The sequence below is a fragment of the Coptis chinensis genome, chromosome 5 (genome assembly GCF_015680905.1).
Source record: "Coptis chinensis isolate HL-2020 chromosome 5, ASM1568090v1, whole genome shotgun sequence".
Classification (NCBI taxonomy): Eukaryota; Viridiplantae; Streptophyta; class Magnoliopsida; order Ranunculales; family Ranunculaceae; genus Coptis; species Coptis chinensis.
The window spans coordinates 31,445,556-31,589,734 of record NC_141460.1 but is presented as its reverse complement, the minus strand read 5'-3'; the positions used below and the strand labels follow the sequence as shown (position 1 = coordinate 31,589,734).

The 144,179-nt window shown below is 36.5% G+C and overlaps 1 protein-coding gene across 1 annotated transcript; it reads right to left on the bottom strand.

Moving 5' to 3' along the window:
* Nucleotides 1-92,068: 92,068 nt before the first annotated feature.
* Nucleotides 92,069-92,494, bottom strand: LOC147497300 (uncharacterized). Its single transcript, XM_086562835.1, has one exon. The coding sequence runs from the start codon at nucleotides 92,492-92,494 to the stop codon at nucleotides 92,069-92,071; it is 426 nt and encodes a 141-aa protein (XP_086418961.1).
* Between the last annotated feature and the right edge of the window lie 51,685 nt (nucleotides 92,495-144,179).

Sequence of the window (144,179 nt, the reverse complement as noted above, 5' to 3'; positions counted from 1 at the left end):
GGAAATGGAGGAGACCAGATCCACATTTTCGTGTATGGGATGAGGGTCCATGTTTTGGGTTGGAAAATCGAGCCCAAAGCCCAATTTCTTCAGTCCACAGGGCCTTTTTCAGATGGCTTTGACTTCAATAGAATTTTTGTCCACTTATACTTTTATGATTGGTCAAGGTTTGAACCATTAGAAAGCTCATTCCAAGCTGGTCGTTTTGATATAAGGTACGCCCAATTCCGAGGCCTGAGTCCAAAGATACGGTCTTCGGAAGTTCTGCTGACTTTTGTTTGTTGTTTCTACCCGCGTTGACTCTGACTTTTCAGCTTCTGACCGGGCTTTACAAAGGCTTTTTCTCCTTGAATCTTGGCCTTTAATCACAGAACTTATTAGCAACCAACCCTTGCTCCTTTATATCGCCAAAGTGGCACATTTCTGCACATAATTGACTTCAATGCTTGAAATACATAAAAACACATAATTAGCATTAACTCTTATTTATTACTCGCATAATTGTTCTAAAAGTATTATTGTTAAGGGGTTAAAACTATAGTTTTAGGCTTTTATCAGTAGTATGGGGAAAATGGATGATACCCAAGCACTCATTTTCGTGCTGGCAGCTATGGTCAAACAACCTGCCTACACAATATCGACTGGTCCAAAAAAAGATTCTCAACCACTCGTCATGCTGTCTTTACAGTAGTAGCAGGGAATTATTCAAACATCGCTTTTTTGAGTGTGCATACTCCAAGGAGCTGCTGCTACACATCAAGCAACTGCTTCAAATATCGACTAACGCTCGCAATGCAAATCAAGAATGGTCGTCGATCATCAGGCTATGCAGAAAATCTAGACCGATCTATGAAGTGTACAAACTCTATATTTGTGCTGTGGTCGATGCAATTTGGAAGGAGCAAAATGCAAGGAGATTCCGAAATTAGTCCAAATCAGTGGCAGTGGTTTTTCGCAGAATGTGCAGAGAACTTAAGACATATATGCAGTCGATTCTACCTGAGATGACTGATTCTGTGGACATGAGGATGCCGCTCTCATCCATTGGAGTGCAAACATGGCTTAACATGCCAGTTCAAAAAAAAGCTTCTTGGAACAAGCCTGAGGTAAGAAAGGTTAAATTGAATACATATGGTTCAGTGGCACCTAAAGGGGTCGGGCATGGAGGAATTATCTTAGATGAACAAGGTGGAGTGATTGCAGGATTTAATGGAAGTGGAGGAATGAAGTCGGTCATATACCAAGAGCTGAAGGCCATAGAAGTTGAACTGAGACTTTGTTAAAACAAGTTGTTTAAGCAAGTTCAAGGCGAGTCAGATTCTATGAAAGCTATCCAAGCTATTAATAAGATTGAAAAACCTCCCTGGTTTTATGAGGATCTGGTCTAGGCCATACATAAGATTAAGGAGGCATTTGAATTTGTGTCTTTCACCCATGTATATAGGGAATGCAATAGGGCTGCTGACTATCTGGCGGGCCTGTGAGACAAAGTGTAATTTCTCTACTTTCTTAACTCTTCCACTAGATTATCAGTTAACTGTAATAGTGGAGGAAGAAGCTTCTGGGAAGATGTATGTTAGATTATAGTTTCTATTGGTTAATACAGGTGGGGGTCTGCCTAACCCTAGCTTATTTTAGGAAAAAAAAATCTAATATAAATGTTGTTATATAATAAATGCTTAGTTTTTACAAAATGTTACTATACCACCCCCAAACAAAAATATGCTTTGTCCTCAAAGTATGCAGAGAAGGAAAGAGATTACCATAGGAACATGAGCAAAAATGACAGTAACCTGTACTCTGTTATTCGTGATGAGAATATACCACCCCCAAACAAGTTTGGAGTGTGGGTTGATAGATATAGAATGAGAAATACATGGTTTATTGTACTAGGGATTTACTTAATTATTCTACTATGAAATACTGGGTTTTTGTATTTATTTTTGAAAAACTTATATAATGCAGAAATGTTGGCATGATGTATATGTATTAGCTTTTACTAATATACCAAACACTAAACATTCATACATGATTAATATTATATTAACAAGACAAGAAATAAAAAGTGTGAAACATAAAGTATGTAAACAACTATCTATACAGACACATATGAAATGTGTGCGTGTGCGTGTGTGTGGTTGTTGTTTTTGTTTTTGGAGAGGTTGTTTTTCTCAATCTAAATGTATCTCTAACCATATAAAGGGTTTCTACAAGAGAATAAAAAGCTTTTAATTTTTATATCCTCAAGTTTTGAAAACTATGTAGAGATGTTAAAAAGATAACTCGTACAAAAGCTGGGATTTCTAAAGCGAAGTTTGAAACCAAACCATAACAAGTGATCTTAGGCAACTTTCGTGTCGGCTCTTTATTTAACCCAATCCAGTTAGACTGTGGCTTCAGTTATATGTGTTGGGGGATTTATTGTACAATACTTAAGATGTCTCGTACGAATATCATGGTGATATGGGCAACCTTAGTAACATATACTTGATCCTCAAACCACCCTTAGAATAATGGACATTGCGTACTTCTAAGGGTTGGTCTATGTAGAATCCATTGCCCATGTTTAAGAAAATCATATAACTATTGTTGTAATGAGAATCATCTATTATGAGAATGGGGAAAAACAAACATTTATGAAAGGGTGAGAGAAGGGTTTTTCTTTTTGGCTTTTTGGGTTTTTGTTCCTAAATTACTTAAAACAATAACATAAAAAGAAAAAACTACTAAGAAAAATCATTATGACAAGAGTGATCCACCCAATAGAAAAAAAAGATTTTTGAATTTAGATGACTCAAATTGCGAACCATCCCATGGTTTGGTCTCCCTAGATCTTCCACCTATTGTTTTGCAAGTAGGCAAATCTAGTGAAGATGACTAGCACTATTTCTAGATAATCTAGTCTCTCCTCTCCTACTATCTAGTTAGCCCTAGTTAAAGTCATTCCAACTAGATTGTAAGACGAACCTCGAAACAATTAGAAATCGCCCACAGAAGGAAATTTTTTTTGAAATAAAAGGGCTCAAGTTGCTAACCATCCCATGGTTTGGCATGCCTATATAAGACGAAGCATGCAAAACAACCATGAAAACCAACCGTAAGACAACTCCACTCAATCACCATCTCATTTCTGCTTTGTTTCACATCTATTATTTATAGAGGAAAGACTACTCAAGCGTTAAAAGTGAAGATTGAAGGAAAAAAACTTATGTAAGACTAAAAACTGGGAAATAACATAAAGTAGGAAATGGAAAGTAAATGATAGGAAAATAAAACTAATTAAAAAAAATGTAAAAAATAGAAATAAAAAATTGTATACTTGCCCTATAGGGGTACACAACTCAAATTGCGAGTAAAAGTGCTAATAAGGAATATGCAAGGTATACGTGGACTCAAGGCTCTGGCACTTACAACCACATACTCCAAGTAGATGGTCTGGTTACCTTAATGATGCACTCCCATGGAGTGCATCGAGAAAACATAACATGAATCTTTTATAGTTAGATATTCAAGACTATATGTGGGGTCGTTTTAAGTCAGATTCTCCAAGACTTTGCATATGAGATGGATGATATGCTATTAACTATATACTAATAGTCTAAACAGTTGGGGATCTTTATAGAAAAATATATGAAAGCATTTACCCCCAAACAGAATAAAATGATGTAGTTGAAGTGTAAGATGCAGAATGATAAGAGAAAGGTTATGTAACACATCATAGAATTTATGTATTAACCCATCATTGAATTGTCCAAGAGAGTGTGAGTGTGGTAGTAGTTGTTCTTCATGAGGCTTAGATGATGCGATATATGGAAAACTGGGTTTTTCAACCACTTGAATAAAGGTATCATCGTATGCTCTCAAAAACTCATATTCCACTTTAGATTCTATTTTCTCTCTTTCTAGCACTTTAATCAATACGGGGCTCTTCTCAACTGGAATGATAGTCTCGGGAGTTTGTATGTTGGGCAAAGTCTCTTTACTGGGAAGGTTTAGAAAATTATGAAGGATTTCAAAGGCAATTGGCTTAAGTGCGAGCTTGAGGTTTCTTTGAAATGGTTTAGTGGTGCAGTCTTCAGAATTTGGTGGATGTTTGATGAATGGAGGTTGGCTTTCGAGAACTGTTAACTCGGGGGAATGATGGTCGGGTGGTGGTTCTTCATATGATCTCGAGGACTCAGAGAACTCTTTATCTAGCTTTGGCGTTTCCACAAATTTGTGGTTCATATCGACAATATTAAGGATGTCACAAATTTGTTCTATCAATAAGTCTTTAACGACCAAACTAAAATTAGATCCATTTTCCATTATAGAATTTATATCCTCTTCTCCAGGCACTTCATTTTTTTTGTCCTCTTTATCTAGAACTTCATAAATTTTCTCAATGTCATCATCTAAGTTTGTCGAGTTACTTTTTAGCACATGTTCTAGAGTTTTTTTTGTGGAAGTGTTTTCATGCATATGGTCATTACCATAGAATCTAGAATTCACATGATAGTAATGTGGATGGTGATGTGGTTTTAATTGATCATACATATCAGGATGTGCTTCAACAATTGGCTCTATTATAGTAACACACCTTGTTCCTTTTTTTGGTTGGGTTATAGACAGGTGGGAAGAATATGAGTCTCAGATGTGGTATCGATTGAAATGGATTGGAGAAAACAAAAGGACTTTGCTATTCGCTAAATTTGTATTGTTTGCTCGGTCATTACCTGATAAAGTTGGTCTATGATAGATGGTAAAGTGGAATATGAATTTGAAATGGGTGGTGATATGAATGGTAATGGACTTTTAGTGAACCAATATTCTGACTGATCGGGTGGATATATAAATGATGGTTGACTAATTGTGGTAGAATTTCATGAATTGTTTGCATGATTAGAAAACTCTTGCGTGTATTGGGTACCAAGAAAATTTGAAATTTGAGGTTCATAATTGTAAGAATATTCCATAGGAGGCTCGAACTCAGTATATGATTTGCATTGAGACGCCCAATGATACAGACTACCACAGCAAGAACCCATCCATTATCTTACGATCCAAACCATGTGTTTACTTTCTTGTTGTTTTATTTTATTTCAATCAATCTCGTTTACTTGTTCTTTGTTTTAATCTTCAATCTTGTTTACTTGTTCTTTGTTTCAATCTTAAATCTTGTTTGATTGCTTTTATTTCAATGTTTTAATCAATCTTCCCATTCATGTTTTCAATTCATTTCAATACAAGAATCAAAACTTTAAAGTTTTAATTAGCTTAGAACCATTCTAATCCTACAAGAGTCTACCTTCTTTCTTCACATTTCCATCACTCAAACTCTAAACAATTTAGGATGAAACTCAACTCTTAATCTAACTTTTTGAAGTATACTCACTACAATCTAAACCTTCAAATGGCACCGCCATCGTGGATTGAAGGAGTGAGAGTGATTGGTTGAGAATCTAAGAAGGGAGCATTATTCTCATCTCTCCATTTTATTTTTTTTTTTTAAATTTTCATTATTTTACTTTATTGTTTCTCTGTACTGAGATACTTTTTTTTACAAATAAGGTTGCGGGACAACGAACCTGGAAAGGAGCTGAAGATACGCACAAAAACTGATGACCGTTCACCGGCGTCGGCACTCGACCGTGCGGGCGTGGCAGGGGCGATTTCCCATGCACTTCCAGTTGATTTGTGACGAACAGTTGTACTACGAGCCTGGATTTTGTAATAGAATAGGAAAAAATAGTGGAACTTGTTTGTAATAGTTAGTGATAAAAAGAAAACGAGAAAAAAAGAAAAAAAAATTGGTTTTTGATTGATTCCTTATGATGAACATGAGTTAAACTTGGTTTAAGTTTTATACTTACCAAGGGATTAGAGTTTTGATTGCCTTGAGAAGTTCAAGTGTGTGAGACAAGTTGTGGATTATAGCTCACACACTATGGATCAACTTGGCAATCAACACTCTAAGTCCAATTGACTCTAGTCAATCTAATTGATTAATCAAAAACTAGTTAATTAGATTAGTATAATCTTAGTTTAGTTTTAAGTTTGAGCCCTTGAAGGCAAAGTTGTCTAAATTGTCAAAAACCCAACTTCTTGGCTTTTTAAGTGGGCCATTATTGTAACTTAAAATAGGGTATAGCTCGAAAGGATGGGCCTGATTCTCAGATTAAGCGCCAACTGACATCGCCTTCTCTCCAAGCAGCATGTAAGCACGGCTTGGAAGGTAAATTCTAAGCCTCCTCGAAGCCCAAGTAAGAGGATACTTATGTGTTAAAGCATGCTTACATGATTGTTTGAAATTTACTTTCCGCACTGCAATTTACATTCGCACAAAATGTTGAACCCGAGCCATAACAACCATTGGGAAGTCATTACCCAATGTAGGTAAATTGGAAGTTGCTTGATTCTTGAAATCCCTAGACCAAACAAATTAATTAAAATAAATCAACTAGAACCCAAAGTAGTCATGCTCCTCCAAAAAAGGACAAAAATATAGCTAGGAGGATTTAGAGTAATCAGTTACTAGATTCTGATGGACCAACTACCTTCCTCACTCCCCTCCCCCAAATTCATCATGAGTGTGATTCTTGGTAGCATACCACTTGGTTAAGTGACTGCCTACTCTTCTGAGACGTGTAGTAGAGCCATCCCAGTCTCACGCCCAATTATTCTCTGAACAAGACATAGTAAAATATAGACCAAAAGCAAAGTTTTCAAAACTCCATACTTGCAAAAACGAATTTCAATTGCTTGAGCATACATTGCACCGTTTGCGCATGTTAGGATAATTTTGGGGTCTTGCTAAAAGTGTATGATATTACGTTAAGGCACTTCTAGTATTAGCAAGAATAAAACTTATTCATGTAGGAGAGCTCGTCGCACTAGTCAACCTCCTGTTTCTAGTCCTCTATCTCTTAAGATGGCTGACGAAGTAGTGTTAGCTGAAGAGCCTCTCTCCAACTTCTACACACCGTTGCAAGATGGACCTCCATCTTGTATACGACTCACACCGCTTAGTTTTTTTCTCTCATCCTTGTTTGAGGACAAGCAAGATGCTATTTGGGGGTGGTGATCAGCTCCCATATGTATATTTTATTACCCATATATTGCTGCATTACAGTCCCTTTTATGCTTAAAGAAAAAACAACTCATAGCTTTTACTGCCTTTTTTAGGTTAAGGAGTATTTCAGACCACTTATCATAAAAGCTGCGTCTTAGCACCAAAAGGAGCCTTAATCACGCTTATTATGAAGACCAGTAACTGCTATGGAGAAGTATTAAAAAAGTCAAGTCAACCGGTTAAAGTTAACAATCAAAGTCAACGCTCAAAGTCAACATTCAAAGGACTCAAATTAGAAGACCAAAGATGGATGCCCTTATTTCAAATTATGAAGACTTATCCCTAAACCTATCTTGGTCAAGAAGGCACCAAAAAGCAAAAACAAAAGTGAAAGGGGTGAGGTGTCTTGTTTAGAATGGATGAGATCAAATTTGTAAATGGCAAAAGTAGGGGTATATAATCAAAAAGCAAAGGAGAGAGAACTCATCCATTGTCTTAGGATCCAAACCATTTGGTTTGTTTATTTTCTTGTCTTGTTTTAAAATTTATGTTTTTAATTTCTTGTTATTTCATTTCCTTTATTTCAATCAACTTGTTATTTTGTTTCCTTTATTTCAATCAACTTGTTATTTGTTCTTTGTTTCAATTTTCATCTTGATTGTTTGTTTCATGTCAATGTTTTAATCAATCTTCCTTTCATCTTTTCAGGCCATTTTAATCAACAATCAAAGCTTTCAAGTTCATTAGCTTAGAACCATTCTAATTTTCAAGAGTCTACCTTTCTTCTTCTATCTCCCTCACTCAAACTCTAAACAATTTAGGATGAACCTCAACTCTTAATCTAACTCTTTTGAAGTATACTCACTACAATATTAAAGCTTCAAATGGCGCCGACATCATGGATTGAAGGAGTAAGAGTGATTGGTTGAGAATCTAATAAGGGAGCATCATTCTCATATCTCCATTTCTATTTTATTTTTTATTTTTTGTCAATTAATTTTTATTGTTTCTCTGTACTGATCTACTTTCTTGCAAACCAATCTGCGGAATAAAGAACCTGGAGAGGAGCTGAAGACACAGAAGAAAAACTGACGAACTTTGCCAGCACCTGACGAGTGACCGCCCGGCCACCTCAGCAAAAGTGCGTGCCATTTTTTTGTTGTCCAGTTCATTTGTGACACACAGTTGTACTCCAAGCACGGATTTTGTAATAGATTAGGAGAAAATAGTGGAACTGTTTGTAATAGTTAGTGATAAAAAGAAAAACGAAATAAAAAAAAAAAAAAAACTTGGTTTTTGAGTGATTTCTTAGGATGAACTTGAGTTAAACTTGGTTTAAGTTTAATACTTACCGAAGGATTAGGGTTTTAATTTCCTAGGGAAGTTCAAGTGTGTGAGGCAAGTTGTGGATCATAGCTCACACACTTTAAATCAACTTGGTAATCAACACTCTAAGTCCAACTGACTCTAGTTAATCTATGAGATTAATCTAAAACTAATTAATTAAATTAGTATAATCTTAGTTTAGTTTTAAGTTTGAGCCCTTGAAGGCAAAGTTGTATAAATTGTCAAAAACCCAACTTGTGGGCTTTTTTTTTTGAAGTGGGCCTTTATTTGTAACTTAAAACATAGTAAAGCTAGAAAGTTTGGGCCTAATTCTTAGATCAAGTGCCAACTAACGTCGTCTTCTCCTCAAGCAGCGTGTAAGCACGGCATGAGAGGTAAATTATAAACTTCCTCGAAGGCCAAGTAAGAGGATACTTGTGTGTTTCAGCATGCTTATGTGATTTTTTGAAATTTACTTTCCACACTGCAATTTGTATTCGCGCATAAGGCTGAACCCGAGCCATAACAACCATTGAGAAGTCATTACCCAATGTAGGTAAATTGGACGTTGCTTGATTCTTGAAAGCCCTAGACCAAAAAAATTAATTAAAATCAATAAACTAGAGCCCAAATAGTCACACACCTCTAGAAATAGACAAAAATATACCCACGAGGATTTAGAGTAATCAGTTACCAGATCCGTTGGACCAACTACCTTCTTCACTCCCCTCCCCCAGATTCATCGTGGGTGAGATATTTGGTAGCACACCACTTGGTGAAGTGACTGCCTACTCTTTTGAGACGTGTAGTAGAGCCATCCTAGTCTCGCGCCCAACTGTTCCTCTGAACAGGGCATAGTAAAATATAGACCAAAAGAAAGTTTTCAAAACTCCATACTTGCAAAAATGAATTTCAGTTTCTTGAGCATATATTGCACCGTTTGCACATGTTAGGATAGTTTTAAGGTTTTCCTAAAAGTGTATGATACTGCATTCAGGCACTTCTAGTATTAGTAAGAATAAAACTTACTCACGTAGGAGAGCTCATCACCCTAGTTAATCTCTTGTTTCTAGTCCTCCATTTCTTAAGATGGCTGACGAAATAGTGCCAGCTAAAGAGCCTCTCGCCAACTTCTACACACCATTGCAAGATGGTCCTCCATCTTGTATACGACTCACACTGCTTATGAGCGATTTTAGGATTCCACTGAACGTGTTCAATCTTCTACCCATCTTCCACGGGTTAGAACACGAGTTTCTGTACGAGCATCTATGCCGGATACATGAAGTATGTAATACCTTTCATCATCCGGGTGTCACCTACGATTAGGTTAAGCTACAAGTGTTTCCTTTCACTCTAGCTTGCAAGAGTCACGCTTGGCTTCTCTCACAAAAAGCCGACTATTTCGATACATGGGAAGAGGTTGTGCTCTCCTTCATGAAGAAATACTTCCGCCGAAGAAAACAGAAGAGATATGAAGCAAGATACAGTTCTTCATACAGAGTCCAAGTGAGACATTTTCCAAAACTTAGGATAGATTCTCTAACCTACTCCATTTATGTTCTCACCATAAACTAGAAAAATCCACTCTTGTCTAATGTTTCTTCAAAGGCCTTTTCCCATAACACAAAGTAACCCTCGACATCATGAGTAATGGTAATTTTTTGGATAGAGGTGCAACCGAAGCTTTAACCCTTCTTGAAAAACAAGCTGAAAAGAGTACCCATTTGGGCAACATAAACAATTCCAGAACATCCCAACCCAGTACAACTAAGGCTAGTAGTATTTTTGAGGTGAAATTATATCCAAATATCAAATTAATAGAAACCCTCACAAGAAAGATAGATGCCCTCATAACCAAACAAAAATACCAAACCCCTCATTCTGTCAAGAACGTAAATACCATACCATGCAATTTCTGTCTAAGCTTAAATCATATAGATTCCACTTGTCCTTTTATTACAAACCTATAATCACTTCAGCCAGAAGAAGTATGAGCTCTCAATGTACCACATGCACCATGGAGATAACATTCCATAAAACCAAACACCACTAGGTTTTAGGAACCAACAAATATCTTTAGACAAGGACATTGACAAGGTACCTATAACAATTAGAACAGAGCACTGGTTCCATCCCAGTTGAACAAGAACTATCAAAACCCACCTAACAACAACCAAAGAGACAAAGTCCCCGTTACACCATCAACTAGTGTCCAAACAAATAAGCCCACTGAAATAATGTTATCTATCATGTAACAACAAACCCAAATCTTAGCATACATGCAACAATTTCTGAACTTGTTAGCCTAAGATAAAACCCAGAAAGGTGTGTTCCTAGGTCAAGCTAGATATTTATAATCCTAAACCAACAAACACAGCCTCTGAAACAACAGGTGATGTGAATGAAGCTGGAATGCTAAAAATTCTTTCTTAAAGATTCCATCTACGAGGACTAAATCCTTATTTCCGATGTATCCCTTTCCTTTCCATTTCATCTTTTGCTTTAAGGGAATACATCAATAAGGTAACTGGACCTCTCCACTTGGAGTATGTGGTTGTAAGTGCTGGAGCCTTAGTTTACAGTATATCTCGCATATTCTTTGTAAAAGACTTTTTACTCGTCATTGGAGTAAGTGTGAACATGTGGAGCGAGTATACAAATATTCTTTTCTTTATTTTACACTTCTTTTACAAAAATGTTTGATTTCTTTGTGCTATTAATGATAGATTCTCGATACATCTATAGTTAAGTGATATTTCAAAATGGGGAATGGATTTTACATAGACTAACCCTTAGAACTATGCAATCTAGGGGCAGTTTGAGATTAGCTTTGCTTACTAAGGGTTGCCTATATCACCTAGCTATTCGCCCAGGTTAGGACATTCCATGTCATGCACAGTAAATCCCCCAACTCGCGTAGCTGAAGCTCTGTCTGTCTAGATTGGGTTCACCATAGAGCCGACACGAAAATTGCCTAAGATTTTCTATTATGATTTGTTTTGAAGTAGTAACATCTAGAATCACAACTGTTGAGTACGAGTTTCTTAAATCATCTTTCTATAGTTTTCAAAACCAGAAGATATAAAAAATGAAAATTATACGTCTGGAGTAACCAAAATGATACCGAATTAATATATAATTTTATCTTCTTGGCAAAACCTCTATATGGATAGAGATATATTTTGAATGAGATAACAAAAAAAAAAAAAAAAACGAGGCATCTCCAAATGAGAATTAAATAAATATAGTAACCCAAAATAATATTATTCTCTGTTTAATTCTATCTTTTTGCCTCCACTTCTCTATTTTGTCTCGAGAATCTGACATTAAAAGACTAAAAAATTTCCAAAATTTCAAAAAATTTCTTTCTTAAAAATCTTTCCTCTCTCATTTAAATCTTTTCCCCATCTAATCTCTCTCATTTCTGAAAAACTTTTCAAAAATATCTTATGTAGCAAACAAAAACCTTCCACCTAGAAAGACTAGATGGATCAGTTTCAATGATCATGCGCAAGCACTTCTTAGAGAACTGTAGCTTAAGATATGGACATATATATCGAAAATCATTCCTGGTTTAGGTAAGAGTTCATACGCATGTAAGAGATGAGCTAAGAGAGAAGGCTGGTGCTCGAATTGTCAAACATCAAATTTCCCAGGTCTTCAACCTCATAACAATTTAGTTTTTACAGTTTTCATGTGCCAGCCACTTGCTCATCGAGCACAAATAAGGAGAGTAATTCAGCCATTTGGTTGGGATTGAATTGAGTTTTCAAAAATTTCCAAGTCTTAAGGATCTGACTTTAAACGACCCACCTTTTTAAAATTTATGCCAAACTTATTCAAAACCCAAAAAAATTAATTAAATTTTTTTTTTCCTGTTATCTGTACATATTTCCCTACAATTCCTGTACAGTTCTTTCCATCATCTATGTCTCATCTACCATTGGATGTGATTGTATCCCATACCGTTACTTTGCATTTTTTATGTTGATCATTTTGGTACCTCACGAGTCAATATTAGATAAGTAACGAAGCATGGATCGGCTCTAGAAGTTGGCAAGCAACTGAGGACAACATCGGAATTTCCTAATTTAATTGGGCTTGGGCCAAAATTTCAAATTCTTAAAAAAGGCATGTGTGAGGCACGTGCCACTATCCCTTTTAGCCTATGCAATTGCCCTTTCCTTTCATCTCCATCCTAAAAATCCTCAACCCTAGCCGCCCTACTTAGCTTGTGCTCGCCTCTTCTTAGCTCGTGATCGCCCGTATGCCTCAACACACCACCACTCCAAATTTTTACAATATTTGCCATTTTCAAACCCCATTCCAACTCAAAACCCTAATTTTTCAAATCCCTACAATAAATGGTTTGAGTTCTCAAAATCGTGCCGTAGTAAAATTTTCAAGACGTCTTCTATTCCGATCTGTTTGAAGTGCACTTCAGGGCTGAGATTAGAAGAAGAGGATGGGAACCCTTGGTTTTGTTAGAAGATGCAGTATATTCTCCCTCTCTTACTCTTTCATTTTATAATTGCATGGTTAGAGGGGAGGATGACCACATCACGGTTGTTAAGGATTGCTGCTCGCCGGAGTTCACCAAGGAGGTGGTGAGTGGTGTTCTTGGGATTCCTCTAAAAGTCTATGTTTAGACGGAATAGTCCCCAGATGGTAAGACCATCGACGTGATGATGGTAGAGACACTTCTCGAGGGGGTTAAAAATCCCAAGTCTCACTGCGCTTATCAGAGTTCGTTACGAAGGAACCGGCTAGCAGTATCTCAGTGGATATCATACAACCTGCTAGGCTCGGCCAAGCCTTCGGTTATAGGTAAGGCGATGCTTCATATTTTATGGATTCTTCAAGAGTAGAATAATAGCTTTTGCATCGTCTCCTTTCTATTTGAGCAACTCTGCAAACCAAAGAAGACGTTTGCCCCTCTACCAATGCTGGTCACCAAGATCATGCAGCACTAGGGGTTCCAAGCCACAGACGCCCCTAGTGGAGGTCAATGATGCTACTATAGGTCCTATCTATTCCCACTGCATCCAGAAGTCATGGCTTCAACCTAAAGCTACTGCTGCTGAGCAAACACGCCCGACTGAGAAGGTAGATTACTTCGCTGAAGATGCCACTCGACAGTTCACCCAGCCCATGGACATAATTCACTTCCTCCATGGAGCCCAGAGGATTTTGCACTCATATCTCCACCAACTTAGGGAACCTCAAGGTAACTTCATAGTGAAACAACGTACCCTTAGAGAGGAGCAGCGAACCTTCCAGTAGGAGCAGCAATGTTTTCAGCACAGTGTCACTAAATACTGTAGATCATCAAAGACGCGCTCCCGCGTAGTGATAGACTTGCCAGGCCTCGACGTCAGCAAGGAGAAGGATCTTCTAGACGTTGAGACGAGTTATGCATGGATTATGACTAGGATTCCTAGTGTCCGTATAGTTGGATCTATTTATTTTTACATTTCTTTTTCATGTGTATGATGTAGTATATGTTTAATTTTATGCTTAATATTATCTTCTTGTTTTATTTTGTTTTTCTTGTGGAATTTGGTTTATGAGTAGAAGTTAAAACAGATATATCATGCCAAAATTTTCCATTTTTTTTCTTTCATGCATACAAAAACCTAAAAAGATTTTATAGTAGAATAAATATCCATAGTATAATAAACCATGTATTTCTCGTTCTATATCAAACAACCCACGCCCCAAACATATTTGGGGGTGACGTATTTTTATCATGAAGAACATAATGCAGGTGTATCACCGTTTTTGCTCATGTTTCTATGGTAATCTCTTTCCTTATCTCTTCATACTTTGAGGACAAGCATAGTTCCATCATAGAGTTGGTATAGTAACATTTTGCAAAAACTATGCATTTTCTATATAGTATATAAAATAATATATTTCTTCATTTCTAAATATTTTTTAAAAAAGACTAAAAATATTTTTTCGTTTAGTATTAAAAAATCTTGTTTCCTTTTTCTATATTGAATAAAAAGTTTAGAAGTCTCATTATAGCAATAGACTAAGGACTTGTTCTTCGTACTTAAACTTATATACGTACAATAGTTTCTTCATCTTTTCATGAATGGCATGCATCAACATTTGTTTGTATAGAGCAGTTGATAAGCACCTAAAAGTATAGTTTAAATCCCTTAATAGTATTACATTTAGGCTAATTATGTTTATAATAAATAAGAGTTATTAATGTTTATGTGTTTTTGTGTATTCCAAGTTTTGAAGTTGTTTATGTACTTAAGGACACCATTTTTCATGGAAAATGAGTCAAGATGATTATTGAGGAAGTTCTACATTTAAAGCCTAATAATTATGAAGAAAAGCCTTTTTCAAGCCCAGTTAAAGTTGGGAAGTCAAAGTCAATTCGAGTAGAAAAAGAACAGAAAAGTCAATAAAACTTCAAATAAGCATATCTTTGGACTCGGGCCTACTTTATGTCAAAACGACTAGACCAGAATAAACTTTCCAATGGATATGGCCATGCCCCAATCAGAGGTATAAAACTAGACAAAAAGGGTATTGAAGTAAGTTCCAACAAAATTGGCCCTTTTGGACTTGACCTAATGGACTTTGGGCTCATTTTAGAGGCCCAAAGTCTATCCTCCAGGCCCATACATGAAAATGTAACCCTAACCCTCTCCTATATAAAAAGGGTTAAGGCTAAACTAATTCTCTCCTTCCTCCCCTTAGTTCTAATTAGTTTAGTGTAGTTGTCGTTTAGTTTAGGTTAGAATTAGGTTTAGTTTGTAGCCTCCATTAGAAACCTTTCAATAAAAACTAGTTTATTCAATTCTTTACTTTATTATGTCTTTCTCTTATTGTTTAGTTAAATTTAATCCAATGACACAAGGCTAAAACCTTTATTAGAGGGGGTTAATGAAGCGACGTGAGGATAATTGTTAGTAGTATAGTTATTGTTTTGTTAATTAGCGTTTCAAGTTCAATTCTTATGATTATTTATAGATAAAAGTCATAAAAGTTGAACTAGAGTTTAGAGCCTCCACCAAAGAGATTTGTAGTGGAGATAAACTCTCATGCTAGTGAAAGCTCGATCCGAGAGAACTTGGTGTTCACTAGGGATCAAACAATCGATTCGATAACAAACTAATAGTCAATCGAATCGCGTGGTGGATTAACCTTCTCCAATTCTTTCACTCATATTTTAATCTACTGTTTTAGCTTCTTAAATCTACTATTTTTATCATATTATATTACTCTCTCATTAGTGCAATAGTTAGTTTAGTCTAGATTTGTGTTAAATACATACAAGCAAGTGGAGAACACGATTACTCCTCTTTATCACATGATATTTGAAAATATTATTATTGATTGATATGCATGTTTCAGTATTTTTTTAAGACTGTTTTTACATTATTAAATTTTAGTTATCAAATGGCGCCGCTGCCGGGGTGCTTTGTTACGTATAGCGTGTTTAGATTAGCAAAACTATTTTCACTATTCACAAAAACCAATACTGAAAACAATGTTTGTATTTCTTCATAATTTTTCTGCTACTGTTTGAGAGTATACTAGTTGTTCAACTAACTCCCTGCCCTCCTATGACCTGAACCTAAAAATTTGAAACCCTAGTTTTAAGTCACGAGCGAGCGCGCCCCCTAAATTTGCATTCACTGAGTGCACCCCACATACCAAGCGCGATCCACGCCCAATATAACTAGATTCTAAGCGTGTGCGCGCCCTAGTTTAATTAGTTTAAATTAATTTTTAAATATTAATTACAATCTTATCTCAAGAGTACAGTACATTACTCGTATGCTAAAAATTACTAAATTTTAAAAATTATTTTTCTTCATTCTAAGCGGTGTCTAGCATACTGAAAGAATTTGGGGTTATCTAACTAAGGAACGTGCACGCACGGACAACCTCCCTCAAATTCCTAAGTGACCTAGCCGTTGGTTTGATTAAAAATACAAAAAAATTAATTAATTAAATATTAATTAGAAAGCCCACTTCTACAGAAAGCCCATTTTCATAGGCCTGACATTTAGGCCCAACACGAAGCCCATAATAAAAATCATTTTCCTAATTCTTAAAACTTTAAAAACTAATAAGGTTAATCTTTTTACAGGACTTCACAATCCACACCGTGTACCAAGACTAGTACTCATATAATTGTTCAAGTAATGTAGACATGCTTCAAGGATGTTGAATACGCTATTTATACGCGTAGCAAGGACGCTACAGGTAGCACCTTTATACATCCTCGAATTACTGTCAGAGGATTCTATTTCTAGTAATAATCAGGGTAGTTTTGCATGCTTGTTAGGACTTGCCTATTAGATTTAAAACTTGCATGAGATTAAGATCTAGTACGCATAAACCTACTATATTTGTTTATCGTGGACGCAGAAATAATCGCCTGTCTAGAAATTCACCAATCAACACACACACACCACCTACACCCACCCCAACTACATCTGTAGCAATGGGTGAAGAAATAGCAGAGAGACCCCTCTCTGATTTTTATAAGGCTTTATACGATGGACCTGAGTCCTACATAATTCTTGCAGATACTATGGGATATTTTAGAATCCCTCCAAATATATTTAATCTGCTACCTATTTTCCATGGGTTAGACCATGAGAAGCCTTATTAACACTTACGTAGGATACAACAAGTAATTACTACATTTCATCATCCTAGCGTAAGACCTGAATAAATAAAGCTAAGGGTGTTTCCTTTCACCCTAGCTGACAAAGCAGCAGCTTGGCTAACATCACAAAAGCTAAAATCTATCGACACAAAGGAAAAACTAGTTGAATTATTTATGGAACAATTTTACCCACCACATAAGACTAGTGAGATGCTATCACATATTCATTTCTTTCACCAAAAGCCTCAAGAATCCTTTTCTGAGGCTTGGAATTGTTTCATTGAGCTTCTTGTAGAATGTCCCCATCATAATCTTGGTAACGACACACTAGTTTGTGCCTTCTTCAAAGGTATATCCCAACACCATAAGGAGATGTTGGACATCATGAACGGAGGTAATTTCTTAAGTAAATGAGCCACAGATGCTTATAACTTCTTAGATAATCAATCTAAGAAAAGTAACAACTACGGAGGTAACGATTACTCCCGCTCCAATACTTCTTCTTCAACAGTTAAGGCAACCAATATTTTTGAGGTAAAACCTAACAATGAACTTAAAACTCTTATTGAATCCCTCACTAAAGAGGTCGATGCCCTCTCTGTGCATAAAGAAGAAGTGATACCCACTCTAGTCATGAACATCAACTCCCCTCCATGTAATGAATGTTTTAATTCCAACTATACCAATTCCTTTAGTCCCTTACTCTACGGTTCACCGCCACTTCAATCAGTAGATAATTACGCTTTCTCCAACCCTAACACACAATGGATGAAAAATACTAATTATAATCAACAATAACAACCTACAAACCCAGGTATTAATTATCAAAACCTTAGACCCACTACAAACTTCCATCAATTTAAGCAATATCTAGGACAAGGTGATTTAGGTGAACAAAACAAAAGTTTAGTGCCCGTGACCCAGAACGATCGACATCAAGACATGACCACGCACCAAGCCTTAGTTCCAGTCACTCTACCAATTAAACCATCTACAGAGGACGTAGTGATAGGGTTATATACTAAAAGCATTACTTTTGTATTAACTCTAATTCTTTATATTTTAAATGAGAACCATATAGGCAAATGTTATGCATATTATATATGTTATTAGTTATATGCATGCGTCTAATACTTTATGTTGTAGATAATATGGTGTGTGGTGACACATAGAAGATCATATCCTCAGTACCTTATAAAGTATAAGTAAATGTTCACAACCTAGATGGATTTGGACAAACCATTGGTATGGTTGTAGTATAATATGGTATTAGTCTATCTTGACTATAGGATTACACTAGTACACTTTGTGTGTATTGAACAGGACCAAATGAGGCTGTTTCTCTTTATACTAACTATATAAGAAAACAAACACCTCTGTTATTATGGATGCCTGTCCTCTTAATTCGGATATAATAACGGGAACTTACGTGCATTGTACATTGCTTTAAATCATCAATGAGTGAGATTCATTTGTGAATCAACAAACTCGATGGATTAGGTAATGACATTGTATGTAAGGTGTGTTATTGATTATAAAAGGAATCCGTGACCCGTAGGAAGTCGGGTTTATGATGTACCATTGAGGAGCTCTTAAGGATTATCATGTAAACCCTGTAGGTGGATTTAATTCGACATGACAATGAGGTTGAGTGGTACTACTAAAGGACATAAGAAGTTGATTAATGTAGTTGTCAGTAACTTGACTTAATCAATGGGCATTCGATATCTTAAACACGGGGAGATCAACGAGCATATAATATGAAGCCCATAAACATAATTTGGGATTAGGGCGGTAGTGCAACAATGGCTTTTAGTGGAATAAGCCATTTGTTGACAGACTTGGGCCGTGTGTTCTGTGCGAACATGGGAAGCCCAAGCCCGTCAGGAGGCCCAACCCTAATTTCTCCTCATGGTCCCTGTTGTAGCCTATATAAAGAAACCTTTTCTTCTTGGCCGATTTCACTATTCACTTGATTGGAAAAATAGAGGCAAAGAGAGAAAGAAAGGGTGGTAGATCGTTGCCCACACAACGTCCATTCTAAGGATAAAAATACAATAGAAGATCAAGAGGTTGCTGATTTCGTAGATCTTGGATTCTCAGAGATATCACAGCTGATCTAAAGGTATGAATTTCTAACCAAAATCGTGAGAATCTTTATTTCGCTGTGCATGGTTGTCACGGTTAGTAAACTGCGACCATAACAGTTCCTACACATAGTAGTAACTTTGCTACAACATCAAAATCGAGTTATGCAACAAAACTCCAACTTGATGAAGGAACAAAATGAACAAAACTCCGACTTGATGAAGCAACAAAATGAACAAAATTGCAAATTTATGAAAGATCAACATTATCAAAACTCTAACATGCTATAACAAATGAAGCAAATGATGCAGTCTTTGTGCCAAAAGGTAATTGACCTATCTCCTAACCAAAATAATAACCAACAAGGTGTGTTTCCAGGTTAAGTTGTGCCTAATCCTAAGTTACCAAACACTACCTTCGAAGTAAACAATATTCAATGTAATGGTAATATAAACCAAGGAGACCTACAGGCAGTCACTACCCTTCGTTCGGGTATAGTAGTTGATAACCAAGTGATTATGCCTAAAGATCATCCAAAAACTAAGAATGAAACCATACCAAATACTGTCATAGAAACTGAAGACCCTAAACTGTAGAAGTACCAGTTAAACCACAACCAAAAGAGAAAACTTACAATACCCCATAATAGAAATTGATGATCCTACACCTATAAAGGTTCCAATATGGAAACCTAGTTGGAAAATGGCAAAAGATAAAACAAAGTTAATAGTTATGTTGACCCATATGCGAAGTATAGAGAAAAACCACCGTTTCCCCAGGGACTAGTTGTGTCTAAAAAGGACAAGAATTTTGAGGAGATTAGGGAAGTGCTTACAAATTTGACTATAAACCTATCTTTTCTAGATGCTATAAAAAGTCTACCTGGACACGCTAAGTTTCTAAAAGAGTTGTGCACCACAAAGAGGAGAACCAACATACCCAAAGAGGCCTTCCTAACTGAACAATATCCCTCTTTATCTGAACATTATGGAATTGTTAAGTACAAGGACCCTGATCGTCCAACTGTATAATGCACCTTAGGCGATAGCTTTATAGCAACTGCACTATTAGACCTAGGGGTGAGTGTTAACTTACTCCCTTTTTATTTATATAAACAATTAGGTCTCTATCAACTTAAACCAACCAAAATGACTTAGCAATTAGCTGATCATTCTATTAAGTATCCCAAAGGCATAGTTAAAAACATTCTAGTTAAAGTTCAGGATTTTTACTACCCAGTTGATTTCGTTATTCTTGACACCAAAGTTGCTCATGATTCTATTCCTACCATCTCAGGACGTCTTTTCTTGGCAATCGCCAATGCCCAAATAAATTGTCGGGATGGATTAGTGACTCTTTTCTTTGAAAATATGTCTGTGGAGGTTAACATGTTTAGACTCAGTCAGGGACAACTAGGTTTGCCTGTAGAAAGAGAAGTGCAATTTATTGGGAGTATTGTATATCAGATTAGTACGGCCGACGCCTTAGTTCTCACCCTAGTAGATACCCCTCTTAAGGAAGAAGACAAAGATCATAATTTCGACTCCCTGAACATAGATGAAATCGAGGAAGATTTCCTTCGACTCTTTTGCAATCCTTCTTTGGCACGTCGCGAGTCCCCTCCTATTAACATCCATTCATCACTTGACTCCATGACAGAAGAAGAATTTTTCACCCTCTATCCCAGTGATTCTTCTAACCTACCTATTAAGGAATGTCTTGCATATCTCCAGGCCTCTGATGACATAAAACTAAGAACACTAGCTCATAACCATTCACTTTCCATCACCAATGTTCCCTGCCATCCACCTTTTCAAAGGAACCTTGAGTTTGCACTTGATCTTCTTGCTTCTTCTGTGCTTCATGACTTTCTAAACACATCTGGTGAAGAAATAATACCTAAGGACAAACCATCAGATCCCTTCATTTTTCAATATGAGATAGTATAACCATACCCTTTCAAAACTTATCCATATCCCACATATCTTCTACAACCATCCAATTTCTCACGATCATTCACTTGGCCACCCTTTGGTTGGAGGAAAAAGGAGAGAGTACATGCTCGATTAGGTTCTAGATCAATCATATTTCACTCTCATTCCGCTAAGCCACATCGTAGAAAATCTTGGTGCTTAATTCTGTTTGATGGTATATTCTGTGTTAATTATTTATGGAAAGACCCACAACTATTTTGGTTGTTGATATATGGTAAACTGCATATTAATACATATATTTTAGATAAAGTCTCAAGTATCTGACTATAAAAGACTCATCTTATTCTTTGGTGTACTTTATTTCATTTCATAGTTTATGGGAATGCACATTTAATGTAACTCACGCATTCATCTCTTGCACTTTATCTTGTTATTTGAGTAGTGTATCTCTATGGAGTGAGTTCCATTTTTATTTCTTTATCGTAATTTTGTTTTTCAAAAATCAAATATATAAAAATTAAAAACATAAAAAACATAAACATGTATTAGTAAGTCTAGGGAATCTGACTTTAAAAGACCTAAGTTTTTGTAAAATACCACCTTTCTGGAGTATAGGCCAAACAAAAATTTTCAAACTTAAAAAGTGTTTTCAAATTTTGTTTGGGTGTGGCGAATTTTGGTCTTTCATTTTAAAAGTTTTTGCCACCCTCTGCCTTCCATATTTACTCTAGTCGAGTCTATTAAATTATGCTATTGAGTTCTAGACTTGACCTAATGGACTTTGGGCTCACTTTAGAGGCCCAAAGTCTAGCCTCCAGACCCATGCATGAAAATGTAACCCTAGCCCTTTCCTATATAAAGAGGGTTAAGTCTAAACCTATTCTTTCCTTCCTCCCTTAAGTTCCATTTAGTTTAGTGTAGTTGTCGTTTAGTTTAGGTTAAAATTAGGTTTAGTTTGTAGCCTCTATTAGAAACCTTTCAATAAAAGCTAGTTTATTTAATTCTTTACTTTAATTTGTCTTTCTCTTATTGTTTAGTTAAATTTAATCGAATGACACAAGGCTAAAACCTCCATTAGAGGGGGTTAATGAAGCGACGTGAGGATAATTGTTAATAATATCGTTATTGTTTTGTTAATTAGCATTTCAAGTTCGATTCTTACGATTATTTAGAGATAAAAGTCATAAGATTTGAACTAGAGTTTAGAGCAACCATCAAAGAGATTTGTGGTGGAGCTAAACTCTCATGCTAGTGAAACCTCGATAAAAAAGGACTTGGTGTTCACTAGGGATCAAACAAGCGATTCGATTATTAGTTAATCGAATCACGTGATGGATTAACCTTCTCTAATCCTTTCTGTCATCTTTCAATCTACTGTTTTAGTTTCTTAAATCTACTATTTTTATCATATTATATTACTCTCTCATTAATGTAATAGTTAGTTTAGTCTAGATTCGTGTTAAATACCACTACTAAAAAAAAGACTTATTATGATGGCTGTTTTTTTTCTATCTTGATGCCTTTTTTAAAAACCGTCAAGATAAGTGTTCTGAGGATATATTTTATGACAGTTGTTGCAACATTATGTCATGTCTGATACAACCATCATGAAAATATGGTGATTTTATGACGGGTTTTAAAAACTGTCAAGTTGGACCAGTTTTGTTATGACAGCTTTGCCTATTTCATGATATCATTAAGACAAGCATCAACAATATTTATGATGTGGTTTAGGTTAACAGTTAGTAGAATGGGTTGGTTGCATCGTTTGGACTCGTGTGTGTGTGTGTGTGTTTTTTTTTTTTTTTTTTTTTTCAAGCGTCATGAGTCAAGATTGAAGCATCATGAGTCAAGATGTACAGAGGTGTCACCAGAAAAGAAAAGAAAAGAATTACATTCCCACACATAGCAAAACCTTTCTGGTTCTCTTCTTCAAACCAGTTTCTCTCCGCTTCTCTCGAAAACCTAGCTAAGCCTTTTGTATCTCTTTCAGTCTTTCTTGTTCAATTCTCGAAACCACTTGCTAATATCTGGGAGATTGCTCAATCACTTTAACTTGTCTTGAAGTTCAACGATTCCAATAGAAAATTCGATATTTGATAAACTTTTTGCAAACCAGTGAGTTTTTGTTCGACACTTCTTGTTTTCCATCTACTGATCAACGTTTTGCTATAGAAAAGTTGGTCTTTTGAATATTTTGATTGAAAAAAGTTGGTCATTTATCGAAAATCTACTTTCACAAAATTTTCTTTGTTACATATTGCACATGTGAGATGCTTAGAATTGTTGGTAAGTTGTTGAGTAGCTGTTTAAAATTATTTACTAATGCGGGGATTCTATTTTGTGAATACTAAATGTTTGATAATATGCTAGATTGGGTTTCCAATTAGCAATCACATTTTATAAGACAAGTTCACGTGGTCTATTTGAGTCTGTTGCACAGTTACCCTTTGGTTGTTCAGTTTGTCCCATTGCGTAAAAAAGTAGAAAAGATTCTTATCAACATCTCATTGCAATACCAAAGTGTTAACTAGTGCAATACAATGCCTTTCTACTTGGTTCATGTTATAGTGGCTTTTCTATTTATGCACATGGGTTCTATGTTACTGAGCCAAGTTTTAACAACTACACATTTTATTAATCTGGTTTGAGTGCTCTAGCTAATTTGAATTAATTTGTTTTTTTCTATTAATCAAATGAATGCACTAGATCCAGTATTGAACCACCAAGAAAGGCTGCAAAGGAAGTCGTTTTCCTCTTCACGAGATGCCATTGTCTAAATTGATGGTTCAGTGCTTTCATATTCATCTTAATTCTGAAATATCAATGGTACATGTATAATTAAAGGTTCTTGATTAAATACAAAGTTCTAGCTGTTTCACTCACCATCCATTCATCTCTAATGATTTGTTTTTTATTTTTATTTTTTTTAATTCGTTGAGGTCTATTGCCTAAATTAGACGGAAAATCGAAGCGCTTGCTTTTCCAATGGCTATTGGTCTGTCTATGATAGAATTCATCAGTTTTTATCAATCTGAATTTCGGCACATCGATAAGTCACTGTGTGATTTGGTAGGTATATATATGTTTTTTCTTGTTTTTAGTTAATTGCTACAGTGCTTGGCAATTTTTTTAATAAAAAATGGTTTCTTTTCTTATGTTAACAATCCAATTCGAAATTTTTTATTGTAATTTCTCGGTGGCTTGATTTTGATTATTGATCTATATTATTATTAGCAAGCTTGTCCATAAGAAATGGTCTTGGCACTTTTTAGATATCAGATGTATAGACATGTTGAAATATGGTTTAATCTTGAAATATTATTTCTATAACATTATAACTTATCTCTGGTGTTTTTGGGGATAAACCTTGTGGCACAACACTTTTACCTCATTTACAGATTTTTTGTCTTGTGTGTGTTTTTTTTTAATTTATTTTTCTTATTTTGTTATGAAATTCAAGAACTCGTTCATGAAGCAATGTGAAACTGAAGTTTTTGAATAAAAAAATTCGACATTCTTGTATGCTCTTTCGTCTACATGTTCTTACATATCGTGTACGTTTTAAGAACGGGTTTGGGATGTAGGTGTTAAATGTCAGTCCTTAAACAAGGACTTCTTCCATGGTTTAGTAAGTCACGACAAAGTTTTTAAGCCACTAGCTTCTTCCATTTCTACTCTGCCCAAGTGTCGTATAATAATGATAATTTTTCTTGCCATGCACAATTATGTGTGTCACACCCACTACTTAGTTTTAGCAATTGGATTGTGAAACCACTTTAGATGCAAAGTGGACTGGTCAATTAGAATATCTATATAGCGGTTTTCTGGTAACTATAGATTTTATGTTTGTTACTTCTTTGTTGCTACATTAGTTTCACCCTTGAACTCTTGATACCTATTACCTTAAACAAATATGTTTTGAGTTGTTTACTTGGTCAAGAACCTAGCATATGGATGCATGACCTAAGTGTATATTGACTATTTTCTCAAATTTTCGTTCGTCAATAAAAGTTTTGCATTAACTTAATTGTATATTTGTATGGTTATCTTGTTCCGAGTAATACATACCATTAGTAAAAATTGAGATGTGGACTGGTTTTGTTGGGACAATCTAACTCTGAAAGTGTTAGGAGCTCTTGATATATTTTGAATAATGTAAATAGCTTAATCTAAATTAGAATCTTGCTGAATTTTTTTAGGTTTAGTTTCTTTTAATGATCTGTTGATATTGTTAGAATTATATGCATATAGGGAGTTTTTCTTTTAACTGTGAAGCTTTGTTTTATATATGTGAGTCTGCTGGTGGTGTGTATGTGAGTATGTGATGGGAGGTGGTGTGTATGTAATGTGTGGACTGGTGGTGTGCATTGTGTGGACTGGTGGTGTGTAGTGTGTGGTGGTAGACTATGGTGGTGCAGTGGTGTGACTAGCTAGTAGTCACTACAACAGAAAAGTCATTTAAAGTCACTCTATAAGTGATGTTAAAAATATATAAGATCACTTTTGAAACTGATGTAATTGGTGGCGACGTGAAAAGCAGGGGTTTTTGAAGTCACTTTTTAGGTGATACAACAAGTGATTTGATATGTCTTTTACATCACTTATTTGGTGATCTGATAAAGATGCATCACTTTATAGGAAGTGATGTCCCAAAGTGACGTTATACGAATATAGATCACTTGTTAGGTGATGTAATAGTTGTTAGTGTAACATCACTTTTGTAAGTGATGCAAGAATGGAACGTAGACATCACTCAAGAAGTGATATTAAATAAACCAATAAAACAACACCTAAAAAGTGATCTCAAATATATTTTAAGTCACTATATAAGTGATGTCATGCTAACAAAAAATTAAAAAAATAATTATTGCATTTGCCAATAGATAAACCCTAATAAAGCCATTGGTAAACAAAACATAGACAAAATATGCCATTATATTGTCAAAAGTACTAACTTGTACACTTGAAACACCAAAATACAGTATATATAGTACGCTGACAACATTGACACTTAATCCATACACAACGTCAGGTTTAAATACAAGCTATCTTGGAGACAAACAAGGACAGGGTATAATAAAACTAAATATTAACTAATCGCGACCCTATTTGTGTAGCCATTTGTGCAATCATCAAGCTGCATGGTAGTCTCGTAGCTATGCCTTTTATTGATCCTTGTTTGTTCATTATAAGTACATCCGATCCCAAACTACTCCTTTAGAAGTCTCCAAGACATAAATACAAATTAATAACACCTATATGCCAACACCAAAACAAAAATTTCATGTAAGCAAGAATCTTGATATATACAAGCCTTGCTATACACAATAATCAGATATTAGAAAATCAATCAACTTGCCATTACTATAAAATTCAGTTGAATTTCCAACGAGGACAATGCTAATAGCAATTGGAACAAATATGCAATTAGAAGCAAATTAGGTGTAACTACAAGCAATTACTCCAAGGATCTTATCATTTTGTTCCTTCAAAAGCTTTCCTAAACTCACCTGCACCATATGCAAAGTCTCACAACATCTCACTCTCAAATTTCTCACAAGCATGGTGTTCTAATCCTGTTGGATTAAAATATCCTTGATTATAGAAACATAAGTGTTCATTGCAGTAGATGTGCTTATCCTTTGTAGCTCCGTTGAGGAGTTAAGGCTTCTACTCATCCCATGCATCATCCCCATTCCACTTTCCCCACGTAGTATTTGAACATCACTATGATCAGATGCAGGCAAACCAACCTCACACTAGAATTCACCAGAACACAAGAAAAACTCTAGTTACTAATTCAACTGACTACATAATTTACTTTGAAGGTGCATAAATGCACTAAGAATCCTTTGTTACTTAACTAACAAAGACTCGAAAAAGGAAGGGGAAATAATTTAAGGCTGTGATTGTATCTTTACCACAAAGATGCCTAGGGAATTCAATAAAACATCAAACATCAGTAATTCCAATAGTCTATATGACAAGAAGGGATCCAGTCTGTCACTCAAGCTAACTGGTGTGTATCCTCACTAGCATTATCTATAGTATGACCTGAGAGCATAAAATCACATAATCAAAAACAGATTTTTTAGCATAATTTAACGCCTATTGAAGGAAGATTATAGATTTCAAAGAAAAAGGAGGCAGATAATTCATAATAGATTACACTACAACAAGTTTACTCTTCATATAATCCAAATTCTCACCTTTGACAACCATGTCAATGAGTCCACACAAGTGCTTTTTATCTGCATGACAAATATTACTTCACTCTCTATTTAGATTATGCAGTAAGACAAAAAAAAGGAATTAATGTTAAGAGCTTACCTACTTGTGTCACCCTGTATAAGTCTCCGAGCGAGTGGTTATAACCTAAGATGGTGTAAAGTGATTAAATTTTCTGTTTGTATGCCCGACACCGTAAGTCTCAAGATAAGATTGAACATCACTATATGAATCTGTTGAAGTTAACACCAGTAATTTGACTTGTCTAGCTTATTTCAGTTCCTCTTATCTTGAGATACGCTAGCATTATACCAAACCCACATACATAAGTAACGCTCTATTTGCTTCAGACCAACAAAATCAAATAAAGCATATGAGAAAAACGAAAGTGCATCATGGATTTGCTATAAGATTTCAGTAAACATTGTAACTTACAGATTGGTTGGGGTGTTTTCACCAACCACGTAATATTGCATTCACTTAACAGATATTAATGCATCCACTTAACAGCAACATCAACAACAACTATAATAATAAAAGTAATAAAGATAATAGATTACTCAAAACAAATAATAAGAATACTAGATGATGTACCTTGCTTGAATTAAAAGGAAATTGGGGAGAGACATTCCCCCTGCCCGTATGATCCATTCTTGCATATTCGTTCTTCGAATGTGGAGAGTGCAAGAAACATAGAAAAACCATTCACACTAAACTAACATAATATGAAAGAATCCAAGACACCAAATCTAACATAATAGAAAACAATATATTAATTTTTCACACTAAACTAACATAATAGAAAAATTGTTGTTTATCACCTCCCCAGTTAAAAAATCTCAAAACAGTATATTAATTTATCAGTGCAGAACCAAGGCAATCCATTTCATAGAAAAAAAAAATACGAAAATCAGTTTTCAATTCACAGTCTAAAGAAACCTAGAAATCTAGAAACCAAAATCATCTGAGGTAACTTACAATCAAACCCCTTAATGGAAGAAAGATGCTGCTTCTTTGATTAGGAATTAGACAAAGGAAAGATATACTAATGAATTAAGGCAAACATAGAATGATCAAACAACCGCTACAAGGTCGAATTAAAGTTTTATTTTTCTTTTTTATTTGGGCGAGAAATGGTCTTTTGAGAGAGTGGCGATCGTGGGAACTAACTTTGCTAATTTTCATGGGCCTTGGCGAAAGCCTGTGACTTGAAATAAGACCAATTGTTACTAATGTGCTTAATCAGTCACAAATAATTGCCCAGGTATACAAATGTGCTTAAGCGGCAAACAAAAAAAGCTACTTGTCACGTTATCTACTGTGCGGGTGACAAAAGACCTTCCAAAAGAGTGACAAAAAGAAAATTTTGTACCGGTGAGTGATTTAGAAAATTTGGCAAAGTCACTTTTAAAGTGATGTTGAATACATAGATATTACATCACTTTATAAGTGACACAGTGAGTGACAACACCTTTAAAGTGATGTTGAATACATAGATATTGCATCACTTTATAAGTGACACAGCGAGTGACATAAAAAAGTGTTACTACATCACTATCACAACATCATTTACTCTAGTAAATGATGTATTTACTCTAGTAAATGATATTGTATAACTCTACTACGTTAGCTTCTGAAATAAGTGATCTTAAAAAAAATTGTGATAATTATTACATCACATGCAGACAAAAGTGATGTCATAGGTTTCTTATGACATCACTTCATTGAAAGTGATGTAAAATTAGTGATGTCATATGTCATATTTGTTGTAGTGAGTACAGTGGACTAGTGCTGCAGGTACTGCTGCTGCTACTACTACTTCCCAGTGTTGCTGCTAGCTAGTGTGTGAGTGTGTGCAGGTGGTGCTGTGAGTGCTACTAGTTAGTGTGAGGAATGGTGGTGTGCAATGTTTGGACATGTGGTGGTGCTACTGGTAGTGGTGCAGGTATATGTGAGTGTGCTTCTGGTAGTGGTGATGTTGGTAGTGGTCAGATATATGTTAGGATGCTATTGTGTGTGCAGGTGGTGGTCAAGTGTGTGTATGTGAGTGTGTGAATAGTTGGTGCATATATATATATATATATATATATATATATATATATATATATATTACTATTGTGAATTAAGCAACTATGGGATAGTTGTTTAACATATGTCTGCATTTTTTAGACTAATTTGTTTTGCTTACTAATGACTACCATTATAACATAGCCGTATAAAAGAGAAGTGCGCACATCCTTCACTTATACTTTAGCTTAAAAGATATGGTTAGTTGTATATTTTTCTATTGCTTATTATAGACTAAAAGGTGGTTTTTCTGTTACAGGGAAATGGAAGTGCACTCTGGTTGATGCAGAGAATGTTCATATCTTTGCATTAGTTCTTTTTGCAAAAGAGAGAGTGAACAATGTATGGTTGAGAAACGAAAGAATCGAAGCTTGGCAGAAGACTCATTTAGATCGGTATATAGTTTATTAGAATATTTGTATGATGTGTTCAAATTTAATTAGTTTATGAGAGTTTGTTGGACCATGTAAATTATATAATTAACATACAACTTTTTGTAGAAGAGATTATATAATTGAGAAAGTTTTTGAATTTTATATGGATTATGTTATGGTTCAAATTTCTACAATGGAGTTCAATGTTTACAGGTTTAAATGCTTTCTATTATAAATTATCTATAGGTGTGTGTGTGTGTATATATATATATATATTGAAAAATTCAAATTATTATATTTTTTTTTAGAAAAAAAATATAATGTTATGACGGTTGAAGAAAATCAGTCAAGAAATACTGTCATTTCTGGACGTTTTTTGCTAAGAAATCATGACGGGTAGAGAGAACATGACACAATAACTCACCCATATTATGACATTTTCAGATGAAAATATGTCATTAGAGCATGACCTTTTAAGACAGCTTTCTAGTAACCATCATAAATTTAATGACGGTTTTGGTTGACATTTTCTGACGCCCCCAGTAATGACGGTTTTTTTCTCACCCAAAAGCCGTTATCACAAGTGTATATTGACAACTTTTGGCTGTCATTAGAAGCCTTTTTTATAGTAGATACGTACAAGCAAGAGTGGAGAACATGATTACTCCTCTTTAATACATGATATTTGAGAGTATTATTATTGATTGATATGCATGTTTTAGTATTGTTTTAACACTACTTTTACATTATTAAATTTTAGTTATCAGCTGTGAGTTTCTGAAGCCAAGGTTAGAACAATTAAGTTCCATATCCTATGAGAATCTAGCTAAAAGCCTCATCTGAATGATTATTGAGTGATGACACAAAGGATGTCCGAATAAAAAGACCATACGTCCACTTGTTTGATCACCATGTCATATCCTATGAGGGAATTTAGGCCCTTTTTGGATCGATATAGCCAAATAAACATTAAAAACCCAAAATATAGTTTTCCTCTAATTACCCCTCTTGAGTCTTCACCCTTTCTAAAAACCTTTTTATTCTTCACCAATAATTCCTAACCTATCATAACACACAATAAAAAGCTTACCCAGCTGATGAGTTGAGAACTAGATGGATATCAGAAAAAGATGAGAGAAGACCTTGTACAAAAACATAATAGTTATTTTCTTCAAAAAGAAAAAGAAAAGAAAATAAAGAAAAGAAAAGAAAGACCTATCTAAAACCAAAACTCCAAAAATTCAAAGGAGTAAAAAATTGAATCTCCTAAAAGTTCAAAATCAAAAGGAGACGATATCAAAAGCAAAAAGAAAACAAAGAAAAGTTAGAACTCCCAAAATTCAAAATCATATGGAGTCACAAAGCCAAAGGGCTAAAAGAATGTATCATAATTCGGAAGCAAAAGAACAAAATGAGGTTCTTCTCTGGTTACAAGTATCTTGAAGACCCATTTTCTTGACTAATCAAATTTTGTTTTTACTTTCATGTTTCTTTCTAAACCATCACCCTAGCCTCGTAACTCCTAATAAAAGACATCTAGCTAGATTAGGAATAGGATGGTGTGATAGTAAGTGGCAAGCATGATCAATCGACCCCAGTTCCTTTGGACGTCATTTGAGTATGCGAGGAATATAAGTGCCGACTGCACTTGAGAGAACGAACCTTGAGTGAATCTATCAGAGAGTTTTGATTACAACACACCCCTGTGAGAACCCAACTTAAGGAAGATCTCCAAAAGCCTTGAAAACAACTCTGCTTTTGTATTTCATTGTTTATGTTTTGTATAATTATCTTTTGATGCTTAAATTACTATACATATGTTATTCTGAGTTCAAAGGAGCTTGTCCTTATTCACCGCTAATGAGATGCACGAACTTCTGAGAATAAATAGGGAAATAAGACCCTTTGTACTAAAAATAAGAAGTTTGCGAGTACCTTCACTGGAAAACTCTCACGAGGCTTAAAGCTCGTCCATTCGGGAATTCCTAGTGGTTTAAGGCCTTGTTGCTTATGATCAATGCAATCTCACTTGGCAAAACGAGATTAGTGTAACGTATAATAAATCACTCATTTGTGATCTTAGTTTTTTTCTCTCATCCTTGCTTGAGGACAAGCAAGATGCTATTTAGGGATGGTGATCAGCTCCTAAATGTGTGTTTTATTATCCGTATATTACTGCATTACAGTCCCTCCTACGCTTAATGAAAAGACAACTCATTGCTTTTACTACCTTCTTCAGGTTAAGGAGTATTTCAGACCACTTATCATAAAAGCTGCATCTTAGCACCAAAAAGAGCCTTAATCACACTTATTATGAAGACCAATAGCTGCTTTGGAAAAGTTCTGAAAAAGTCAAGTCAACCGGTTAAAGTCAACAGTCAAAGGACTCAAATCAGAAGACCAAATATGGAGGCCCTTATTTCAAATTATGAAGACTTATTCCTAAACCTATCTTGGTCAAGAAGGCACCAAAAATCAATGAAAAAGCAAAAGTGAAAGGGGTGAGGTGTCTAGTTTAGAATGGTTGAGGGTAAATCTGTAAATGGCAAAAGTAGGGGTATATAATCAAAAAGCAAAGGAGAGAGAACTCATCCATTGCCTTAGGATCCAAACCATTTGGTTTGTTTATTTTCTTGTTTTGTTTTTAAATTCATGTTTTTAATTTCTTGTTACTTTATTTCCTTTATTTCAGTCAACTTGTTATTTTATTTCCTTTATTTCAATCAACTTGTTACTTGTTCTTTGTTTCAATCTTCATCTTGTTTGCTTGTTTCATTTCAATGTTTTAATCAATCTTCATTTCATGTTTTTAAGTCATTTTAATCAACAATCAAAGCTTTCAAGTTCATTATCTTATAACCATTCTAATATTCAAGAGTCTACCTTTCTTATTCTATCTCCCATACTCAAACTCTAAATAATTTAGGATGAACCTCAACTCTTAATCTAAATCTTTTGAAGTATACTCACTACAATATTAAAGCTTCAGAACGCATGGTTGTCCCAGTCCTGATGAACACTGAAAAGATGCCTCTCTGATTCCTAAACTCAATGTGAAACTTGGAAAAGTTTTTTGGGTACTTTAGACTATGATGAAGATCCATTCATTGATGGAGACTACAATGATTGGGGAACACAAGTCAGCATTGATCCAATCCCTAGCCATCATATTACTATAATAGAACCACCAGATGAGTCTGACATGGCTCAAAGCCCATGAGACTTTCAATTCTAACTCCTCAACACATAATTGTATTTAAAAAAAAATCCAAAAAAAATCAAATATTTCAAAAAATGAAAAATCAAATCAAATATTTAGAAAATTCAAAAAAATCCAGATATTTCAAAAACCCAAAAAAATTAAAAAATTTCAAAAATACATAAAAAATCAAAAAAGTTTCCAAAATCCTACAGATATGATTTTCCCGCTTGTCTTAGTGCAAGATGATTGAATGAGTTGTGTAGGTTATGATCCCCTCCACCCGACAATGATGAATAAATGGACAATGCAGTTGCTGAGTGCATTCTCTGTCATGAGTAATCTAAGGATAGACCGACACCAGTCATTATGGACATAAAGACAATAAACCGTGGCTGCACAGATGAATCACATTATGTAAAAATTGGTATAACCTTGATCCCTTATGAGTGTAGAAGCCTAAATGAGTTACTGAATGAATCTAATGAAATGTGAAGTGTTGAGACTTACGACAACCAAATTGTCTTAAGGTGGCATGCGATTGCCATTATTCGAAGATGAAAAAATCATTCACTAAGAAGAAGAAATTGATGAGGAAACAAGTTCAGCGGTTATATTTTAGAAGATTTTTCAAATGTCTAAGATCACCCAATATCAGCATTCAACATTATGAATTTACCCTTGTGTAGAGGGCAAAGCTCCACAACATCATTTGATCAACTTCCCTACCACAGAAGGGGCAAATTCAAATTCTATCAGTCAATGGCTACTTAACTAATCATCCAAATATCTACCCTACCATGGAGAGGTCAAACTCTATATTGCATCATTAGCATCCATTTGCATCGATCGAAGACATGAGAGCTATTTATCAATGAAGTCAGCTAACTAGAGTCTGACTACATCAAAAAGTAGAATGATAAGAGGAGTTCATCTGCAATCAACATTCTTGAAAGCCAAAGTATGATGAGCTTATTTATTTCCTAGAGTAGTAGCAGTAGTACTCTGACTGAGACTTGGATACTATTGGAGCCAGAGTACCGCAAGTGGGGTGAGCGGATCCAAACTAGAGTGGAATCAAAGAACTAGAAAGTTCAGACCTAACAATGAAGGTCCATTCACAAGGAAGATTCTACATGGAAAATTCTACCAATGTAGACCAATTAAAGGGGTATTATTCTTGACCCAATTTAGTGTATTTTGAGACGAAGAGTATAGTGGAAATCTTAGAGAGACGATAGAACATGCCATCTATGCTCGTTATTTTTTTAGCCCAATCAACCCACCTAATATCATAAGTTCCTAATAGAAAACTATTTGAGCCTTTGCCTATTCTTTTGTTTCCCACAATACAAACCCATATCCTTTAGGAACCCTAATAAATCCTTAGCCTACCCATATGATCAGATCTAAAATATGCATTTTTATCCCCATATAATGCTTCAATTCAGTTTAATTATATGATGAATAATGTATAAAACTCATGTTCGATCTTATTGCTTTTTCAGGATACAAGCCTATTCTGGATGAATTTTCTCAAACGACGAGTTCTAGAGCCAAAAAGAGACAAAAGGAGCCAAGAATAGACTTCTTGTGAAAAATAAAGATTATTGGAAAAATTCAACTGTCAAAGTCAATGATCAAAGTCAACTCAAAGACTCAAGGGCTTAAATAATACTCAAAAACCCAAAGGCCAAAGGCTCAACCTATTCCAAGACATGGGCTCAACACTTAAAGTTTTAAAGACCAAAGGCTCAACCTTTCAAAGACATGGGCTTAAGCCCAAATGCTTGGTCTTATCCACTTAACTTTAGAAGACAAAAGAGGAATAGAGAATGTTCTAGAATAGGTCACTTGAATGAGAAGAAATAGGAGAGGGTAAACTTGTACATCTCTACAGAACTATATAAGTGTACAAATTACCTACAAAAAAGAGAGAGCTAGCTAAGTAGTAACTAAACTCTAGTAGGAGTAGCATAACATTAATTAGATATAGTTTTTTAATTAGTTTTAGTATTGTTTTCCATTTTTTATTGTTTTCAAGCTCAAGCTTTTATGAGTCAAACTTATTTTCTACCATTGGAACTTGTTTAAATCTTGTTTTCCTTCAACTAGTTCTTTCAACATATTGCTATTCATTTCATTTCAACCCAAAAGCTTGTTATACTTATTTGAATCAATCAAATGAGTATGACTTGCTAACCAAGTTACATCAATCCATCATTTACTTTGATGTTTTGAACCAAACCAATTAAGCATTCATGTTTCAATCATCAACTCCTAATAACTAGTGTTTCCACCATATTTTAAAAATAAAAAACTACAAATAGGAAATAAGTGTTTAGAAAAAGGTTTAGTTTTTATCCATTCATCCATTCTCCCCAACATAAGTTGTAAGCACCCAAAAGTGTAGTTTAAACCCCTTAATAGTATTCTACTTAGGCCAATTATGTTTATAATAAATGAGAGTTAGTACTATTTACGTGTTTTTGTGCATTTTAGGACTTGAAGTTGATTAGGTGACTAAAAGAACCACTTTTGCATGGAAAATGAGTCAAGGTAATTGTTGAGGCAGTTCTACATTTAAAGCCTAAGAATCATGAAGAAATACCTTTTTCAAGCCCAGTCAAAGCTGGGAAGTTAAAGTCAATCTGGGTAGAAAAAGAATAGAAAAGTCAATAGAACTTCAACAAGCCGTATCTATGGCCTGCCCGGCTTGGAACCAGATTTCCAATAGATCTGGCCCTGCCCCAATCAGAGCTATATAAAGTGGAATTTGGGGCCTCTTTAGACTTAACCTAATGGAATTTGGGCTCACATTAGAGGCCCAAAGTCCCCCTTTTTGACCCATACATGAAAATTTAACCCTAACTCTTTCCTATATAAAGCGGGTTAAGGCTAAACACTCTTCTCCTCTTCTTTTCTCTCAAATCCCTTAGTTTATAATTAGTTTTAGTTTAGTTTAGGGTTAGAATAGTTTTATAATTATAGCCTCCATTAAACCTACTTCAATAAAAGCTTTAGTATTAATTTCAATTCTTGTTTTTATCATTATGTCTCTATTTAATTGTTTAGTTAATATGATTCCAATGACACAAGCCTAAACCTCCATTAGAGGAGGTTTATGAAGCCACGTGTGGATGACTAGCCATTAGTTCATTGCTGTTTTGTGTAAATAACTTCAAGTTCTTTGTTGTGAGTGTCTAGAGATAGAGCTCAGAATGGAGAACTGGAGTTTAGAGCCACTAGCAAAGAGATTTGTGGGGGAGCTAAACTCTCAAGCTAGTGAAACCTTGATCCGAGACGACTTGGTGTTCACTAGGGATCAAACAAGCGAGTCGATAACTAAGTAATAGTCAATTGAATCGCATGGCGGATTAACTTTCTCTAATACCTTCTCTCATCAAATAAAACACTAGTTAGTATCTCAAATTTACTGTTTTTACTCTCACTAGTAAAGAATTTATCTAATCTAGACTTGCATTCAACTAACGTACAACTAGACTGGTTCGAACAAAACTACTCCTCATTATTCCTATGATATTGAGAGTATCTTAATTACTGTTTCTCTATCATATATCTACTATTTCTTCATCTCTAATATATTGTTCATCAATCTATTATAATATATACTTTCTTATCAATGGCGCCACTTGCCATCTAGTTCGTTTACATTACGCGTGTTTAGATTAGAAAACACTATTTTTACTATTCCACACACAACACTGAAAACATTGTTCGCAATTTCTTCAATTTTTTTTTGCTACTGTCTGAGTGCATACGAGTTGCGCAACCAAATCCCTACCCTCCCGTGACCTTACCCTAAAAATTTCAAACCCTAGTTTTAACTCATGAGCGTGCGCGCCCTCTATTTGCCTTCACAGAGCATGTCCCGCATCCTACCCCTTAGGCGCAACACGCGCTCAATTTGCCTTATTTCTAAGTGCGCACGCGCCCTAATTTAATTAGCTTAGAATAATATTTTTATATTCATATGCTACCACCTACAGAAGTTTAAAAATTAATTTTTTCATTCTATACGGTGTCTAGAAAACTCAAAGAATTGGGGTTCTCTAATTAAGGAACGTGCACACACGAACAACCTCCCTTAATTCTTAAGTGGCCTTGCCGTTGGTTTCATACAAAAATACAAAAAAAATAATTAATATTAGTTAGTAAGCTCACCCATTACCAAAGCCCGTTTCACAGGCATAACATCAAGGCCTAACACGAAACATATAGTAAAAAGCCTATTAGAACAAATTCTTAAAATTTCAACACTAATAAGAGTAAACATTTTACAGGACTTCACAATCTACACCGTGAACCTGGACCAGTACTCATATAATTGTTCAAGTAAAAGAAACATGTTTCAAGACTGTTGAAGACGCTATTTATACGCGTAGCAAGGATGCTCCACGTAACACCTCTATACATCCTCGAATTTATTGTCAGAGGATTCTATTTCTAGTAATAATCAAGCTAAATTTTTGCATGCTTATTAGGAATTGCATATTAGACTTAAGAATTACATGAGATTAAGATCTGGTACGCATAAACCTACCATATTAGTTTATCGTAGACGCAGAAATAATCGCATATCTAGAAATTCACCAATGACCACACACACACCACCTGTAGCCACCACCATTACATTTGTAGTAATGGGTGAAGAAATAGAAGAGAGACCCCTTTCTAATTTCTATAAGGCTTTAAACGATGGACCTGAGTCCTGCATAATTCTTACAAATATGACGAGAGATTTTAGAATCCCCCCCAATATATTTAATATGCTACCTATTTTCCATGGCTTAGACCATGAGAAGCCTTATAAACACTTACATAGGATACAACAAGTTCATACTACATTTCATTATCCTAATGTAAGACCTGAAAAAATAAAGCTCAGGGCGTTTCCTTTCACCCTTGCTGACAAAGCGGCTGCTTGGCTAACAACACAAAAGCCAAACTCTGTCGACACATGAGAAAAACTAGTTGAATTATTTATGGAACAATTTTACCCACCACAGAAGACTGATGAGATGCTATCATATATTCATTTCTTTTGCCAAAAGCTTTAAGAATCCTTTTATGAGGCTTGGAATCGTTTCACTGATCTTCTAGTAGAATGTCCCTATCATAATCTTGGTAAAGACACACTAGTTCGTGCCTTCTTCAAATGCCTATCCCAACACCATAAAGAGATATTAGATATCATGAACGGAGGTAATTTCTAAAGTAAAGGAGCCACAGATGCATATAACTTTCTTGATAATCAATCCAAGAAAAATGACAACTGGGGAGGTAACGATTACTCCCGCTCCATTCCTTCTTCTTCTATAGCTAAGGCAGCCAGTATGTTTGAGGTTAAACTAGATCCTGAATTTAGAACTTTAATTGAATCCCTCACTCATAAGGTAGATGCCCTTTCTGTAAATAAACAAGAAGAGAAACCCACTCTTGTCATGAATATAAACTCTACTCGCTGTAATTTCTATTTTAGTCTTGAGCATTCCGATCATTATTATGCTCTTGCCTATGAGCAACCACCACCACAGGAAGAAGATGTCTGCGCTTTTAATATACCTAACGCACCTTGGAGACAAAAATCTAACAAAAAGGCTTGTTTCCAGGTTAACCCAACAATCTATCCGTAGCTGATCCAAAATCAACAAAGACATCTTTTGAATTAACCGATAATCCTAGTAAGGAAAATTTAATGCAAGGAGAATTAAAGGCCATAACTACTCTCCATTTAGGGAAAGTGGTTGATAACAAAGTGATTATGCCTGAGGATTCCCCGCAAACTAATAAAGATAAAGGAACATTACTAGATACTGTAATTGAAGCAGAAGATCCTACCACTATAGAAGTATTAGTTAAACCTCAACCTTAGGGGAAACCGATAATAGTTAAAGAAAAGGGCAATATTCCTACTAACCCTTACGCTAAATATAGGGAAATGCCCCTATTTCCCAAGAGACTAGCTATGCTAAAGAAGGACGATAATTTGGACAAGATTAGGGAAGTTTTCAAAAATTTAACTATAAACCTACCTTTTCTCGAAGCCATAAAATGTCTTCCAAAACACGCTAAGTTTCTTAAAGATTTGTGCACCACAAAGAGGAAAACAAACATACCTAAAGAAGCTTTCTTAACAGAATAGTTTCCCTCTTTATCTGAGCACAACGGAATTATTAAGTACAAGGACCCTCATCGTCCCACTATACAATGCACCTTAGGCGATACTTTCACCACAACTGCTCTTCTAGATCTAGGGGCGAGTGTTAAGTTACTCCTTTTTTACCTTTATAAACAACTAGGTATACACGATCTAAAACCGACTAAAAAGACTTTTCATTTAGTCGATCATTCGATTAAGTATCCTAAGGGTGTAGTTGAAAATATTCTTGTTAAAGTTCAAGACTTCTATTATCCAGCCGATTTTGTCATTCTAGACACAGAAGTCGCTCATGAATCTGTTCTTATCATCTTGGGGCATCCTTTTTTAGCAACTGCCAATGGCCTCATTAATTGCTGCGATGGTTCGATTTCCATTTCCTTTAGAAATCTTGTTGTTGAGGTAAATGTTTTTAAGATGATGCAACAGACACTAGACACGACTATAGATGACAAAGCTAGCATGATAGAAAGTCTCGCTCAAGATTATTTTAACAAAAAAATTCCAGAAAATCAGATGCACCAATTTCTTTCCTTTGGCAATACTGAAGATTCTTACTTCCAAGAAGTACATGCCCTCTTAGAATCTACTCCTCAATGGATCTAGCTCCTGAGTTTGAAGAACTTATTCTTGAACAAATTTGCATTGTAGAGGAGGACGACCCTCTTGAATCCCTTATTCTCACTCCTCCTACCCCTGAGCTTAAACCTCTTCCAGTTGAGTTAAAGTTTATTCATTTTGATATGGATGGCACTCATCTGATTATTATTTCATCTCAGTTATCTACTACTGAAGAGTCAAATTTGATTAGGATTATTCGTGAACATCGTTCTGTGATTGGTTGGTCTTTAGAAGACATCAAGGGTATTGACCCTAGCGTATGCAAACATCACATACATTTGGAGGATAATGCGAAAACCTCCCGTGAGCCACAACATCATTTGAACCCTACCATAAAAGATGTAGTTAGAGCAGAAGTTTTGAGATTACTCAATGTCGGCATTATATACCCCATCTCAGATAGTGAATGGGTGAGCCCTGTTCATGTAGTCCCCAAGAAATCAGGTGTTACAGTTATTCGTAATGCTGATGGAGAGTTAATTTCACCCGAGTTCCTATAACATGGTGGATTTGTATTAATTATAGGAAGCTTAATGCTATGACACGTAAGGATCACTTTCCTTTACCCTTTGTCGACCAAATGCTTGAATATCTAGCCGGGCATACTTACTATTGTTTTCTAGACGGCTACTTTGGCTATTTCCAAATTATTATTGACCCTGATGACCAAGAGAAGACTATATTCATATGTCCTTTTGGTATGTATACATATAAAAGAATGCCCTTTGGCCTTTGTAATGCACCTGGTACTTTCTAGCATTGTATGCTACATATTTATAGTGCCATGGTGGAGAAATTCATGGAAGTGTTCATGGATGATTTTTCCATTCATGGGCATTCCTTTGAAGATTGTCTTCCAAATCTTGCTAAAGTTTTGAAATGGTGTCAGGAAAAGAACTTAGTTTTAAACTGGGAAAAATGTCATTTTATGGTCACTAAAGGCATAGTTTTAGGTCATATTGTTTCTAAAAATAGAATAGAAGTAGATAAAGCTAAAATAGATAAGATAGCATCTCTTTCTATACCATAGACTGTTCGTGATATTAGGGTTTTTCTAGGCCATGCAGGTTTCTACAAATGTTTCATAAAAGATTTTTCAAAAATAGCTAAGCCTTTAACAAAATTGCTTTTAAAAGATGACATTTTTTATTTTAATCATGACTGCAAACAGGATTTTGAAACTTTAAAAACTAATTTAACCTCTGCACCTATCATACAACCACTAGATTGGTCAAAACCTTTTGAACTTATATGTGATGCTAGTGATTATGCCATTGGTCCTGTGCTAGGACAGAAGTTAGATAATAAATTCACAATTACTTTTTATACTAGTAAAACCTTAAATGATGCTCAACGTAATTACACTACTACTGAAAAGGAATTTCTAGCCGTTGTCTATGCCTTAGATAAGTTCCGTCCCTACTTGGTTGGCTCCACGACCATCGTCTATACAGACCATGTAGCGCTTAGATACCTTCTCGCGAAAAAGGATGCTAATTAAACAGAGATTGATCCGTTGGATTCTTCTCCTAACTGAATTTACCATAAAAATTAAAGATAAAAAAAGAGCTAAAAATGTAGTTGCATATCACTTATCTAGGTTAACTAATGAGGATGACAGTGATTCCAAATCGATATAGGACACTTTTTCGTATGAGCATCTTTATTCAATTTTTTCTGCACCTTGGTATGCAGACATTGTTTATTTTTTAGTGTCCGAGATCATTCTTGAGATATGGTCTAGGAATGAACACAAGAGATTTTTAGCCAAAGTTAAGTTTTACTACTGGGATGAACCCTACCTTTTAAGTATTGTGCGGATTAGATAATTCGATGTTGCATTCCCCAGTGGGAGCACAATGAAGTCTTATCCTTCTGTCATGAACAATCATGTGGGGGTCATTTTAGTGGAAGGAAAACTGCCACCAAAGTTCTTCAATGCAATTTTTATTGGCCGACCCTATTTCAAGATGCCCATGCACACTGCAAAGCGTGTATTAGATGTGAACAACTTGGGCATATTATTCAATGTAATATGATGCCCTTAAATCTCATTCTCATAGTGGAGATTTTTATATTTGGGGTATAGATTTTATGGGCCCGTTTCCCATTTCACATGGTTTCATTTATATTCTTGTAGCTGTAGACTACGTGTTTAAATTGATTGAAGCCATGGCTTGTTATTATAATTACCATAAAACTATAGTATTGTTTATGAAGAAGTATATCTTCTCACATTTCGGCGTACCTAAGGCCATCATTAGTGATGGAGGAAAATATTTTTGTAATAGAGTTATTGAAGCTTTAGTCAAGAAATATGGAGTTACCCATAAGGTGGCGACTCCATATCATCCCCAAACTAGTGGTCAAGTAGAGGTGTCCGATAGAGAAATAAAAAAGATTTTAGAAACGACAGTTAATCCTGATAGAAAAGACTGATCTAGACGCCTAGCAGAGGATTTATAGGCATATAGAATGGCTTTTAAAACACCTATTGGTATGTCACTCTATCGCTTAGTTTTTGGTAAACCTTGTCACTTGCCTGTTGAGTTGGAATACCGTGCCCTATGGGTTATTAAAATTCTTAATTTCAACATTAACACCGCTGGTGTCTAGTGCAAATTACAATTAAATAAGCTTGAAGAAATCTGTAGCGATTCTTACGATTTAGCGAAGGATTATAAAGCTAACATGAAAAGTACTCAAGAAAAACATATTTTGCATAAAGTGTTTGATTTTGGTCAAAATGTTTTGCTATATAACTCACGTTTGCATATTTTTCCTCTGAAATTAAAAACACGTTGGTCTGGTCCTTTTCTGGTTACTGATGTCACCCCTAATAGGGTAATCACCTTAGTAAATCCCAAGGGCAGCAATACCTTTCAAGTACATGGACAACGCTTAAAACATTTCCACGAATTAAGGTTGCCAACTGTAGAAGAAACCCTTATACAAGACCCTATTTATGAGGATTGACCCTCTATGCTTGGTGTACTTCCTATCCATATTCTATATTTTGGGAGTACTCCATTAAGGTAACTGGACCCTCCTTTCGGAGTGTGTAGTTGTAAGTGTCAGATCTTTAGTCCACGTTCATGTAATTCATGCATTCCTTTCTTGCACTTTTTCTCATTTCTTTTTAGTAGTGTTTCTCTATGGACTGATTTACATTTTTACTTGCTTTATTTTGTATTTTTTTAAAATTATTTTCATAAAAATTATAAAATCTAAAACCCATAAATATTAGATAGATTAGAAAGTCTAAAGTATTTTACTTTAAAAGACCCTCTGTTTACCACAACCAAATTTTCATCCTATTCCAAAATTTTGTTTGGGGGTGGGCAATCTCCCTACCTTGTTCTCCCAATTTCCTATATTTGTTTATGCTGCCTTTTAGTTGTATAGATTCTTGTGACGCAATCTAGTATTCTAGATTTTCCTTCGCCCTCATAACTTATGCCATTAACGCATTTTGAGGCGTTGTTCCACTATTTTATATGTCACCCATGGTTAGATTTGAGTTTTTTCTAGATCATTAGATAACATTCTTCATGCTAATCATTTTCATAGCTCATTCACAAAAATCTGACCGCTAACGAATCGGGAATCTTAGTTTTAAGTTTTACGAAGCAGTATGACATGATGGGTAATTTAGAAAATATTTGGGCTTGGGCCAAAAATTCAATTTCTACCCAACCTACAATATTTACACCCCACCAACCATCCCATTTAACCTCACGCTGACCTAAATCGAGCACAGTGTGGCCCGCGCATATCCAAACCTAAATCCAAGCGTGCCACGCGCCTTCATCGAAACAAACCTTTGCAAGTCTTTTACAACACCTTCCCATCATCATCCCCTACTTATACTCAAACTCGTATTCAACTTTCAACCTACCAATGGCCAGACCAGTAAAAATCATGCCAGAATTCGCATTCAATATGGACCAATTCTAGCCATTTTTCAGTACAGAGATGCGTGCTAAAGGGTGGGATAAAATATGGTACTTTACTGATGAGTACTACCATGAGGATTTGGTGTTGAGATTTTATCGTAATAAGAGGATAACTTTTTCAAGGAGGCTGTTTGTGGATTTGGACAGAGTTGAGATGGATGTGACGCATGGTTTGCTCACAACCATCATTGGGATTCCGCAAAATAGGTCACCCTGAACTTACAGAGATCCCAATTTGATAGAGTGCATTAGTTGATGCTAGAGACACTGCTCGAGGGTTGATACATCAGTTGTTCTCACTGTGTTAGGCAACAGTCGCTGAGGATTAACCAGCTGGCTGTCATATAGTGGCTAGGCGAGAACATCTATAGCACCTCAAAGCCGAGTGACATCTGCTTGTCGTTCTTGCACGTCTTTTGGGTTTTGTAAAATAGGAGGTATAGTTTTTGCCTCTTTGATTTTCTGAGTGAAGAGCTTATGGCTGTAGGCCTGACCACTGCATCCCTACCTATTTTCGTTACTAAGATTATGTTATCTTAGGGTTACGTGCTGATAATAAATAATTATGTTTAAATTTATGAACAGTAGATGTATGATGTCGTGAACAGTAAATTATGGTGGAAAAATAGTAGATAAATACTCTCTAAATCATGTGAGATAAAGGGGAATAGTCGAGTTCGCCAAACTCTAATTTGTACACTACTTGGATGCAAATCTAGATTGCAAATATGCTTCACCAATAAGAGTAAAAATAGTAGATATGAGGTGAAAACAGTGAATTTAAATTGATGAATAACGGTATTAGAAGGGTTTAATCTGCCACGCGATTCGATTAACTATTAGTTAGTATCGAATCACTTGTATTGATCCCTAGTGAAGACCAAGTCCTCTCGGATCGAGGTTTCGCTACCAAGAGAGTGTAGCTCCACCATAAATCTCTTCGGTGGTTGCTTTATACTTTAGTCCTCTGTTATGAGATCTATCTCTAGTTACTCATAATGAAGAACTTGGTGTTCTTTTATGCAACACAATAAAAACAACTAGCTACTCATCCTCACATGGCTTCATAAACCTCCTCTAATGGAGGTTTAGCCTAGTGTCATAGGAATCATTATACTAAAGCAATAAAAATGAGACATAATTGAAAATACAATAATTTAAATTAAACTAAAGATTTTGATTGATTGGGAATTAATGGTGGCTAAAATTTCTAAACCTAATTATAAACTAAAGAAAACATAGACCAAAATTAAACTAAAAGTTTGCTAGAAGAGGTAAAGAAGGAGATGTAGTGTTTAACCTTAACCCTCTTTATATAGGAGAGGGTTAGGGTTACATTTTCGTGCATGGGGCAAAAAAGGGGACTTTGGGCCTCTAAAGTGAGCCTAAAGTCCATTAGGTTATGTCTAAAAGGGCAATAGCTACTGGAAATTTCTTCCATCCCCTTTTCGTCCACTTTTATAGCTTTGATTAGAACAATGATAGGTCCATTAGGAAGCTGATTCCGAGCCAGTCATTTTGACATAAAGTAGGCCTAATTCTGAAACTTTAGTCCAAAGGTACGGCCTGTTGAATTCCTTTTTCTACCCAGATTGACTTTGACTTCCCAGCTTTAACTGGGCTTAAAAAAGGCTTTTCTCTGTGATTTTTGGGCTTTAAATGCAAAACTTCCTTGACAATCATCTTGAATCATTTTTGTAGGAATCATTATGGTTGCAACGAATGATTACAAACCACGAAAAGCCATGCGCATCGGAATAAGGGGTGTTCTCAATTTTGGTTAGAATCATACCTTTGATCAGTTATGATAACTCTGAGAATCCAAGCTCTATGAATCAACAACCTCTTGATATTCTGTTGTATTATTATCCTTAGAATGGACGTTGTCTGGGCAAAAATCTTCTAACCCTTTCTATCTCTCTTGGCATCTCTCACTCACAAGATCATAACCGAATTTGGAAGTTGTCCTTCTTGAAAAAACACTTAGTATTTTGGCTAGAGAAAGAGGGGTTTCTTTATATAGGCTACAACAGGGACCATGAGGAGAAATTAGGGTTAGGTCTCCTGACGGGCTTGGGCTTCCCATGTTCGCCCAGAACACATGGCCCAAGTCCGTCAACAAATGGCTTATTCCACTAAAAGTCATTGCTGCACTACTGCCCTAATCCCAAAATTATGTTTATGGGGTCCATATTATATGTTTGTTGATCTCCCCGTGTTTAAGATATCGAATGCCCGTTGATTAAGTCAAGTTACTGACAACTACATTAATCAACTTCTTATGTCCTTGAGTAGTAGCACTCAACCTCATTGTCATGTCGGATTAAATCCACCTGCAGGGTTTACATGACAATCCTTATGAGCTCCTCAATGGGACATCATCAACCCGACTTTCTGCGGGTCACGAATTCCTTATATAATCAAGAGCACACCTTACATACAATGTCATTACCCAATCTATCGAGTTTGTTGATTCACAAAAATCTCACTCATTGATGATTTAAAGTAATGCACAATACACGTAAGTGCCCGTTATTATATCCAGATTAAGAGGACAAGCATCCATAATAACAGAGGTATTTGTTCTCTTATATAGTCAGTATAAAGAGAAACAACCTCACTTGGTCATGTTCAATACACACAAAGTGTACTAGTGTAATCCTGTAGTCAAGATACATACCAATGGTTTGTCCAAATCTATCTAGGTTGTGAATGTTTACACTACTAAAGAAAAGCTTATATACCACTATTATATACACTAGTAAAAAGCTTTTAGCCACTGTTTTCAAACTCACAAATAGTTGTAACAGAATCGTGGTAAAAAGTACCTATTATATACCACGGTTTTAGCTAAAATAGTGGTATTAGGATTTTTGAACCGTGGTTAATAGTCTTTACAATTTTCTTTATCTGAGGTGAACCGTGGGAAATAATGATGCTATATACGACGGTTGGATAAAAACCGTGGTTTATAGAATCTCCTTATACCTCAATTCTTACAAAACCGTGGTTTATAGACATTTAAAAATAAATAAATAAAAGCCCCTAATTATTAGATTTTCATCATATTCAATCGTAGAACATGCAACCTGTCCATTTTCACCATATCTACATTGGATTTAAAAACACATTGTTCAAATAAACAATTCATAGTGCAACAAACAAAAGAAATAAATTTAGACATTGAATTGCTAAAAGAAGTTTGAACTTGTTCCATCCGGCCAAACATCAAAATAATAATGAACAACTTGTTCCATCTAAAACATCAAAATAGTGGTGAGATCGACCAAGTACCAAATCTTAACTGAAAGGTCAAAACCTAGCTCAGACACAACGCTTGGCTAGAACGCTCCATTATGTTGGATGAATCTAAGAATTTTAAGTCGAACAACATCAAGTTCCTCTTGTGTGTATGTATCTTTGAGGCTTAGATTTGTCATCTACAAGATCAAAGATCAAAAGGTAATATAATAACTAAATAATTAATGAAGAGTAATACAAAACAGAGAATGCTAATGTATGATGACTTCTACCTTATTTTCAAAAGAATTATCTGAACAAGCTTCCATTATTTCTCTCATGAACTTCATTATGTAATACCCACACTCTTTACTTCCCAGATGCTCAGGTGTGCCCAATGCTAGAGTTAAGATGTCCTTACTTCCTTCAGTAACTACCTTCCTTTCCTCCACTTCCCTAGTCGGCACATCCTTCAATTAATTTTTGAAGTAAACAAGGATTTACCAAGTCCAAATCACAACAATTAGCATTCATGTCTAACATTAAAACATAAATAATAAACGATTAGAAAACTTACAATCTTTTCAGCCACTCTTTCAAAGCAACTTCAATGTATTTTCCTTTTCTTCCGTAAGCTCTTTTCCATATTGAAGACTTTCGATTTTTTCCATTGAAAGCTGGTCCCAACTATTTTTTCTATGGTTACAAAATAATCACACAAACGACATGGCTAATACGATGCATGTCTTGCGAACGATTGGTTGGAGGTATATCATACCCAAACAAATTAACAAAGTGCCTACGTGTATGTATACAAATGTCGAGACAGACAATGTACTCACCAATTGTTCTCCAATATAAGCAAATCCCGTCTTGTGGTCATATACTTTACATATATTCACACCACACAACTATTTATACATTATATAGTTTATTTATAAATAGTTTATTTACCATTAATCATAAACACTATGGCATCAAGATAAAATATTCCATCTATATGTCTGCATTTAGTACACACTTATTCAATCGGTGGAGGCCACGAGTGAAAGTGGATTATATTGGAAGCACCTCCTGCCTAGAGATTGGTTTACATTAGATAACAGTCGTGACCAATTTTTTTAATTCCTCTTAGTAAAAGGGTGGATTGACACCAATCGGTTTTACATTCTGAAGCAAGAGATTTTCAAGTTGGCATCAATTCATGGTTCTAGTGACGCTACATGACAAACACTTTCCCGAGGATCAAATTAATTCAAGCTGCTACTGAAGTTGATCTTAGAAGTTGACAAACCAATAGTTTCTAAACAGTGAATGCTTATTAATCTAATTCTAGACATGAGTAGAAGTTTCCAATCCTAATATCACTAAAATAGTTTAACCTTATACATAGAATTAGACAAAATACAATAAATGGAAGATATATGTATGACAAACCTGCAGAGCGGTTACAAGAACAACAAAGCCATTAATTAAGTAATGATAGCTATACATCTTCATATAATTTCCCCCCTTTAAAACCCTCTTCAATAGAAAATTATGAACTCGATTCAGATAGAAGCCCTGACCTGATTTTGAAATGTTCCTGTTTCTTAAGAAAATGCAAAGCATGTGTGTCTCAGAAAACAATCCAAACTCCACAAAGTTTTGGAAATTGAGTATTGATGATCTAAGATTCATGTATTTCTAACACATTAAAACTGCCACTATAAAACAGAAGTTAACTAATTATACAAATTTAGAAACCTCAGAATACGTAAACGAATTAAAACCAATGCCTGAATGTCTATTTGAAAACAAAAAGTATGTAAGTCAAATTCTCACACTTACACACAGCATGAATGAGTACATTTATCCCCACATACAAATTTGTAATTTATCTTATTTTTTCTTTTTCATACGCATTAAGGGCACTAGATGTTAGTGTGTGTGTGTGTATGTGGGGAGTGACATTAAACACATTGAGAAACACACTACACTCCCACATAATTGAGAAAACAAAAACATAAAAACACGATCAAAATAGATTTTAGTACCAATCAAAACACTTAAGAAACAAGAATGTGGTAAAATTCAGAAGTACCTTGGTTTATTAAACTTATTAAGTGTTCCATAAGCTCCTCCTCCATGTCTACTCTCCAATTTCAAGTCATCACCAATAACAGTAGCCATAACCACATCACCAAAACAAGCTGATGGTAATCGATTAAGACGATCCTTAATACCTTTCACAGAAATGGTGAAATACTACAAACAGTTGGAATATTATCAAATACGCTCTAAGGTTTCCACCAAGGAATATTAGAGATCACAATAGTTTATCTCTAGTACAAACTAATCAAAACTAACAAAAATACAGCCTACATCCAGCAGCTTTCATACTGAACTTGCCAAGGTTTCTGACCTATTACTAAAACAACTAATGTTTAACATAAACAAAATTGGTTGTTAAGCGTATGACAAAATTGGATTACCTAGAAGTAGTAGCAACTGCCAACAAGTAGCCTTTGTGTAGCGAAGTGACGGTAAAAATGGGCTTAACCCTTCCTTGCGGCAAAACAAGAAACAATTTTTTCATCAAAATTCTCACCAACGGAAATCACTACAATTCTGGGTTTTATTTGAACTGGAACTTTTAGAAATCGGGGTGAGAGATAGAGAAAAAAACAAATACTTGATCGATAACCGAAATTGGGGAGAGATGAAACAAAACACTACTTGAAACCCTAGCTAGTTGAAAAGAGGGTGTAGATAGAAGTTTTAGCGATAGATAGTTTTTCCCCCTTTTTCGTTTTTCTGGTTTTTTATTTTCTTCTAGATTGCTTTACCCACGGTAGGTTTATTTTTTGGCAACACATTAGCCACCTCATCTGTAGAAACGGTGGGGTAAATGAATGTGAGAAAACAAATTAGGAATTTTATGTTGTACCGTGGTATATGGCATATTATATGCCACTGTTTTACGACTTTTTTTCCTATCAAATGTCTTCGTCAATAAGCTGAATGTCAAGTTTCATAATGGCATAATAACTAAAAGAAACATAAACACTAAAGTGAAGTAAATGTACAATGGAAATATAGAAAAATAGAAAAAAAAAAACAAGTTAGCCTCGTGCTTTAAAAAATTGCCTCTGTAATCTGCAGTTAAATACCACGTGAATTGAACCACGCTTATAATAATAACATAATGTACAGTTCATAAATAATTAGAAAAATTCTGCCAATTGGATGCATATCTAAGAATCTAAGATTCAAATAAAATATTTTGAGTATTCGAGGAAAATGACAATACCTTAAACACATTCATCTCCTTGGCATTGACCAACAACATCATAATAGTAGTCCTCATACTTCCTAAGCCACACCAGCAAGCACTTCTGATGGTGTGAGCCTTGGACAACCTGAACACGCCCAACCATGTTACTCATGTTGTTAACAATTCTTGAAATAGATCCTCTAATTGTGTCTGATGATGGGCAAAGTAGTGGCTCATTTCTAATTAGTTATGTAACTTGCTGAAGAGTAGATATTATATGGTCATAGAGCCATAGAGGTTTATTTGTAGTTTAATATGTAGCATATATATAGCCAAAATAAAGTAGCTCTACCATCTGAAAAGTGATTCTTGTAATTGCAATATGGAACACAACATTAGGCACTTAGAAAAGAACAAAAACCAGATCATGGCACTAAGTAAAAGCAACAAAATAGACAAAAAAATAGTTCATATCATTGACATTTTCATAGAAGAATTTAACAAAAAAGACTAGAGAGTCGAGAAGCTTGATGCAGCAACAAAAAAACCAATTTAGAAATTGAGGCAAAGTGGAAACTCTAATATAAAGAATGAAAAAGTACGCAAGGTGCATCTTAGATTCTAAAAACTGTAAACCTTAAATTTCGAATCTAAATCAACAAATCTACAGTAATTGTACAAAAAACCCTCATATGCTACATACAAAGTCATTAAAACTACCTTAACATACAATATGCAAATTATACCCAATTACAATCATTGGCCTACCAATTAAAAGAACAAGAACAAACTCTTTGTATATATATATATATATATATATAATTGCAAGTGGATATGATTGTCTGTTTATTTTTGTAAGTATTAGTGTTGAAAAGCAAGCAAAGCAAAATAACTATGACTAATAGGACTTTTTATCAGAAAGATGGTGAGCATTAGAAACAGATAAAAGACAAAGAAGTAAATGTGGAAGAAGAATCATACTAAATCACATTCCAATTAAGTTCAAGATAATCTCAAAGTTGTACACCAATAATTCATTGCATAACCAAATCCAAATCCAATTCACAAAAAAACCTAGGTTAGTTATTTAAACGTTATGGTATTTTTCTTCAATTTAGATAAACAAAAAAAAATTATACATATATTCTCTTCAATCTAGCCTTTAAGGATACCTAGAAGTCAGTTTCTCCATTCATGATAGTTAAACAAAAAATAACTAACCTTGAATAAAATCCTCTAAAGGAACATACAAGAATTATTTTACCTTTACAATAATCAAACGGTTCAAAGCAAGTGGTGACCAAACACATCTCAAAATGATGACATCGCTGCTTTGAATCGGAAGCAAAATGAAATTGATAAAGTGGCATATTAAATAGAAGGAGCGAGAGACCTTTGGATTGAACATGCATTAAAATTCATAGACGAGACAGATGACGAGGGGGAGGCAGCTACACCACCATTATAAAATGGGGAGAGAGAGAGATGTGGAAGCCCCAGTGAGAGATACAACATCGCAGTTGAGAACCAGAAGGGGGATTTTGCTTATAGACTTCACTTCTTTTCTTTTCTTTTTTTTTTAAGAATTCTTTATCCACGGTAAGTGTAATTTTGCCAAAAATATAAACCACTGTGTTCAAGGAAACAGTGGGGTATACGATTACCAAAACATAAATATCATTATATTTGAGAGTACCGTGGTAAATGTCAAAATATATGCCACTGTTTTACAAAATTAGTGGTATTTGATTGTTTCAAAACTAGACAAGTGTTTTGTACCGTGGCAAATTACTATAAGCCACTGTTATTAGCAGAACAGTGGTATATACCAATTTACAAACTGTGGATAATATGCTTTTATGTAGTAGTGTTACTTATACTTTATAAGGTACTGATGATATGATCTTCTGTGTGTCACCACACACCATATCATCTACAACATAAAGTATTAGATGCATGCATATAACTAATAACATATATAATATGCATAACATTTGCCATATGATTCTTATTCAAAAAATAAAGAATTAGAGTTATTACAAAACTAATGCTTTTAGTATATAACCCTATCAGTTTTCCATGCAAAAGTGGTGCTTTTAGTCACCTAATCAATTTCAAGTCTCGAAATGCACAAAAACATGTAAACAGTATTAACTCTTATTTATTATAAACATAATTGGCCTAAATAGAGTACTATTAAGGGGTTTAAACTATACTTTTGGGTGCTTATCACACCACCCCCAATCAACATTTTGCTTCTCCTCATGCAAAGATGAGAAATAAAAACAAATAAGTGGCCAAAAATGTCGTCCTAACTATTCTCGTTTCGCAAAGTGCGATTGCATTGACCATATGCAATATGACTTTAAACCACTAGGAATTTCCTAGTGGATGAGTTATAGCCTCGTGAGAGTTTTCCAGAGAAGGTACTCACAAACTTCATTTATACTACAATGACTAAGAGATAAAAATAAAATTTCCTAATTAATCACAGATATGTACACATCTCAATAACAATATAATAAGAACTTATATATGATTGTAACTCATTCTATTTTTAATATTAATGAGAAGGGGTAGGGGACCCCATTAACAACCTCGCTTGCTGATCAAAAACAAAAAATAACAATATGATCGGAACAATGCTTTTGAAACCTAAGTTAATGCACGTATAATAATCAAATAATCTAAAAATATACATGCATGTTATGAACTATGTTATGAAATGTAATGGCAGGTCCGTTTTTGAAACTTTTGGAATAGCGTTCTTAAGTAGGTCCTCACAATTTGTCAAGACAAAAATACTTTGATTTTTCCACTCAAGTTAGCTAACTCCAGTGTGTAGTGGGTACACGTTTCCTCAAAATCTCAATGACATCCAAAGGAGCCGAGGTCGATCAATCACATCTACCACTTACTATCACACCAAATTAATCTTAATTGAGCTAGAGGTCTTTATTAGGTTATACGAGGCTGAGGTGATGGTTTAAGAAAGAACGGAATGGATATTCAAATAAACAAGTCTGAGATAATAGGGTTTTCAATTACACGTAACTAAAGAAAAACTTGTTCTTACTTTGCTTCTACACTTACTTAGTTTCCATCTTTAGTCTTTTTATTTTGGCTTTTTGACTCTTTTTATTCTATTTTTAGAGTTTTTGTTTTATTTCTATTTTTGTTTTTGTTTTCTTTCTTAAGATGGAAGCTTATTTTCTTTTTCTTTTTTGAAGCAACTAACTAATTTTTGGTTTTCCACAGGTCTTTCTCTTTATTTTTTTTACTCATCCTATTCTCAGACTCATTCAAAGATGGGTAAGCTTATTTTTATTTTTATTGGTTTAAAAGATGGGTAAAGGATTTATGGTTGTGAAAAGGCTAATTGAAAGGCTCAAAGAGGCGACTAGCAGATAATTACTTATAGGTATGAATTTTTAGCTATATTAATCCAAATAGGGCCTAAATTCTCGTTTAGGATATGGTATGGTGATCAAGCAAATGGATGTGTGATTTCTCTACTCAGATTATATGTTTCCTTTGTGTCATAACTCAGATACTCACTCATATGAGGCTCACTACACCATAACAGGCTATTACTAACAACAAAAAACCGTTACCAATAATATTTGCAACGCTTAAAATGCGTTGTAAATATGGCTCGGGTAAAGTGTTAGAAATGTTTGCAACGCTTTTTAACCGTTGCAAGCAAAATTTTCCAACAATTTTTAACTATTGCAAATATTATTTGTAACGTTTGTTTATGCCTATTTCATACAAAACTTTAGCAATGTTTTTTAATTTGTAACGGTTATGAACCGTTACTGATTGGTTGCAAATAAAAAACAAATAATATCATATTTTGTAGCAACTAGCTAAACTTGCAAAAAAATGCCCCTCTTACACCATATACAAAAATCATGAATTCTTATTTAAGCTAAATTTATCCACAATGCATTTTGATACCATTTCACAACGAAATAATAATATATAGAGGAAATTTTTTTTGTTAAATTACAAAACTAATCCAACCATATATATTTAAAACTTTGAGCGATTTTCTAAAGCTCACAAACTTATTGTTAGACTATCACTATAAAAGAAGCTTTCATACCATGATCCTAAACAAGAGATAACAGCTTGCATTGTTGAAAACCCTATGATCCTAAACAAGAGATAATCTTCCACTTATAAGGATTGCAATGACATCCACCTGTTAAACAAATTGAAGTAGTATAAGAATAGGTGTGCATCTATTAAATATATTGCGAAGCTTAACATCACATTTCATGATCAATTTGACTAGTTCAACTCCTACTTAGCAGCCACATGCAACTACAAGTACACTTACTGCTAGATGTTCACACAACACCTACACATGCAAACCCAACAACAAGTACAAGCAAAAGAATACAAGACATACAAATAAACAACACACAGGAAGTTCTAAAGGTTTAAAACCCCTATTCAAGTGTTAAACCATGGAGAAGATATATAATAAAGGAAATGTCGTAAAAGTCTAAATGACAAGTAGTACACCTATTATCACAAGATAGAAAACTTAATATTGCGACAATCAACCCATCACCTAAATCATAATGAAAATGTGTTGCTGCAAAAACCAACCCAACACTAGAAATATAATGGGTGCCTTAAGATTTACTAAACAAGTGTGGGCAAGGATAAAGAGAGTCATGGGACTCATTACAGCAGTAATGAACTATAACTTTAATAGTTTGTCTACTTAAGATAACAACAAAAATTGAAGTAGATTTTGAGATGACTAGATCTATGGTGTGTGCCATAGATATTACCCGTATAGCGTATGGAATGAAAGGAACTGTCGACGGTCTAAAGGAGGGGGTCATGGTTTTGAGATCACATTCGACCAACCCCCTTGACGTCCATGTCGAACCACAAAAAAGATGGTGGTAATGACTAACACGATTCAATGTAAAAGAGAATCATACACAAAAAGAACTTACACAAGCATGACATCCTCAACTATTGCTGCAATTGTTCAAATTATTCTACCGTTCCAGTCACATATTGACCTGCCAAATAGAAGTTCAAAAATTAAAAAGTTTGCAACAAATCTTTAAAATGTCTTCTATGATTTGAGTTAACTTCTAAGTTAAAATAGGAAGTTCAGTGTACAAGCTTGTCCCTAGTAAAGCAAGCTTAAATGCATTGAAGACAATTACTAACACCAAGGAAAATAAACGATTTATTAAGTTACAAAATATTCCATACCAGTTGGGCTATATGAAGACAAGCGAATTGTACTGAGCTTTGAGTCTTCAAATTATGTGGAAGAAAACTCAGATTACATAATACCCGAAAACTATTTTTTAAACAATTTGTTAGGTATTTAACAAATATCCCATAATGGGAATACTTTACTAAAGAACTATTTGAAAGAGGTGGAGTCTCAAAACATAAATCAAAGCTTTATCGGTTCCAACACAAGTTTGAGCTTGTGGTACTAAATTTGTTGCATAATTTCACATCCAAACTGCTCCCTAACCCATCAACTCAATACATGTAAACAAAAAACAACCACCTTTCCAACTAAAATACCGAAATCCCTAAACCCAAACCCTTAAAAAATTGAATGCATAAATCAATGGGTGGGGGAACAAAGGTAGCACCTTTAAAAACAAAACAAGAAAAAAAAAAGTATTGGATATTGAGTACAAAGGAAAACTTGCATTGAGAAGAAGGATATACATGATGATGATCAAATGAATAAAGTGTCAATCAATGATGGTGCATTCGTTCTTTCGTTGAGAATCAATTGGGTCAAGTAAAATGTACTAACCTCATGATTAAGAACTCATACATCTTTCTTACTTATCAACTAGTTTTAACTAGATAACAAATTGCATAATTGTTTTAGATGGAATGGATGTCCCTTTAAATTGAATCAAATACTAATTTAAATTTAAATTATAACTTACAAATTAGTTTTTGATACATTATGTTAACTATATGAAACAGTTACACAGACACCATCACACCAAGCTTCGAAGTAATTTATGAATAGGCTAGTTTATGGGATGGGCCTGCTTGAAGCTTAGCGTATGTCATCTATTGACTTATGCAAGTATACTCTTAGGCTCATGTAAATCCCATTGAGGTGATCACAAGCACAAAATGCATGTGACTCTTAGAATACTAATTACAACAAATAATTTGCAACAAAATCCACTAAGCACACTTTCACATACAATTTATAACTGCCCAAACACCTAATAAAAAAACTCATTTTTTCCATGGACTATGGAGTTCCATCCAATCGCTTCCATTCTACCCCACATTCAAAAGCATGAAGACAAAAATGGAATTGAAAGTTTAAACTTCAGCTCGGAACCAAACGGTTGCAACTTTACTGGGATTTAATTGGATCTCATTGAAAACCAGAAAATTTCTCAAAGTAATTACTTTAAAAAAAAAAAGTATCCATACCTTTCTACCAGTACCAATTGCTTGGATGCGTTTGAAAGTCGAGATCCAAATTGGAAGCGAAAGTCCCTCTAGTATATTATGGTGGAAGGTGCTACAATTCCGCTGTGGTTTCTCCCAATGAGAGTGTGTGTGGGCAGAGAGAGATAAAGCTTCGGATAGACGAGGTTGAACCATTTCTTCTAGTCTATTTTCTAACACCTAAAGCTGCTTTCTAACATTCGCAAACTCTGCAATCTGATACACATAGAAACTCAAGAACCATATGAACAAACCTTAGGAAGCCTAATACCTTTCTACACAAAACATAATAAATCCAAAAAATTTACCTCTCCTATAGTAGACAAGCAATGTCTCATGTTGGCCAAAGTTTATGTAGCCTGTGGAAGATCTCCACTGGCAAACACATCCTCCACACTAGCACTTAATTGAGTCAACCCTGCAACATCCTATTTATAATTCCACAATAAGACAAAATCCACAAATCAGAAAGAACTCAGGAACCAGCATTATCAATTACCTGAAGTGTTTCATAAGTTGCTTCCATTCTTTGTTTGACTATGTCGACTTTTGTAAGGGCATCAATAGATTCACCTGACGTGCCCTCCGCCTACACTCGGGCAGTGTTAAATCTATGTATGCTAGGCACAAGCTTATATTCATTGAGATATATAAGTAAAGTATGGTTTTTTATTATACCTTATGAAGTTTGAGGAGAATGGTGGAAACATAAGAGCGGAAAGAAATGGCATCATCATGAAGACGTATAACATCTCGACTAGTGTTAGAAAGCAGCTTGAGGTGTTAGAAGATAGTGTGGTGTCTAGGGCAATAGACTTAGAATTTAAAGGAACAAGATATGAAAAAAGATAAATTGAAGGTGGAAACCTTTTTTCCATAGAATTAATTAAACTACATCATAGATACAAAAGTAAAAATCAGAATATTCTTTGACATTGCAAACAAAATACTTACACAAAACAAATCAATCCCTCATCTTCAATAACTCAATCCATCATGAGCAGAAGAATAGTAATCTAACAATCCATTCCCGCCGCATGCCTGAAGTGGTTGCTACTTTTCAAAATCAGAGTTTATAAAGTCAAAGCTAAAGTTATTGCAAAAAGAATAATCATCATCACCGACAATCTTAACATTATCAACCTGATGAACCATAGCATTAACACTATCAGAGTTTATAAAGTCGTCAAAGACAAAGTCATCATCGCTGCTAGTTGTAGTAATGTGACTTTCATGTTAGAAGAAAGTGAGGGAGATGGGGACAAAGTGGTGAGTGTTTCATTTGGATATGAATCTGGATCGAGATGATGATTTTGAGGAAAAAGAATTTCAATTTTAGAGATTTTGAAATGCGTACGAGAAGGTATTGAGCCTTTAGCTTCTTGAATAGAGAGAGGGAGAGCGAGAGAAGAGTGTAGTGGCAGTGAGAGAGGGAGAGAAGAGAAAGTAAAGTTATGTTTTATATTTCGAATGAAATGATAGAGTGCGATTTTTTTTTGGTTTCCCACTTTCGTGAAATTTTCAAGTTTTTAATTTGTAACACTTCTCACACGATTTTTAAGTGTTAGCAATTAATTCCTGAAATTCACCGAAATAAAGTAATGCTTATTCAACATTACTAACGGTAAATAACCGTTACAAAGTAAAAAAGGTGTGTTACAAATATCCTATTATGGTGTAGTGTCTTTTAGGCTAGAATTCACATAATAAGTAAAATTATGTAGTCTAACCTAGGTCTTAGAAAAATACTGCCAAGTATACTCATATATGCTCATGCAAGATGTTAATGAAAAGATGCAATGATTATTACCTATGTATTAACCTAAGTTTTTAAGAACTACGCTTAATTCTATTGCTACTTGAGATTTTTAGACTAATATTATCATAGAAAAGGAAATAATACCATTATCCTAAGTACATAGTATAAACTATTTTTATGTTTTTTTCTATTATTATACGACAAATAATACGTAATATACAACCTAATATATGATTAAACATTTATAGTGTGTTTCTATACCACCCCCAAACAGAATCATGCTTTGTCCCCAAAGTATGGAATGAAAATAAAGGATAAAGAGTACCATAGAAACATGCTTGTAAATGGGAGCACCAATAAAAGAAAGTTAAATGATACAAATATAAAGTATTAAATCGCAGACGCAACTCCTATATGAGTTCCATCCATTATGGATATAAAAGGAAATAAAATTTGCTTGGGACATAAGCAGACTCTAATAGGAAATTATAAATATTACCATATATAGTTGTTTTGAATCATGCATTTTCCTCTATTTGCTCCTCACTTGTGAAATGAGGCTCCTTTAAGTATTGCATATCTATGACTACTTTCCATGCCTTCATCCTATTTTCATCTACCCTAGCCAACCTATTTAGTGCAATTTGGTCGGACGGGGTGTATGGGACTACTAGGTGAGGTTGTAGGTGCCAGCCAAGCCAAACCATAGCATGTAGAGAACGGACTATAACATTGGTCATGCGCATTGCATCAATCTTAACCCAACCCATGAAGTGTGTACGTAATTCAGGGAAAAAGAATCTCATTATGCGGCAAACCATAACAGGCATAAGAAGGTATTCATGCCTCATTGTATGGGCTCGCGCTAAACTAGACATAATGGTCTTGGGAATATCAAAATGCATAGGTCCCTTAGCTAAAACAAGGAAGACGTTACAAGTGGCGCTATTCACAGTTGAAAAATGACATTCCCCTAATATATTGAGCATAATAAAAAACATCGTAGAGCCTACGTTAAGGGACAGACTTTTAAGGGTTATGTTATGTTGGCCTTAGTCTTCTAAACTGAAAACACCCGCCCCATAAGTCTCATGGAAGTATGCATAGTTATAATAGAAGGCATTATCCGACATGTAATCCCATGTCTCTTAGACAAGAGGCATAGAAAGTCCTAGCGCCAATGCTAACAAAAATTTGCTTAAATCTATTATTTCATTGTTTATGGTGACAAAGAACACTTGTTCTCCATCTTGGTTATTATAAAATTTATAGTTATCATAGAAATAAGTAGTAAGTTGATGTGAATAAGTATCATATAGATATACCAAGAGAGGGTGCCAACCTAATTGGTTAATCATGTCGTCGACATAAAAGCCATAAGTGTCACAATCAAGCAAGGCATAAAAAGACTGTTTCGGTATAATTTTTGGAGTAGTCCTAACAACCGAGTAATGAATTAAAGAACTGGAAGTTAGAAAAGTGGAACATGGAAATCAGAGCCTGGAAGCTTGCGGTGATGGTGCGCGCGCGTTTGGAATAACCAATGGGTGGGTGCGGTGCGCAATTGATAAAGTTGATACCAATTTAATACGAGCGCGGTGCGCACTAATGTTGGTCCTGTATGAGGCGCGTGCGTGCTCTTAGATGCAGCGATGTGTTTAGGGTTTTCATTTATGAAACTACATGCTTAGAGATTGATTTTATAGTGTTTGGTTGCTAAGTCTAAGGGCGGATTGTTGCTAAAATAAAAGATGTGAAAAAAAACATATTTTTAGAATAGTTTCCTACACATGAATTCTATTTCACTTTTTGGAATTTCTATATATGATTAGCTTCCAAAATTCCCTGAAATTTTGACATTTTATGAAATTTAAGGTTCCTAATTACATTATGGATCCCAATTGGATGAAACAAGGCATATGGGTTGCATATAATGGGTTTCTCTATTATATTAGCTTATGAAATTCCGTGAAACTTTGAAATTCCTTGAAATATCAGGTACCTAATTACATTGTGGTCCCAATTAATTAAACAAGGCCTAAGGATATTTTGGCCCAAAACTTATATAAATGTGATTTAAGGCATGCAATTTCATACGTTAATATATATTAAAATATACCACCCCCAAACAATTTTAGAGGGGGGTTCATGACATTGATCAATTATATTTCATAAACATGCTGAATATCAACAAAAAAACTATATTGTAAAATAAAAATATGTGATTAATCATGCTTTAAATTTAACAATGCGTGCATAGATAAATAATCACATAAACACATAAATACTAACTACTTAACTAAAAAAATACAATAAACAAATAATTAAACTAAATAAATCTAAATAGTTATTACAAAATCAAAATAATTTTAAATCAAATTCATCACAACAAATCTAAATAAATCAGCTATCCCTGGGAAGAAAAAGGTCCAGAACCATCAGCAGGATGACGACAACAACACTCACGTCTAGAGTCAGAAGAAGAAGGCAAATCCCCTGGTTGTGGAAAATATCTCAAGACCTCAGCCTGAAAGGTTGCTTGCACCTCTTCCATATTCTCTATCGAATTAAGCATGTTGGCGTGATTATCGGCTATGGTTCGAATGTTATGCTCTCGGCTGTGGTGATCACGTTGAATGGAACCTTGACACCTCTATATCGATTCACAGAGCGTAGTGAGGTTTCACTGATGATCATAAAGCGTACGCATCCCACTATGGAGTAGTGAAAAGCGTGCAATATCATAAGTAGCACGATCCATAGCATCCTCATCTAAACCATCAGCTTTCTCTTCAGGTAGTGTCCAATTCCTTTGGAAACAGTCACTATACGCCTTTGCATTTGAGTGACACCTAATATGAGTCCTAGGCGACTCAGGCACACAACCCCAAGATAATATAATCTTAGTAACTAAAATAGGTGGGGGTGCAGTGCTCAGGCCTCCAGCCATAAGCTCATCACATATAAAATCAATAAGACAACAACCATACCTCCTGTTTTGCAGTTCCCAAAGAATGTGTAGAAATGACAAGCTGATGTCACTCGGCTTTGAAGTGCTACATACGTTCTTTTCTAGCCACTGTGTCACAGCCAGCTGGTTAATCCTCAGCGACTGCTGCCTGACACAGTGAGAACGATCATTGTATCGACCCTCAAGTAGCGTCTCTAGCATCAGCTAATGCACTCCAGTAAACTAGGATCTTTGTAAGGTCAGGGTGACCTATTTCGCTTGTACCCTAGTGATGGTAGCAAACAAATCATGAGTCACATCCCAGTGAACTCCGTCCAAATCCACAAACATCCTCCCTGAAAGAAGTATCGTCTTATTATGATAAAACTTTAACACCAAATCCTCATGGTAGTACTCTTCAGTAGAGTACCACATTCTATCCCACCCTCTAGCATTCATCTCCGTACCGTATAATGGTTGGAATATCTCCGCGTTAAATGTGAATTTTGTTATGATTTTTACTAGTAGGTCCATTGTATGGTTTAAACTTGAATACGGGTAGGTGTTTAAGTAGGGGATTATGTTGGGAAGGTGCTGTAAAAATTTGGTGAAGGTCTGTTTCGAGGGAGGTATGGGGCGCGCTTGGATTTAGTTTTGAAGAGGTGCGATACGCTCTAAGATTGATTTAGGTTAGATTCCATTTTTTTTAAGAAGATGAAGTGAATGGGTTGGTATTGGATCTTAAATGGGATGGTTGGTGGGGTGTAAATATCGTGGATTGGGTGGAAAAATAAATTTTGGCCCAAGCCCAAATCTTTTCAATAATACCCATCCTGTTCTGCTGCCTAGTAAACTTAAAACTAAGATTCCTGATTTGTTAGTGGTCCAATTTTTGTGAATTAACTATGAAAATGATTAGCATGAAGAATGCTATCTAATGATCTAGGAAAAACTCAAATCTAACCATAGGTGACATATGAAATGGTAGAAGAACACCTCAAAATGTGTAATTGGCATAAATTATGAGGGCAAAAGAAAATCTAGAAAACTAGAGTGTTTAACATGAATATATATGACTTAAATCAGCATAAACAAAGATAAGAAGTTGAGAGAACAAGGTAGGGTGATTACCTACCCGCAAACAAAATTTTAGAATAAGATGAATATTTTTTGTTGTGGTGGTAATGTGGGTCTTTTAAAGTCAGATACCCTAGACTTTCTAATCTATCTAATATTTATGGATTTTATATTCTCTAATTTTTATGAAAAGGATTTTTGAAAAATACAAGAATAAAGTAAGTAAAAATATAATTCACTCCATAGAGAAACACTGCCTAAAAGAAATAAGAAAAATTGCAAAAAAGGAATGCGTGAATTACATGAATGTGGACTAAGGATCCGACACTTACAACCAGAAACTCCGAAAGGAGGGTCTGATTACCTTATTGGAGCACTTCCAAAATATAGAATATGGATAGGAAGCACACCAAACATAGAGGGTCAGTCCCCATAAATAGGGTCTTGTAGAAGGGTTTCTTCTACATCAGGCGAACGTAATTCGTGAAAATATTTTAAGCGTTGGCCATTTACTTGAAAGGTACTGTTGTCTTTGGGATTTACCAAAGTAATTACTCCTTGAGGAGTGACATCAGTAACCAGAAAAGGTCCAGACCAACGTGTTTTTAATTTTTCCGGAAAAATATGCAAACGTGAGTTATATAACAAAACCTTTTGTCCAAGGTCAAACTCTTTACGCAAAATATGTTTATCATGAATACGTTTCATGTTAGCTTTATAATCCTTCGCTAAATCATAAGAATAACTACGGATTTCTTTAAGCTCATTTAATTATAATTTGGGCTTGGTACCAGCGACGTTAATGTTGAAATTAAAACTTTTAATAGCCCACAGGGCACGGTATTCCAACTCAATAGGCAAGTGACAAGATTTTCCAAAAACTAAGCGGTAAGGGGACATAACAATAGGTGTTTTAAAAGTTGTTCTATATGCCCATAAAGCATCTGTTAGGGGCCTAAACTAGTCTTTCCTATCAGAATTAACTGTCATTTCTAATATATTTTTAATTTCTCCATTGGACACCTCTACTTAGCCACTAGTTTGTGGGTGATACGGAGTCGCCACCTTATGGGTAACTCCATATTTCTTGACTAAAGCTTCAATAACTCTATTACAAAAATGTTTTCCTCCATCGCTAATGATGGCCTTAGGTACACTGAAACGTGAGAAGATATATCCCTTCATAAATAATACTACAATTTTATGATCATTACTACGACAAGTGCCATGGCTTTAATCCATTTAGAAATGTAGTCTACAACTACAAAAATATAAATGAAACCATGTGAAATGGGAAACAAGCCCATAAAATCTATACCCTAGACATCAAAAATCTTTACTATAAGGATGGGATTTAAGGGAATCATATTATGCTGAGTAATATGCCCTAGTTGTTGATATCTAATACACACTTTACAGTGTGCATGTGCATTTTGAAATAGGGTCAGTGACACTGCCTCCTTTTGTGTGTGAGATGTGGTATGGTCGTTGAACAAAAGAGAAGCGTATCAAAACCTAATTATCCCTCAATAAGTAAAGGATGAGTAGGGTATCGTTCCACTTTTAAGTGTATGTTTATATGAAGGACAGGACTGGAAAGGGAGTTTGAGGGATTAAAAACTATGATTATAGATATTGTAGATTCTAATGCTAAACTAAACTAAACTAACTAAACTTATACTAAAGCTAAGAATTGGAAATAGGGAGAGAATATGAGAGAGATAGATTCAAGAGATTCAAATCCACCAATGCTTTTGATTCAATGACTTTTTGCTTCATGTTGTTCTCCAAGTAGACTACAATCGGGCAATCGAGTGAGTGCCGATGCCCTCTTGGATGAAACATCGTTAACAATTAACTCTACTCAAGGTTGTTCCTATGTTCATGTTACTAGTATCTTTTTTCCTTTTATGTGAGCTTGGGCAGCTATTCAATGAATCACCATCTAAGGCAAACACAAGGAATACTTCCCTTATTCTAAAACACTACACAACTAGAAGAAAAGTAGAGAATAATAGTATAATATTCAATTACAATAAATAAAACTCTATTCTAGCATTATATTCAATTACAATAAATAAAAGCATGTTACTAGCAAATATTCAATTGCAATAAATAAAACCCTAAACTAGCATGATATTCAATTGTAATAAATAAAAACCTTAATCTATACTTCCATCCCCTGGTGTGGGCAATGGAACTAATAACTAAAAACATAAAGAACTAACCTAATTGAAGAACACCATAAACCAGAAGAATCATTAAACCTTTAGCACCGGCTTCATCTCCTCCCTTGAAGGAGAAGATTAGCCTTCCATATAGAAGGAAGAACACGAAGAACGAGAAGAAGAAGAGTCGAAGAACATAAGACTAGAAAGACTAATTTATTAAGACTCAGCTAGTTAAAACCGATCTTTTATTATTAATCTCTCTGCTTTCAAGTTAAGGAGACAAGAATATAAGTGAATTGGCCCATTACATGAGGCACTTAGGTCCTCTATTTATAGGGGTTACAATGAGCTCTAGAAGCATTCCAAACCGTCATTTGTTTCCTAATACAAATAGACTTCTTTTAGAGTCCAACTTCGTCTCCAAAATTGAGAAGAAATTGGCTACAGTGTCGATTCATGCGTCTGGACTCATTATCCATGCGTCTCAGACTCAAGCAATGCGTCTGGACTCACGATCTATGCGTCCCAGACGTGAGCATTGAGTCCAGACTCATGATCCATGAGTCTCAGACTCAGAAGTCTATTTTCCCTCTTTTGCTCCATCCTTCTATCCTCTTTTGCGGGCTTTGGTCAAAGCAATGAATCCTTTGGCCTTGGGCTTCCAAATAGGCTTTAAAATAGGTAAAAGTCACATCTTTAATAGCTCCAATTCCTTGGCTTTTTCCATGATTGTCCATGGGCTTCCCATGTGATCCTTAATGCTCCGAATTGCTTCGTTTTACCCCATTTTCTCTAATATTCTACAAAACTGTCTTTTTCACCTGTAGAATCTTAAAACATAACTTATAAACACTATTAGTCCACTAAGATGGCTGAACAAGAGGCATAATCGAGGGTTAAATAGCACTTTTTGAGCAGTTATCACAACTCCCAACTAGCCTTTTGCTAGTCTCTTAGCAAATAAGATAAAAAAATAGATAAGTGATCAAAATCACATCCTAATAACAAAAATAAAATCCTAACTCATTTTCGCAGGCATCGCGATTGCATTTACCATATACAACAAGGCTTTAAACCTTTAAGTTCCCCAAAAAGGACGAGTTATAGTCTCGTGAGGGTTTTCAGGTGATATACCCACAAAATCAATCAATAGCATGTTCAAGAATGATAGTATTTTTCAGAGAGATAAATTCCTTACCCACTTAGTGCTTACTCCAATAGACGGTATCCATTGCTAACTACATTGCTGCAAATACTCATAGATTATGATGGGAGATAGTAAAAATTGACAAAATTCTCAATCAAGGCTTATGTGTGTACTTAGTCAATCTCCTATACTCTCCTATCCAAGAAACGGAATCCCTCGTTTACCATAGGTAGATAATCTCGACTTTCAATCCTCACCGGTCATACTCTCAGAAAAGAATCTCTCAGAAGATGGTCTACTATTTTACCTCATGTATGTGGGGAAAACAATAATGCATATGAACATCCCACATACTACTTTGAAAAACAAACTTCTGAATAAAAGTAGTCTCATGGAAAGAATGTCAATCACATATGAAGTGTCGGGTCCTTCACTTTAGCATCCTCTCACCTATTCTAGACTTCAGTACCATCTTGTAGTGATAAGCCATGGGTTGTAACTTGGCTTGGGTATTGGTTTATGAAGGAAAGGTAAAAAGGATTCTAAGGTTGTTTCTGAAAAACACTAAGGGTTTTGCTTCTTTCTTTGGAAGAATTTTTTAAATTTTGTATTGCAGAGAAAATTCTTCCTTTGTCTTAGCTTTTCCATCCATTCATTCAACCTTTTCTTTTTTTTTTTTTTTTTTTTTTTTTGGTATATGGTGGTATATCCTTGATTAATCTTTGGATATACTTGTTTTCCACTAGCTTCTTTCACTTTTGAACGGAATGATGGTCTTCATTGTATCTCTCGATATTTCCTTGTAATCTTCCTTTTGTGGTCCTTGTTCCTCTTTTGTGCCCTCGTATTCTCGAAACATATGGGTATGGTGATAAAGATTTTGGCTATACTCCTTGTGCGGAGTTGGGTAAAGGATAAAGGGTTTTGGAAGAAAATGGCTTATTGTAAGGCTCAAAAGGGTTTAACATGATGGTCTTACTAGGTGGGATAAAGGCTGAATGGGTTCACTACTTGGCTTATCGATTATGATACTCTGTTTGAATAGACTACAAGACCTAATGGCTATCTCCCCGGTTGATGTCGCCGTGATTAACCAAATCAACGAATAATAAGACTATATTACAACAACATAAATTACTGAAAGATGTTGAGTCTCTAAGACTCGGATTTTTCATAAAAACTCTCCAAAGAATGGGTATAAAGCTCAAGTCTCACGGGCTAAGTCTAAAAATTCTACTTCCAGTTTACTAGGGGTTTAAATCTCTCTTCTAGCAAAAGTATACAAAACTGATCAAGTGTTATGGTGGTGCCTTGATAAAGAATTCTATCAACAAGAACTATGTCTGAGCATAATAAATAGTCTAAGCGGTAATGAAATCAATAATATCAACTATTTATCAAACTCAACACTAAGCAGTATAGAATATATATCCCAGACTAATCATTAAAATTCATTTTTCTCATGCAACTGATATAGAAACAAAAATATTTTTGTTTTTGAAAACTAATTTTCGAAATTCATTTGTCAAGTACTTCTCAAGTACACCCTCCCCCTACTTATGCATGCATTAACCTCAATGTATAAAGAAGTAAATGAAATGGATGAGAACAAGGTAGGATATTACCATTGATGCCGAATATCAGAATTAGTTCAAGAAACAAATTTTTAGGTCTTTTTACGTCAGATCCCCAAGACATAATGTGAGTCTTTTAAAGTCAGATTCTCAAGACTTTATATCATGCATTATCAATTTGGAGTGAGGAGATCAGATTTTCTCACCCAAATCTGACGAATGTTTGGAGGACAAGGAGGTCTCACCTTGTGGGTCATCAAAAATACTCCTTGATATGCTGGAAAGATTGTTGGTGAAGTTGCTTCTCTAACTTGAACTATTTCAGGTCTGATGATTGTGTGATAGGCCTTGTGGTTCCCCTGTGTAGAAGATTGACGAAAATCTTTCTTTCTAATAGGACAATAATATCTGATGTGCCCTTTACCACCACAATAATGATAATGGATGTCTGGCTGATTGCGCTCAAGGTGGGCGGTAGACTGGTTTACATACTTCTCTCGTTCAGACAATAATGGTGTAGAAGAAACTTCAGCAGTGCAATTCTCCTTATCAATATGGTTCAATTTCTGCTTCAGAAGACTCATTTCAATTTCTAGATTCTGTTGTTTTTCCAAAACTTCTTTAAGCTGATTCTCTAGTAACTGATTTTTCTGGGTAGAAGTCTGTTGTTCATCCTTAAATGTAGAGTTCATCTTCTCAAGATATGATACTCTCTCTGTCAATTTTCCATTCTGCTCACTTAAATTCTGAATTTTCTGCAGAGATTCCAAGAACATGGCTAGCAACGCCTCTGTGGTGGGGTTCTCAGGTTCATCACAGTTTTCTATAGATTGAGCACTTTCAATTGTATCTTGAATGGGGCCTAATTCTTGTATCATACTATCAAGGAAGTACACCTCTCCACACGCCGGCTTCATCACAATCCTTATATGCAGGTGAAAGATATTTATGTCCATGGACATCTTACCAAAGTTAATCTTCATTTCACCGTTGTGACAATTAATCAAAGCTTTTGAGGTAGTGAGGAAAGGTCGGCCTAAAATAATTGGAATTTTATCAAAGGCCTCCTTGGTGTCTATCACAATGAAATCCACTAGATAGTAGAAATCGGCTACTTGAACAAGAACATCCTCAATTATGCCTTTGGGAATCTTGGTAGAACGGTCAGCTAACTTCAATTTGACTTTTGTAGGCTTTAGGTTCTCAGGCCCAACGCTTGGTACACATGATATGGCAAGAGATTAACACTAGCACCCAAGGTCTAAAAGAGCATTACCCATGAATTTTTCTCCTATCTTGCATGATATTGTAGGACTTCACGGATCTTTGAGCTTGACCGAGCTTGGCGATGGATAATAGATGTTGTTTGTCCCTAGAGAAATGCTCGCTTTGGAACATGAGTACTTCTTTTTATGTTGCATGCATCCTTCAAAAATTTGGCATATGATGGCAACTGCTTGATCGCTTTGAAAGGGGATATTGATGTTATCTTTCTTAAATGCCTCCTTCATCTCTAAAATTGCTTGTCCTTTTGCTTTGAGCAAAAACATAGGAAAAGGTGCCTTCCGGTACAAAACACATCAAAGCATGTGCTTGCTCTTCTTTCTCTTTGGCATTCTTGCATATCTTGTCTTGGTCATCTTGACAAATGGGAGTGGAAAGGATTTCCCCCACTTCCTTTTGAACTTCATTTGAAATCTTGACCGATTGCTCTGTAGCAATGTCATCGTGAGAAGGTAAGTCAACCTTGTTGTCTATCTTTAATCCTGATCTGAGAGTAGTAACTGAGCTGACATGATCATGGAGGTGATCAATACTAGAAGTTGTCCCAATGTGACATACATCTTTACTCTTCGATATTTGTTCCAATAAGCTAGGTTGAGTTGCTTGTGTCTTTACAGACAAAGCAGTGGTGAGTTGGTCGACTTTAGCCTCTAGAGACTCCATTCTAGAACATTGATTTGCCTGAAATTGTTGGAGATTGAGCTGAGACTGTGCAAGAAGCTCTAAAACACTTTCAAACTTCTGATTTTTCTGTGAAAGCAAAGTAATAGCATTCTCTAGGTTGGTAGGTGTGGCATAATTTCTCCTAGGATCAGGCACTAACTCTCCACTTGTATTAGAATTCTGCTGAGAGTATAATTGTTGTTGAGGAACCAACTGTGAAACTTGACTTGTCTGTGGAATATAACTTTGATCTTGAGAACCAGGGGGTCCAGCGTTCTGTCTACAATAATTGGCTTGAAAGTTATTACCACCTTGGTTGGGCCTCTGAAATGAGTTAATATTGTACTCTCCAACTGATGCATGTTGATAGTAACTAAGGCATTCTAGAGTTGCATGGGAAGTGTCCGAACAGAATTTGTAGTATTGACTAGCTTGCATGACTGGGAGAGATTTATCTTGAGACTTGTTGAACTTGGAGGGATTCATAGAGAACTAATTAAATTTCTTACTCAGAATTTCAATGCTGGTGGCCAGGCTGGCCAATGTAGACTTCAGTTCTTGATCTGATTGTTCATGTGCTTGGTAACCAAATTGCTTTGGCTCCCCCTCCATGCTAGCGACATCCTCGTTGCTAGTAGTCCATTATTGTGTTTCTTCACTAAATTCTCGAGAAAGTTGTAAGCTTCCTCTCCATCCATTGATGTAAACTTGCTTTTTGCATCGGGATCAGTATCATCTGCTTGTTCATCATCGAGAGTCCTCGATAGAAAAAATGAGCCAGTGTGCTCTTTTCGTATCCATGATGTGGACATGAGACTAGCAGATTATTGAATTTCTCCCAGCTTTGATGATATTCTTCAGTCACCTTCCCTTTGAAATTGCTGATGGCTTGCTGCATTGCATCTGTCTTCTAAGGTGGGTAGAACTTGTTCATAAACTTTGTTCTTAACTTCTCCCAGTTGTTGATTGAATTGATCGGCTGTGTAGTTAACCATTAGGATGCTTTACCTTCGAGTGAGAGTGGAAAAAGAATTAACTTGATACTCTCATCCCTGATATTCTGGTTCTTGAAAGTTCTGAGGACTGATAGAAATTTGCTCATGTGAACATAAGGCTGAACATTGTCTGAACCATTGAACTTTGGAAGCATAGAGATTACTGATGCTCTAAGTTCAAACTGGTTAGCTTCTGTCTCTAGAAAAACAATATTGCTTGGTGGGTCTCCAATGATTGGTGAATAGAAATCACTCAGCTTCTTCCTCTGTTGTGCTTGCATGGGAGGGATAGCTTCAAGATTATTGGTGTCCAAAACACCTCCATCATTGCTTGCGGCCATTGTATCAATCTCGTCTAGTATTCTTGTGAGTCGGTTGTTAAACCTTGTCCACTGTTGTGTTCTTACTGGACGATGATATGGACGATGGGGCATACACTAGAAAATTATATGCGAAAATAACAATAAACTATCCTACTATGCAACTATTCTAAATTATACTAGAATGTAAAACTACTTTTCTTCAACTGGGTTGGGCTTTGCAGCTAGTATCTCGCCCGTTCTCTAAAGCTGTCTCTTCTAGGGTTATGGTGAATCACTTGGATTGCTTAAGTACCACGTCCCACAAACGATAGTCCGTTTGTCAAGATTCAGACAAGAAACACTAGAGTTTGATATTTAACTATGTTAGCTTACAACTTCAATTGTTGAAAAGATTCTAAATGCAATTATACTAGAAAGCAATAAAACTAAACTATGATGCAACTATGTTAAGAATGAAATAAAAAGAATGAAGATTCGACTAACCTGGATGGTAGATCTTGTCTTCGAGATGTCCTTCAAGCTTCTTTCTTTCTTAAAAGGATAGATGATGCAGCTAAAATTACCTCAAGATCCAAAATTCTAATCTTGAAAGAAAACGTTAAACATAAACAACTTAAAACGGCAGCGGCGCCATTTGACACTGCCTCCTTTTGTGTGTGAGATGTGGTATGGTCGTTGAACAAAAGAGAAGCGTATCAAAACCTAATTATCCCTCAATAAGTAAAGGATGAGTAGGGTATCGTTCCACTTTTAAGTGTATGTTTATATGAAGGACAGGACTGGAAAGGGGGTTTAAGGGATTAAAAACTATGATTATATATATTGTAGATTCAAATGCTAAACTAAACTAAACTAACTAAACTTATACTAAAGCTAAGAATTGGAAATAGGGAGAGAATATGAGAGAGATAGATTCAAGAGATTCAAATCCACCAATGCTTTTGATTCAATGACTTTTTGCTTCATGTTGTTCTCCAAGTAGACTACAATCGGACAATCGAGCGAGTGTCGATGCCCTCTTGGATGAAACATCGTTAACAATTAACTCTACTCAAGGTTGTTCCTATGTTCATGTTACTAGTATCTTCTTTCCTTTTATGTGAGCTTGGGCAGCTATTCAATGAATCACCATCTAAGGCAAACACAAGAAATACTTTCCTTACTCTAAAACACTACACAACTAGAAGAAAAGTAGAGAATAATAGTATAATATTTAATTACAATAAATAAAACTCTATTCTAGCATTATATTCAATTGCAATAAATAAAAGCATGTTACTAGCAAATATTCAATTGCAATAAATAAAACCCTAAACTAGCATGATATTCAATTGTAATAAATAAAAACCTTAATCTATACTTCCATCCCCTGGTGTGGGCAATGGAACTAATAACTAAAAACATAAAGAACTAACCTAATTGAAGAACACCATAAACCAGAAGAATCATTAAACCTTAAGCACCGGCTTCATCTCCTCCCTTGAAGGAGAAGATTAGCCTTCCATATAGAAGGAAGAACACGAAGAACGAGAAGAAGAAGAGTCGAAGAACATAAGACTAGAAAGACTAATTTATTAAGACTCAGCTAGTTAAAACCGATCTTTTATTATTAATCTCTCTCGCCTCAAGTTAAGGAGACAAGAATATAAGTGAATTGGCCCATTACATGAGGCACTTAGGTCCTCTATTTATAGGGGTTACAATGAGCTCTAGAAGCATTCCAAACCGTCATTTGTTTCCTAATACAAATAGACTTCTTTCAGAGTCCAACTTCGTCTCCAAAACTGAGAAGGAATTGGCTACAGTGTCGATTCATGTGTTTGGACTCATTATCCATGCGTCTCAGACTCAAGCAATGCATCTGGACTCACGATCTATGCGTCCCAGACGTGAGAATTGAGTCCAAACTCATGATCCATGAGTCTCAGACTCAGAAGTCTATTTTCCCTCTTTTGCTCCATCCTTCTATCCTCTTTTGCGGGCTTTGGTCCAAGCAACGAATCCTTTGGCCTTGGGCTTCCAAATAGGCTTTAAAATAGGTCCAAGTCACAACTTTAACAGCTCCAATTCCTTGGCCTTCTCCATGATTGTCCACGGGCTTCCCATGTGATCCTTAATGCTCCGAATTGCTTCGTTTTACCCCATTTTCTCTAATATTCTACAAAACTGTCTTTTTCACTTGTAGAATCTTAAAACATAACTTATAAATACTATTAGTCCACTAAGATTGCTAAACAAGAGGCATAATCGAGGGTTAAATAGCACTTTTTGAGAACTTATCAGTCGGCAAATAAAAACCGTATTGAAGAACTTTGGCGGCAGTTTTCTTTCTACTAAAATGACCCCCGCATGATTTTTCATGGTAGAAGGATAAGACTTTATTGTGTTCCCACTGGGTAATACAACATCGTATTATCTGATCCGCACAATATTTAAAAAGGTGGGGTTCATCCTAGTAGTAAAACTTAAGTTTTGCTAAAAATATCATGCGTTCATTCCTGATCTATATGTCAGGAATGATCTCAGACACTAAAAAATTAACAATGCTAGCATACCAAGGTGTAGAAAAAATTGAATAAAGATGCCCATCCAGAAAAGAGTCAGATATCAATTCAGAATCTCTGTCATCCTCATTAGTTAACCTAGATAAGTGACCTGCAACTACATTTTCAGCACTTTTTTTATCCTTAATTTTTAAGGTAAATTTAGTTAGGAGAAGAATCTAATGGATCAATCTCTACTTAGCATCTTTCTTCATGAGAAGGTACCTAAACGCAGCTTGGTGTGCATTGATGATAGTTGTTGAACCAACTAAGTAGGGACAGAACTTATCTAAGGCATAGGCAACGGCTAGAAATTCCTTTTCATTAGTAGTGTACTTACATTAAGTATCATTTAATGTTTTACTAGCATAAAAAATAACAGTAGGCTTATTATCTAATTTATGTCCTAGCACAGCACCAACAGTATAATCACTAACATTACACATAAGTTCAAAAGGTTTTGACCAGTCCTGTGGTTGTATGATAGGTGCAGAGGTTAAAACCAGTTTCAAAGTTTCAAAAGCATGTTTGCAATCATGATTAGAATAAAAAATGACATCATTTAAAAGAAATTGTGTTAAAGGCTTAGCAATTTTTGAAAAATCTTTTATGAAACGTCTGTAGAAACCTACATGGCCTAGAAAGGCTCTAATCTCACGGACAATCCGTGGTATAGATTTTACCTATTTTATATTTATTCATTTCTATTCCATTTTTAGAAACTATGTGGCCTAAAAGTAAATATTTGGCTAGACGTTCAAGCATTTGGTCGACAAAGGGTAAAGGAAAATGATCCTTATGTGTCATAGTATTAAGCTTCCTATAATCAATACAAATCCGCCACTTTATAGGAATTTGGGTGGAAACTAACTCTCCATTGGCATTACGAATGACTGTAACACCTAATTTCTTAGGGACTACATGAATTGGGCTCAGCCACTCACTATCTTAGATAGGGTATATAATGCCAGCATCGAGTAATCTCAAAACTTCTGCTCTAACTACCTCTTTCATTGTAGGGTTCAAATGATGTTGTGGCTCATGGGAGGTTTTCGCATAATCCTCTAAATGTATATGATGTTTGCATATGCTAGGGTCAGTACCTTTAATATCGTCTAAAGACCAACCAATCGCAGAATGATGTTCACGAATAACCTAATCAAATTGCCTCCTCAGTAGCAGATAACTGAGATGATATAATAATCGGATGAGTGTCATCTGAATCAAGATGAATGTATTTTAACTCAGCGGGAAGAGGTTTAAGCTCAGCGGTGGGAGGTGTGGGAATGAGGGAATCAGGATGGTGTTCATCCTCTACAATGCAGATTTGTTAAGGAATGAATTCTTAAAACTCAGGAGCTATATCGTGGATAGGAGTAGATTCTAAGTGTGCATGTTTTTCTTGGATATAAGAATCTTCAGTACTGCCAAAGGAAAGAAATTGGTGCATCTGATTATCTAGAAAAGTTTTATTAAAATAATCTTGAGCGAGGCTTTCTATCATGCTAATTTTGCCATTTATAGTCATGTTTGGTGTCTGTTGCATCATTTTAAAAACATTTACCTCAATAGCAAGATTTCCAAAGGAAATAGATAATGAACCATTACGGAAATTAATGAGGGCATTGGCAGTTGCCAAGAAAGAATGCCCTAAGATGATAGTAATAGAGTCATGGGCGACTTCTATGTCTAGAATGACAAAATCAGCTGGATAATATAAGTCTTGTACTTTAACAAGAATATTTTCAACTACGCCCATAGGATACTTAATCGAACAATCGACTTACTACAAAGTAATTTTAGTCGGTTTTAGATCATGTATACCTAGTTGTTTATAAAGGTAAAAAGGGAGTAAGTTAACACTCGCCCCTAGATCTAGAAGAGTAGTTATTGTGAAAGTATTGCCTAAGGTGCATTATACAGTGGGACGACCAGGGTCCTTGTACTTAACGATTTCCTTGTGCTCAGATAAAGAGGGAAACTACTCTGTTAAGAAGGCTTCTTTAGGTATGTTTGTTTTCCTCTTTATTGTGCACAAATCTTTAAGAAACTTAGCATGTGTTGGAAGACATTTTATAGCTTCGAGGAAAGGTAGGTTTATAGTTAAATTTTTAAAAACTTCCCTAATTTCGTCAAAATTATCATCCTTCTTTAGCATTGCTAGTCTCTAGGGAAATGGGGCTTTTCCCTATATTTAGCATAAAGGTCAATATAAGTATTGCCCTTTTCTTTAACTGTTGTCGGTTTCCCTTTAGGTTGAGGTTTAACTGGTACATTTACAGTGGTAGGATCTTCAATTTCAACTATGGTATATAGTAAGTTTTCTTTATCTTGTTGTGGGGAATCCTCAGGCATTATTCTTTATCTTTACTTTGTTGTCAACCACTTTGTTGTAGGGAATACTTCAATTCTCCTTGTATTATATTTTCATTACTAGAACTACCATTTAATGCATAGGCTGTGTTTGTTGATTTCGGATTAGGTACAGGTTGACCTGGAAACATGCCTTTTTGTTATGGTTTTTCTTAGGCTAACTGTTGGATGGATTGTTGGATGGCTAGTAATATCTGTTATTGAGCTTGCATGTGCATCAAATCAATCAGTTTGGGAAGGTTGAGTTGCCACGGGTTGTGTAATAGAAACTATCTCCCATTCATTATTAATGGGTGCATTTTGATAGTTGTTATTAACTGGGACTAAACTTCTATTATTATTATTATTATTATTATTACCTTGCCCTTATCCTTGCCTTGGTTGATATTGATTGTAGTTATTGGTGGACCTAACATTTTGATTATTAAAACCTGGAGGTGTTGCTTGTTGGTGATTATTATCCCAACTAAAATTAGGATTTTGTCTCCAAGGTGCGTTATGTCTATAATTAAAAGCACAAACATTTTCTCGCTGTGATTGTGGTTGTTCATAAGCAAGAGGACAATAATGATCTGAATGTTCAAGACTATAACAGAAATTATAGCGAAGAGAGTTTATATTCATGACGGGAGTTTGTTTCTCTTCTTCTTTTTTAACAGAAAGGGCGTCTACCTCACAAGTGAGGGATTCAATTAATGTTTTAAGTTCAGGATCTTGTTTAATCTCAAACATACTAGCTGCCTTAGCTATAAAAGAAGGAATGGAACGGGAGTAATCGTTACCTCCCTAGTTCTTACTTTTCTTGGATTGATTATCTAGATAGTTATAAGCATCTATGGCTCCTTTACCTAAGAAATTACCTCCATTTATGATATCAAAAGTGTCTTTATGATGTTGGGATATGCCTTTAAAGAAGGCACGAAGTAGTGTGTCTTTACCAAGATTATGATGTAGACATTCTACTAAAAGATCAGTGAAATAATTCCAAGCCTCGGAAAAGGATTCTTGAGGCTTTTGGCAGAAGAAATGAATATGTGTTGACAGAGTTCAGCTTTTGTGCTATTAGCCAAGCAGCCGCTTTGTCAGCTAGGGTGAAAGGAAACACCCTAAGCTTTATTTGTTCAAGTCTTCCGTTAGGAAGATGAAATGTGGTAAGAACTTGTTGTATCCTACATAAGTGTTGATAAGACTTCTAATGGTCTAAGCCATGGAAAACAGGTAGCAGATTAAATATATTAGGGGGGATTCTAAAATCTCTCGTAGTATCTGCAAGAATTATACAGGACTCAGGTCCATCGTTTAAAGCCTTATAGAAATCAGAGAGAGGTCTCTTTGCTATTTCTTCACCCATTGCTACAAATATAGTGTTGGTGGGTGTAGGTGATGTGTGTGCGGTGATTGGTGAATTTCTAGATAGGCGATTATTTCTGTGTCTATGATAAACAAATATAGCAGGTTTATGCGTACCATATCTTAATCTCATGCAAGTTTTAAGTCTAAAAGGAAAGTCCTAACGAGCATGCGAAAATAGCCTGATTATTACTAGAAATAGAATCCTATGACAGTAATTCGAGGATGTAAAGAGGTGTTACCTGGAGCATCCTTGCTACGAGTATAAATAGCATCTTCAACAACCTTGAAACACATCTACGTTACTTGAACAATTATACGAGTACTGGTCCTGGTACACGGTGTGGATTGTGAAGTCTTATAAAAAGATTAACCTTATTAGTTTTTAAAGTTTTAATAATTAGGAAAAGGCTTTTTACTATGGGCTTCGTGTTGGGCCTGGATGTCAGGCCTGTGAAAATGGGCTTTGGTAGTGGGCATTCTAATTTATATTTAATTAATTAATTTTTTTGAATTTTTAATCAAACCAATGCCCAGGTCACTTAGGAATTTGAGGGAGGTTGTCCGTGCGTGCACATTCCTTAATTAGAGAATCCCAAATTCTTTCAGTTTCCTAGACACCGTTTAGAATGAAGAAAAATAATATATATATATATATATTTTTAAAATTTTGTAGTTTATAGTATACAAGTATTGTAATGTACTCATGAGATAATATTGGATATAATATTAAAATATTAATTTAAGCTAATTAACCTAAGGTGCGTGTGCGCTTAGTATTTAGTTATATTAGGTGCAGGTGACGCTTGAGATGTAGAAGGCGAGTCGCGCTCAGTGAAGGCAAATTTAGGGCTCGTGCGCGCTCGTGACTTAAAACTAAGGTTTCAAATTTTCAAGGTCAAGTCATGGGAGGGCAGGGAGTTGGCTGAGCAACTCGTATGCTCTCTTACAGTAGCAGAAAAATTTGAAAAAAGTACGAACAGTGTTTTAGTGTGTGTTTTGTGAATAGTGAAAATAGTGTTTTATAAACTAAATACTCGTAATGTAAATGAACTAGATGGCAAGTGATCAGCTCCCAAATGTGTGTTTTATTACCCATATATTGATGCATTACAATCCCTCTTACGCTTAAGAAAAATACAACTCATAACTTTTGCTACCTTTTTCAAGTTAAGGAGTATTTTCAGACCACTTATCATAAAAGATGCATCTTGGCACCAAAAAGAGCCTTAATCACGCTTATTATGAAGTCCAGTAGCTGCTACGGAAAAGTGCTAAAAAAGTCAAGTCAACTGGTCAAAGTCAGCGGTCAAAGTCAACAGTCAAAGAAATCAAATCAGAAGACCAAAGATGGAGGCCCTTATTTCAAATTATGAAGACTTATCCCTAAACCTAGCTTGGTCAAGAAGGCACCCAAAAAGCAAAAGTGAAAGGGGTGATGTGTCTAGTTTAGAATGGATTAAGGCAAATCTGTAAATGGCAAAAGTAGGGGTATATAATTAAAAAGCAAAGGAGAGAGAACTCATCCATTGTCTTAGGATCCAAAACATTTGGTTTGTTTATTTTCTTGTCTTGTTTTTTCAATTCATGTTTTTAATTTCTTATTGTTTTATTTTATTTCAATCAACTTGTTATTTCGTTTCCTTTATTTCAATCAACTTGTTACTTTTTCTTTGTTTCAATCTTCATCTTGTTTGCTTGTTTTATTTCATTGTTTTAATCAATCTTCATTTCATGTTTTCGAGTCATTTTAATCAACAATCAAAGCTTTCAAGTTCATTAGCTTATAACCATTCTAATATACAAGAGTCTACCTTTCTTCTTCTATCTCCTTCACTCAAACTCTAAACAATTTAGGATGAACCTCAACTCTTAATCTAAACTCTTTTGAAGTATACTCACTACAATACTAAAGCTTCAAATGACGCCGCCGTCATGGATTGAAGGAGTGAGAGTGATTGGTTGAAAATCTAATAAGGGAGCATCATTCTCACCTCTCTATTTCTATTTTTTTTTTTTTTCGCCATTTCATTTTTATTGTTTCTATGTACTAATCTACTTTCTTGCAAATCAAGCTACAGAACAAACAACCTAGAGAGGAGCTGAAGACACCGAAAAAAAACCGAACGTTACCGGCACCGGACGGATGACCGTGCCTTAGCCGGCGAGCGACCGCCCAACCATGTCAGCATACCAGTGCTCGATTGTTTCCAGTATCAATTGTTTTGAAGTGTGTACTTGTACTCCAAGCCCAGATTTTGTAATAGAGTAGGAGAAAATTGTGGAACTTGTTTGTAATAGTTAGTGATAAAAAGAAAAACAAAAAAAAAACAAAAAAATTGGTTTTTGATTGATTTCTTATGATGAACATGAGTTAAACTTGGTTTAAGTTTAATACTTACCAAGGGATTAGGATCTTAATTGCCTTGGAAAGTTGAAGTGTGTGAGGCAAGTTATAGATTATAGCTCACACACTTTGAATTAACTTGGTAATTAGCACTCTAAGTCCAAATTGACTCTAGTTAATCTAGGAGATTAATCTAAGACTAGTTAATTAGATTAGTATAATCTTAGTTTAGTTTTAAGTTTGAGCCCTTAAAGGCAAAGTTGTATAAATTGTCAAAAACCTAACTTGTGGTCTTTTTAAGTGGGCCTTTATTTGTAACTTAAAATTGGGTAAAGCTCGGAAGGTTGGGCCTGAGAGGTAAATTCTAAACCTCCTCAAAGCCCAAGTAAGAGGATACTTGTGTGTTCGAGCATGCTTACGTGATTGTTTGAAATTTACTTTCTACAATGCAATTTACATTTGCGCATAAGGCTAAACCCAAGCCATAACAACCATTGGAAAGTCATTACTCAATGTAGGTAAATTGGACGTTGCTTGATTCTTGAAAGCCCTAGACCAAAAAAAAAATTATTAAAATCAATCAACTAGAGCCCAAGTAATCACGTTCCTCTAGAAAAGGACAAAAATATAGCTATGAGGATTTAGAGTAATCAGTTACCAAATTTTGGTGGACCAACTACCTTCATCACTCCCCTCCCCCAAATTAATTGTGAGTGAGATTCTTGGTAGCACACCACTTGGTGAAATGACTGCCATTTTTTTGAGACGTGTAGTAGAGCCATCCTAGTCTCGTGCCCAATTGTTCTCTGAATAGGGCATAGTAAAATATAGACGAAAAGCAAAGTTTTCAAAACTCCATACTTGCAAAAACGAATTTCGATTTCTTGAGCATACATTGCACCGTTTGTGCATGTTAAGATAATTTTGGGGTCTTGCTAAAAGTGTATGATACTGCGTTCAAGCACTTCTACTATTAGCAAGAATAAAACTTACTCACATAGGAGAGTTCATCACCCTAGACAATCTCCTGTTTCTAGTCCTCTATATCTTAAGATGGCTGACGAAGTAGTGCAAGCTGGAAAGCCTCTCTCCAACTTCTACACACCGTTGCAAGATGGACCTCCATCTTGTATTCGACTCACAATGCTTACGAGCGATTTTAGCATTCCACGAAACGTGTTCAATCTTTTACCCATCTTCCACGGGTTAGAACGCGAGTTACCATATGAGCATCTACACCGGATACATGAAGTATGAAATACCTTTCATCATCTGGGCGTCACCGATGATCAGGTTAAGCTACGAGTGTTTCCTTTCACCCTAGCTGGCAAGAGTCATGCTTGGCTTCTCTCACAGAAGGCCGACTCTTTCAATACATGGGAAAATGTTGTGTTCTCGCTCCTTCATGAAAAAGTACTTTCTGCCGAAGAAAATAGAAAAGATAAGAAGCAAGATACAGATCTTCAGACAGAGTCCTAGTGAGACATTTTCCGAAACATGTGATAGATTCTCTGACCTACTCCATTCATGTCCTCACCATAAACTAGAAAAATCCACTCTTGTCCAATGTTTCTTCAAAGGCCTTCTCCCAGAACACAAAGTAACCCTCGGCATCATGAGTAATGGTAATTTTTCGGATAGAGGTGCAACCAAAGCTTTAACCTTTCTTGAAACCCAAGCTTGAAAGAGTACCCATTGGGGTGACAAACAATTCCATAATAGCCCAACCCAGTACAACTAAGGCTAGTGGTATTTTTGAGGTAAAATCGGATCCAGAAATCAAAACCCTAATAGAAATCCTCAAAAAAAAGATAGATGCCCTCACAACCAAACAAAAAGACCAAACCATTCATTCTATCATGAACGTAAATACCTTCCCATGTAATTTCTGTCTAAGCTTAAATCATATAGATGCCACCAATCCCTTGATCACAAACTTATCATAACTTCAGCCAGAAGAAGTAAGTGCTTTCAATGTACTAAAGGCACCATGGAGACATCATCTAAACTTTGCATGGACAAAACCAAACACCACCAGGTTTCAACAAACCAACAAATACTTTCAGACAAAGACAAGGACAAGGTACCTATAACAATAAGAATAGAGCATTAGTTCCATCCCAGTTTAACCAGAACTATCAAAACCAACCTATCAACAACCAAAGAGACCTAGTTCTTGTTACACCATCAATTAGTGTCCAAACAGATAAGCCCACCGAAATAATGTTATCTGTCATGCAACAACAAACCCAAATCCTAGCATCCATGCAACAATCTCTGAACTCGTTAGCCCAAGATAAAAACCAGAAAGCTGTGTTCCTAAGTCAAGCTATTCCTAATCCTAAACAAAAAAACACAGCCATTGAAGCAACAAGTGACATGAAGAAAGCTGGAGCGTTAAAAACTCTTTCTTAATCATCCTATCTACGAGGATTGAATCATCATTTCTGATGTATTCCTTTCCCATTCCATTCCATCTTTTACTTCATGGGGATACATCAATAAAGTAACTGGACCTCTCCACTTGGAGGGTGTGGTTGTAAGTGCCGGAGCCTTAGTCCACAGTATATCTCGCATATTCTTTGTAAAACACTTTTTACTCATCGTTGGAGTAAGTGTGAACTTGTGGAGTGAGTACACAATTTTTATTTTTTATATTTTACACTTCTTTTTAAAAAATGTTTGATTTCTTTGTGCTATTAATGATAGATTCTCGATACATTAATAGTTAAGTGATTTTTCAAAATGGGTAATGGATTTTACACAGACTAACCCCTTGAACTATGCAATCTAGGGGCAGTTTGAGATCAGCTTTGCTTACTAAGGGTCACCTATATCACTGATCTATTTGCCCGGGTCAGAACATTCCATGTCTTGTGTAGTAAATCCCCCAACTCGCGTAGCTGAAGCTCTGTCTGTCTAGATTGGGTTCGCCACAAAGCCGACATGAAAGTTGCCTAAGATATCTATTATGATTTGTTTTAAAGTAGTAACATCTAGAATCATAGCTGTTGAGTACGAGTTTCGTAAAACATCTCTCCATAGTTTTCAAAACCAGAAGATATAAAAAAAAGGAAAATTATACGTCCGGAGTAACCAAAATTATACCGGATTAACGTATAATTTTATCTTTTTGGCAAAACCTCTATATGGATAGAGATATATTTTGAATGAGAAAAAACAAAAAAAAAAAAAAAAAAGGTGAGGCGTCTCCAAACGAGAATTAAATAAATAGAGTAACCCAAGGTGATACTATTCTCTGTTTAATTATATCTTTTGCCTTCACCTCTCTATTTTGTCTCAATAATCTGACGTTAAAAGACTAAAAAATTTCCAAAAATCTCAAAAATTTCCTTTCTTAAAAATCTTTCCCCTCTCATTTAAATATTTTCCCCATTTAATCTCTCTCGTTTTTTAAAATCTTTTCAAAAATGTCTTCTGTAGCAAACAAAAACCCTCCACCTAGCAATACTAGATGGATTAGTTTCAATGATCATGTGCAAGCACTTCCTAGAGAACTGCAGCTTAAGATATGGACACATATACCAAAAATCATTCTTGGTTTAGGTAAGAGTTCATATGCACGTAAGAGACGAGCTAAGAGAGAAGGCTAGTGCTTGAATTATCAAACACCAACTTGCCCCAGTCTTTAACCTCATAATAATTCTATTTATAAAGTCTACATGTGTTATCCCCCAGTGCATTTCGCTCGGTCTATGAAAGTAATTCAGCTGTTTGGTTGGGATTGACTTAAGTTTTCAAAAACTTCCAAGCCTTGGGAATCTGACTTTAAACGACCCACCTTTTTAAAATTTCTATCAAACTTATTCAAAACACAAAAAAATTATTTAAAATTTTCTTTCTGTTATATGTACATATTTCCTTTCAGTTCCTATACAGTTATTTCCATCATCTATTTTTCATCCACCATTAGATGTGAGTGTATCCTATACCATTACGTTGTATTTTCAATGCTGATCATTTTGGTACCTCACAGGTCAAGATCGGATGAGTAACGAAGCTTGGATCAGATCTTGAAGTTGGCAAGGCACTGAGGACAAGATTAGAATTTACTGATTTCATTTTGGCTTGGGCCAAAATTTCATTTTTTTAAAAGAGGCACGTGTCATCAACCCTTAAGACCACATGATCGCCCCTTCCCTTCTTCTTCATCCCAAAAATTCCCAACCCTTGTCGCCCCACTTAGCTCGCGCTTGCCCCCTCTTAGCTCGTGACCGCCTATACACCTCGACATACAACCACTCCAAAATTTAACATACTTCCCCATTTTCAACCCCCATTTGAACTCAAAACTCAAAATTTTCAAATGTCTACTCTAAATGACTCGAGCTCTCAAAATCGTGTCGGAGCAAAATTTTCAAAACCTCTTCTATTCCGATCTGTTTGAAGTGCACTTCAGGGCTGAGATCAGAAGATGAAGATGGGAACACTTGGTTTTGTTGGAAGATGCGGTATATTCTCCCTCTCTTATTCTTTCACTTTATAATTACATGGTTAGAGTGGCGGATGACCGCATTATGGTTGTTTAGGCTGGCCGCTCGCTGGAGATCACCAATGAGGTGGTGAGCGGTGTTCTGGGGATTCCTCTAAAAGCCTATGTTCAGACGGAATAGTCCCTAGATGGTAAGACCGTCGACATGATGATGGTAGAGACACTTCTCGAGGGGGTTAAAAACCTTAAGTCTCACTACGCTTATCAGAGTTTGCTTCGAAAGAACCAGCTAGCAGTATCTCAGTGGACAACATACAACCTGCTAGGCTCGACCAAGCCTTTGGATATTTGTAAGGTGATGCTTCATATTTTATGGATTCTTCAAAAGCAGAAGAACAGTTTCTGCATTGTCTCTTTTATCTTTGAGCAACTCTGCAAATTGAAGAAGACGTCTGCCTCTCTGCCAGTGCTGGTCACAAAAATCATGTAGCACTGGGGGTTCCAAGCCACAGACGCCCTAGTGGAGATCAAGGATGCTACCACAGGTCCTATCTATGCCCAATACATCTAGAAGTCATGGCTTCAACCTAAAGCTAGAGCCGCTGAGCAAGCACGCCCGACTGAGAAGGTGGATTACTTAGCTGAAGAGGCCACTCGACAGTTTACTCAGCCCATGGATGGAATTCATTTCCTCCATGGAAGCTAGAGGATTCTACACTCATATCTCCACCAACTCATGGAAACTCATGGTAACATCATAGTGGAATAGCAGAACATCAGAGGAGAACAACATACCCTTAGAGAGGAGCAGTGGACCTTCCAGCAGGAGCAGCGACATTTTCAGCACAGTGTCACTAGAACACTGCAAAGCATCAGAGACGCGCTCCGACGTAGTGATAGACATGCTAGATCTCGACGTCAGCATTGAGAAGGATCTTCTAGACGTCGAGACGAGTCACGCACAGATTCTGACTAGGATTCCTAGTGTCCGTATAGTTGGATCTATTTATTTTTATGTTTCTTTTTCATGTGTATGACGTAGTATAAGTTTAATTTTATGCATAATATTATCTACTTGTTTTATTTTGTTTTTCTTGTGGAATCTGGTTTATGAGTAGAAGGTAAAACAGATACATCATGCCAAAATTTTCCATTTTTCTTTCATGCATATTTCCAAAAATACAAAAACCCAAAAATATTTTATAGTAGATATCCCTAGTATAATAAACCATGTATTTCTCGTTCTATATTAAACAACCCACGCTACAAACTTATTTGGAGGTGGCGCATTTTCATCATGAAGAACAGAATACAAATGTATCGCCGTTTTTGCTCTTGTTTGTATGGTAATCTCTTTCCTTATCTCTTCATACTTTGAGGACAATCATAGTTCCATCATATAGTTGGTATAGTAACACTTTGAAAAACTAGGCATTTTCTATATAGTATTTATAATAGTATATTTCTTCCTTTCTAAATTTTTTTTCAAAAAAGACCAAAAATATTTTTCCATTTAGTATTAAAAAGTCTTGTTTCCTTTTTATATGATGAATAAAAAGTTTAGAAGTCTCATTATAGCAATAGAGTAAGGACTTGTTCTTTGTACTTAGACTAATATACGTACAATATTGTCTGCATATTTTCATGAATGGCATGCATCAGCATTTGTGTGTATATAACAGTGAGTTTCCAAAGCCAAGGTTGGAATTAACAATTAAGTTCCATATCCTGTGAGAATCTAGCCAAAACCCTAATTTGAATGATTATTGAATGATGATACAAAGGATGTCCGGATAGAAAGACCACACGTGTACTTGCTTGATCACCACGCCATATCCTATAAGGGAATTTAGGGCATCTTTGGATCGATATAGCCAAATAAACGTTAAAAACCCAAAAATATAGTTTTCCTCTAGCTACCCCTCTTGAGCCTTCACCCTTTCTAAAAGCCCTTTTATTCTTCACCAATAATTCCTAACCCATCACAGCACACAATAAAAGCTTACCCAGGTGATGAGTTGAGAACTGAAAGATTATCAGAAAAAGAGAAGAGAAGACCTTGTACAAAAACAAAACAGTTATTTACTTCAAAAAGAAAAAGAAAAGAAAAGAAAGACCCATCCAAAACCAAAACTCCAAAAATCCAAAATAGTTAAAACAATCCAATCTCCCAAAAGTTGAAAATCAAAAGGAGACGATATCAAAAACAAAAAGAATTAAAAGCAAAGTTAGAACTCCCAAAATTTTAAATCATATGGAATCACAAAGCCAAAGGGCTAAAATAATGTATCACAATTCGGAAGCAAAATAGCAAAATGAGGTTCTTCTCTGGTTACAAGTATCTTGAAGACCCAATTTCTCATCTTATCAGAGTTTGTTTTTCCCTTCCTTTTTCTTTCTAAACCATCACCCTAGCCCTGTCACTCCTTATAAAAAACCCCTAGCCCTATTCCTTTGGATGTCATTTGAGTATGCGAGGAATATAAGTGCTCGCTGCACTTGAGAGAATGAACCTTAAATGAATCTATCAGAGAGTTGTAACACACGCTTGTGAGAACCCACCTTAAGGAAACTCTCCAAAAGCCTCGAAAACAACTTTGCTTTTGCATTTCATTGCTCATGTTTTGTACAACTATATTTAGATGCTTAAATTACTGTACATATATTATTCTAACTTCAAAGGAGCTTGTCCTTATTCACCGCTAATGAGATGTATGATCTTCTGAGAATAAATAAGGAAACAAGACCCTTTGCTAAATAGAAGAAGTTTGTGAGTACCTTTACTAGAAAACTCTCATGAGGATTAAAGCTCATCCACTAGGGAAGTCCAAGTGGTTTAAGGCCTTGTTGCATATGGTCAATGCAATCGCACTCTAGTAAATGAGATTAATATAACTGATAATAAATCACTCATTTGTGATCTTAGTTTTTTTCTCTCATCCTTGTTTAAGGACAAGCAAGATGCTATTTGGGGGTGGTGATCAGCTCCGAAATGTGCATTTTATTACCTGCATATTGCTACATTACAGTCCCTCTTACGCTTAACGAAAAGACAACTCATAGCTTTTACTGCCTTTTTTAGGTTAAGGAGTATTTCAGACCACTTATTATAAAAGCTACGTCTTAGCACCAAAATGAGCCTTAATCACACTTATTATGAAAACCAGTAGCTGCTATGGAAAATTGCTTAAAAAGTCAAGTCAACTGGTCAAAGTCAACAATCAAAGGACTTAAATCAGAAGACCAAAGATGGAGTCTTTTATTTCAAATTATGAAGACGTATCCCTAAACCTACCTTGGTCAAGAAGGCACCCAAAAAGCAAAAGCAAAAGTGAAAGGGGTGAGGTGTCTAGTTCAGAATGGATGAGGGCAAATCTGTAAATGGCAAAAATAGGGGTATATAATCAAAAAGCAAAGGAGTGAGAACTCATCCATTGTCTTAGGATCCAAACCATTTGGTTTATTTATTTTCTTGTCTTGTTTTTTTAATTTATGTTTTTAATTTCTTGTTGTTTTATTTTATTGCAATCAACTTGTTTTTTCATTTCCTTTATTTTAATAAACTTGTTACTTGTTCTTTGTTTCAATCTTCATCTTGTTTGCTTGTTTCATTTCAATATTTTAATAAATCTTCATTCCATGTTTTCAAGTCATTTTAATCAACAATCAAAGCTTTCAAGTTCATTAGCTTAGAACCATTATAATATTCAAGAGTCTACCTTTCTTATTCTATCTCCCTCACTCAAACTCTAAACAATTTAGGATGATTTTCAACTTGTAATCTAAACTCTTTTGAAGTATACTCACTACAATATTAAAGCTTCAGCAAGCAGCGTCATTGATAATAAATAATTAAAAATGGATTGATGAACAGTAGATGTATAATGTCGTGAAAAGTAAATTATAGTGGAAAAATAGTAGATAAATACTCTCTAAATCATGTGAGACAAAGGGGAGTAGTCATGTTCGCCAAACTCTAATTCGTACACTACTTGGATGTGAATCTAGATTGCAAATATGCTTCACTAATAAGAGTCAAAACAATAGATATGAGGTGAAAACAGTGAATTTAAATGATGAATAAAGGTACTAGAAGGGGTTTAATCCACCACGTGATTAGATTGACTATGAGTTAGTATCGAATCTCTTGTATTGATCCCTAGTGAAGACTAAGTCCTTTCGAATCAAGATTTCACTATCAAGAGAGTGTAGCTACACCACAAATCTCTTTGGTGGTGGCTCTATACTCTAGTTCTCCATTATGAGCTCTATCTCTAGTTATTCATAATGAAGAACTTGAAGTTTTTTTATGCAACACAATAAAAACTACTAGTTACTCATCCTCACAGGGCTTTATAAACCTCCTTTAATAGAGGTTTGGCCTAGTGTCATAGGTCATAAGCACCCAAAAATGTAGTTTTGAACTCTTAATAGTATTCTATTTAGGCCAATTATATTTATAATAAATAAGAGTTAGTAATGTTTACTTGTTTTTGTGTATTTCAGGTCTTGAAGATGTTTATGTGCTTAAAGACGTAATTTTGCATGGAAAACGAGTCTAGATAATTGCTGAGGAAGTTCTACATTTAAAGCCCAAGAATTATGAAGAAAAACATTTTTCAAGCCTAGTCAAAGCTGGGAAGTCAAAGTCAATTTGGGTAGAAAGAGAACAGAAAAGTGAATAGAACTTCAAATAGGCGTATCTATGGACTCGGGCCTAAAAATTGGGCCTACTTTATGTCAAAGCGACTTGCTCGAAATAATCTTTCCAATGGGCCCGACCTTACCCCAATAAAAGTTATAAAAGTAGATGTTACAACCTACACCTTGTTACTGTCACTATTCACTAAATCTTAAAGCACTATTCCCCCGCTCTTCTCTGATGGCCGCTCTCCCCCTCTTCTTTTGTTTTCTCTCCTCCTCTTTCCTCTCTTCCTCTCTCTCTTTATACCGGTTTCTTACTCCATCCAGGCCTTCCACCTGTCCCTCCATCTCGCGGTCTCCTTCTCTCCGCGTGTAGGGTTTCCGTACTGCGACCATGTGACTTAGCACTGATCCAGTATGCCGTGGCTTGATACCTTTCGTCGACTCGGGTGCATCCTCCCTTTGATACTTCGGGCCCCCATACTACCACTACAGATTCCCCCTCTCGAGTCCGCGACCATTTGGTGATCGGGGAGTCGAGAGTCCACAACGTCACGTTTCCATCCGCGGTCCCCAAAGATTCTTTTTCATCGCTGGACTCACGAGTCCCATCGCAATTATAACTTGTGCCCCCTCGTTTCTCGCGCATCCACGCGTCACACCCTGACTGATCCCTTTTAGTGTCGCCTCGATTTCAGCCCCCTTCAATTACTCTTTTGCCCCTTCCTCTTATAAAAAGCCCGCTCGATTCTTTCTCTCCTCCATTCAGTCTTTCATTTTCTTCCCAGTTGCTCTCCCTCTCTCTCTACTCTTCCCCCCGGTTAACTAATCCCGGTCATGCGCGCCTTTGTCCTTTCCTTTTTTCTTTTCTTTGAGGGTTTTGTTCCTGCTGCTCCCCCCTTCCCTCAGGTTGGTCCCTTTTCCTCTTTAATCCATTTATTGCTATATTGCTTGTTTCTCTCTTGAGTTTGAGACTGTTCGGTTTCTCCTCTCTCCAACCTGTCTTGACTGTGTGACTTCTTCCCTGACCTCGATGTCGGCTTCCAGATCCGACACCTCATCCTCCTCCCCGTCCCATGGTGTCGCCTCCCCCCCCCCCGACCAGATCGGGGCTCCTTCCACCTCTGGGTGCCCCTTTGCCCTTCTGCAGACCTAATCTCGAAGCTGTTAAGGCGGTTTACGGCATACTCGCTGACGTCATCTTAGAGCATGTCCCTGCCTTAACCTACTACCCCCACTTGGCTCCCTACAAGCCGGGCTGTCTAGTTGCCACGGTAGGGCAGATTGTAGCCGGCCTCCATTTGCCCCTCACCCGTCTTGACATCGAGGTGTGCAATCACTTCAACATCCCTCCTTGCCAAGGCATCGACAATTTCTAGAGGGTTATGTATCCTACGAACCACTACAACCGGTCCGAAGTCCCCAAAATAACAGTCCGCGACATGACTGCTCATTTTTACATAAAAAAGAGCACCAAGGATGTCAGCGTGGGATACCACTCTTTCTGCGTTCGACCTAGAAAGCAGCACTTTATACTCCGTGTCACCTCCTCGGACAAGTTGTGGCACCATTACCCTCTTTACATCTCTGGGAACTTCCTCGCCGCGGATCTTCCTCCTAACTTGAACCTTAATCACCTGGCTTTCCTCCCCAGCGGTGAGTCTGCCTCTCTACTAATCCCCTCGGTGTAGGTCTTTTGTTCCCCCTTCTGACTTAACCGTTTTCTTTTACAGGTTGGCGTCTGGACTCGAAGTCGCAGCCCTAAGATAATTTCTTTTCCACCACCTTTCGGAAGATTCGCGACCTGGGACAAGGCACAATCCGCAGTACTAGGGATTGATCCTGTCACTACCACTGCCCTCCTTTCCGATCCTCAACTGAAGCTTATTGGAAAATATTGTTTCCCTTTTTATTGCACCCCACCGCCCAAAGAGAGAAAGCCTCGGGATACACCCCCTCCCAAGAAGAAGCGCCACCCCAAGAAAGCTTCCCCCCGCCACAGACCAGTCCCCTGTCCCCCACCTTCATCCTCCGCTTCGCCACCTCATTCCGTTGACCCTCACCCTTACCGGTCCCTGACCACTTGGGAAGACCAATACTCTTCTCCTCATTCACTCTCCACCACTTCTCCCCATCCCGACATGGGCGCCCACAAGCGTAAGCTCTTCAACAGCGACTCAGATGATGAGGAGGTCTTCGTTGTTGTCCCTACAGCCGCGGCTCAATCCTCTCCTCCCCCAGCGTCTAAACGTCCGCGGACTTCTGCGTCTGAAGAGGACCCCGCCCATCAGTCCGCCGACCACCCTGCTGCTCCCTCTTGTGCCGAGCAGCGGCCTGGGAAGGAGGTGGCCCCCCGCTCCGAAAGAGGGGGCACTGAGCCCATTCCTACTTTCTGCCCCACCTTCAAGGTTCGAAACCGCACTCTCAACATCCGCGATTCGGCCTTGGACAACGCCGCCGTGGCCTCTTCTCTGTTCTACGGGTCTCATCTTCCTAGAGACATGGCATATGCTGACGGGGGAACGTTTGACTCTCACCGGACCTCCTTTTACACTGGTTGGGAGAAGGTACTCTCTCCTTCGTACTGGGTGTCTTTCCCTTCCTCCCTCTGAATACTCTAACTACAGTTACTTCTTTTCAGATGAGCTTGGACATCTCTTATATGATCCGAGGCCTTTTTGGTGCAAGGGCCAGGATCAACCAGTTGGATGGTGACGTTGCCTGCCTGGAGCAAAAGAACGCGGCCGCGGACTTAGAGAAGCTTCGAGGAGACGCGGGGCGGAGCTGAAGCTGGCGGGCCGCCCACCTCGCTTACATGGATAAGGTTAATGACCGCTTGAGTAATCAGCGGGAAACCCTCCTAGCTCAGCATACCGCCGCTCTGGCCTCCCTCTCTGAGAAGCACCAGGCTGAAATGACGGCCCTCCATAAGCAGCACGACACCGACATGGACGAGCTCCAGGATCACTTCCGTGCCCAGGCAGACAAGAGAGTGGCCAAGAAGATCAAGGAGGAGCATGAGCGGCCGCTGCCCCCCCTTTTGAGGTTGCTGTACCACCTCCAGCATCTGCTCCCTTGGTCGATGAGGCCGCTGTCTTAATGGCCGGGGTGATAGACGCTGCTGCGGATGCGGTCATCGAGGAAGCCACCGAGTCAATGATCCATGAAAATACTTAAGTGTGTGTTGCTTGAAATGGCCTATTTTGTGCCCTGGCGGGCTTTTTTGTTGCAATTTGTAGTACTCCCGATACATTTCGTTTTATTTTTACTCCCTCTGGTTGAGGATAACTGATTGTGGTATTTATCTTATATCTTGTCTTTGTGAATTCCAAGTGCTCTTGTCGGTACCCGATACCTGCGTGACTTTAGCAATAGTGAACCTTTATCATCGTCTTCACTTGTTTGGTTGGGAGCACTCGCTCCATCTGCCCCATGTTAAGGTCGGGGCCCCGCCCTTTCTTTCTACACATGTCGGACCCCTTGTCCGCGGCGAAAGGAAGCCTCTTCGCTTCCTCTTGCCGACATCTCATATCTTGTCCGGGGCGACTCCTCTCGCCCCGGCTCGAGTGAGATCTCGCACCCGTCGTGGACAACTCTTTTTGCCCCGACTGAGTTTTAGACCTCTCGTCCTCGGAAGGCTCCCCCCTCCCATTCCCTTTACTCTGAAGGCAGTAAAAATTCATGTGACATTACTCATCTCAAAAGTGCTAAGGTTTTATATATGTACAACTAGCTCATGCAGTTTACAGCCATTCCCATTACATTTACTCATGAAATTTTTTTAGCAGCCTTACATTCCACGGTTTTTCAACCGTTTTCCCTTCCAAGGTCTGCAACCTGTAGGTGCCCGATCCTCCCACCTCAACCACCACATAAGGCCCCTCCCATGTTGGACCCAGCTTTCCCTCGCTCACTTTCTTGGTGTTGGGGGTCACCCGCCGAAGTACCTTGTCTCCCACCTTAAAGTTCCTTAGCTTCACCTTCTTGTTATACTGCCGTTGGAGGCGGCAATGGTACTCTTCTAGTCTGATGCACGCGGTGTCTCTTCTTTCTTCAGCTAGATTCATATCTCTGGCTAGGATGCCCCAGTTTGATCCATCCTCTACGGCTAAGGTTCTAGTGGTCGCTGCCACCAGTTCTGTTGGTATCACGGCCTCCACACCATATGCTAACGAAAAAGGGGTCTCCATTGTAGTGGTCCGCGGAGTTGTCCGATATGCCCATAGTACATGATTGAGCTCGTCGGCCCAGGACCCTTCTTGCTCTCCAGTTTTCTCTTGAGATTGTTTAGTATGGTCTTGTTAGAGGATTCCGCCTGCCCATTGCCCTCGGGGTTGTACGGGGCCGAGAATCCCTGCTTCACATGATAGGCCTGCAGAAAGCTCTTAACTCTTGATCCCGTGAACTGCGTTCCATTATCTGCAATGATAGCATATGGCAACCCAAAACGGCAAATAATATTCTCCCACAAGAACTTGATTACTTGGACCTCCTTTACCAATTGCAGAGGCACGGCCTCGATCCACTTTGTAAAGTAGTCCGTCGCGACCAACAGAAACCTCCTCTTACCTCTGGCCGTTGGCAGCGGCCCCACTATGTCGAGGGCCCACATTGCAAATGGCCATGGGCTAGATACATAATGCAGCGGCTCTGCTGGGGCCCATATCAGTTGAGAGAATCTTTGACATTTCTCACACTTTGGCGGCAAATTCCTGGCGTCTCTTTTCGTAATGCGGCCAAAAGTAACCTTGTGTTAACAACACGGTAATGTCATTGTCCGGCCCATTTGAATGGCTCCTTGATCTCGCCGTTGCGCTTCTCAGGCACCTCTTGAGCCGACTTGACCGACCTCAAACATTTCAACAAAGGCCCGTTGAAGTTCCTTCGATATAATTCTCCTCGAATCAGCGTGTATCTTCGAGACGCCTGCTCCAATCTCCGCCTTTCTCTAGGGTTGGTCACATCAACCCCTTCCAATAACTGCTTGAAAGGTCCCATCCATCCATCATCTCCCTCCGCCGTGATAATTACCTCTAATCTTTCCTCAGTACTCGGTCTACTCAATTTCCTTATCTCGATTGTCCTTTCTTCAGACCCTGGAATGGCGGCGGCCACGTATGCCAGAGCATCGGCGTGGTGGTTCTCCCCACGGTTCAGATGGATGAATCGGATTTGGTCGAACTTCGAGGCCCAAGCTCGCAGGACTCCCAAATACCTTGCCATTCGCCTGGCATACGACCAAATTAGAGTCGGAGTATACAGTGAGTTCCTTCACGCCCAGGTCTACTGCCATTCTCATGCCCGCGATCACAGCTTCATATTCCGCCTCGTTATTTGATGCTACGAAGCCTAATTTCATCATCTGCTCTAACATATTGTTCTCCGGAGTGACCAGTACCACACCTATTCCGCTGCCTGCATCCGTTGCCGATCTATCGGCAAACACCCTCCAACCATTCCGTACATCCCATGGGTTTAGACAATCCAGTTCCTCCTCTCTCTCGGGCTCCAAAACCATCTCCTCCCCCCAGGTAGGATCCTCTGCAGGGAACTCCGCCAAGAATTCCGCCACTGCCTGAGCCTTCTCCGCCGTCCTAACTTGATACTGAATCTCATATGAACTAAGCATCACGGCCCATTTCAGCATTCTCCCTGATTTTTCAGCCCTCAGAGCCTGCTTGAGGGGCAAGTTGGTTACCACAATTACTGCGTGGGCTTCGAAATAGGGCTTCAGCTTTAGGGCAGAGAACACCAAGGCCAGGGCGTACTTCTCTATTCGACTGTACCTAGTCTCCGCGTCTAATAAGGTCTTCCTCTGGAAGTACACTGGTCTTTCTACTTTATCCCCTACCCGGACGAGGACCGAGCTGATCGCATAATCTGTGACACCCAGGTACAAAAATAATTTTTCTCCCAATTCGGGCTGCGACAACAATGGTGTTTTCTCTAGATACCTCTTAAGCCCTTGGAATGCATCTTACGCTCCATTTGTCCATTTGAAATCCGTGGTGTTCCTCAGCCGGTCGATCTGGCTGACCTACATTTGTCGGATGACTTTGAGATGAATCTGTTGAAAGCAGCGATTCTACGCTTGACGGCGCACACCTCCTTCTTCATGCGTGGTGGCGGCATCTCCACCAGCGATCTTATCTGTTCAGGGTTTGCCTCTATTCCCCGCTATGTCACAATGTACCCCAGAAATTTCCCTGTGGTGACTCCAAATGTGCATTTCTCTGGGTTGAGTTTCAAATTGTGGACCCGCAGTATCTGGAACGTCTCCTTCAACCCCTCCAGGTGCTCTAGTTTTGACATGCTTTTCTCCACCATATCATCGATGTATATCTCGATGCCCCTTCGGATCTTGCCCTCAAACATTTTCTCTCCCAACCGCTGGAACGTAGCCCCTGTATTCTTCAACCCAAATGGCATCCTTGTATAGCAGTATGTGCCTCCTTCCACCACGAATGAGGTCTTCTCCTGATCAGGTCCATACATCGCAACCTGGTTGTATCCCATGGACGCATCCATAAATGAGAATATGCTAAATCTCGCCGTCCTGTCTATCAATTCATCCACTCGCGGCATAGGATAACTGTCCTTCGGACACTCCAGGTTTACATCCATGAAGTCCACACACATTCGCACCTTCCCATTTTTCTTTGGAACCGTGACTATATTGGACAGCCACTCTGTGAATTCCACCTCTCTTATGATCCCTGCACTCTTTAGCCTGGCAACCTCTTCCCGGATTCCTTCCACGTATTTAGTTCTCATTCCACTCATCTTTTGTCTCACTGGCTTCGCGTCCTCCCTCATATGTAGGCGATGACATGCGAATCCCGGATCCAAGCCTGTAACATCCTCTATCCCCCAGGCGAATACGTCCTTGTTCTCCACCAAACATTGCACCAACTTATCTTTCCATTCGCTCGTCAACTTCTCCTCTCCGCCCTCTCCCAGGTTCACTATTTCTGTTTCATCTAAAGTCTTTGGAACCATCGCGGCCTCTTCCGCCCCTTCCACGTCCCCGCACTGTAATTGCTATGCCGACCTCTTCCTAGGATTCACCGGTCCACATCCTGGCTCGCGGGACATCCTCTTAATTGTGTTCTGGTGACTGTTCTTGGAGGCCACTTGATCTCCGCGGACCTCGTATGTTCCCGTAGGGGTAGGGAAGCGTATGACTTGATAATAGGTCGAGGGTACCGCTCTCAACTCATGTATCCATCTCCTCCCCAGGATCGCGTTGTATTGGGAATGAGAGTCGACCACCATAAATCTCGAGAACACCATCACCGGACCTGTTGTTACCGGCAGCAAAAGATCACCCATAAGCTCCGTGACGCTCCCATTGAACCCATACAAACTGGTCCGCGGGGGTCTTAGTTGCCCCGGGTCTATCCCCATCTCCTCAAGAGCTCCCTTGAACAGCAAATCGATGGCGCTGCCACAGTCAATCAGGACTCTTTTGACCACATAATTGCCCATTGCTACCGTGATGACTAGCGCATCTTCATGTGGAGTATCCATGGGTTGGAGAGATGCCTTTGGAGAATGCAATCCTCTCTTCCCCGCTCGTTAGCTCCGTGCCGTATCTCTGCCCTCGCTGGGACTCATTGACTTGTTGAATGCTCGCGGTCCTCCTGACCTTATCCCGGTGGGCATTGTGACTCAGTGCTTCCCCACTGAAGATAACGTTTATGGTTCCCAATATTCTTCCTGCGTTGGGCAGCGACTCCCTATTTTGTGGTTCCACTACGAACTCCCTCATCACTCCCTTCTCAACTAATCTCTGAACCAACCATTTTAAGGCATAGCAATCGTTTGTTCCATGATTGTGCACCTGGTGATATTCGCAGTATGGCTTGTTAGGCATTTCGGTGAGGAAATGTTAGCGACCCTTCATATATCGACGCGTTTTTATCAATGGCAGTATCTCGCTCAACGGTCTCGCCAAGGGCACTTGTTCCACCTCGCGGTATGGCTTTTTCTCCCTCTGCTCCCTGCGTGCCATTTCTCTTCCCCTCCCCGGCCGTGATGACTGACCGCGGTACCTCTCCCCACCTCTGTCTTCTCCCTCTGTCTTTCTACGCTCCCTTCCTTTTTCTACTGCTGTAACTGCCTTGGCTCCCCTCTTTGAGTCCTTCTGCATAGTGTCCTCGTATCTGATATACTTCTCTACCCGCGGATATAGCTCGTGCAATGTTGCAATCTCATTCTTTCGCCTGGTGATGTACTACCGTCCTCGTGCGCCCCCTCTCGAACGCTATTACCGCCGTCCTCTCATCCAAATTTTCCACTTTAAGTGTTTCCGCCTTGAAGCGACATAGATACTCCCTGACTGATTCGGCGGACCTTTGTCTGACATTAAATAAGGCCGCGATGTTTACCACCCTCCTCTTCTAATGTATAAAGTGATCAACAAATGCTTGCTCCAACTCTTGGAAATTGGTTATGCTCCTTGACGGCAACCGATAGTACATGTCGGAAGCCCCCCCTTTAAGACTGGCCGGGAACATCATACACTGCAGACCATCGTACCTCGCCTCTTGCCAGAGAGGCATCTGTTGTCAAAAATGATGGATGTGATCTGCCGGGTCTCCCGTTCCGTCGTATCTCTCGAATCTTGGCTGATTGAAGCGTTTTGGCACCTCAGAAGTCCATATCGCATCTGCCAGCGGGTTGCGGTTCAGTCCCGCCACCACTTGACTGGCCGCGCCTGTTTGAACTTTCATTTGCAGAAGATTCGCCTCTCGGTCGTTGTTTATCATTTGTTGGACTTGCTCCATCATTAATCCTGTCACCGAGTTGTCCACCAGAGTCGGTCCCTGTTCTTCCTCCTCTTCCGCCTTTTCGTTCTCCGATTCCTCCCCTGTCTCTTCCCCGGACTACTCCTTACTCCTCTCTCTTTCTCTTCTCAGCTCCTCATTTTCTTCCCTCAGCCTTTCAATCTCTTCCCGCATAAGCCGAGCTTCTTCTTCTCCCCTTCCCTCCCCTCGCTCTTCCCCTTCCTCCACGCGCCGCCGGCATTTGTTCTAGGACTCTTACCTTCCGAGGTCTACCGCCGCCTTCTTTGGTGCCATTTCCCGTTCCCCACGACGGCGGCCAAAATGTTACAACCTACACCTTGTTACTGTCACTATTCACTAAATCTTAAAGCACTATTCCCCCTCTCTTCTCTGATGGCCGCTCTCCCCCTCTTCTTTTGTTTTCTCTCCTCCTCTTTCCTCTCTTCCTCTTTCTCTTTATACCGGTTTCTTACTCCATCCAGGCCCTCCACCTGTCCCTCCATCTCGCGGTCTCCTTCTCTCCGCGTGTAGGGTTTCCGTACTGCGACCATGTGACTTAGCACTGATCTAGTACACCGCGGCTCGATACCTTTCGTCGACTTGGGCGCATCCTCCCTTTGATACTTCGGGCCCCCATACTACCACTACAGTAGACAAAAAAGGAACTAAAGTAATTTCTAACATAATTGGCCCTTTTAGACTTAACCTAATCGACTTTGGGCTTACTTTAGAGGCCCAAAGTCTCCCTTTTTGGCCCATGCATGAAACTTTAACCCTAACCCTTTCTTATATAAAGAAGGTTAAGGCTAAACTTATTCACTCCTTCCTCCATTTAGTCTCTAATTAGTTTAGTGTAGTTGTAGTTTAGTTTAGGGTTAGTTAATTAGTTTAGTATGCAGCCTCCATTAGAAATCTTCAATAAAAGCTTAGTTTATTCAATTCTTCTTTACATTATTATGTCTTTACATTATTACTTTAGTATAATGATTCCAATGAATCGTGGCTAAATCCTCCCCTTAGAGGGGGTTTAATGAAGCCACGTTAGGATGTGTGTTAATTAGAATGGTTGTTATGCTAATGTTAGGCTTCAAGGCCATTGGGATGAGATTTAGAGATGAATCTCATAATAATGGACTAGAGATTTGTAATCCTATCAAAGAGATTTCTGGGAATGCAATCTATTAGACTAGCAAAACTATGATTAGAGATAATCATAGGTTTGTTAGGGACCAAGAAAATCGATTCAATAACTGACTAATAACCTTTGAATATCGTGGTGGATTAGAGATAATCATTGGTTTGCTAGGGACCAAAAAAATCGATTTAATTCACTTTTTTAATATATTATTTATTGTTTTCATAGATTAAAATCTTCTCTCATTAGTGAATGGTTTGTTCTATCTAGATTAGCTTAAATTACGTGCAAGCAAGAGTGGATCGAAAACGATTATTCTCCTATTCAACACATGTTTAGAGAGCATAATATTGATTGATAGAATGATTTTAGCATGTTAGAACAACCTGTTTTTACATCTAGTTTTATTATCTTGTCAAATGGCGCCGCTTCCCATCTTCCTTTGTTACGTATTGCGTTTTTAGAATACAAAAACGGTTTTCACTATTAACAAAAAGCAACACTGAAAACACTGTTCGTATTTTTTCCCAATTTTTCTACTACTATTCGAGAGCATACGATTTGTTCAACCAACTCTCTGCCCTCTCGTGACCTGACCCTAAAAATTTGAAACCCTAGTTTTAATTCACGAGCGCGCGACCCGCCTTCTACATCTGAAGCGCGCATCGCGCCCATTATAAGTAAATTCTAAGTGTGCACGCACCCTCAGTTAATTAGCTTAAATTAATTTTTTTAATATTATTTGCAATCTTATCTCACGAGTACAATACAATACTCATATGCTATCAACTATAAAATTTTAAAAAATTATGTTTCTTCATTCTGAACGGTGTCTAGAAAATTGAAAGAATTTGGGGTTCTCTAATTAAGGAACGTGCACGCACGAACAACCTCCCTAAAATTCCTAAGTGACCTGGCCATTAGTTTGATTAAAAATTCAAAAAAATTAATTAATCTTAGTTTAATTAGTAAACCCACCCACTACCCGTTTCACAGGCCTGATATCAAGGCCCAACACGAAGCTCATAGTAATTAGCTTAAACTTTATTCTTAAATGTTAACACTAATAAGGTTAATCTTTTTACAGGAATTCACAATCCACACCGTGCACCTGGACCAGTACTCGTATAATTGTTCAAGTAATGTAGACGTGCTTCAAGGCTATTGAAGTCGCTATTTATACCCATAGCAAGGATACTCCAGGAAACACCTCTATACATCCGCGAATCTACTGTCAGAGGATTATATTTCTAGAAATAATTAGGCTATTTTTCAATGCTCGTTAGGAATTGCCCATTAGACTTAAAATTTGCACGAGATTAAGATCTGGTACGCATAAACCTACCTTATTAGTTTATCATAGTCGCAAAAATAATCGCCTATCTAGAAATTCACATATCACCACACACATAACACCTACACCAACCCTAACTACATCTGTAGCAATGGGTGAAGAAATAGCAGAGATACCCCTCTATGAGTTTTATAAGGCTTTGAACGATGGACCTGAGTCCTGCATAATTCTTGTAGATACTACGGGAGATTTTAGAATTCTCCCAAATATATTTAATCTCCTACTTGTTTTCCATGGGTTAGACCAAGAGAAGTCTTATCAACATTTACGTAGGATACAAGAAGTTCTTACTACATTTAATCATCTTAACGTAACACCTGAACAAATAAAGCTTAGGGTGCTTCCTTTCACCTTAGCTAACAAAGCAGCAGCTTGGCTAACAGCACATAAGCCAAACTCTGTCGACGCATTGGAAAAACTAGTTGAATTATTTATGGAACAATTATACCCACCACAGAAGACTGATGAGATGCTATCACATATTCATTTCTTTCGCCAAAAACCTCAAGAATCCTTTTCTGTGGTTAGGAATTGTTTCACAGATCTTCTAGTAGAATGTCCCCATCATAATCTTAGTAAAGACACACTAGTTCGTGCCTTCTTCAAAGGCCTATCCCAACACCATAAAGAGATGTTAGACATCACAAACGGAGATACTTTCTTAAGTAAAGGAGCCACAGATGTGTATAACTTCTTCGATAATCAATCGAAGAAAAGTAGCAACTGGGGAGTGAAGAAGAGGATTTGAAAGTGGTGGAAAGGGTTTTGTTGTTCATCTTAGACTCTTTGTTTAGAGGATGGTTTTTTATGAATGAAACACTAAACTTTGTAACTCTTCTCTCCTACTTGGCTATTTGGAATTACTCTCAATCTTAAACTTGTATTGAAATGATTTAGAAAACTTGTATTGAAATGATTAAGAAAACTTGTACTGAATAAATTAAGAACTTGGTTTACACTAAAGCTTGAAGAACATGAAAATGGAAAATAAGTAAATAACAATTTAAAATAAAAACATTTAACCTACTCCTAATGGCGAAAGATTAGATCTAGGGTAAAGATCTTTCTCTACAACTTTGGATTATATAGGGCAACATTTACAATTATACCCTTCCTTCTAGAAACAAACTCATAGGCTTTTTACCTAAGCCCATACACTAGAAGTCTTGAAATTGACATTAGGTCCCCAGGTCAGTAGCTTTCAGTCTTGAGTCCTTGAATTTGGCAATTGACTTGACTTTTTACTTTGACTTTTAACTTTGACTTTCCAGCACTGTTGCTCCTAAGCTGGAATCTTCCCAAGCAGTGTAAATAGCCATCCTTTTTGTGCTAAAATGCACGTATTAAGAATATATGTACTAAATGGCTTGTATCCTGCAAATGGTAGCAAAAGCTATAAGTTGACTATTCATTAAGCATAAAAAAGGTATATTTTAAGTATTGTAAAGTTAATAAAATGCACATTTGGGGACTGATTAACTACCCCCCAACAGCATTTTGCTTGTCCTCAAGCAAAAGATGGGAGAAAAAACTAAGATCACAAATGTGTGATTTGTTATACTAATCTCGTTTCTCAGAGTGCGATTGCATTGACCATATGCAACAAAGCCTTTAACTACTAGGAATTTCCTAGTGGATGAGCTTAGGCCTTGTGAGAGTTTTCTAGAGAATGTACTCACAAACTTCCTCTATCTAGTACAAAGGGTTTTGTTTTCTTATTTATTCTCAGTGGTTTATACATCTCATTAGCGGGGGAATAAAGAAAAGCTCCTTTGAACTTAGAATAATATATATATACAGTAATTTAATCATCAAAAGATAAACATGAAAAATATGAGCGGTGAAATGCAAAAGCAGAGTCGTTTCTAAAACTTTTGGAGATCATCCTTAAGCTGGGCCCACAGGGGTGTGTTGTAATCACAACTCCCTGATAGATTCACTCAAGTTTCGTTTTATCAAGTGCAAAGAGCACTTTTATTCCTCACGTACTCGAATGACATCCAAGGAAACCAGCGTCGATTGATCACAATATCCACTTACTATCACATCATCCTATTCTTGTTTGAGCTAAAAGTCTTTTATTAGGAATTACAGGGATAAGGTTGTGGTTTAGAATTAAAGGGAAAGGAAAACAAACTCTGATAAGTTGAGAAATTGGGTTTTCAGGATATTTGTAACTAGAGAAAAACTTTATTTTGTTCTTTGCTTCCGAAATTATGATTCATTCTTTTAGCCCTTTGGCTTTGTGACTCCATATGATTTTGAATTTTTGAAAGTTCCAACTTTTCTTTTGTTTCTTTTGACATCGACTCCTTTTGATTTTGAACTTTTGGGAGATTTTGATTTTTGAATCTTTTCTTTATTTTCTTTTTCCTTTCTCTTTAGAAGCTTCTAAGTACTTTGTTTTTGTGTATGGCCTTCTCTTCTCTTTTTACATATCATCCAATTCTCAACTCGTCAACTGGGTAAACTTTTTATTGTGTGTGGTAATGGTCAAGGGATTGATGGCGAAGAAATAAAAAGGCTTTTAGAATTTGGTGAAGGCTCAAAGGGGGTAACTAGAGGAAATATTATCTTTTTGGGTTTTTAAAATTTATTTGGCTATATCGATCCGAAAAGGGCCTAAATTCTCTCCTAGGATATGGCATGGTGATCAAGCAAGTGGACATGTTATCTTTCTATCCGGACATCCTTGTGTCATCACTCAATAATCATTCAGATGAGGATTTTTGCTAGATTCTCACATGGTATGGAACTTAACTGTTCTAACCTTGGTCTTGGAAACTCACTGCTATATACATACAAATGCTGATGCATGCCATTCATATGAAAAGATGCAGAAACTACTGTGTGTATATTAGTCTAAGTTCAAAGAACAATTCCTTACTATATTGCTATAATGAAACTTTTAAACTATTTACTCATCATAGAAAAAGGAAATAAGACTTTTAATATTAAATAGAAAAATATTTTTGGTCTTTTCGAAATATTTTAAGAAAGAAAGAAATAGAGAAAATCTATCTAATATAAGAAATTCTAATTAATAGATGCCTAGTTTTTGCAACTTGTTACAATACCACCTCCAAACATAAATATGTTTTGCCCTTAAAGTATGAAGAAAAGGAAAGAGATTACCATAGGAACATGAGTAAAAACGGCAAAACCTGTACTTTGTTATTCGTTATGAAAATATATCACCCACAAAAAAGTTTGGAGTGTGGATTGATAGAAATAGAACGAGAAATACATGGTTTATCTATAAGGTAAAAAATGTAATTATTATAACATGAAATTTTTAGCTTTTTTGAATTTTATTTGGAAAACATGCATAGTGTAGAAAATAAGAAAAATTTGGGCATGATGTATTTGTATGTCCTTCTGCTCATATACATTCCACAAAACACAGATAAACAAAATGGATGATACTAAAAAATCTAAAAGTGCATAAGTAAAAACAGATATTACAACGACAATAAATTACATATAACTATACGGACACTAGGGAGTTGCCTAGTTAGATTCCTCACGGGATAACTAATGACGTTGAGATGAACTCGAGCTACTCCTGTCTCTCCTCTCTCGTTGGGTTATCTCAAAAGCCTGTGGAACTATCTCATCTCACAGCTCCTGAAGCATCTGGAGAGTACTGTTCTGAAAGGTGCACTACTCCTGCTGAATAGTAGTCAATTGTTGATGTAGTAAGCACTGACGCTTATGTATGAATTGCAAAGCATCCAAGGCACACATGAATTGAGACAAAGCTATTAGAGCAAAGTAGTCTACTGGAGGTTGAGGTGGAGCATCGTCATCATCGAGACAGTGCTCGATCTCTTGTACAGCCTCTGGGGACTAGCCATGCTGAACATAATGAAGGTAGATAAGAGTGAATGTGGGGGGGTAGGAAGGGGAGAAGTACTCTGTCTGCACTGAGAAAGCTGGTCCCAGAGGAAAGAAGCAATGCAGAACCCGTTGTTCTGGGTCTGTGAAATCCAAAGAATGTGAAGGATTGACTTACTGATATCTGAAGGTTTCGTCGTCCCCACAAGGTTGTGCACAATCAACGTTGCCACTGGTAACTGGTTCTTTCTCAGAGAAGTCTGCCTCGCACAAGTGGAACCAGTGACGTACTGCTGACTCTCAGGTACCTCGAACACTATGCCATAAAACTACTGACTCTCAGGTACCTCATGTTATGCTTCAATACCCAAAACTATCCCAACTGTCCTAACTGTCTGCCAAACCATCGTTATCGTGAGCTAAGCCGCAATAAAAAGCTTGAACAAGAGAAGGGGAGTAATGGGACGTAGGTTCTAGCAAGAGTGGCCTCTAACCTTTTCTAAGGATTTGTGCTCTGAAGAAAACATCAAAAATCCCCAAATCAAAGAGATTAGAAAAATCTATGTCGAGAACAATCTTTTGATTGACAGCCATGGGAGGATGTTTTGGTTAAATTGAATGTGGATATGAGGTGGGGTGAAGGTGGGCGAGTGGCAGTTGAAAGTGATTTTGATTTGGTGATAATTGAGGCACAGTGTGGGTCTTGGCAGGTGCAGGCGCGTGTTGGCTTTAAGTGTGCGAGCTAGGGTTTTGGGTGGAGAAGATGGTATGACGGGTGGTCGTGTGGTTGGGTTATAAACTCACATACGACTGTCGGTTGTTGGGTTTTTAAGTTTTGAAATTTTTGGCCCAAGCCCATATAAAATGTGGAAATACCGAAAAGGTTTCACTCTGCCTTGTAATGCGTAAAATGCAAATCCCCGCTTTGTTACCGATCCGATTCGGACAAACGAACTGTCCAAACGATCAGTGCAAAAAATCATATCCAACGGTATATTACATGCGTTGATCCAAGGTTGTATGACATAAAAGATGATAGATGAACGACTTGAAGTGTGAAAATGACAAAAGATGCATACACGAATGAGCTCATAAAAGAATAGAGTATGCCCACTTGTAAATGAAGCACACAAATAATAGAATGAATAAAAAAGAGTGTTACAAGAGCAAAGGGAACTGATGGTGGAAAGAATATACAAACTTGAAATTAAAGATTAATTAATTTTTTTGGATTATAATTTTGAAAAACTATAAAAATATGGGTCATTTTAAGTTAGATCCCCAAGACTCGAGTCAATCCTAACGAGATGGTTTGATGACTCTATGATGCTGAGCTCTATTCTTTGGTGTAAGTGAAATTGTAGATTGTAGAAAATATACTTCAAATATTTGTAAGAAGTTGAGGTTCATCCTAGATTGTTTAGAGTTGAGAGATTGGGAGTTTAAGGAAAAAGGTAGACTCTTAGTTTAGGACTTGGCTAGTTTAGTTGTGAATGAAAACATTGAAAAGTAAGTTGTTGAAGATTGAAATGACTTAAAACATTGAAAGCAAATGATTGAATAAAAGTTTTCAACAATAAGAACAAGGAAATATTGATTGATTGAAATAAACAAGATAAAATAACAAGATTGAAATACAAGAAAATAAAGAACAATAAAGTAAAAATTGAATTAAAAAATAAGACTAGAAAATTAAATCAAAACAAATGGTTTGGATCCTAATATAATGGATGGTTTCTCTCTCCCTTGCTTTTCGTTTAGATACCCCTCCTTTTGCCAATTACAGATTTACCCTTCTCCATTAGTCTTGAGATATCTCACATCACCCTTTGCTTTTCCTTTTGCTTTTGCTTTTGCTTTTGCTTTTGCTTTTGCTTTTTGATTTCTTTCTCACCAAGATAGGTTTAGGAGAATACCTACTTTTGAGTTAAGGACATCCAGCTTGGGTATTTAAAGTTGAGGACCTTTGACCTTTAACTTTTGGCTTTTGACCATTGACTTTGACCGTTGACTTTTTTGGCACTTTTTTCTAGCAGCTTCTAGTCTTCATAATAAACATGATTAAGGCTCTTTTTGGTGCTAAGAAACTGCTTCTATGATAATTGGTCAAAATATCTCTATAACCTGAAAAAGGCAATAAAAGTTATGAGTTGTCTTTTCGTTAAGCGTAAGAAAGGTTGTAATACATTAATAAAGGGGTAATAAAATGCATATTTGGGAGCTGGTCACCACCCCCAAATAGCATCTTGCTTGTCCTCAAGCAAGGATGAGAGAAAAAAATAATATCACAAATGTATGATTTATTATGAACTAAACATGTCATCTCATAGAGTGCGATTGCATTGACCATATGCAACAAGGCCTTAAACCACTAGGAATTCCCTAGTGGATGAGATGTAAGCCTCGTGGGAGTTTTCTAGTGAAGGTACTCAGAAACATATTCTATTTAATACAAAGATTCTTGTTTCCTTATTTATTCTCAGATGTCTATACATCTCATTAGCAGCGAAAAAGCTCATTTGAACGTAGAATAACATATGTACAGTAATTTAATCATCCAAAGATAAACGCGCAAAACATAAGAAATGAAATGCAAAAGTAGAGTTGTTTCCGAGACTTTTGGAGAGCTTTCTTAAGTTAGGTTCTCACAGGGGTGTGTTTCAATCACAACTCTCTGATAGAGTCACACAAGATTCGTTCTCTCAAGTGCAGTGAGCACTTATATTCCTCGCATACTCAAATGACTTCCGAAGGAACTGGGGTCGATTAATCACGCTTGCCACTTACTATCACACCATCATATTCCTAATCGACCTAGAGGTCTTTTATTAGGAGTTACGGGGTTAGGGTGATGGTCTAGAAGGAAAAAGGAAGGGAAAAACAAAATCTGATAAGTTAAGAAACTGGATCTTCAAGATACTTGTAACCAGAGAAATACCTCATTTTGCTCTTTGCTTCCAAATTGTCATTCATTCTTTTAGCCCTTTGGCTTTGTGACTCCATATGAATTTGAATTTTGGGAGTTCTAACTTACTTTTGTTTCTCTTTTTGTTTTGTTTTTGATATCATCTCCTTTTGATTTTGAACTTTAGGAGATTCGATTTTTGACTCCTTTGAATTTTTTGTAGTTTTGGGTTTTTTATGGGTCTTTCTTTTCTTTCTTTGTTTTCTTTTAGAAGCAACTAACTGATCTATTTTTGTACAAGGTCTTCTCTTCTCTTTTTCTGATATCCATCTAATTTTCAACTCGTCACCTGGGTAAGCTTTTTATTGGATTTTGTAATGGGTTAGGATTTTATGGCGAAGAATAAAAAGGCTTTTAGAAAAAGGTGAAGGCTCAAAAAGGGGTAACTAAAGATAAAATCTATCATTTTGGGTTTTTATTGTTTATTTGGCTATATCGATCCAAAAAGGCCTTAATTCTCTCTTAGGATATGGCGTGGTGATCAAGCAAGTGGACGTGTGGTCTTTCTATCTGGACATCCTTTGTGTCATCACTCAATATTAATTCAGATTAGGCTTTTGGCTAGATTCTCAAAGGATATGGAACTTAACTGTTCTAACCTTAGTCTCAGAAACTCAATGCTATAAACATACAAATATTGATGCATGCCATTCATGAAAAGATGCAGAAACTATTATACGTTTATTAGTATATGTTCGAAGAACAATTCCTTACTCTGTTGCTATAATGAGACTTCTAGACTATTTATTCATCATAGAAAGAGGAAACAAGACTTTTAATAATATATAGAAAAATATTTTTAGTCATTTTTGAAAAAAATTTAGAAAGAAAGAAATATACTATATAGAAAATGCCTAGTTTTTGCAAAATGTTACTATACCACCCCTAAAGAAGAATATGCTTTGTCCTCAAAGTATGAAGAGATAAGGAAAGAGATTACAATAGAAAACAAGAGCAAAAATGGTAATACCTCTATATTCTATTATTCATGCTGAAAATATACTACCCCCAAATAGGTTTGGGGCATAGGTTGTTTGATATAGAACAAGAAATACATGGTTTATTATACCAAGGATAATTATTCTACTATGAAATTTTTTTTGGGTTTTTGTATTTTTGAAAACTTATGCAAAAAAAAAAAAAAATAGAAAGATAAAAACGAACAATTTTTGCATGATGTATTTGTATTACCTTCTACTCATATACCAAATTCCTCAAAAGAAATGAAACAAGCATATAATAATAAGCATATAATTTAACTTATACTACGTCATACACGTGAAAAGAAAAATACAAATAAATATATCTAACTATACGGACACTAGGGAGATTTCCTAGTCAGAATCCGTGCGTGACTCATTGCGGCTTCTAGAAGATCCTTCTCCTAGACGTCGCATCCTAGCATGTCTATCACTCTACAGAAGTGCATCTCGAATGCTCTGTAGTGTTCAACTGACACTATGTTGGAAGCTTCTGCGCTCCTCTTTGAAAGATCACGCTCTTCCCGATGTTATTTGAGCTGCCATGATATCTTGTGTATGCCGAAATGGCCGACGTCGTTTGAACCAGAATCCTCTGGGCTCCATGGAGGAAGTAAATTCCATCCATGGGCTGAGTGAACACTTTGGTGGCACCTTCAGCAAAGTAGTCCACTCGCCCTGTAGGTTGCGCTTGCTCAGTTGCTATAGCGGCAGGGGGATACCAAAACTTCAGGACGCAGTGGGCATAGATGGGACCTAAGGTAGCATCCCTAACCTCCACTAGGGAGTTCGGTATTTCAAAGCCCCAGTGCTGCATGATCTTCGTGACCAGCACTGGTAAAGGGGCTATCAACTGAGATATTGCAAGCTGGTTCCTTCGTAATGAACTTTGAAAAGCAAAGTGAGACTTTGGGCTTTTCCCCCCCCCCGAGAAGAGTCTTAGCCATGAGCACGTCGACTGTCTTGTTATCTGGGGATTCTTTCGTCTGAACATAAGGTTCCAGAGGACCCCAGAACAGCACTCACCACCTCCTTGGTGAGCTCCAGCATTTTTCCATCCTTAACAACCTCGACGCGTTCGTTCTCCCCCTCTAACCATGAAATTATAGAACAAAAGCATAAGAGAAGGAGAATAAATTGCATCTTCCGTAACAACCAAAGACTCCCATCCTCGTCTCCTTATCTCTGCCCTGAAGTGCACTTCAAATAGGTCAGAATAGAAGAGGTCTTGAAAATTTTGCTATGGCACGATTTTTAGAACTCGAGCCATTTTAGAGTAGGATTTGGTTAAATTGGGGTTGTGATTTGGAATGGGGGTTGAAAATGGAGTAAGTCGCGCAAAAATTGGGTGGTGGTGTGTTAAGGTGTTTGGGCGGTCACGAGTCGAGCGCGAGCTCGTATGGGCGGCTAAGGTTGCGGATTTTTCGATCGAGAAGATGACTATGGGGGGTCGTGAGTTATATATATGGGTTGATGGCATGTGTGAGGCACGTGCCCTTTTAAGAAACTCAAAATTTTGGCCCAAGCCCATATGAATAAAGAAAATTCCTTTCCTGTACTCAGTGCCTTGCCAACTTCAGGAGCTGATCCACACTTCGTTACTCGTCCGATCTTGACCCGAGAGGTGTGAAAATGATCAACATCGAAAATTCCATGCAACGGTATAGGGTACTTGCACATCTAATGCTGGAAAAAGAACAGATAAAGGAAGGAACTGTATAGGAACTATAAGGAAATATGTACAGATAATGGAAAGAAAATTTTAATAAATAGGAACGTAGTGCACTTGAGGAACTTGAGACCCCTCACATAACCTTTTGCTTTTGCTTTTGCTTTTTGATTTCTTTCTCACCAAGATAGGTTTAGGAGAAGACCTACTTTTAAATTAAGGACATCCATCTTGGGTATTTAGAGTTGAGGGCCTTTAACCTTTGACCTTTGACTTTGACAATTGACTTTTTTGGCACTTTTTCCTTGCAGCTTCTGGTCTTCATAATAAGTATGATTAAGGCTCCTTTTGGTGCTAAGACACTATTTTTATGATAATTGATCAAAATATCTCCATAACCTAAAAAATGTAATAAAAGCTATGAGTTGTCTTTTTGTTAAGCGTAAAAAATATTGTAATGCATTAATAAAGGGGTAATAAAACACATATTTGGTAGCTGATCAATACGACACATGTAGACTGTAAATACTGAGCCTTCACTTATCGGCTGAAGCACAGGGCAGTCTGGTGTTTGACATCTCGAGCACCAGTTCTCCCTGATTGCACGCTGTCTGTGGGCATAGGAACTTTTTTCTACACCAGGTGTGGTGGTGTGAATTCTTTTCCAGATATCATGTTTTATATCAATTGGAAGAGATGCAAAAACTTCTGAATTAGAGGGTACACGTCTCCATTAAGCCTTGCTCGGTGGAAAAGAACTGTCCTTAGACATTTTGAAAGGTTTGTAGAAGGTGGGGAGAAAAGAAGTTTTTGAAATTTTTAGCAACTGGAAATTTTGCAGAGTTTTAGAAAAGAGGGGGACATTTTTGAATTTTTTTAAACAAAATGAGTCTTTTAACGTCAGATTCTCGAGACAATAATAGAGAGGTGCATGATATAATTAAACAAATAATGGTTTCACTTTGGGTTACACCATTTGGTTAATTCTAGAAGTCGACTCCTCGTCGATGTTTTTTTTTTTTTTTTGTTTTGGTTCTTGTTTTTTTTTAAAGGATATCTCTAATAAGATAGAGGGTTTTTGCAAGAAGATAAAACCATACGTTTATCCAGTATTATTTTGGTTACTCTGGGACGTAAGATTTTAATTTTTATACCCTCAACTTTTTGAAAACTATGTAGAGATATATATAAAGGATTCTTACAAAAGTAGTAATAAAAACATACCATAACAGATTGTCTTAGGCCACTTTCATGTCGGTCTAAGTGAATCCAATCCAGATGGACAGAGCTTCAGTTATACAAGTTGGGGATTTACTACAAAAGACATGGAATGTCCTGACTTTTGTGAATAGCACAGTGATATAGGCGACCCTTAATAAGCAAAACTGATCTCAAACCGCCCCTAGATTGCAATTTTGTAGGGGTTGATCCGTGTAGAATCCATTGCCTATTTTGAAACAAAAACACATGACTAGTGTTGTGTCAAGAATCCTCTATTATAAAAATTGGAAAAACCATGAACTTTTATAAAAACAATAAGGAAAAGCTAATTTCTAACAAAAAGAGTGCAAAATAAAGAAAAAGAAAATTGTATACTTGCTCCATAAAGGTACATTACTCCAAGCTACGAGTAAAAGTGCTAACAAGGAATATGCAAGTATACGTGGACTCTAGGCTCTGGCACTTACAACCACACACTCCTAGTGGAGTGGTCTGATTACCTTTTCCGATGTACTCCAAAGAAACTGATGTAAGGGAATGAAAATGATTGGAAATATATCACAGAACAGAGAATTTAGGTGCTTGTATCTTCTAAGGCTAAGTTTGCTTGTTTAGGATTAGGAATTGCTTGTCCAGGGAACACACCTTTCTGGGCTTTCTCTTATGTTAGGTGGCTTAGAGATTATTGTATGGACACCAAGATTTGAGATTGTTGATGCATCAAGGATAACATCATCTCGGATGTTTTGTCTAATGGGACACTAGTAGGTTGGGCAACTAATACTAAGTTTTTTTGGTTGTTGATTGGTGGATTTTTGTAGTTCTGGTTAAAGTTGGATGGAACCATTGCTCTATTCTGATTGTTGTAGGTACCTTGTCCTTGTCTGAACTGATTGAATGTATTTTGTGGTTTAACATTATTTGTGAAGCCTGGAGGTGGTTGGTTTTGTGGATTAGTATTCCATTAGAAATTTGGGTGTTGCCTCCATGGTGCATTCGGTATATTGAAACCACATACTTCTTCTGGTTGAAGTGATGTTATGTTGTTGAGCAAGGGACAGTGGGTAGATACGTGATTTAGATCTAAACAGAAAGTGCATGCTGCTATATCGATGTTCATGACTGGTTAGGGAGTATGGTCTTTTTGTTTTTTTGCAATGGCATCTATCTTTCTTGTGAAGGTTTCGATTAGTGTTTTCATCTCTAGATCGAATTTTACCTCAAAGATACTATTGGCTTTAGAAGTATTGACATGGGATGTTATGGAATTGTTTGTTTTGCCCCAATGAGTACTCTTTTCAGCTTGGTCTTCTAGAAATGTTAGAGCTTCTGTAGCACCGTTATCTAAAAAGTTTCTATTACTCATGATATCCAGTGTGACTCTATGTTCTTGGAGAAGACCTTTGAAAAAACATTGGACAAGAGTATATTTTTCGAGTTTATGGTGGGACATGAATGGAGCAGGTCAGAGAATCTATTCCATGCTTCAAAGAATGTCTCACTCGGACTCTGTCTAAAGAATTGTATCTTGCATACTATCTCCTCTGTTTTCTTCGGTGGAAAGTACTTCTTCTGAAGGAAAACATACCTTTTCCCATGTATCGAACGAATCGAGCTTCTGCGATAGAATCCATGCGTGCCTCTTGCTAGCTAGAGTGAAGGAAAATACTCTCAGTTTAATTTGAACATCATAAACACCTGGATGATTGAACGTACTGCAGACCTCATGTATCCGGCGTAGGTGTTCGTATGGTAACTTGTGTTCTAGACCGTGAAAGACATGTAAGAGATTGAACACGTTAGGTGGGATATGGAAATTGCTAATGAGTTGTGTGAGTCGTATACAAGATGGAGGTCCATCTTGTAACAGTGTGTAGAAACTAGAGAGAGGCTCGTCAGCTTGAACTACTTCATCTGCCATCCTAATAGTTGGAAGATGAAAAATAGGAGAATGTCAAAATCGATGTGCTCTCCTATGTGGGTAACTTTTAAACACGCTAAGCTTTGTATAGCCTGAGTGTAGTCTCATGCACGATTGCGAGACTATTTTAGAATCTACTTATATGCACACACAAATGTGTTGGATACTCAAACATCGAAATTTGTTTGTAGCTTTGAAGTTTTTGAAAAGTTTGCATGTAATGTCTATAGATTAGATATTATGCCCTGTTTAAATGTAACAGTTGGCGCGAAATTGGGTTTTGGGAATTACACAGGTCGAGGGAGAAAATCACTACTTCACCAGATGGTGTGCCACCTGATAAGAGCCCAAAACTGTAGTTTTAACCCCTTAACAATCATACTTTTAGACCAATTATGTGAATAATAAGTAAGAGTTAATACTGATTACGTGTTTTTATGCATTTCGGGCTTCAAAGTCCATTATAAATGAAATGTGCCACTTTAGCGAGATAAAGGAGCAAAAGTGTGAGAACTTCGAATGCCATATCTTTGGACTCAGACCTCGGAATTGGGCCTACCTTATGTCAAAACGACCGGCTCGGAAAGAGCTTTGCAATGGTCTAAGCCTTGAGCCAATCAGAGGAGCAGAAGTGGACGAAAAGTCTGTTGAAGCCGAATCCAGCTGAAGAGGCCTTTTTGGACTGAAAGAATTGGGTTTTGGGCCTGATTCTCTGGCCCAAACCATGGCTCCAAGCCCATGCACGATTTTTGGATCTGGAAGTATAAAAACAAAAGCTTGACTCTTTGTTAATGGCAATTAGGTTAGGTAGAAAAGGCAGTTAGGTTAGGAAGCTAATGTTAATGGAGTTTAGGGTTAGAAAAAGATAGATCTAGATTAGTTTTTAGATCTAGATCTAGTTTTGAATCTCCATTTTTATTAGTTTTCATTTCTCTTGTTTTAATTTAAAGTATTAAAATATTGTTATTGCTTCATTAGATAAATCAAGTAGTTTATTATTGATCAAATTCGATTTTGTCATTTATCTATTGCTTAGATCTAATTTCATTTCTTGGTTGTTAGTCATTTCGTAGTTATTGATGTTAGATTTTAATTATTGTTCATTAAATTCATAAATTAGGTTGTCTTCATTTTGATTCTTAGACTATTGTTAAATTTAGATTTATAAAGTTTTAATTTCAGTTTAATTTAATTATGTCTTATTGTTATTATTGTTCTTGTGTTGGGAATGGTAGTATAGAAATTTCACACCAAACACATCACTCTCACCATTGTTCCTTTTGGTTTGATTAGTTGAATTCAATTTAAGTCTTGAGGGTTTAAGAGTGGAACGAATTCCTTACTCATTATATTGCATGAATATGTTTTGAGAGTAAGAAGAATTGATTTAAACGTAAAAACGGTAGGATTACGTATTAGTGTTCTTGTAGCATTAATATTTAGGATTTTACTGTTTTTACGGGTTTATCAAATGGCGCCGCTGCCATCTTAATCTCGTTCATGACAAGAATTCAATTGCTTGAATCCAAGGGGCAATCCCCCATTCTCTACCCACCCACCCTTTTAATTTTTCATTCTTATTTCTTGAATTTTTCGGAAGGCTGTTCCAATTGTTTTCAGGCATAGGGGCTGCGGATTCATAGAGAAAAACACTGCGGTGAAGGTATTTCTAAATTTTCGAAAATTCTGAAAATTTTCATACACATTATTTAATGTGTTGTTGATTTACTGGAATATTTTCAGATTTTCAAAGTTGTTTTACCTTATGAAAAAAATACGATCTTTACAGTGCTGCATTTCAGTTTTCACACCGTATGTTCTTGAAAAACAGACGAATAAGGTTACTTAGGGAGTTCTAAAAATTCTATAATTTTTAAAGGAGTATCTATCCTAATCCAGGAGTTTGTAGTAAAAATTTTATGAGTTTTTGATTTGTTTTGACCTCCTAAATAGTAGAGTGTTTCCAGTGTGTTTCTGCAGTGTTGCAAACACTTAATATCTGGAACACCATCCAATAAGGAGAGGTTGTAGACATCCAATTGCTCTAAATGTTTTACAGGAACAACTAGAATCTGTCAGGAGTCTCCAGTAAAAATTTGGAAATTTTTGGATTTCTTTTGATGGGTTAACCATTCGGTTGTTTGTATTGTGTCCGAAAACGGTTTTGCAAACTTTGGAGGGCTGTAGAGGGACTTTCACTGCTCCGATCGATCTGAAATTTTACAGGCAACTTGATAGACGTCTTAGAAAATTACTGTAAAAATTTCAGATTTTTTGGAGTACGATAAAAGGCCTAAAACTTGAAAACCCTGGAGCGCGCCCGCACCCATGTTGAGCGCGACCCGCCCTTAAACACTATAATTTCAACTTACCTTGAGCCCTGCGCCCAACCCCCGCGCCCTACCCGCGCCCAACAAGGAAAATTCATCCGAACAGCCCAATTTTCATAGGTAAATGCATATTTTTATTCCTTAAAGTTATTAAGTGTTTCTAACTTGTTAAATACACTTAAATCAGCGTATACAAGACTATTTATTCAAACGCGTAGCAAGGAGGCATTCGGTATTTCCTTCTTCCACTCCTCGCCTCTTACGTGAGGAGGAGTTTTAATTCTAGTATAATCAGGCTTGTTTTTCATAGAAATAAATACAACACGCCTATCTAGAATTTCACACACTACACTTGCATCAATGGCTAAAGAACAAGAGACTCTCTCGATTTTTATAAAGCCCTAAACGATGGCCCTAAGTCGTGCATCGTTCTTGCAAACCTAGTGAGGGATTTTGAATCCCCTAATATATTTAACTTGTTACCGGTTTTTCATGGTTTAGACCACGAGAAGCCTTACCAGACATCGCGTAGGATAGACCAAGTTCTCACTACATTCCATCATCCTAGCGTAAGTCGGATCAAGTTAAACTTAGGGTGTTTCCTTTTTCACCCTAGCCGACAAAGCGGCGTCTTGGTTAACTGCCCAAGCGCCAAACTCTGTGGACTCATGGGCTCAACTTGTTCAATTGTTCATGGAACAATTTTACCCACTTGAAGACGGATGAAATGCTTCACAAAATTCATTTCTTCACCCATAATCCTCATGAATCCTTTTGGAGGCACGGAATCATTTCATCGATCTTCTCATTGAATGCCCGCATCATAATCTTGCGAAAGACACGCTTTGTTCGTGCTTTCTTCAAAGGGGCTTTCACATTATCATAAGGAGGTTCTAGATATCATGTGCGGGGTAGTTTTCTTAGTAAAGGAGCCGGAGGCTTATACATTCTTAGAAGATCAATCTAAGAGGAACAACAATTGGGAGGTAACGATTCCTCCCGCTCCCTCTCCTTCTTCTCTTGAGGTTAAACATGATCCCGAGCTTAAAACTCTTATCGATGCCCTCACTAAAAAGGTAGATGCCATCTCTGTTCAACAACAACCCACTTCAGTCATGAACATTAACTCTACTCGTTGTAATGTGCATTTGTAGTCTTGAGCATTCGACTTCTATTGTCCTCTTGTCTATGCACAAACACCACCACAACCATCACACTTCAACCAGTTAACTCAACATCAAGGACAAGGGAACTTAGGTGACCAGAATAGAGGTTTAGTACCCATAACCCATAACTATCAACATCAAGACATGAGCGGCCAACAAGCTTTAATTCCAATACAACCATCTACGAGACAAAGTAGTAGTGACCTTGTTGGAGAAACAAAATCAAATTATGCAACAAAACTCCAACTTGATGAAAGATCGGCATGATCAAAACTCTAATATGATGAAACAAACGATGCAAATGATGCGATCTTTGTGCCAAAAGGTTATTGACATGTCTTCTAACCAAAATAATAACCAAACCGGCGTGTTTCCAAGTCAAGCAATGCCTAATCCTAAGTCAACAAACACCGCCCGAAATAAAAAGTATTGATGTAATGGTAATATAAACCAAAGGGGACCTCTGGTGATCACTACCGCCCGTTCGGGACGAGTAGTTGATAACCAAGTGACTATGCCTAAAGATTACCCGCAAACTAAAAATGATACCATACCAAATACTATAATAGAAAGCGAAGACCACTGTTGTAGAAGTACCGGTTAAACCACAACCAAAAAGGAAAACATTACAAGACCCAATAATAGAAAGTGAAGACCTACACTGTAGAGGTTCCAATATGGACACCTAGTTGGAAAACGGATAGAGATAAAGCAAAGCCTAATAATACTTTTATCCCTTACGTTAAAAATAGCGATAAAGCACCATATCCCCAAAGACTAGTTGTGTTTAAAAGGGACGAGAATTTTGATGAGATTAGGGAAGTGTTTAAAATTTGACTATAAACCTACCTTTTCTAGAAGCTATAAAAAGTCTCTACTGGACGCTAAGTTTCTAAAAAGAGTTGTGCACCAAGAAGAGGAAAACCAACATACCCCACGAAGCATTCTTAACTGAACAATATCCTCTTTATCCGAACATAACGGAATTGTTAAGTACAAGGACCCTGGTCAGATCCATCTTGACAATGCACCTTAGGTGATACCTTCATAACAACTGCTTTATTAGACACGGGGTGAGTGTTAACTTGCTCCCTTTTTATTTATATAAACAACTGGGTCTAACAAAACTTCAACCAACCAAAATGACTTTGCGGTTAGCCGATCGTTCTATTAAGTATCCCAAGGGTGTAGTTGAAAATATTCTTGTTAAAGTTCAGGATTTTTACTATCCTGCCGACTTTGTTATTCTCGACACGAAGTTGCTCATGATTCCATTCCCATCATCTTAGGGCGCCTTTTTCTTGGCAACCGCCAATGCCCAAATCAATTGTCGGGATGGCTCAATGACTCTTTCTTTTGGAAATCTTTCGTAGAAGTTAACATGTTTAGACAAAAACAGGGACAACTAGGTTTTTGCTGTAGAAGGGAAGTTAAGTCCATTGAGAGTTTTGTATCTCACATTAGTGCGGTGACACTTTAGTTCCCACACTAGTAGATACCCCTCTTATGGAAGAAGACAAGGATCACAATTTCTACTCCCTAGGCGTAGATAACATCGAGGAAGATTTCCTTCCGACTCCTTGAGTTCTCTCCTATTGACATCCATTCATCTCTTGGCCATGACGGAAGAAGAATTTTTCACCCTCTATCCCGGTGATTCTTCTTACCCACCTATTAAGGAATGTCTTGCATATCTCAAGGCCTCGATGATATAGAACTAAGAACACTAGTTGAACACCATTCACCCACCTCACATCCTCATGTCACTCATTCACCTTCCATCACTTAATGTTCCTCGCCCTCTACCTTTTCAAAGAACCATTGAGTTTGTACTTGACCTTGGTGTTTCTCCTATACTTCATAACTATCTAAAACCAACCGTGGTGAAGAAGTAACACCCAAGGACAAGCCACCGACACTTTTTCATTCTTTCCACCCTTTTTCTTCTAACACTTATCCACATTCCAAGTATTTTCCAAAATCATTCATTTACTCAACGATCATTCACTTGGACATTCTTCTTATTCAACTAAGTTGCATCGTAGAAAGTTTTGGAGCTTGATTCTGTTTGGTGGTGCATTCCATGTTAATTATTTGTGGAAAGACCCACAACTTTTAGATTATTGATATATGGGAAACTGCATGTAAATACATATATATCACTTTAAGTCTAGGGAATCGACTTTAAAAGACCACGTTTTAAAACAAATTTTTACAAAACCTGTTTTCAAAAAATTTGTTTGGGGTGGGGTGTTTGGTTTTTCCATTCTTGATCACTCAAATTCTATTTTTACCCCCACCTCACTCCCTTGAAGAGTAGTTAGATTTCTTCTTGTTTGTCGTTTTGATGTTGTTTTTTATTATTTTTAGTAGATAGGATGTTACGTTGTTAAATTCGTAGTTAACTTTGAATTTGGTAGTTAAATGTTGTTTGAATTTCAATTTTAATATAATGTGGTTCTTTTCAAATTGTGCATAGATTTTATTGTTAATCCCACCTTCCCGAATTGTTTGGGGGTGGTATTATTTATTATATCATGATTTGTAGAAGATCCTGCATTTTAGAGTTTGTTTTGGAGTGAAGGTTGAGAATATTATCGTAATTGGCATACCTATGATTAGATGTGGTGGTAGGATGAAATCTAAGAGAGTTTAGAAGTTACTAATCTAAATCCAATATGAAAGATACCAGGGTTGTTAGGAAATCAAAACTATGGTTAGTTTCCGTTTTCGGGTTTGGCAGTTTTCTATTTCCGGAAATTGCCTTAAAACAATTTGGCAACTTGCCGATTCGTTTTGGAAACCCAGAACCTATTTAAACTTCCATCATACTACACTCACAACCCACACTACACCCCACAATCATCTTTTTCACTTTTCACTCCAACCTTTTTTCTTGTTTTCTTAGAAACCGACTTTTGCGAGATTCATTTCTGGCCGGCCAAGCAGGCGCGACTTCGCCCTATTACATCGTAGAATCGAAAAATCACTAGCGCCCAGCGCAATGTAAGTAGAGAGCGACCCGCTCAAACACCGGAAAATCGAAAAATTCAAGGCCGCTTCAATCGAGAGCGACCAGCTCAAACTCTGTAATTCCAAAACTAAAAAGCGACTTGCTCTCTATAGCGCCGCCGCCTCTCCAATAAGTACGCGAAATTTCGATTTTCGAGGTTTCTTCCAGGTTTTCGCATTTTCTCTGAGTAGTTTTGAGATGACACCACCTATAGTGATTCCCGAGCAGTCATTTGAAGACTTGATGGGAACCTATACCTATGGAGCATCGTTCCGCGAGCGGATCGTGCAATTAGGATGGCGGCATCTTCTGGATGCGAAAAGAACCTCATATAGAAGAGGAGGATGGCGAGTAAATGCTGGGGTGCAGGTAAGTTTTTAGTTAAGTTCGTGGTAATGCTTATGTCCCAAGCAATTTCATTACATTAACCTCATAATGGGTGGAACTCTTATAGAGTTTCGTCGATTATTATTACTATATTTGTATGTTTTAACCTTGTTTTGCGGATATTCCGAATTTCCGCGTTTCAATGGTATTTTTCCTACCCTCTTTATTTAAATGCTTTGAGGACAAAGCATGCTTTTTGTTTGGGGGGCATAGAAACACGTGTAATTAAGACATCTGATTAGGATATAGATATGTATAATATGCACTTGTTTTCTAGTTAAAATTTCAAAATTCAAAAATATAAATAAAAAGTATGCTATACACTTAGGAATATTGGTATTGTTTTCTTTCTCCATGCTCTTAACAATCTAGAAGTCTCACGTAGCTGTTGCATCAGAATAATTGTTAGAAACTTAGGTTAATATGTAGGTAATAATCTTTGCATCTATCTATAAATTGATTACATGAGTATCTATGATTGTTAGCGATAAGTTTCTGAAATCTAGGCTAGAGTACTTATTCTACAAATCCTGTGAGAATATAGCCTAAAGCCTTATATGAGCTAAACATTTGAGAAATGACACAAGGGAGAAGTAAAATCCGGATAGAGAAATCACACGCGTCCACTTGCTTGATCACTAAACCATATCCTAAAAGCGAGAAGTTAGGCCCTCTTTGGATCGATATAGCCAAAAATTCAAACCTATGAATTATTTTCCGCTAGTAAGCCCCTCGAGCCTTTCTTTAGCCTTCCATAAACCACAATTCCTTTACCCTGTTACAAAAACAAAACAAAATAAAAATCAACCTACCCAATTTAGAATAAGTCCGAGAATAGAATGAGGAAGAAAGAAGAAGAGAAAAACACGTGTAAACAAAAATTAGTTAGTTGCTTCCAGAAAATAAAGAAAAGAAGTTTCCATCCAAAGAGAAAAAAAAAAAAAAAAAAAAAGAAAAAAAAAAAAAAAAAATAGAAATAAATAAAAACTCCAAAAAAATAGAATAAAAGGAGTCAAAGGCCAAAGAAAAAAAAAAAATATGGCTAAGGATGGAAACAAAGTGTAGAAGCAAAAAAAATAACAAGGTTTTCTCTAGTTACATAATATGAAGACTCTATTATCTCAGACTTGTCCTCTAGAATATCCATTTCCTTCCTTCTTAAACCATCTCCTAATCCCTCAAGAACACCTAATAAAGACCTCTAGCTCAATTAGGAATAGGTTAGTGTGATAGTAAGTGGCGGATGTGTTTGATCGACCCGGCTTCCTTGTTGTCATTGAGATTGTAAGGTAAAGTGTGCCCAATTGCACACCGGAGTATGAAAACTTGAGTGGAAAAATCGAGTGGTTTTGTCTTGACATTTATGTGAGGACCTACTTAAGGGGCTTATTCGAAGTTTAAACGGACTGCTATTACATTTCATAGTATTACTCATTGTTATATGTTTATTTTAGATGATTGGTTATTATGCATATATTAGCTTAGGGTTCTGACTGGGTTATTCTTATGTATTTGCTAGTGAGATGTATAGATAGTTGAGACATGAATGAGGAAACAATAGTTTTATTTCTTAGTCGTTGTAGTATAGATGAAGTTTGTGAGTACCTTCACTAGAAAACTCTCACGAGGCTATAACTCGTCCACTAGGGAATTCCTAGTGGTTTAAGGCCTTGTTGCATATGGTCAATGCAATCGCACTCAATAAACGAGTAGTTAGAACTCCATTTTTGGTCACTTATTCTAATTTCTCATCTTTGCTTGAGGACAAGCAAAATCTTTGTTTGGGGTGGTTTGATAAGAGCCCAAAACTGTAGTTTTAACCCCTTAACAATCATACTTTTAGACCAATTATGTGAATAATAAGTAAGAGTTAATACTGATTACGTGTTTTTATGCATTTCAGGCTTCAAAGTCCATTATGTGCAGAAATGTGCCACTTTAGCGAGATAAAGGAGCAAAAGTCAGCAGAACTTCCGAATGCCATATCTTTGGACTCAGACCTCGGAATTGGGCCTACCTTATGTCAAAACGACCGGCTCGGAAAGAGCTTTGCAATGGTCTAAGCCTTGAGCCAATCAGAGGAGCAGAAGTGGACGAAAAGTCTGTTGAAGCCGAATCCAGCTGAAGAGGCCTTTTTGGACTGAAAGAATTGGGTTTTGGGCCTGATTCTCTGGCCCAAACCATGGCTCCAAGCCCATGCACGATTTTTGGATCTGGAAGTATAAAAACAAAAGCTTGACTCTTTGTTAATGGCAATTAGGTTAGGTAGAAAAGGCAGTTAGGTTAGGAAGCTAATGTTAATGGAGTTTAGGGTTAGAAAAAGATAGATCTAGATTAGTTTTTAGATCTAGATCTAGTTTTGAATCTCCATTTTATTAGTTTTCATTTCTCTTGTTTTAATTTAAAGTATTAAAATATTGTTATTGCTTCATTAGATAAATCAAGTAGTTTATTATTGATCAAATTCGATTTTGTCATTTTATCTATTGCTTAGATCTAATTTCATTTCTTGGTTGTTAGTCATTTTCAGTAGTTATTGATGTTAGATTTTAATTATTGTTCATTAAATTCATAAATTAGGTTGTCTTCATTTTGATTCTTAGACTATTGTTAAATTTAGATTTATAAAGTTTTAATTTCAGTTTAATTTAATTATGTCTTATTGTTATTATTGTTCTTGTGTTGGGAATGGTAGTATAGAAATTTCACACCAAACACATCACTCTCATCATTGTTCCTTGTATTTGATAAATTGAATTCTATTTAAGTCTTGAAGGTTTAAGAGTGGAACGAATCCTTACTCATTATATTGCATGATTATGTTTTGAGAGTAAGAGATTTTGATTTAAACGTAAGAACGGTAGGATTACGTATTAGTTGTCTTGTAACATGATATTAGAATTCTACTATTTTTACGGTTATCACCACCAAGAATCTCACCCACGGTATTTCTGAGGGAGGGAAGTAAGGAAGGTGGTTGGTCCACTGGAATCTAGTAGTTTACTACTCTCTTTGTTAGTGCTAGATGTTTGTCCTGATGATCGTGACTAAATTGGCTCTGCTTGGTTGATATTATCTTTTTAATTTGGTCTATGTAACAAACATTTCATGTAATGTCCGTTCTAAAGTGGGTCTTAATACCACTTTTTCTTCTTTTAGGGATCGGGTTTAGCCTTAGTGTTAAAAATGTAAAGACGAGACTGAAATGTAAATCACACAGTCATCCAAGTATGCTTAGTAACACACGAGTATCCTCTTACACTTTGTAGCGAGGAGGTTTAGAAATTATTGCCCAAGGTGTGTGTACACGACCCTTGGGGTGAAGGCGACGTGGTGGGGTTGACGAAGTATTTGGTGTCTTGCGTGTCAACCTACCATTCGAACTTTTCTTTATGGTTACAATTTTAATCTAACTAAGACCCACAAGTCGGGTCAAAATGTTGGCAAAGCTAATAAATTACAATTGATTGCCTTCGTGGGCCTAAAACAAATTTGCCTTCGTGGGCTTAAATCTATGAAAGTGGTAAACACGAAAATTAACTACGTTTAGCTTAATTAACTATTTACTTAATTAAAAAAATACGAAGATTTTTGGAAAGTGTTCGTCAAAGATTGGAACTTCTACCCCTAAGTTGGGTTGTGATGTGCGCGCGTGGTATTACTCTTTCGTGCCACGCACATCCAACCGGTCCAAGTTGGTTGAATCCCAAACTCTTGGTAAGTAAACTTAGACCAAAAGACTAAGCTTCTAAAGCTTAAACTATTTTGTATTTAATCTAATTAATTTTATTTTTGTTTTGACTTACTTATATGATATTATCTTCATCTAAACATGCATAATCCAAAAATTAATGAAAACTAAGACCTAAACATGCTACTAAACTAATTTTAATATTTTAATCTTGCTGATATATTACTAATTCATTTTAATTAATAAAAACTTTTAATTTTTAAAATGCTTTTTAATTGAATTTTTTGGTTTTTGAAAACTCAAAAACAAGTAAATCTATCTACTTTTTATCTAGTAACAGTTGAATCAAACAGACTATGGTAAATTAAAGTGGACTTACATATGAAGATTCCTAGCTAACGGAATCTTCATCTGATAAAAATGAGGCGCAACGCGGGTTTGGTAAGGTGCGGTCGCGTGTCATTTGCGGGCGCTAGGAAATGGTTTGCGGACGCGTGTCTGACATACGCGGGTGCATTTTGTTCATGGGTGCGCGTCTGACAGGCGTGGCGCGAGTTCGTTTTCTCCGTTTGTGCTCTATTTTCTACAACAAGTTTCGGTGACTCGTCTCGTACTACTGTCGGGCTCCGTTTGCCAAGAAATGTACTAGAAACACATGAAAATGAAACATCAGTAACGAAAATTAGAAAAAAAACTAAAAAATTGAAATGAAGATTGAGAAGAAGGGTTCAATGATTGTTACTTTTCTCCATCTTCCTATTCCCATATGAACCCATGACGGTTGCACCATTTGAAGAAGAGGATTTGATAATGGTGGAAAGGGTTTTGTTGTTCATCTTAGACTCTTTGTTTAGATGATGGTTTTTGATGGATGACACACTAAACTTTGTAACTCTTCTCTCCTACTTGGCTATGTGGAATTACTCTCAATCTTAAACTTGTATTGAAATGATTTAGAAAGCTTGTTTTGAAATGATTAAGACAACTTGTATTGAATTGATTAAGAACTTGGTTTACACTAAAGCTTGATGAACATGAAAATGGAAAATAAGTAAATAACAATTTAAAATAAAAACATTCAACCTACTCCTAATGACCAAAGATTAGATCTAAGGTAAATATCTTTCTCTACAACTTTGGTTTATATAGGACACCATTTACAATTATACCCTTCCTTCTAGAAACAAAGTCATGGGCTTCTGACCTAAGCCCATACACTAGAAGTCTTGAAATTGGCTTTAGGTCCCTGGGTTAGTAGCTTTCAGTTTTGAGTCCTTGAGTCATTGACTTTGACAGTTGACTTGACTTTTTACTTTGACTTTTGATTTTGACTTTCCAGCATTATTGCTCCTAAGATGGAATTCTTCCCAAGCAGTGTAAATAGCCATCCTTTTTGTGCTGAAATGCACGTATTAAGAATATACGTACTAAATGGCTTGTATCATGCAAATGGTAGCAAAAGCTATAAGTTGACTGTTCATTAAGTATAAGAAGGGCATATTTGAAACATTGTAAAGATAATAAAACTCACATTTGGGGACTGATCAGGGAGGTAACAATTACTCCTGCTCCAATTCGTCTTTTTCAACAGTTAAGGCAACCGATATGTTTGAGGTAAAACAAAATCCTGAACTTAGAACTTTAATTGAATCCCTCACTCGTAAGGTCGATGCCCTCTCTGTCCCTAAACAAGAAGTGAAACCCACTCTTGTCAAGAACATAAACCTCTCCTCGTTGTAACATCTATTTTAGTTTTGAGCATTCCGACTTCTATTGTCCTATTGTCTATGAACAACCACCACCACAGCCAGACAATGTTTGCACTTTTAATAACAACCCTAACATACAATGGAGGCAACACACTAATTATAATCCACAACAACAAGCTACACCTCCAAATTTTAATAATCAAAATGTTAGGCCCACTACAAACTTCAACCAGTTTATTCTGCATCAAGGACAATGAAACTTAGGTGACCAAAACAGAGGTTTAGTGCCCATGACCTAGAACTATAAACATGAAGACATGACCATGCAACAAACCTTAGTTACAATCACTCCTCCTATAACCACTCCACCAGTCAAACCATCTATAGACGAAGTAGTAGTGACCTTACTGGAAAAACAAAATCAAATTATGCAACAAAACTCTAACTTGATGAAAGATCAGCATGATCAAAACTCTAACATGATATAACAAACGATGCAAATGATGCTATTTTTAAGCCAAAAGGTACTTGAGCTATCTCCTAACCAAAATAATTACCAACAAGGCATGTTTTCAAGTCAAGTTGTGCCTAATCCTAAGTCAATAAACACTGTCTTTGAAGTAAACAGTATTCAACGTAATGGTAATATAAACCAAGGGGACCCATAGGCAGTCACTACCCTTCGTTATGGTAAAGTAGTTAATAACCAAGTGACTATGCCTAAAGATTGCCCATAAACTAAGAATGCAACCATACCAACTACTATCATAGAAACTATAGACACCCCACTTTTGCACCCCAGGCATAATTCATTCACGATTTTACCTTGAATTAAAATTGATCATATAAGGTGATTTGTTTTCTAGAGTCTTCATTGCTACATCAAACTTCTTTCTTTTCATCTTCTTTTAGCATCTTTAGACTCTCCTCATCATGTTCTAGCTATGTCTAAAGTTTTGTTGCTTTCTGAGTTTTGAGCAGAAAATGACCAAAATGCCCATATAACCCTTTTGAGCCCAAATTTCGAATTTTTCACTCTTTCTTTGGATGAGATTATTTAATATTTGAATTCCCCTTGAAAAATCCTTTGAAATGAGTACAAGCTTGCCTAGGTTCCTTTTGGATTTCAGAAACCCTGAAACCCTAATCTTGCCATATCCCGTTCTGGCCCGTTATGCGCGCTGTTCAGTGCAATATATTATTGGAGTAAGATTTCGACCCAAGGGTATTTTTAAGAGTTCATGGACATTCCTAATGGATTAATGAACAATTTTTGTGAAGAAGAGTTTGCCTAATTTTGACCCGGTCAAAGGGAATTTGCAACATTGAAAATATGGTCAAAATGGGCTTTTTTGTGGATTTTGGACTTGTGCTCGTGGGCTGTGGATCCAGCTAGAGTTGGACCTTTTCATTAGGTTTTCTACCCATTTTCAAGCCTCCAAAAACCTAGAAAACCTTCCTTATTTGTTTGATTTGATTTGATCCCAAAAATCAAGAATATTCTAGAAAATATGCCATTTTGGAGCCATGTTTGGAAACCCTGGATTATGGGCTCATTGAGGACGTCTAGGGTTTTTTTTTCCTAATCCATCTAAAAGATCCAAAGATCAAGGGCCCAGATCGCACCACTTATCCCACCTCTTGAATCAAGGGCCAGATTTAGGAGGTGCAACTAAAAAGATATCAAGCCTTTGGATTTTTCTTCATCAATACTCAGCCATTGGATCAAAGTCATTACCATATTTGAAATCCATCCCAAAAAGCTATAAATATGGGTCTCATTCACCCACAAAAAGACATCTGGAGCAAGGAATTCGGAGTTAATAATCTGGACCTAGCTATTCAGAGCTAATAGCCTAGTAGTTTTCTTTTCTTGAGTGTTCTTCTTTTTTTCTTTTGTAGTTCATCATTCTAGAGTAGAATTTCTTTAGTTTAATCTGGAGTTGAAGGTAAATTTTCAACTTTGAGGTTTTTCTAATGAAGTTATTCGTGTTCTTCGTCTTTAGCCTCCTTTTCCCCTCTTTCGATCTTGAGTAGAAACTTCTTTTCACCAAAAGTTGTTTTTTTTTCTCAAATCACCTGTTTCAATCCAAAAATCACAGTTGTCAATTCTAGATCAAGTTTATCATCATCATTCATCAGCAATCAATCAAGATCATCAATCAATCAATCTACAATCAAGTATGAGACAACATTCAAAACAAGGTGACATCTTTCTTTTCTCTTTTATTTCATTTAGCATTGCATATTAGGTTATTTTTTTTAGTATTATTATAGCATATAGTTATTAGTTTTTAAATAATTTAGTGGAGATCATCCAACTTGTTAGATTAATTTTACAAGTTTTCTTCATTCGCCAATCTTAATACATTACACCTCCATAGAAGTAAGGCTGGTTTTACCAGGCGAGCGTGGGTGCCTAACACCTTCCCAGATCATACCTTGACTCCCGAACACAATAATCATCTAGTTTCGAGGGATAGTCCTTCATATAGGTTTTACTCAACTTTTCCTTAATAAAGTTAGTGGCGACTCTAAAATCAATTGCATAGACCTAGGTACACATTTTTGTGCGTACATAAACTGAAGACCCTACAACTGTACAAGTTCCAGTCCAACCATAACCAAAAGGTAAAACCTTACTAGACTCCTTAATAGAAATTGATGATCCTACACCTGTAGAGGTTCCAATATGGAAACCTAGTTGGAAAATGGAAAAAGATAAAAACAAGGTTAATAATACTATTGACCCTTATGCTAAGTATAGAGAAAAAACACCGTTTCCCCAGAGATTAGTTGTGTCTTAAAAGGACTATAATTTTGATGAGATTAGGAAAGTGTTTAAAAATCTGACTATAAACCTACCTTTTCTAGATGATAAAAAAAGTATACCTAGACACGCTAAGTTTCTAAAAGAGTTGTGCACCACAAAAAAGAAAGCCAACATACCCAAAGAAGCCTTCTTAACTGAACAATATCCCTCTTTATCTGAGCAAAACAGAATTGTTAAGTACAAGGACCCTGGTCATCCTACTGTACAATGTACCTTAGGCGATAACTTCATAATAACTACACTATTAAACCTAGGGGCGAGTGTTAACTTACTCCCTTTTTATTTATATAAACAATTAGGTCTCTATCAACTTAAACCAACCAAAATGACTTTGCAGTTAGCTGATCATTCTATTAAGTATCCCAAAAGCGTTGTTGAAAATATTCTTGTTAAAGTTCAGGATTTTTACTACCCAGTTGATTTCGTTATTCTTGACACATCAGTTGCTCATGATTCTATTCCCATCATATCAGGGCGCCCTTTCTTGGCAACTGCCAATGCCCAAATAAATTGTCGGGATGGATCAATGACTCTCTCATTTGGAAATCTTTCTATGGCGGTTAACATGTTTAGACTCAAGTAGGGACAACTGGGTTTGCTTGTAGAAGGAGAATTGAAATCCATTGAGAGTTTTGTATATCACATTAGTACGCTCGACACTTTAGTCCCCACCCTAGTAGATACCCCTTTTAGGGAAGATGACAAAGATCATAATTTCAACTCCTAAAACATAGATGAAATCGAGGAAGATTTCCTTTAACTATTTTGCAACCCTTCTTTGCCACCTCGCGAGTCCCCTCCAATTAACATCCATTCATCCCTTGATGCCATAACAGAAGAAGAACTTTTCACCCTCTATCCCAGTGATTCTTCTGACCCACCTATTGAGGAATGTCTTGCATATCTCCAGGCCTCTGATGATCTAGAATTGAGAACACTAGCTGAGCACCATTCACTCACCTCACATCATCCTGTCAGTCATTCACCTTCCATCACCAATGTTCCCTGCCCTCTACCGTTACAAGGGAACCTTAAGTTTGCACTTGACCTTCTTGCTTCTCCTGTGCTTCATGATTTTCTAAACCTTCCTAATATGGACATAATACCCAAGGATAAACTACCAGATCCCTTCATTTTCCAATGTGAGACAGTATAACCATACCCTTTCAAAACTTATCCATATCCCACATATCTTCCACAACCATCCAATTTATCACGATCATTCACTTGGCAACCCTTTCGTTGGAGGAAAAAGACAAAATTGCATGCTAGATTAGGTTCTAGGTCAAATAGATCTCACTCTCATTCTGCTAAACCACATCGTAGAAAATCATGGTGTTTAATTCTGTTTGGGGGTGCATTCCATGATAATTATTTATGGAAAGACCCACAACTATTTTGGTTGTTGATATATGGTAAACTACATGTTAATATATATATTTTAAATAAAGTCTCGAGTATCTTACTATAAAAGACTCATTGTATTCTCTGGTGTACTTCATTTCATTTCATATTTCATGGGAATGCTCTTTTCATGTAACTCATGCATTCATCTCTTGCACTTTTTCTCGTTGTTTGAGTAGTGTTTCCTTATGGAGTGAGTTTCATTTTTATTTATTTTTCATAATTTATTATTTCAAAAAAAATCAAACAAATAACAAATAAAAACTAAGACATATAAAAATTTGATAAATTAGATAGACAGTCTAGGGAATCTGACTTTAAAAAACCCAAGTTTTTGTACAAATACCACCTTTTTGGACTATAGCCCAAACAAAAATTTTCAAACTTAAAAAGTGTTTTCAAATTTTGTTTACGGGTGGCGTATTTTGGGCTTTCATTTCAAAACTTTTTGCCACCTTTTGCCTGTCATGTTTACTCCAATAAAGTCTAGGTTAGTTAGTTAAGTAATTTAAATGTGCTATTGAATTATTTCATAAACCTCTTTCTCCCAAATTGTTTAAGGGTGGTATATTTAATTTTATCATATTGCACGTTCACGTATTAAAATTACATGTATAAATATCAAAATTTAGAACCCATGAGCCTTGTTGATTTAATTGGGATGCATAATGTAATAAGGTATCTTAATTTTGTGAAATTCCACTATTTTGCAGAATTTCGGAAGCTAATCCTATAGGAGCCACGATATATGCATGCTTGATTTGTGAACTTATTGTATTATTTTATTTATATATGTTAGAGTCCGCTTATGTACCAAGGGTTATTTATTATTTCATAGACCTCATATAGGAGTTGCATATGTTTTTATTTCTTTATATTAGTATAGATTAACTTTCTTTTTCAGGTGCTCCCATTTGCAAGCATGTTTCTATGGTACTCTCTATCTTTTATTTTCATTCCATACTTTAGGGACAAAGCATGATTCTGTTTGGTGGTATAGAAACATGTTGTAAATGTTTAAGCACATATTAGGTTGTATATTACTTAATTGTCATATAAAAATTAGAAAAATGTTAAAATCATAAAAATAGTTTATACTATGCACTTCGTGATAATATTATTATTCCCTTCTCCATGACAATATTAGTCTAGAAATCTCACCTAGTACTTAAATTAGGATTTAATTTTTGAAACTTAGATTAATATGCAGGTAATAGTCATTACATCTTTTCACGAACATCTTGCATGAGCATCTATGATTGTACTTCACAGTAATTTTCTGAGACCTAGGTTAGAGTACTTAATACATATCTTGTGAGCATCTAGCCTAAAAAGCCTCATAATAGTGAAATATCTGAGTGATAACACAAGGGAGACGTAAAATCCGAGTAGAGAAATCACACATCCACTTGCTGGATTACCATACCATATCTTAAGCGAGAATTTATGCCTTCTTTGGATCGATATAGCTAAAAATTCGTGCCTATAAGTAATTATCCGCTAGTTGCCCCACTGAGCCTTTTCACAACCACAAATCCTTTACCGCTTCTTTAAAACCAATAAAAATTAAAATAAGCCTACCCATCTTGAATGAGTATGAGAAATAGGATGAGTAAGGAAAATAAAGAGAAATACCTGTGGAAAACCATATTTAGTTAGTTGCTTAAGAAAAGAAAAAGAAAAGAAGTTTCCATCTAAAGAAAATAAAAGAAAATAAAAGAAATGAAAAATAAAATGAAAAATAAAATAAAAAGTTATAACTCTAAAAAACATAATCGAAAGAGTTAAAAGATAAAACAAAGAGGTTAAGGATGGAAACTAAGTGTAGAAGCGAAGAAAGAACAAGTTTTTCTCTTGTTACATATTTTGAAGACCCTATTATCTCAGACTTGTTATTTGAATATCCATTCTATTTCTTCTTAAACCATTACCTCAGCCCCGTATCACCTAATAAAGACATCTAGCTCAATTAAGATTAATTTGGTGTGATAGTAAGTGGTAGATGTGTTTGATCGACCTCGGCTTTCTTAGATTGTCATTGAGATTTTAAGGAAACATGTGCCCACTACACACTAGAGTTAGCAAACTTGAGTTAAAAAATCAGAGTGTTATGTGTCTTGACACATTCCTTATGAGAACCTACTTAGGCACACAACCTAAAAGTTTTAGAAACGGACCTGCCATTGCATTTCATAGCATAGTTCATTATATAGTTATTTATCTTAAGATAATTTGATTATTATGCATGTATTAATTTCGGAGTTAGATTGATGATCCTTGTTTAACTAATATTGAGATGTATAGATATCTGAGATAAAATTAGGGGACAATTACTTTTATTTCTTAGTCGTTGTAATATAAATGAAGTTTGTGAGTATTTTCTCTAGAAAATTCTCACGAGGCTATAACTCATCCTCTAGGGAATTCCTAATGGTTTAATACTTTATTGCATATGGTCAATGCAATCGCACTCCACGAAACGAGATTAGTTAGGACCACATTCTTTGCCACTTATCTATTTTTATTTCTCATCTTTGTTTGAGGACAAGCAAAATAGTGTTTGGGTGTGGCATGATAAGCTCCCAAAATAGTAGTTTTGAACCCTTAATAGTATTATATTTAGGCCAATTATGTTTATAATAAATAAGAGTTAGTAATATTTACATGTTTTTGAGTATTCCAGGTCTTGAAGCTGTTTATTTGCCTAAATATGTCATTTTGCATGGAAAATGAGTTAAGCTGATTGCTAAGGTAGTTCTACATTTAAAGCCCAAGAATCATGAAGAAAAGTTTTTTTCAAGCCTAGTCAAAATCAATTCGAGCAGAAAAAGAACAGAAAAGTCAACAGAACTTCAAATAGATGTATCTTTAGACTCGGGCATCTGAATTTGGCCTACTTTATGTCAAAACAACTAGCTTGGAATAAGCTTTCAAATGAACCTAGCCTTGTCTCAATAAGAGATGTAAAAATAGATGAAAATGGCACTGAAGTAATTGGTTGTTTTAGACTTAACCTAATGGACTTTGGGCTCACTTTAGAGGCCCAAAGTCTCCCTTTTTTTCCCATGCACGAAAATGTAACCCTAACCCTCTCCTATATAAAGAGGGTTAAGGCTAAACTTATTCACTCCTTCCTCCCCTTAGTTTTTAATCAGTTTAGGGTTAGTTAATTAGTTTAGTATGTAGCCTCTATTAGAAACCTTCAATAAAAGCTTAGTTTATTCAATTCTTCTTTACATTATTAAGTATTTACATTATTGCTTTAGTATAATGATTCCAATTAATCATGGCTAAATCCTACATTAGAGGGGGTTTAATGAAGCCACGTGAGGATGTGTATTAATTAGAATGGTTATTATGCTGATTTTAGGCTTCAAGTCCATTGGGATGAGATTTAGAGATGAATCTAATGACAATGGACTAGAGATTTGTAATCCTATCCAAGAGATTTGTGGGAATACAATCTCTTAGACTAGCAAAACAATGATTAAAGATAATCATAGGTTTGCTAAGGACCAAGAAAATCGATTCAATGACTAACTAATAGCCATTGAATCGCATGGTGGATTTTTCCCTCCTCTATATTCATTCTCATCGATTTAATTCACTATTTTTAGTATATTACTTACTATTTTCATATATTAAAATCTGCTCTCATTAGTGAACGGTTTGTTCTATCCAGATTAGCTTAAATTACTTGCAAGCAAGAGTGGATTGAAAATAATTACTCTCCTCTTCAACACATGTTTAGAGAACATAATATTGATTGATAGAATGATTTTAGCATGTTAGAACAACCTGTTTCTGCATCTAATTTTATTATCTTATCAAAAGGAATCATTATACTAAAGTAATAAGAATGAGACATAATTGAAATTAAACTAAAGATTTTGATTGATTGGGAATTAATGGTAGGTACAATTTCTAAACCTAATTATAAACTAAAGAAAACATAAACCTAAATTAAACTAAGGGTTTGCTAGAAGAGGTAAAGAAGGAGATGTAGTGTTTAGCCTTAACCCTCTTTATATATGAGAGAGTTAGGGTTAAATTTTCATGCATGGGCCGAAAAGGGGGACTTTGGGCCTCTAAAGTGAGCCCAAAGTCTATTAGGTTAAGTCGATCTAAAAGGGCCACAACTACTTGAAATTACTTCCGTGCCTTTTTTGTAAGCTTTTATAGCTTTGATTAGGGTAACGCTAGCTCTATTGGAAAGCTAATTCCGAGCCGATCGTTATGACATAAAGTAGGCCTAATTCCGAGGCCTGAGTCCAAAGATACTGCCCGTTGAAGTTCTTTTTTTACTTGTGTGGACTTTGACTTCCCAGCTTTAACTGGGCTTGGAAAAAGTTTTTCTCCATGATTCTTGGGATTTAAATGTAGAACTTCCTTGGCAATCATCTTGACTTGTTTTCCATGCAAAAGTGGTGCTTTTAGTCACCTAATCAACTTCAAGTCCTAAAATACACAAAAACACGTAAACAGTACTAACTCTTATTTATTATAAACATAATTGGCCTAAATAGAGTACTATTAAGAGGTTTAAACTACACTTTTGGGTGCTTATTACGTGCCTAATTCACTTAGGACTCATATTAAGCTTCACTCAAATGCAAAGGCATATAATGACTGTGTTAAAATGCATTGGACACTGCCTGAAAAGAGGGTTGATGGTATAGATCAGGATGAGGAAGAGGATGAATATCCTATTTGTTTTGTTGAGAATGCTATGGATTGTACTTATTCTGATTTTGCACAATTTTCATTACTCCATAGAGGGATGCGTATACTTTATGATCACCAACGAACCCTAACTACGCTCTATGACTCGATACAGAAGCACTAGGGTTCCATTCAACGTCATCACCATAACTTAGAGAAAAACATTCAAAACATAGATGCCAACCACGCTAACATGTTTAATACTCTAAAGAATATGGAACAAGAGCAACTACAACACCGGGATGCGTAGGCAGCTTTTCAGGCCGAGGTCTTGAGACATTTGCCCCAGCCCAGAGGTTCCCCTTCTTCTTTTGACTCTAGGCATGAGTGTCATCATCGCCGTCCTTCTGATGGTTCTGGACCATCTTCTTTTCAGGGATAGATTATTTCTTTTTGTTTTGTTCTGATGAATTTGATTTAGATTTATTTTGTTTTGTAATAACTATTTAATTTTCGCATTTGTTTTAATTTCAGTACCTTAGTTTAATTATTTAGTTTAATTATTTGTTAATTGCATTTTCTTCAGTTAAGTAGTTAGTATGTATTTGTTTATATGATTGCTCTACTTTGCACGTATCGATAAATTTAATGCATGATTAATCATATATTCTTTACCATATAGTTTCTATTGCAATTCAGCATATTTAGGTATTTTACTGAAGTATTGCATGAACCCCCTCTCCCAACGTGTTTGGGGTGGTATAATTAAATTTAGCACAATGTATATGCACATATGAAATTGCATGCCTGAATCACATTTTTTATAAGTTTTGGGCCAAAATATAAGAACTCTTAGGCCTTGTTTAAATTATTTGGGATGCACAATGTAATTAGGTACCTGATATTTCGAGGAATTTCAAAGTTTTGTGGAATTTCAGAAGCTAATCTAATAGAGAAAACCCATTATATGCAACCCATGGGCCTTCTTTTATTCAATTGGGATCCATAATGTAATTAAGAACCTTAAATTTCGTGGAATTTCAGAATTTCACGGAATTTTGGAACCTAATCATATATAGAAATTCCAAAAACTGAAATATAATTCATGTGTTAGAAATTATTCCTAAAAATATGTTTTTGCACATCTTTTTATTTAGCAACCATCCGACCTTAAACTTAGCAACCAAACACTATAAAAAAATCTCTAAGCATGCTTTCCCATAACTAAAATCCCTAAACACAACGCTGCATCTGAGAGCGCGCATGCGCCCTACACAAGAGCAAAAAGAGCGCGCACCGCCCTCATGTAAATTTGTTATCAGCTTGACTTCATCGCGCCCAGTGCCCTCCGAAGGTATATTTCAAGCACGCGCGCGCCCTCACCGCAAGCTCCCAGGCTTGGATTTCCAGGTTTTTCTTCTCTAACTTCCAGTACTTAAGTTCATTACTTGTTTGCTATGTCTACTCCAAAAATTATATCAGAATAGTCTTTCGAGGATCTATTTCTTAATAACAAGTACGGTGCATACTTTGATGATATGTTAATGGAGCACGAATAGGATGATAGGGTTATATACTAAAAGCATTACTTTTGTATTAACTCTAATTCTTTATATTTTGAATGGGAATCATATGGGCAAATGTTATGCATATTATATATGTTATTAGTTATATGCATTTGTTTAATACTTTATGTTGTAGATGATATGGTGTGAACACACAGAAGATCGTATCATCAGTACCTTATAAAGTATAAGCAATCATTCACAACCTAGATGGATTTGGACAAACCATTAGTACGGTTGTAGTATAATCTGGTATTAGTTTATCTTGACTATAGGATTACACTAGTACATTTTTTGTGTAATGAACAGGACCAAGTGAGGTTGTTTCTCATTATACTGACTATATAAGAGAACAAACGCCTCTGTTATTATGGATGCTTGTCCTCCTAGTCCGGATATAATAACGAACACTTACATGCATTGTGCATTCCTTTAAATCATCAATGAGTGAGATTCATTTGTGAATCAACAAACTCGATGGATTGGGTAATGACATTGTATGTAAGGTGTGCTGTTGATTATAGAAGGAATCCGTGTCCCGCAAGAAGTCGGGTTGATGATGTCCTCTTGAGGAGCTCAAAAAGATTGTCATGTAAACCCTGCAGGTGGATTTATTCCGACATGACAATGAGGTTGAGTGGTACTACTCAAGGACATAAGAAGTTGATTAATGTAGTTGTCAGTAACTTGACTTAATCAACGGACATTCAATATCTTAAACATGGGGTGATCAACGAGCATATAATATGGTGCCCATAAACGCTGACACGTAATTTGGGATTAGGACAGTAGTGCAACAATGGCCTTTAGTGGAATAAGTCATTTGTTGACGGACTTGGGCCGTGTGTTCTGGGCGAACATGGGAAGCCCAAGCTCGTCAGGAGGCCCAACCCTAATTTCTTCTCATGGTCCCTGTTGTAGCCTATAAATAGAATACTCTCTCTCTGGCCGAAATTGATTTTTTTTCACTGTATTAGAAAAAGAGGCAAGAAAAGAATGATCCAAAATTAGATCTAGCTTTGTGAGAAAGAAAGGGATTGGTAGATCGTTGTCCACACAACGTCCAATCTATTCTAAAGGAATACAACAGAAGATCAAGGGGTTGATTTTGAATTGATAAAGCTTTGATTCTCAGAGATTACATCTAAGCCGATTCTCAAAAGGTATGTTCTCTATCCAAAATCGTGAGAACGCCATTGATTCCGCTGCGCGTGGGTTTTCGCGGTTTGTAGAAATATTCGTTCTGAAATAACAGTTCCTACATAGGAAACCCTACTGGTAAGACCTGATCATACTTATTCTCCTACCCTTACTAAATACTTTTATGAGCATGTTAAATTCTTTACATGCTCCCATGGAGAACAAGCTCTCAAAATGATGTTAGATGATGAACCCTTTGAATTTACTAAGTACTTAATTTCATTTTCATTAGGAATTGCATCCCCTGCCCAACACACCCATATTAATTATATAGATGATAATGACAACCGTTATGACTGGGTAAACTTCCACGAGACCTATGGTGCGGGTATATTCCAAGTAGAACACCAAGGCCAACGTAATGTCTCCTTAGGAAGCATGGCCCTTAATACGGGCCTTGCTATGCTTTTTCTTAAGTTAAATTTCCTAGGCGATTGGCACTTCAAATCTATGGATTCCCATGTATGCAACGCTTTCATTGCTTTAGTAGAAGGGCGTTGGTTTTATGATATATTCAAAACCATAGAGGCTGTTCTTGCCAGAGCATAGAATGTAAGGCATCAATACCTTCTTATGCCAGTCACAGTCACTCGCATCATGACCTTCTTTTTCCTAGAATTTTGTACACGTTTCACCAATTGGGTCAAGGTTAACATAATGCGCACAACCAATGTTATAGTCCACTATTTACGTGCTATGGTTTGGCCTGGCTGGCGCATCCAACCTCACCTAATAGCCCCATATACCCTATCTGACCAAGTCACACTAATAGGTTAGCTAAGGTAGATGAAAACAGAATGAAGGCATGGAAAGTAGTCATAGATAGTCAAGACTTAAAAGAGCCTCATTTCACAAGTGAGGAGCAAAAGGAGGATAATGCTTGATTAGTGCAACTATATATCGTAATATTTATAATTTCCTGTTATAGTCCACTTATGTCCCAAGCGATTATTATTTCATGTTATCTCCATAATGGATGGAACTCATTAGGAGTTGCATCTGTAATTTATTTCTTTATATTTGTATCATTTAAACTTTCTCTTATAGATGCTCCCATTTACAAGCACGTTTCTATGGTACTCTCTATCCTTTATTTTCATTCCATACTTTGGGGACAAAGCATTATTTTGTTTGGAGGTAGTATAGAAATACGCTGTAAATATTTAAGGACATATTAGGTTGTATATTACGTATTATTTGTCATATAAAAAATAGAAAAAATATAAATATAGTTTATACTATGCACTTAGGATAATGGTATTATTTCCTTTTCCATGATGATATTAGTCTAGAAATCTCAAGTAGCAATAGAATTAAGTGTAGTTCTTAGAAACTTAGGCTAATATGTAGGTAATAGTCATTGTATCTTTTCATTTATATCTTGCATGAGCATGTATGAGTGTACTTGGCAGTATTTTTCTGAGACCTAGGTTATACAACTTAATTTTACATATCATGTGAGATTCTAGCCTAAAAGCCTCATATGAGTGAGTATCTGAGTGATGACACAAAGGAGAAGTATAATCTGAGTAGAGACGTATAATATGAGAAATCACACATTCACTTGCTTGATCACCATGTCATATCCTAAGCGAGAATGTAGGTCCTCTTTGAATCGATGTAACTAAAAAATCATACCTATAAGTAATTATCCATTAGTCGCCCCACTGAGCCTTTTCATTACCCTTTTCACAACCACAAATCATTTACCTATCTTTAAAACCAATAAAAATAAAAATAAGCCTACCCGTCTTGAATGACTCTGAGAAATAGGATGAGTAAAGGAAAATAAATAGAAAGACCTGTAGAAAACCAAAATTAGTTAGTTTCTCTAGAAAAGAAAAAGAAAAGAAGTTTCCATCCAAAGAAAAAAAAGGAAAAAAAAAAATCAAAATCAAAAATAATAAAATAATAAAATAATAAAAAAAAATAGAATAAAAGGAGTCAAAAAACTAAAACAAAAAGGCTAAGGATGGAAACTAAGTGTAGAAGTAAAATAAGAACAAGGTTTTCTCTAGTTACATGTAATTGAAAACCCTATTATCTTTGACTTGTTTATTTGAATACCCATTCCGTTTCTTCTTAGACCATCGTCTCAGCCCCGTATCACCTAATAAAGAATTCTAACTCAATTATGATTAATTTGGTGTGATAGTAGGTGGTATATGTGATTGATCGACCTCGGCTCCTTTGGAAATCATTTAGATTGTGAGAAAATATGTGCCCACTACACACTGGAGTGAGCAAAACTTGAATGGAAAAATTAGAGTATTTTTGTCTTGACAAATTGTGAGGACCTACTTAAGGACGCTATTCCAAAAGTTTTAGAAACGGACCTACCATTGCATGTTATAACATTGTTCATAGCATGCATGTGTATCTTTAAATGATTTGATTATTATACTTGTATTAGCTTAAGTTTCAAAAGCATTGTTCTTATTATATTATTATGGAGATGTATAGATATTTGAGATTAATTAGGAAATTTTACTTTTACTTTTACTCTCACGAGGCTATAACTCATTCACAAGGGAATTTCTAGTGGTTTAAGGCCTTATTGCATATGGTTAATGCAATCGCACTCTGCAAAACGAGATTACTTAGGACCATATTTTTGCTCAGTTATTTGTTATTTTTCTCATTTTTGCTTGATAACAAGCAAAATGTGGTTTGGGGGTGGTGTGATAATCACCCAAAAGTGTAGTTTAAGCCCCTTAATAGTATTATACGTAGGTGAGGTTTAGTTAGTGATGGTAACTTCAAAGAGTTTGTAAGAAGTGAGATTCATCCTAATTTGTTTGGAGTTTAAGTGTGGGAGTTGTGATGAAGAAAGGTAGACTCTTTGTATAGATTGTTTAGTTTAATCTAATGAAAACATGAAAACTCAAGTTGTTGGTATTGAAATGACGTGAAAACATTGAAATAAGTATTGATTGAAGATTGAAATAAGAACAACATGATAAGAATGAAGATTGAAATCAAACAAAGTAAAATAACAAGATGTAAATAAAAGAAAATGAAAAACAATAAAGTAAAGGACTTGAATTGAAAAACTAGGCAAGAAATTAAAACAAACCAAATGGTTTGGACCCTAAAGTAATGGATGCTTTTTCTCTCCCTAGTTTTTAGATTATATACCCCTACTTTTGCCTTTTATAGATTCATTCTTCTCCATTACAAATGAGGCACCTCACACTTCACTTTTGCTTTTTATTTTTCTTTTGCTTTTTTATTTCTTTTTTACCAAGGTAAGTTTTGGGAGAATATCATATTTTGAGATAAGGGCCTCTATTTCTGGTCTTCTGAGTTGAGGGCTTTGACCTTTGACCTTGACCTTTGATTTTGATCGTTGACTTTGACCGTTGATTTTGACTTTTTTAGCACTTTTCCATAGCAGCTTCTGATCTTCATAATAAGTGTGATTAAGGCTCTTTTTGGTGTTAAGACGCAACTTTTAGGATAAGTGGCCTGAAATACTCCGTAACCTGAAAAAGACAATAAAAACTATGAGTTGTCTTTTTGTTAAGTGTAAGAAGGGTTGTAATGCAGTAATATAAGGATAATAAAATGCACTTTGGGAGTTGATCACCACCCCCAAATAGCATCTTGCTTCTCCTCAAGCAAGGATGAGAGAAAAAACTAAGATCACAAATGACTGATTTATTATAAATTATACTAATCTCATTTCACAGAGTGCGATTGCATTGACCATATGCAACAAGGCCTTAAACCACTAGGAATTCCATAGTGGATGAGTTTTAAGCCTCGTGAGAGTTTTCCAGTGAAGGTACTCACAAACTTCTTCTATTTAGTACAAATGGTCTTGTTTCCTTATTTATTCTTAGAAGTTCATACATCTCATTAGTGGTGAATAAGGATAAGCTCTTTTGAACTTAGAATAACATATGTATAGTAATTTAATGATCTAAAGATAAATGTGCAAAACATGAGCAATAAAATGCAAAAGCAGAGTTGTTTTCGAGACTTTTGGAGAGCGTCCTTAAGGTGGGTTCTCACAAGGGTGTGTTGCAATCATAACTCTCTGATAAATTCACTCAAGGTTCGTTCTCTCAAGTGTAGCGGGCACTTATATTCCTGGCATACGCAAATGACGTCTAAAGAAACTGGGGTCGATTGATCACACTTGCCACTTACTATCACACCATCCTATTCCTAATCAAGCTAGATGTTTTTTATTAGGAGTTACGGGGTTAAGGTGATGGCTTAGAAATAAAAAGGAAGGGAAAACAAAATCTAATAAGTTGAGAAACTAGGTCTTCAAGATACTTGTAACTAGAGAAGAACCTCATTTTGTTCTTTGCTTCTGAATTGTGATACATTCTTTTAGCCCTTTGGCTTTATGACTCCATATAATTTTAAATATTTGGGAGTTCTAATCTTGCTTTTGTTTCTTTTTGTTTTTGTTTCTGATATCGTCTTCTTTTGATTTTGAACTTTTGGGAGATTCAATTTTTATCTGACTCCTTTGATTTTTTTTGGAGTTTTGGTTTTTGATGGGTCTTTCTTTTCTTTTCTTTTTTAAGAAAATAACTAATTTGTTTTTGTACAAGATCTTCTCTTCTGTTTTTCTGATATCCATCCAGTTTTCAACATGTCAGTTGGGTAAGCTTTTTATTGAGTGTTGTAACGAGTTAGAAATTTTTGGTGAAGAATAAAAAGGCTTTTAGAAAAGGATGAAGGCTCAAGAGTGGTAACTATAGGAAAACTATCTTTTTGGGTTTTTAACGTTTATTTGGCTATATCGATCCAAAAATGGCCTAAATTCTCTCATAGGATATGACGTGGTGATCAAGCAAGTAGACGTGTGCTCTTTCTATCCGGACATCCTTTGTGTCATCACTCAATAATCATTCAGATGAGGCTTTTGGCTACTTTCTCACAGGATATGGAACTTAATTGTTCTAACCTTGGTCTTGGAAACTTACTGCTATATATACAAACAAATATTGATGTATGCCATTCATGAAAAGATACAGAAACTATTGTACGTATATTAGTCTAAGTACGAAGAACGAATCTTTACTCTATTTCTATAATGAAACTTCTAAACTTTTTATTCATCATAGAAAAAGGAAACAAGACTTTTTTATACTAAACGAAAAAATATTTTTGTTATTTTTCGAAAATATTTTTGAAAGGAAGAAATATACTTTTATATAGAAAATGCATAGTTTTTGCAAAATGTTACTATACCACCTCCAAATAGAATTATGTTTTGTCGTCAAAGTATGAAGAGATAAGGAAAGAGATTACCATAGAAACATGACCAAAAACGATGATACACCTGTATTCTGTTCTTCATGATGAAAATACACCACGACCAAATAAGTTTGGGGCATGGGTATTTTGATATGGAACGAGAAATACGTAGTTTATTATACTAGGGATATTTATTCTACTATAAAAACTTTTTGGGTTTTTGTATTTTTGAAAACATATATGAAATGCATGAAAGAAAAATGTAAAAATTTGGCATAATGTATCTATTTTACCTTTTACTCATATACCAAATTCAACAAGAAAAGCAAAATAAAACAAGCAGATAATATTAAACATATAATTAAACTTATACTACATCATACACGTAAGAAAGAAAAAGAGAAAATTAAATATATCCAACTATACGGACACTAGGGAAATGCTTAGTCAGAATCCGTACGTGACTCGTCTCGATGTCGAGAAGATCCATCTCCTTGATGACGTCAGGTCCTATCATGTCTATCACTATGTGGGAGCGCATCTCTGATGATCTGCAGTGTTCTAGTGACACTGTGCTGGAAACATCGCTGCCCCTGCTGGAAGGATCGCTGCTCCTTTCTGAGGGTCCGTTGTTTCACTATAATATTACCTTTAGTTTCCCTGAGCTGGTGGAGATAGGAATGCAGAATCGTCTGACCGCCATGTCGTAAGTGAGTTCCGTCCATGGGCTGAGTGAACTATCAAGTAGCATCTTCAACAAAGTAATCCACTTTTTCAATCGAGCATGCTTGCTCAGCGGCTCGGGTCTTAGGTGGAAGCCATAACTTATGGACGCAGTAGGCATAGATAAGACCTATGGTAGCGTCCTTGACCTCCACTAGGGCGTCTGTGGCCTGGAACCCCCAGTGCTGCATGATCCTGGTGACTAGCACTGGTAAAGGAGCAGTGGACTTCTTCGTTTTGCGGAGTTGCTCAAAGATAAACACTACAAGAAAATGGACTTTTGCCCACGGATGCTCGGTGTTTTTTGCCACGGTCAAGAACCCTTGCATAATTTCCTACGAATTTGGACAGTAACAAATGGGTTTCTCCTCATTTCATGGCTTTAATACTTTTAGCCCTGGTTTAACTGTTTACTTAGACCGTGGGTACATCCACGCCCGAAATTGTCAGGTCCATGTTTTTTAACCTTGATGGCTATTCCACTAGTTTTGACCGTGGGGGTAGGGGGCTCTAAAATTTTGGGCAGGGAAACCAGTTTGCTTAATCCAAAATAATTCAACACATAGACAGTTCCCCAGCTTCTCCCCCACCGCCACTTACCTTTTCTCCTTCCACTACCGCCACTTACCTTTTTTTGTTGTCTCTTTCTCCTTCACATCTCAACAAGGTAAGTATCGATTACTTAAATTGCAAGCATCAATTTTATTTTCTAGGGTTTTATTTTAAAATTGGATAAACAGATTTTTCAATTTTTTTGCTCGATTTCTTAGCTTTTAATCAAACATTAGATGAAAAGGTTAGATGGTTTGGGTTTTTCTCAGTATTAGAAGAAGAACTCCCTTTGATTCTATTTCCCTCTTTATCTTTACTCGTGGATGCTGTCATTCTATTTCACGGTTCAATTCTCCATAGTCATTACCTTAATCAGATGAAATATTAGTGTGTAGCTTAATTAGATTCATGTTAACATTTAGATATTTTTTATTTTTTCTGTTTTGCAGTTCCAGAAGTGGTTTTGCAGTTCAAGCCTTTACTAATAGAAGACAAAGTTTTAGTGTCTGTTGCTGCTGGAATACCACTCCTTTATCTTCAGGTCTGCATATCAACTTCTCATAGTTTGTTGTTATAGACTCTCTATTTGTGCACCATGTGATCTTTAAGTGCGTTGATGGCACACATGAATATTGTGGGATGCTTAAAGTCTAAAGGAAATAGCTTAGGTCCAAGCATTTTACATCAAGGGGCGCCATAGTAGTTTTGATCTGTTGGTATCATAGTGCAGTTTTGTTTTTGTACTCTAATAGTTTATGAGTTTCATTTTATAGCAATTTTTATGTTATGTTACTCTGTTACAACACTTACTGCGTATGCATTAAGCTGGATTTTCATTTTGTTACCTTTTATTTGTGTGTCCTTAGCTAACTCCTATAAGATATCTAATTTTGCAGAATTGGGCATGTCATGGTCGTCTGATAAGGGTGGTGCCAAATACTCCTGCTGCTATAGGTCACGGTGTAACAGGTACAACACCCAAAATTGAATTATCCAGTTTAACTAAATTATACCATCTCTTCGAGCACAACACAACATAGTGAAGGAAATGAGTTAGCTCGTTACTCCATAGCCGGCAGCCTATAACCAGTCAATCTATGCCCCAAGTTCTAATGGAACTGATCATCCACATAAATTTTTTCCCTTGCTTTCAGAACAAAATTTATAAATGAAATCTCTTATTTATTCTACAAAAAAATTGACTTGTAGACTAGTGTTGCTTTCACATTTTGTCACAATTTCAGATCCTTTATCACTTGCGAAGTGGAAAACGTGAAAAGTAAATTTTGATTTTTTCGCTCAAGCACAAATGTACACCCGGGCTGTTACTTGCGCTGATTGTTTGCCAAAATAGTCATAAATGGTACTATTTCTTATCACATAAATATAAATTTTTTGGTCTTTGGTACCAAGGTTTAGAATTTGATCAAATAGCTATGTATATTACTTGTTATTACTATGCACATGCTTAAGCAATACTAGGACTATGAGGTATTTCTCAAATGTGTTATGCACATCCAGGAAGCTTGGACTTACTTTTAGCCTTCCA

Excerpts from the sequence above, each read along its gene's own strand:
- LOC147497300 (XM_086562835.1), bottom strand. The coding sequence starts at position 92,494 with ATGGAGACCCCTTTTTCGTTAGCATATGGTGTGGAGGCCGTGATACCA.